Here is a 144,179-nt window from a genome sequence, read left to right as displayed (position 1 = left end):
ATGACAATCACCACGAAAGCCTATCGCATTACTATTACTTCCACAGATAATTTTCATGGCTGCTATGGAATGGCTGTCTCACTGCACCACAATCTATCTATAGCAACTAATACACTGGGCATTTCAAATGGTTAATGAAAGCGGGTTGGGCCCTGGCCAGACTGTAACAGCGGCACTGGACACACTGTTCAACGCCCAGCCTCGAGTGAGTCACTTGACACTCGTCATGGACACTTGCTGACATTGCCTTCCGGCGGGAACAGGCCTTTCTGTTAGATTCACGTTTCACGTCCAGGCTTGCGTTACTAGGCTTCTCCGTGCGTAAGGCGAAGCGAAATGTTTGAATGCACTTTGCTCATCGACAAAAGGCGCCCTTACTTTGAAAAGCGATTTGGAAATGTGTATGCACCCTACATGGACGTCAATGCCGACGCGCACCACTTCTGCGTTTTCGAGCTCGTGAGCAGTGTGTTGACGTGATGTCCAAGGCCAAACAGGCATCCGGTTTTGCCAGAAGGCGTACACACAACTTAAAGAATCGCTACATATGACACACCCTGCAATATGCATTATCCGTATTGGCACCATATGCAGTCGGCGCTGTGTTACCACGACTCTTCGAAACCGACAGTCCAAATGAGGCGACATGTCGCGCTGTTTCGTGGATGCAGCACACTTCGTTCGAAGCTTCTGTAGCTTCGTAACGGCAACGTTATTCGTAGTCGCCGATATTACACAGTGATCCAGTACTACAGTACACACCACACAGCCACAAGGATTGATTGATTGAAACTTTTATTAGAAGGGATGGCCCGTGGCCTAAGATAGAGGTGGGGGTTAGGTGAAAGGAAGGATGCCTGCCTCCTTCGCAAAGGAGAGCAAAGCGTTGATTCTTCTGGTGGCATCTGCTTGAGGTGCGACCCAGTCTTCGTACGATGTCACCTTTAGAGGTCGGGTGTGCTTGTCCCTAAGGGTGGCTGTGGCAGGACAGGACCAGATCATATGTTTAAGATCGACGTTGGTCGCAGGGCAGTTGGGGCATTCCACTTCTGTTCTTCTCCACTTGCTAAAGGAATCACAACGGTCCTCCCATTGCGTGCACGCGTGTGTAGGCGTCGACAGGCATTTTCGATTTTAAAACGCAGCATAACATAAATGCTTTATTTATTCAGGCGCAATGCATTTAACAACAAAACAATAACGTTAGCATTTCATGTATTTTTTATTAAGCTTTCTTTTCGTGACGTCATCATGCGTGGCAGCAGCGGACTCCACTTGGGGTCGTCTGCTGCCACGCGCGTGCTCGTGCGTCTATTTGTCGTACGAAAATCCCTCACGCGACCCGATCTTAGGCGCCTAGGGACAGCATCGTTTAGAGGGTTTTGAGAAGGCGTGATGCTGGCGCCGAGCGACGCCGTGGCGTGTTCGTCCTCGGCGTGATCGTTCCCCGGACCGCGCGTTGTTCAACATTGCTCATGTGATCGTGCGTGCGTTGCTTGTGTGTTGGTTGTAGGTTCTGTGTTACTTGGCGGAAAGCCGTGAGTAGTGGTGGTGCGGCAGTGCTCCTTTGGCCTCGGTGAGCTCAGGCAGTACAGAAACTGCGTTGTGTGACCCGTGCTTTCTTCAGAACCCAGCGGTGGTGACAATTGAAATATCGAAGTGGCCTACCGCCTCGGCAGCGTTCTGCGAACCGCGATGTGGCGTCACCGTGTCCGACTTTGCTTAACGGACATCGAGGGATGTGCTGCTCGCTGCAAGTCATGTAAATGAAACTGCGTCGACCGCCCACTGTTCAGCGCGGAAAGTGTGTTTGGTGTACTGTGCTTGAAACGAGTTGTGCAGCCCTGCAGCGGGGGTTGCGGAGGAGCAGAGTGGCTTAGGGATTGCGCGTTCACAGACATGTGCTCCCGTCTTGGTCTCATTAACGGCTGTCGCGGGACTGTGGTGTGCTAGCTCCTTGCCTATCTGAAGTTTACGACGCTAACACACAGCATGTTCACGTTTTTCCGCGCTATATGTCATTTGCATGACGGCCGAGTTGAAAACAAGACATATGTCTGTGTTCTTTGCATTTGTGTGTTGTAAATTACGTTCTATTGTGGAAGTTCTGGGAGTCTTATTACGCAAGGAGTGCGTACGTAAACATGAACACATATGTGTGTCTCAAATTTTGAATTACCCATAATACCCTTTACAACTGATAAGTGGGCTACATGGCCTGTGTGAATCAGCTACCTTATGTTCCGACGCTCTTCCGTGTGGTAGACTGATGCATGGTGCGCGTTTATTTCTGTACTGTTGCAAAAACCATTTGTTTATTCACTCAATACAAATGTACGGCTTCTTCGCCGCAGTACACATTAGTTACGCGGTGAAGCATACTAGAAGTGGGAGGGGGCCGCTATCAGCCAGCATAGTATGTCCACTTAGGCGACCTGAGAGGCGGCGGGTTCGCGAGTGTATGATTAAAGAACTCTTATTATGTCCAGTGACAGTCGCCCCTTTTCACTTTTAGTATGCTTCACCGCAGTACATTGCTTAGGCATCACAGCGAAATATTAGTGTATTACGAGAAAGATAATCCTAAAAAGTTAATTATGCAAAGTTTCTTTTGCAGGTTGCTACACCGCAATACAGGGGTGTAAATAAGAATCGTGCAGTAAAGCATACTAAGAGTGGAAAGGGCACATAGGTTTACACTGTGCTCATTATTTTCAATTGTGAAATAATTTGCAAGTGCATCTGTGCTCATGGTAAGCTTCATTGACAATTCTTTGTACAGTACAAATTCATATTGCAGGGAAGCTTACTAAAGCACATTCGCCATTATGGTACGCGTTATTCACCTTCAATGCAGGAGCACAATGCGGATTCTTGCCCCTGCTTTTGGCTAGACTGCACATGCTCTTTGAGAATTTATACATTGTTCATAAGTGCGCTGGTACTTTACTCTAAACTGGAGGGCTCAAGTTAATATGGAAGCACAATTTTTATTAAAGGGATAAGCTGTTGCCGAAATGGTTGCAGCACAGCTTTTTTTTTTCCAGGCACCTTTTCTAGTTGAAGCTTCCATTGCAGTGTTTCGAACCTCTTTGAACCAGCGCATAGCGTATATAAAAATTGGACACTGATTGGGAACATCACCTATGTTCATGCCTATCTATAGTAAAAAGATGTAGCACGACCACACAAAATAAAAGAAGGGGGTGGGCTGTAGCAATACTAAGTGTTAAATGGTGCTTTATCCTTTCCCTTGAGTTTTCTGTTTTTATACTTTTTATGGATCCTCCGCAGTAACGACGCGAATGCCGAACTTGAGCTTGTTGGTTTCAAGTCTCGTGATTTTTACTAACAGAACAGTGTGATAAACGAACAAGGGCTTGGAGGCATCCGTTCACCTTGCTTGCCTCATGGTGCTGCTTCATAAGCACCTTGAGCATCCAGGCCAACTAGGAAGGGAGGTTCGTTGCAATTACTTCTGAACTTTATTGCCACCAAACCAACAGTGCTCTCAATGACAGCTTTTGAACAGTAGAACGCTTGCACCCGGCAAAGTCTTAAGAAGGAAGCATTCAGGATGTGCAAAATGGGCTTTTGAAGCTGGCAGCATTACTGAAGGGGCATTGCCCATCTGCCCTCTTTATGGATACACAAAGATGATTTCCTCTTTAAGAGGGATTGTTTCAGAGGTCGTTACATGGCAACAGTGTTGGGTGTTTAGTAGCTTGTCTTTGCCCACTGTTAATAACCTGTTCCTTCTCCAGTACCTCTGTGAACTGCCTACTTTTTGGACACAATGTGCTCTCCATGCATGCATGCATTTTTAGCTTGTAAAGACGTCTATTACCCCTTGCCTCAAGCTGGTCCTTGCTGATGTCACCCAAGAAGGCATTGGGGAGTATGGCAATGTACACTTACAAAACACTGTTGATACCAGTGAAACCAATTTTTCTCCACTCCATCCTTGTTAGTTACAATGAGCAATGTCCGAACAGAAGGCATATGTAGTTGGTCGTGCATAGCCTGCGCACTAAGACTTGTTGGCATGTTATGACCTTAGCACAGTGTTTATATGTAAAAACCTTCTGATGTGCGAGATGACTTCCTTCTCTTTATCATACTTTGCCTGATGGAGCCAGCAAGTGGGTCAACCAGATGTTCAACAGGCTTCCCACTAGTTTTCCCAGAGTCTCCTTTACCAGGGTGCTGCTCATAGATATATGTTTTCTTGACCTTGCACTGCACTTCAACCATGGCCACACCTGCTAAACCTACAGCATGCGATCAAAAAAGTGCTATACATCATGTTGCTCCAAACTCGTGACATGTGCTACAACGCCTTGAAGAACACCGTCATTTATTTACGCCTTCATCATACTGTACGAAGCTTCGCATGATAAGTGCGAGAATTAACATCTGCTGGTTTTTCAGTGTTATTTCTGTCCAGCTTGATGAAAGCTATCCTGACTGTTTCAAAAGCAAACGACCGCTGCTCGACAAGAAGTCCTTAAAGAGAGGGTCGCTATAACCACATATGTCACACGATATGAAGAAGGCCACTGAGTATACAGGCGGTTTACTTCATATCCAACAAGCTTGGTTCTCCCTTTGCTAGTGAGTGAACTCAACTTGCCCCGAATACATGGCCTGTGACAAACTATGTGCCAGATGCTGTGTCTCCTGCAAAGCTGAAGATGTGTATGAGATCCTGACACCCTCCAGCGGCTTCTACACTGGGCAAACAGGCTACTATAAAAACGACTGCCTTTACTAATATGCTAAGAACATGAAAACGGGCAAAAATTTGTCTATTCATTGGACCCAACTACAGATGCAAGCCACTCTTCCACCAGATGTGTGTTGTTCACAGAAACTGGAGCTATACAAATGCAGATAAAAACAATGATGTCTGAAAGTAGTAGAGTTGAACTATATTCTGCGCAAGTAGTGCTATCTGCAGCGCTGGTACCTTATAGCCACCATTCATGGCTGCACCACCATGCGAAGGCACTATTCTTGAATTATTAACTTCTATTATATTTATGGTGGCCATATATTGCAATTACATATCATCCACATTGTGTGCAATATGGTTAAATGTCAATTATGATAGCCATTCCTAATCTGAAATGCAACAGAAGAGCAAACATAGGCAACAAATTCCAATTCAAGGATACAAAAGACAACCAGTGCACAGGATAAGTGACAGACTTCCTTTTATTGAAAAAGAAATGTGACATGTGTCATGCCACAAGCAGTGCGTAGCAATCTTTCAAGCTTGGGTGACAGAGGCAAAACTTAGCAAAATGCTACAATCATGCTGTAAAACGGCTTTGGACACAAAAAACCGACATCATATTGTACAGAATGAAAGGATAAGACTCCATCTAAGAACAGTCTATGGTACCAGATACTTGAAATGGTGTAAAAAATGTTGACATGCCCTACCCATAAAGAAAAAGCCACAAACACAGAAAACACGCCTTAAAATGCAATGTGCAGAGTCTGAAACCAAGAAGAAACAACCCGAAAAAGGTTTCGCTAAGTCTTTCAACGATTAAAATTGTCAAACTGTATCATCACTTCTTAATGAACCTGCAGAGCTGAAAAAGAAGGAAGGAAAGCCCAATTGCAGGCCTGTAGAAAATGTCACCGAATAAATATACTTTGCTTACCAACGATACCTGTGGTTTAGTTGTGGTCTGTGTATAAACTAATTGTGTATAAACTTTTATTGTTTAGAATGGTTTAGCGGATAGGGAAAAAATGACCGTAAGAGCACCAGGTGTATGCATAGTCTATGCACAAAAGCCACTGCTTTCTTACTTTTTTTTCTCTCTACTACTAATCATGAGTATTTAAGTGCCTTAATAGCACTGCTAACATCCTACTGCAAAACACAAAATTGGGCAAGTTGTGGCATAAATAAAATTGCAGTTTCACTCATAATGTGAAACAATGATGCAGTAGCTGGTGAAATATGCGCAGGAAGCTTACTTCATGCAGTGTTTGTTCAAGTGAACACTTGCCAATGCAAGTCGGTAATCTCCTTAAAAAAGTAAAATAAGTAAGAGTCATGTTTATTTGTGGGAGTTGTGCCTCAGTGTTGAAGTGGAAAGACTCGGCTTTTCTTCCTCCTCTTTCATATCCGGACTTAGCCACTGATCTACACCAAAACAACCCTTTAGCTTCTTACTGCCGAATTCGTTTTGGTTTTCTCAAATATATATTTGGGCTACCCATTTCTATGTCTCGCGCTTTGCTTGAGGAAAACAAGACACCAACAGCTCCATCCAGAAAATCTGAGAAGCCAAGCACTAGAAGAAGATTAATTAAGCAGATGTACCCAATCATTGTCATCACATGTAAGAAGAAATTTAACATAGGACTGCCTTCACAAGTGGGAAGGTGATGTGTAAGAACATGAAGGTGTGGGTGCCAGCTCTATATACAGTACGCAGACATTGAGCAGGTGTTAGCCAATCATGGCACCTGTTGGCTAAATCACGCTCTCCGGGATCAGTATTCACCACGACTGTACCTTCAGCAGAGTGGCTGAAATGTAGAATTGGGGACTGCCACTCTTGATCATATGTTTGAATCCTCGCAGCACAATAAGAACTTTATTTGCAATATTCTAGCAAGAAATTCGGGAATTCCAGTGACAACACCAGTATACACCAGAACAACCAGGGGAGTTAGCCCATAGCAGCTATTGCTATAAAAAAGAAGACTGGCATAAGCACAAGAATTGAGATGGGCATACTACATGCCTTTGTTCTGGTAGCGGTCCACTACTCTGGTGCTACAGTTAATTATCTCCGCTGTCACTGGACATAATAAGAGTTCTTTAATTATACATTCGCGCACCCGCCGCCTCACAGGTCGCCTAAGTGGACATATTATGCTGGCTCATAGCGGCCTCCTCCCACTTTTAGTATGCTTCACCGCGTAACTTAGCTGTACTTCGTCGAAGAAGCCGTACATTTGTATTGAGTGAATAAACAAATGGTTTTACAACAGTACAGAAATAAACGCGCACCATGCATCATTCTACCACACGAAAGAGCACACAGGTTCACACAGGCCGTGTAGCCCACTTATCAGTCGTAAAGGGTATTATGGGTAATTCAACATTTCAGACACACATATGTGTTTATGTTTACGTTCGCACTCCTTGCGTAATAAGACTCCCAGAACTTCCACAACAGAAAGTAATTTACAACACACAAACACAAAGAACACTGTATGTGTCGTTTTCAACTCGGCCGCCATGCAAATGGCATATAGCGCGGAACAACGTGAACATGCTGTGTGTTTGTGTCGTAAACTCATCTAGGCAAGGAGCTAGCACAACACAATCCCGCGACAGCCGCTAATGAGACCAAGACGGGAGCACATGTCTGTGAACGCGCAAACCCTAAGCCACTCTGCTCCTCCGCCACCCCCGCTGCACGGCTGCACCACTCGTTTCAAGCACACCACACCAAACACACATTCAGCGCTGAACAGTGGGCGGTCGACGCAGTTGCATTTACATGACTTGCAGCGAGCAGCACATCCCTCGATGTCCGTTAAGCAAAGTCGGACACGGCGACGCCACATCGCGGTTCGCAGAACTTCGCTGCCGAGGTGCTAGGCCACTTCGATATTTCAATTGTCACCACCACCGGGTTCTCAAGAAAGCACGGGTCACACAACGCAGATTATGTAGTGCCAGAGCTCACCGAGGCCAAAGCCGCACTGCCGCAGCGCCACTACTCACGGCTTTCCGCCAAGTAACACGGAACCTACAACCAACACACAAGCAATGCACGCACGATCACATGAGCAATGTTAAACAACGAGCGGTCCAGAGAACGATCACGCCGAGGACGAACACGCCACGGCGTCTATCGGCGCCAGCATCGCGCCTTCTCAAAAATCCCTAAACATGCTGTCCCTAGGCACCTAGGATCAGGTCACGTGAGGGATTTTTGTACGACACATATAGCGTCCTCGATCACCCGCACCGGTGCACCGGTGCCTTGGTGCGCACTTTCATCCTCGATCAACCGCACCGGTGCGCACTGACCATCCTCGATCACCGGAAGCGCACCCTGTTGGAGCGGTTTTCCGTTGCCCCGTCTCGCACCGAGAAAATCGGCGGTGCGCCGGAGTGCAATCCCAGCAAGCACTGCGGGACGCGCGACGTGCGCGCGTAATGCCGACTGCAGAACCGCGGACGCTCTGGCCCGATAGCTGCGGTACGTTGCAACGGAGTTGACGGAGTTAGCTAGTGGATTTGTCGGCAATGAGAAAGGAAGCGCTGCTAGTTGCCGCAATCGATGAGCATTCTTCAAGTTCGTCTGACAGCGAAGACGACATGCTGCTCGACCTCGTCCAAAAACAGTGTGGTGAAGAGCGCCCGAAAGTGGACAGGTTCATTGAACGGGTCGTCAGGATTAATTATAAAATCCATTGGTGTTTGCTTGCAACCAGGTATGTCGGAGCACGCAGTTTGACAAGGTTCGAGCGCTTGCCGCAGATGCTCAGCATCTGCAAACAATAAAATATGCGCGCGCACGTTTTGCGCGCCAGGGGCAAAGTAGCGCTGCATGCAAGCACCCTGCACAGGGTGCAGTTTTGTCCTCGATGTTGACCCTCCGCAGTGCGGCACCACGGCGGGGCAAAGCGCACCATTCTGGTTTCGGGGCCACCTTGGGGCAAGGTGATCGAGGACGCTAATAGACGCACGCCTCCAGGGTGCGTGCGTCTATTTGTCGTACAAAAATCCCTCACGTGACCTGATCCTAGGTGCCTAGGGACAGCATCGTTTAAGGATTTTTGAGAAGGCGCGATGCTGGCGCCGAGCGACGCCGTGGCGTGTTCGTCCTCGGCGTGATCGTTCTCTGGACCGCGCGTTGTTCAACATTGCTCATGTAATCGTGCGTGCGTTGCTTGTGTGTTGGTTGTAGGTTCTGTGTTACTTGGCGGAAAGCTGTGAGTAGTGGCGGTGCGGCAGTGCGGCTTTGGCCTCGGTGAGCTCTGGCACTACAGAATCTGCGTTGTGGGACCCGTGCTTTCTTGAGAACCCGGCGGTGGTGACAATTGAAATATCGAAGTAGCCTAGCGCCTCGGCAGCAAAGTTCTGCGAACCGCGATGTGGCGTCCCCGTGTCCGACTTTGCTTAACGGACATCGAGGGATGTGCTGCTCGCTGCAAGTCATGTAAATGAAACTGCGTCGACCGCCCACTGTTCAGCGCTGAATGTGTGTTTGGTGTGCTGTGCTTGAAACGAGTGGTGCAGCCGTGCAGCGGGGGTGGCGGAGGAGCAGAGTGGCTTAGGGTTTGCGCGTTCACAGACATATGCTCCCGTCTTGGTCTCATTAGCGGCTGTCGCGGGACTGTGGTGTGCTAGCTCCTTGCCTAGTATGAAGTTTACGACGCTAACACACAGCATGTTCACGTTTTTCCGCGCTATATGTCATTTGCATGACGGCCGAGTTGAAAACGAGACATATGCCTGTGTTCTTTGCGTTCGTGTGTTGTAAATTACTTTCTATTGTGGAAGTTTTGGGAATCTTATTACGCAAGGGTGCGAACGTAAACATAAACACATATGTGTGTCGGAAAATTTGAATTACCCATAATACCCTTTACCACTGACAAGTGGGCTACACGGCCTGTGTGAATCAGCTACCGTATGTTGCGACGCTCTTTCGTGTGGTAGAATGATGCATGGTGCGCGTTTATTTCTGTACTGTTGTAAAAACGATTTGTTTATTCACTCAATACAAATGTACGGCTTCTTTGCCGCAGTACAGCTTAGTTACGCGGTGAAGCATACAAAAAGTGGGAGGGGGCCGCTATCAGCCAGCATAGTATGTCCACTTAGGCGACCTGAGAGGTGGCGGGTGCGCGAGTGTATAATTAAAGAACTCTTATTATGTCCAGTGACAGTGCAGATCATTAACTGTAGCACCAAAGTAGTGGACCACTACCAGAACAAAGGCATGTAGTATGCCCATCTCAATTCTTGTGCTTATGCCAGTCTTCTTTTTTACAGCAATAGCTGCTATGGGCTAACTCCCCTGGTTGTTCTGATGTCTACTGGTGAGTCACTGGAATTCCCGAATTTCTTGCTAGAATATTGCAAATAAAGTTCTCATTGTGCTGCGAGGATTCAAACATACGATCAAAAGAGTGGCAGTCCACAATTCTACATTTCAGCCACTCTGAAGGCACAGTCGGGGTGAATACTGATCCCGGAGAGCGTGATCTAGCCAACAGGTGCCTAGATTGGCTAACACCTGCTCAATGTCTGCGTACTGTATATAGAGCTGGCATCCACACCTTCAAGTTCTTACACATCACCTTCTTTAAAACTGATGGTAGCGCTAAAAAGGACGGATACACAATGAAAAGACGAGACGACGACGAGGAAACGCTACTGACAACTGGTTTATTTTTCGAAAAAGTTCTATATTTAAAAGCATCACAACACATGCGCACAACCGAACTACACCAGCCTTCTTTAGCCATATCGAAAAACATTGTCATGCACGAGAAGCGAGATGATAAAACTCCCGAGCAGCAAAAAGTGAACACATGACCAATTGAAGAAAGCCATACCGCTATGGTTTTTCAAATTTCCCCAGAAGTGTGCGCTCAGCCGAGTACAAATTTATTGAAGCATCGCTGATGCACAGACCCGCCTTTTTTTGTATGTGGAAAGCTTCCAGCAAAACTGAAAGCTTCCAGCAACATGTGTGTCCCTTAGTTATCCTCAGCCTGAGGTCTAAAAAACGTATCTCGCCATTTTGCGGAAGTTCATGGGTAAAAGCCAGGCCTTTACCATGGTCATTAAAGGTAATTAAGACCTGTTGTACAGAATCTTCATAAGAAATGTGATTGCGATCTTTTAAAAAGATCAGAAAATCGTCGACAAACCTAAAAACTTTTAAAACCGGGCCTCCAATAAAATCTCGATCCAAAAGGCGGTCAACATGGGCTAAAAAGATGTCGCACAAGATAGGTGCAACACAGGACCCTATACAAATGCCATTGCGCTGCAGAAAAGGCTGCTTGTCAAAAAGGATAAAAGGGACACTCAGGTAAAATTCTAAAAGCTTTAAAAAATCATCAAGAGACACTCCTGCTGTGGACTGAAAAGAGAGTTCGCCTGAATTTTCGACAGCTTCCTTCACAGCAACTAAGAGTTCAGGTTGAGGGACGGAATAAAATAAATCCTCAACATCCACAGAGAAAGCATAACCGACACGGCGGTTATTCCGGAGAAAGTTCGTAACTTCTTGGGAATTTTCGGTCAGGAAGGGATCGTTCACTTTTATCGACTTAAGCTTACTTAGCAGAAAGCGGCTGACACATTGCTGCCAGGTTCCGTTCTCACTAATAATGGTCCTAAAAGGGATACCGGGTTTGTAAGTTTTTGCTGTGAAGAAAGCATTCAAGGAGTTGCCTCTGCAATTGGTGATATCATTGCCTAATTTTGTCAGGTTCAACTCTTTGCAGAAGTTCGTGAACCTGGTTTTTACACGCACATCGCTTTTCTTCACTCGCACAAAGTTCTTCTCTACTGCTTGCAAGGCTTTTTCCTTGTACATGCCCGCGTGCATGATGACGCAGCCTCCGTCTTTGTCCGCTTCTAAAAGAGAGAGCTTGTGTTCCTTGAAATATGCAACAATCTCGTCTAACGCACGTCTCGAGGTACGACTGGCCGTGTTGGGAACAAACTTTGCGATGCTGTCTACTCCCTCAAGAAGGCACCTCTCACGGTCTTGTCCTTTAACCTTCTGGGCGTTGTTTCTATTAGTGGCGAGCAGGTCGTGCACTGGCACAAGTGAATCAACAGCGTATTTTGGCCCTTTTTGCAAAACTTGCTGAACCTTCTCGGGAATCGTGACATCCCCTACAACCACAACTGCCTTCTTGGGTGCACGCTCATTTCTTGCAACATTACTGAGAAGGTGCTTAAGTAAGAAGGACCAATTTACCTCTGTGATTTGAGCAGCCTGGGACTTTAAGGCGCGATACATCCGTGCAGCGAGCCACTCTGGGTATTGGGTATTGCAGGCCAGGTGTAGCCAGTCTTGGAAGAGCCTTACTTGGCGCCAGATCTCTGCTCTGAGAATCTTGCACAGTCTTTTAACATGGGCCCAGGAAGGCTTGATCGGGCCGAAGAGCGCGACAACTTCATTCTGTATCCAGCCTTTCTGAAGGCAGAAGGCTGGGCGTCGTGCGCGGCAAGTGGCATTGACGATGTGACTCAGAAGAAGATTGATGAACGAGGGTGATGTGACGTGAGACGCCGAATGAGAAAACACACAAAAAGATGGGCCCACTGTACTAGAAATATACTTCAATAAAACTTGGTGCTGGGCTAGTTGGTGATGCATTCTTTAAAACTGATGCTAGCGCTAAAAAGGACGGACACACGATGAAAAGACGACACGACGACGAGGAAACGCTACTGACCATCAGCTTCCCACTTGTGAAGGCAGTCCTATGTTAAGTTTTCTTCTTGCATGTGATGACCTTGATTGGGTGCATCTGCTTCAGTAATCTTCTTCTAGTGCTTGGCTTCTCAGATTTACTGGATGGAGCTGTTGGTGTCTTGTTTTCCTCAAGCAAAGCGCGAGACCTAGCAATGGGTAGCCCAAATATAGATTTGAGAAAACCAAAACGAATTCAGCAGTAAGAAGCTAAAGGGTTGTTTTGGTGTAGATCAGTGGCTAAGTCCGGATAAGAAAGAGGAGGAAGAAAAGCCGAGTCTTTCCACTGCAACACTGAGGCACAACTCCCACAAATAAACATGACTCTTACTTATTTTACTTTTTTAAGGAGATTACCGACTTGCATTGGCAAGTGTTCACTTCGACAAACACTGCATGAAGTAAGCTTCCTGTGCATATTTCACCAGCTACTGCATCATTGTTTCACATTATGAGTGAAACTGCAATTTTCTTTATGCCACAACTTGCCCAATCTTGTGTTTTGCAGTAGGATGTTAGCAGTGCTATTAAGGCACTTAAATACTCATGAATAGTAGTAGAGAGAAAAAAAAGTAAGAAAGCAGTGGCTTTTTGTGCATAGACTATGCATACACCTGGTGCTCTTACGGTCATTTTTTCCCTATCCGCTAAACCATTCTAAACAAGAAAAGTTTATACACAATTAGTTTATACGCAGACCACAACTAAACCACAGGTATCGTTAGTAAGCAAAGTATATTTATTCGGTGACATTTTCTGCAGCCCTGCTATTGGGCTTTCCTTCCTTCCTTTTCAGCTGTGCAGGTTCATTAAGAAGTGATGATACAGTTTGACAATTTTAATCGTTGAAAGACTTAGCGAAACCTTTTTCGGGTTGTTTTTTCTTGGTTTCAGACTCTGCACATCGCATTTTAAGGCGTGTTTTCTGTGTTTGTTGCTTTTTCTTTATGGGTAGGGCATGTCAACATTTTTTACACCATTTCAAGTATGTGGTGCCATAGACTGTTCTTAGATGGCATCTCGCCCTTTCATTCTGTACAATATGAGGTAGGTTTTTTGTGTCCAAGGCCGTTTTACTTCGTGATTGTAGCATTTTGCTAAGTTTTGCCTCTGTCACCCAAGCTTGAAAGATTGCTACGCACTGCTTGTGGCATGACACATGTCACATTTCTTTTTCAATAAAAGGAAGTCTGTCACTTATCCTGTGCACTGGTTGTCTTTTGTATCCTTGAATTGGAATTTGTTGCCTATATTTGCTCTTTTGTTGCATTTCAGATTAGGAATGGCTATCATAATTGACATTTAACCATATTGCACACAATGTGGATGATATGTAATTGCAATATATGGCCACCATAAATATAATAGAAGTTAATTCAAGAATAGTGCCTTTGCATGGTGGTGCAGCCATGAATTGTGGCTATAAGGTACCAGCGCTGCAGACAGCACTGTTGTGCAGAATATAGTTCAACTCTACTACTTTCAAAGATCATTGTTTTTATCTGCATTTGTATAGCTCCAGTTTCTGTGAACAACACACATCTGGTGGAAGAGTGGTTTGCACCTGCAGTTGGGTCCAATGAATAGCCAAATTTCTGCCCGTTTTCATGTTATTAGCATATTAGTAAAGGCAGTCGTTCTTATAGTAGCCTGTTTGCCCAGTGTAGAAGCCGCTGCAGGGTGTCAGGATCTCATACACATCTTCAGCTTTGCAGGGCACACAGCATCTGGCACATAGTTTGTCACAGGCCATGTATTCGGGGCAAGTTGAGTTCACTCACTAGCAAAGGAAGAACCAAGCTTGTCGGATATGAAGTAAACCGCCTGTATACTCAGTGGCCTTCATTTCGTGTGACATATGTGGTTATAGCGACCCTTGTTTTAAGCACTTCTTGTCCAGCAGCGGTTATTTGCTTTTGAAACACTCAGGATAGCTTTCAGCAAGCTGGACAGGAATAACACTGAAAAACCAGCAGATGTTAATTGTCGCACTTATCATGCGAAGGTTCGTACAGTATGATGAGGGCGTAAATAAATGAGGGTGTTGTTCAAGGCCTTGTAGCACATGTCACGAGTTTGGACCAACATGATGTATAGCACTTTTTTGATCGCATGCTATAGGTTTAGCAGGTGTGGCCATGGTTGAAGTGCAGTGCAAGGTAAAGAAAAAAGATATCTATGAGCAGCACCCTTGTAAAGGAGACTCTGGGAAAACTAGTGGGAAGCCTGTTGAACATCTGGTTGACCCACTTGCTGGCTCCATCAGGCAAAGTATGATGAAGAGAAGGAAGTCATCAACACATCAGAAGGTTTTTACATATAAACACTGTGCTAAGGTCATAACATGCCAACAAGTCTTAGTTGGCAGGCTATGCACGACCAACTACATATGCCTTCTGTTCGGACATTGCTCATTGTAACTAACAAGGATGGAGTGGACAAAAAAAGAACAGCAGCTCCATTAATTTGGTTTCACTGGTATCAACAGTATTTTGTAAGTGTACATTGCCATACTCCCCAATGCCTTCTTGGGTGACATCAGCAAGGACCAGCTTGAGGCAAGGGGTACTAGACGTCTTTACAAGCTAAAAATGCATGCATGCCTGGAGAGCACATTGTGTCCAAAAAGTAGGCACTTCACTGGGTAACTGGAGAAGGAAAAGGTTATTAACAGTGGGCAAAGACAAGCTACTAAACACCCAACACTGTTGCCATGTAACGACCTCTGAAACAATCCCTCTTAAAGAGGAAATCATCTTTATGTATCCATAAACAGGGCAGATGGGCAAAGCACCTTCAATAATGCTGCCAGCTTCCAAAGCCCATTTTGCACATCCTGAACGCTTCCTTCTTACGACATTGCTGGGTGCAAGCATTATACTGTCCGAAAGCTGTCATTGAGAGCACTGTTGGTTTGGTGGCAATAAAGTTCAGAAGCAATTGCAACAAACCTCCCTTCCTAGTTGGCCTGGTTGCTCACGGTGCTTATGAAGCAGCACCATGAGGCAAACAAGGTGAACGGATGCCTCCAAGCCCTTGTTTGTTTATCACACTGTTGTGTTAGTAACAACCATGAGACTTGAAACCAAGAAGCTCAAGCTCGGCACTCGCATGGTTACTGCGGAGGATCCATAAAAAGCACAAAAACAGAAAACTCAAGGGAAAGGATAAAGCACCATTTAACACTTAGTATTGCTACAGCCCACCCCCTCCTTTTATTTTGTCTGGTCGTGCTACATCTTTTTACTATATATAGGCACGAACTTAGGTAATGTTCCTAATCAGTGTCCAATGTTTATATACACTATGTGCTGGTTCAAAGAGGTTCGAAACACTGCAATGGAAGCTTCAAGTAGAAAAGGTGCCTGGAAGAAAAAAAAAAAGCTGTGCTGCAACCATCTCGGCAACATCTTGTCCCTTTAATAAAAATTGTGCTTCCATATTAACTTGAGCCCTCCAGTTTAGAGTAAAGTACCAGTGCACTTATGAACAATGAATCAATTCTCAAACAGCATGTGCAGTCCAGCCAAAAGCAGGGGCAAGAATCCGCATTGTGCTCCTGCATTGAAGGTGAATAACACGTACCGTAATGGCGAATGTGCTTTAGTAAGCTTCCCTGCAATATGAATTTGTAATGTACAAAGAATCGTCAATGAAGCTTACCACGAGCACAGATGCACTTGCAAATTATGTCACAATTGAAAATAATGAGCACAGTGTAAACCTATGTGCCCTTTCCACACTTAGTATGCTTTACTGCACGATGCTTATTTACATCCCTGTATTGCGGTGTAGCAAGCTACAAAAGAAACTTTGTATAATTAGGCTTTTTAGGATTATCTTTCTCGCAATACACTAATATTTCGCGGTGAAGCCTAAGCAATGTACTGCGGTGAAGCATACTAAAAGTGAAAAGGGGCCACTGTCACTGGACATAATAAGAGTTCTTTAATCATACACTCGCGAACCCGCCGCCTCTCAGGTCGCCTAAGTGGACATACTATGCTCGCTGATAGTGGCCCCCTCCCACTTTTAGTATGCTTCACCGCGTAACTAAAGTGTACTGCGCCGAAGAAGTCGTACATTTGTGTTGAGTGAATAAACAAATGGTTTTTACAACAGTACAGAAACAAACGCACACCACGCATCAGTCTACCACACGGAAGAGCGTCGCAACATACGGTAGCTGATTCACACAGGCCGTGTAGCCCACTTATCAGTCGTAAAGGGTATTATGGGTAATTCAAATTTTCAGACACACATATGTGTTTATGTTTACGTTCGCACCCTTGCGTAATAAGATTCCCAGAACTTCCACAATAGAAAGGAATTTACAACACACAAACGCAAAGAACGCTATATGTCTCGTTTTCAACTCGGCCGTCATGCAAATGACATATAGCGCGGAAAAACGTGAACATGCTCTGTGTTAGAGTCGTAAACTTCATACTAGGCAACGAGCTAGCACACCACAGTCCCGCGACAGCCGCTAATGAGACCAAGACGGAAGCACATGTCTGTGAACGCGCAAACGGAGCCCCTAAGCCACTCTGCTCCTCCGCCTCCCCCGCTGCACGGCTGCCCCATTCGTTTCAAGCACAGCACACCAAACACACATTCAGCGCTGAACAGTGGGTGGTCGACGCAGTTGCATTTACATGACTTGCAGCGAGCAGCACATCCCTCGATGTCCGTTAAGCAAAGTCGGACACGGCGACGCCACATCGCGGTTCGCAGAACTTCGCTGCCGAGGCGCTAGGCCACTTCGATATTTCAATTGTCAGCACCGCCGGGTTCTCAATAAAGCAAGGGTCACGCAACGCAGATTCTGTATGCCAGAGCTCACCGAGGCCAAAGCCGCACTGCCGCACCGCCACTACTCACGGCTTTCCGCCAAGTAACACAGAACCTACAACCAACACACAAGCAGCGCACGCACGATTACATGAGCAATGTTGAACAACGCGCGGTCCAGAGAACGATCACGCCGAGGACGAACACGCCACGGCGTCGGTCGGCGCCAGCATCGCGCCTTCTAAAAAATCCCTAAATGATGCTTTCCCTAGGCACCTAGGATCAGGTCACGTGAGGGATTTTTGTACGACAAATAGACGCACGCCTCCAGGGTACCCAAGGGGTAGCGGGGGGATCAAAGGTGGAAGCAGGGCCAACGTTACTATATAGACTAGCTTCAGTTTTAAAACTCGGCGCCGTTGCGTGGAACCGCCACCCGCCCACGCCTTCGTGGCGCTGCAGTCGCGCCCAGCTTGAGTTCCTCATTAGCTGGCTACGCGGGGGTAGCACCAGGGGTAGCACACTCTCAAGTTCAACAAATGGCCACAGAGGGCGAAAAAATCGACCGCGCGCCGCTGCTAACAAAGCCGACGTAGTAGCATAACTTCGGGATGCGTTCGTTAGTTCCAACATTTCTCGGTAGAGGCGTCGTAATAAGCGCAATTTTATCTTACAAGCTTTCTCCTACAATTACCGAAGCATTTTCTTTTACATAAAAACGGGGCAAAATTATCATTGCTAATTAGATATTGTACTCTTTGTTAGTAAGTTTATTGTTTCTTCGTCATTATAAACGCAAATAGCGTTCAGCATCATCGATCTTTCACGTGACCTCTGGCCTGGATTTAAAATTTTTACCGGTATTTCCGAGTGCACGGCGGCACGGATTCATTCGTTCGTACATTCAAGACTGGTTGCATCTTTGTTTCTAAAACTAGTTTCTTGCGCTTCGATGTCTCGCGTTATTTAACTTGGGGTGAAGTTACGTGTTTGCAAGCGGACATGTAAGCCCGGCAGTTGGGTTTCGGTCGTGAGCCATTCGGAGTCTGCATCGAAACGGGAGCTGGATTTTGCTGCGGCTGACAACAGCAATAACGGTGAGTCGTTTAACACCGCTGCTTGAATCGTTATATAATATCCGTCTCATTACCTTCCAGGCGGGCACAAGTTAACGAACTAGATCCTGCATTACATATGGGCAGTGAGGATCTCGGTTGCTGTTTCCTAAATAAACCTTTACTTGCGAGGCTGTCGTTTGGTTTACACACACAACCAGAAAAAAAGAGCGATATCGGAACGCGCGTCTCATTTTTCATGTTATTGTAGCCGTGGTTGTAGGTGACTGAGTAGCCTTATCAATATACATATTAAACTTTTTTTTCGAGTCGGCCGGCAACGTCTTTCGTCCACAAAACCGAATAATCCTTTGGTAAAATGAATTGAAAGTACAGAATTTAATGTATTAAACAGTTGCAAGCATGATAATTCACCCATATTTCGTACTTGTTGGTTCCAAATGTTCTTGCTGTTCAGATTGGTTTACCGTAGGGCATTTATTTTTGCAGTAGTGAAGCGGTGCATCACGTTCGTGCAGAAAAATAATGCACCAGTTCTAATAGCTTCATGACTTTCATGCATTTGCTTGTGGAACTAGCAGTGTGATCACTTCTAGCGTATAAATGAAACCACAAATGTTCTCATTTGTGATCTTAATAGTACTTGCGCTGTTGACATGCATTGTAGTTAGGCAGACATCAATTTTATGGACAATAGCAATATTTATTTAACATGCTGCTTAAGCACCCTAGAACAGACAGTGTACATTTGCATGTGTTCTGTAGTCGCAAATCATTACAACATATATGTCACACCTTTTTGCATTTCATATTGCAAAACTTTGCTTTTTCAATTTCTGATTCAGTCAAAATTTCTGTTCCAGACATGCAGTAATGAGGACGGCACCAGTATAAAGCAACACACTCCACGCACTAAACAGAAGCTGCTGCCTGCTACAACAAGGCCATTGTGTGGACATTGGCTACTACTACAAGGTAAACAACACATGGTTCAGAAATAAATATGTTTGATATATGCTGTATTGGCTTGCTATTTGCAGCAGATATGAATGTTTGTTCATATTTATGGTTGAGTATAATTGGTTCGAACATATAAAACACACATAAATTTGGCTAATCTGTGCTGTATCTCATGTGTCACCGTTTTGCCCCAACAGAGTCTATGCCAAGCACATCTTGGTCATCACAGGAGCTCCTATCTGCGCCAACAGGAAGGGGCTGGAGCCGAATTTGCAAGGCTTTTACACCAAAAACAAAGAAGCACATGCAGAAGAATATGAATGAGATATCAAGTCTGCAGAGGACTGTGTCAAGACTGAAAAGAGCTTCAGCCACCATTCCACCAGCACGGACATTTGGCTGAGTCATCCAGGTAACTCAAAAAGGACTTTCTAGAAATTCTTCGTCTTCAGATGCACCTGCAACATCTGACCAAGCACGGACGACGCTGGCCAAAAGATTGAGTTCCATCAGTTTGCCCTTAATCAGCTTCCTAGCCATGTTAATTCCGTTTGTGCCAAGTGTAATTTTTCTTCTGTAAATGCAAGCTTTCTCATTGCCCATTTTTGTTAGAGGTCATTCATCCTCATCCAAATATAAAGGTCAACCGATTCTTCGCTGATACTTAATACCAGTCACTGTCTAGCAGCCTAACATATCTGTAGCAGTATCTCCTAGTGTATGTTGTCATGCGCAATTCCTCTCCTGAAATAGCGGATGCAGCATCGGCATGCGTCTTGCATTAACCTATGCACATGTGCTATGCACCATCTTACTTTTCTTGATGTTTTTAAAAAAGCCTTCAATGCTTGCAGAGCAGAGTGGCTTCTCTCTTGAATGCAAGCTTTCTCATTTCCCATATTCCTAGTCTCGTTGATGATTGCTCCTCTTCCTTGATAGCCTGGGTCTTTGTGCAAGCTACAGTGAAGTGATTGATTGCAGAATCTGGTTTTGCTGCCACACTTGGTTGTGGTAACTGTGTTACATTTCTCAGATGTGGGGGCCTGGTCAGTTGCATTGGTAAGCAGTCCCTCGAGGTAAGCATTTGCTCATGCAGTCCGCAAAGCGACATAGACTCCCAGTATACACACACCGTAACTGGTGCGCCCCGTTCGTTCTGGCCTGCTGCAGCCATGGGCAAATTGTGCTTGTGGCCTACCTCGGCCATGATTTGCTCAAAACGGAGACCAGCATATGTGCTTACATGGTTCGAAGTGTATGAAGTTGATAGCCGTATGGGTGGAAAGGCCCGCAAGAATGGCTGCCGAAGGTGATGCCCACAAAAGCGACTTGTCCATAGTGAGACAATGTGAGACACCAAGTGTGAGCCATACATTAGCGGCCCCCGAAGGAAAAGAAACGTGCAGGTTGGAAAGGAGTTAATGCTAAAATGCCGGGTAGTCCATGTCGCTGTGTTGGTTGCGGCAGCAGATGCCTGCGTCACCTGATTGCTTCGCAATGGAAGTTGCTCATCTTCAACGGCAACTGTTGGTTCAAACAGGTGCGAGGCTCTGTCCAATCTGTTTGTACCGCAGGTTGTCGCTCGTTACCAGACCACCACATGTGACAAAGGCAAGCATTATGCCTGTAAGATGGTTCGTAGCCAATGTATAATGTATTGTCTGAACCTCATGCGGTGACTGATTGCTGTTTAATTTTGCTGTTATGTCACTTGGTTACTGTCGCAGTTTTATGTTTTTCGAATATTGCGGCCTGGTCGGTTGCACTGGGAAGCAGCCTCTCGTAGTAAGCATTTGATCCTGCAGTCTGCACAGCGACATAGACTCCCAATTTACGCACACCGTGATTCGTGCTCCCCGTTCACCCTTTCCTGCTGCAGCCATGGGCAAATTGTGCCTCTGGCCTTTCTCGGCCGCGATTAGGCATGAACGGAGACCAGCATAAGTGCTTACATGGTCGGACGTGTATGAAGTTGGGTGGAAAGGCCCGCAAAAGTGGCTGATGAAGGTGATGCCCACGAAAGCGACTTGTCCATATTGAGACGATGTGGGACACCAAGTGTGAGCCACACATTACGGCCTCCAAAAGAAAAGAAACATGCAGGCTGGAAAGGAGTCAATGCTAAAATAATGGGTAGTCCATGTCGCTGTGTAGGCTGCGGCAGCAGATGCCTGCGTCACCCGATTGCTTTGCTCTGCAAGTTGCTCATCTTTAACAGCGACTGTCGCCGCAAACAGGTGGGACACTCTGTCCAATCTGTTTCTGCTGCTGGTTGTTGCTCGTTAGTAGACCACCACGTGCGACGAAGGCAGGCACTACGCCTGTAGGTAGGCAGCTCAATGTGCCCTAAGAGACCCGTGTATGTGAATGCTCACTGTTGCCATATGGTTCGTCGCCAATGTATAATGTATTGTCTGAACCTCATGCGGTGACTGACTGCTGTTTAATTTTGCTGTTATGTCACTTGGTTATGGTCGCAGTGTTATGTTTTTCGAATATTGCGGCCTGGTCGGTTGCACTGGGAAGCAGTCTCTCGAAGTAAGCATTCGCTCCTGCAGCCTGCACAGCGACATAGACTCCCAATTTTCATGCACCGTGATTCGTGCTCCCCGTTCGCGCTTTCCTGCTGCAGCAATGGGCATATTGTGCCTCTGGCCTTTCTCGGCCGCGATTAGGCATGAACGGAGACCAGCATACGTGCTTACATAGTCCAATGCGTATGAAGTTGATAGCCAGATGGTTGGAAAGGCCCGCAAAAGTAGCTGATGGAGGCGATGCCCACGAAAGTGACTTGTCCATAGTGAGACAATGTGAGACAGCAAGTGTGAGCCACACATTAGCGGCCCCCGAAAGAAAAGAAACGTGCAGGTTGGAAAGGAGTGAACGGCTAAAATCTGGGGTAGCCCATGTCGCTGTGTAGGCTGCGGTAGCAGATGCCTGCGTCTCCCGATTGCTTCGCAATGCAATTTGGGCATTTTTAACGGCGACTGTCGCTGCAAACAAGTGGCACACTCTGTCCAATATGTTTCCGCTGCTGGTTGTTGCTCGTTAACCTGACCACCACGTGCGACGACGACGGTGAGCCGTTTACGAGCTCGCGTCAATGATTCCAGTGTTGAAACAATACAATTGAAAGTGCACCATTTCTTCCAGCTGACGATACCTCAGAGTCTATATGGTGCAGACTATGCTTTTCAGATGGGAACGCCCTTATTGTCGGTTCTTTCTACAGACCACCAAATTTGAACACTGTTGAACCATTTATCAGCCTTTCAAGGTCACTCTCAGTCCTGTCATCTGAAACGATAATTCTTGGTGGTGATTTTAACATGCCAGATGTTGAATGGCGTGACCTATGTCCTGTACAGAATAATAGGTCATTGCTTCAGTCTGCACTTTGCGAGCTAATAATGACCTGTGGGCTCTTCCAGTTCGTTGATTTTCCTACTCGTTTTGGGTGTACAGACGGAAATGTGTTAGACTTGGTCTTTAGTAACCATAAAGATATCATAGACTTCATTGTACCAGTACCAGGGATTAGTGACCATGAAGTAGTTGCAGGTACTATTCGTTGCAGAAAAATAGAATTTACCAAAATGCGGCCGAAAAAGGTATTCTTTTATGAAAGGGGTAATTATGAGGCTATTTCTAATGAGTTAAATGATTTCCTGCCTATATTTGCGCATTACAGTTCATTTAGTAGCATCGACAGTATGTGGGTCATATTCAGGGATAAACTGCTTTCATTGACCTCAGATTTCGTTCCGTCTAAGGTGGTTTCGACTAAGCGCCGCAAGGATAAACCCTGGATTAATAAGGATTTCCGTTCATCAATTCGGAAAAAATCCCGAACTTACAAAATATATTGCAAAACTAAAAACCCAAGCATGTACAAAAAGCTAAGGGATATCAGCACAAAACTTAAAAGCGAATTGAAGGTTGCGAAGGATGCATATCTGCAAGCCTTAGCAGATAAACTAAAAACAAATCCCAAAGAGGTCTGGCGGTATATTAAGAGCAACAAGAAGGATGACACTGGCATCCCGGCCATCACAAATGATGGTAACCTAATTAAAGAGGACAAAGGAAAAGCAGAAGTATTCAACAAGTATTTTCATTCAGTTTTTACAAAGCCATGTAGCATTGCTATTTCTAACACACCGACACCATTACCGGAAATGGAAAACGTTGTCGTGAGCAAGGAAGGAGTGGAGGCTTTGTTGTTTAACCTAAACCTGCATTCAGCTCATGGACCCGATGGAATTTCTAATCATGTTTTGAAACAATGTTCGAGACAGATAGCGCCTTTCTTAGTAATATTATTCAACAAGTCACTAGATAATCAAAAACTGCCCGAATATTGGAAGACAGCCAACGTGACTCCGATATTTAAAGAAGGTGATCATACACACGTAGGCAATTACAGGCCGATATCTTTAACTTCCGTTTGCTGTAAGACTCTCGAACATGTCCTGTACTCTAATCTGATGAAACATTTTCAAACAAATAACTTTTTCACTTCGGCTCAGCATGGGTTCCGCTCTGGTTTTTCGTGCGTAACACAACTAGCCGAATTCACTCATGACATTGCACTCGGCCTGGACCATGGTGAACAGATAGATGCACTCTTTCTTGATCTGCGGAAAGCATTTGATGTCGTCCCGCACAATCTACTTTGCTTAAAATTATCATTCCTAGGCCTACCTGAACATATTTTTGGCTGGATAAAGGATTATTTACACCTGCGCAAACAGCAAGTTGTTCTTAATGGGGTAAACTCGGCTCCAATGCACGTGCTATCGGGAGTGCCTCAAGGCTCTGTGCTTGGGCCTCTTTTGTTCCTAGTTTATATTAATGATCTAGTAGTAGGCCTTAATTCAACAGTTAGACTGTATGCCGACGACTGCGTCATGTATCGTGCAGTGAAATGTTATGCCGATATGTCTGTCTTACAGGACGACCTTGAAAAAGTTTCTATTTGGTGCAAGCGGTGGCAGATGACTCTGAATACTGGTAAATGCTACCATGTGCAGTTTACAAAGAAAAAGAAAAAATTCCCCAGTTCCTATTGCCTAAATAATATTGCACTCAGTACCGCTAAGGATGTTCAGTACCTCGGAGTTACGTTTTCTGAAACGCTTGACTGGACTAATCATGTTAACTCAATTAGCGCGAAAGCTTACCGTCTTCTTCACTTTTTCCGACGAAATTTTAAGCATTCTCCTTCATCACTGAAGGCAACCTTGTATTTAACAAATATCAGGCCTATTCTAGAATATGCATGCGTTATCTGGGATCCATACACTAAAAACCTCACAGAAAAAATAGAACGCGTCCAAAAGCAAGCAGCACGCTTCGTAACAGGAAATTATAATTTTACTACCAGAGGATCCAGAATAAGGGAAGGGTTGGGTTGGAAAACTCTTTCTTCACGCAGGAAAATCCTAAGATTGAAATTCCTTTACAATATATATAAAAGTAAAACTGGTATCGACAAAACACTGTTCATCAAGGAGCCGCATTACGTTTCATCTAGGAGAGACCACGCTAACGAAATTAGAGCTTATCAGTGCCGTACCAATGTGTTTAAGTATTCATTTTTTCCTAACACGATTAGCGATTGGAATGAGCTCCCTAATGAAGTGATGGCAGCTTCTAGTTTTGAAAATGCTATTGAGAGTCATATTCTTTGATTGTTCTGTTATTCATCTCTGCAAATACGCTACTTTTTTTTCTGTTTTGTTAGTTAGTTACTTTGTCACTCACTTTGTTTTGTACTTTGTTAGTTTCTATTCCGCTTTTGCGAATTTCAGTGCTTAAACTATGTTCTATTTACTGATGTATTCTTTTGATGTTGCTGAATATGTTTCCATTGTGACCACCTGTATTTTAACCCCCCTACGATAATGCCGTACAGGCGATGTAGGTATACCGAATAAATAAATAAATAAATCTCGACATGCAAATTTTATTTCTGCTATTGCACGAGAATGTACACTGCTTGTCTTCTGCCAATAAAGTCGCGCGTTCTGTTCACTCACTTGTGGCTTGTTTGTATGGGCGTCAGTAGAGGCTCTTGGCAATTAGAACGCACCAGCTACGCGGAGGCGAAGGCATTGAGGCATGCCGCATAGCCTGCAGGGCAAGCACGGCGCGTACCAGCGTACGCGACCGGCAAAAAACGGCCATATTGAATTTTGCTCTAAAAAAAAAAATTTGCACTTCCGCTTCCGGATTGAGCAGCGTCATCTGGCGTCCGCCAAAGTAAGTTCCATGCGCTGCCGCTGCTTATTTTAGAACCACGGTGGAAGGTACAGTTTCCCTTCTCTAAGTTTGTTCTTTATTCTATGGCCGCACTAAGCACGCGCTGCAGCGTTGGTGTATTCTGTGGTTCGTTGTTGACGGCGAATTTCAGCAAGCATGTCATCCGTCGAACTCCAGCCTTCGCCGAGTTTCTTAAGAATATCAGCAGACGATGCCGACGTGCTGCGTACCTGGCTGCATAGGCGGCTATCGAAACGATGTCGACAATTCGGCGCACCACTTTTTTTGTGCTCCCAGCAATGCGACGCTTCGCTTGCCGTGCAAGAGAGCGATTCCTCGTGCCTATGGGAACTCTCTGCGAAATCCACGGCGCGCGCGTTCGTCGTCGTCTTCCACAACTGGCTGAGTTGCCGTTCATCATTCCAGCGTAAAATTTCACTTCACTTCTGTCGTCTTAATGTGGAGGCCGCGTTTACGGGGGTATGAGCCATTGCTTAAGGGAGTATGAGCCACTCATTGTCTTAGGTAACGGACAGATTTAATTTTGAAGAAATTTAATTTCGAAGAATCACAAGCGGCAAATCGCGGGCGAAGGCTGCTAACCACGCCGCCAAGCAAACTCGAGACATCGAACGCAAGCGACAACTGTGGACTGCGGGTATGCCGTCAGTGACGTCGTTCTCTCCGTCGCAGACAATTGTGTGTGTACCCTCATAATTGAGAAATACTTTATTGAACCCTCGGGATTAACCCAGTGATAAACACAGGGGCCGCACATTTCAGCTTCGCTGATTAACCATCTTCACGGAATGAAAAAGTCGACTTCTTTTTCTTTTTGTGGCTTGTGTGTTGAAAGACCGACCTCATCTTTCTTTTTGTAGAGCTTTAGCGTGGTGAGAAGCTTCGGTGGGGATGAAGATCATCCTACAATCAAGCACTTTGGCCAGATCTTCAGGCTCGTGAGCCTAAACTGCGCGAAACGTTAAGATGACAGTAAGAAACACAGGAAATTTAGAAACGCAGCTTCAGCGCTTCGCTGTATGCATTTCTTCGTTTCGTGCAGTTTACCCTGCATTCAGTATGGACCAACTTGCCCGATATATCTTATTGCTGTAGGTGGATACCGCTTTCTCGTGGTATCACTAATTCGGACAAGGGGGAACGCCAGCGAGCGTTAAACACGCGCAAACTGCGCGTCCGCACTAGCTCAAGGCTGCGGCGACGCGTCTGCAGTGGAGCTCGATCACAGAGTTACTATACTGACTCTAGAGGACAAGCTACCCATAGAGCCCATGCATTGAAATCGGGAACCGCAAGAGCGCCGTCATGTTGCTGCGCGCTGAGGTTGCCAGCTCTTGAGACGCTTGCTAGACTTGGTGAAAGTAGACAGTTTTAATCCGGCAACCGTAGCAGCATGGCGTCTCGCTTGTAGCGTAGAGTTTATGCTTGTTGTGTCGTGAAGTGGTGTGCGTGCAGCCGTCTGTTTGGGCTTTTATAAGTTAGTTCTTTATTCTATGTTGCGGGATGGTGTGGGTGTGGTCCATGTTGGTCGTGCAGGTGGCAGTTATGCAACCGAAGGATGATCCTGTTGAAGTTTCCGGCGGTATGCGGTTTTCAGCGGTCACGCCTGTTGCAGGGGTGTCACTCGACGAGGTTACGAGCTCGAAGCTGTGGTCAGATTCCTCGTTGGCGTTCCGTAATTCTCTTCGCACGGGCGCCGTATGTTGCAAAAGCCGCTTTCGCGATCTATCGTCGCGACGATAGATCGGTTTTTTTTTATTGTTATAGCTACTGATCCAGCTGTAGGGCACATGTAACCGACAAACGGAAGTCAAACGGAAAGAGAGCACCTGAGATTATAATAAAGCAGGCGGCGCAGGAACTCCAGGGCACCCAAGGGACAGTGGGAAGATCAAAGCTCGAAGCAGAACGGTACGTAGGTTGGGGCCGCCGAGGCAGGTGTGTGCCAGGGAGTGTTCGCACGGACAGCTCCCCTGGCACGCGCAGCAGTGCCTCACAAGGTCGAGATACTTTGAAGGCACCTGCGCCCATGATCTTTCTTTTGCTTTGGTGCAGTGAGCACAATTAACCAGAATAAGATGGAGGGCATCCGGTGCAGTCGCGAGTGCGAGTCATGGCATATGTAGCTCGCGTCGTCGGGCGTGTGTAGTAATGGAGTTTCTTGTATGAACTTCCTGCATAATACGCTTTGTTACGGTACCTTAACGGAATGGGTCTAGAGGGCGGTGTTGGTACGTTTTTTCGTACCGCCCTAATCCTATACCCCCCAATACAAACACACACACATACCCCCTTTTTTTTCTATATGTATGCATACAATTCCTTGCCATGACGGATTGACCAGTTCAAGATGTCAACTTGTCAGTAACTGTCATAGGAATCACTGTAATAAACACAATTCCACGATCGGATTGTTTACTTTCAGTTTTTATTGTGACGCTGAGGACTACATAGAACCTTATTTTGTATATGTGAGAGAAGTATGTGGATATCACAAGCTTAAGCCAACGTGCAATACACAGACAAAGCAGCTGTTACAACATGAACTGCATTGAGGACCACACAACATGCATCACGAAATGTGCAAAATATAGAGGGATGCTTCAAAATGCGCTCTGTAGCACTGCAAAGTATAACATATACTGTATGTGTGCAATAAATGTTCAAAAAATCAATGCATCAATGTCCCGTTTGCGTTCAAGTTTATTATCAAGTTCAAGTTTACTGAAGTTTATTATGAGCATATGTAGAACAGGAATCTACTGACACACCCGCAGTCAAGGTGGCTGTTCGAGGTGTGCTGGCTGCCTCGGTGTAAGAAAAAGAAAGAAACTGGGTGAATGTCAACACCAGTGACACTGCTTCTTGCCTCTGACCTGCACGTGCCTCCACGGTATCTTTGTGCACAAGTGAGCTGGCGTGGCAAAGCGTAGGGGTCATCCGAGAGAAAGAGTATCGTTTGCATGGAGAAGTGGCTGTTCACATTGCCTGTCGCTTTCCCTCAAATGTTTCCTTGGCGACTAGGGTGACACTCCCGCAGTAAAGGTGGCTGTTCGAGGTGTGCTGGCTGCCTAATGTAAGAAAAAGAAAGAAACTAGATGAATGTCAATACTGGTGCTATTGCTTCTTGCCTCTTACCTGCATTTGCCTCCACGACCTCTTGGCTTGCGGAGTCTCTATGAGGGAGCTGCTGTGGCTAGGCGTAGGCATTGTCTAAGCAAAAAGAAAAGGCCATTCGAATGGGGAATTGTGGAAATAAATGCAGCTGTTATGTCTGCTTCTTGCACTCTTCTTGCCTAAAGGTTTTCAAACATAGTGTCCAGAACACACCAGCACTTTGACTGCTTCTGCTTTTTACCTGCAGGTGTTGCTGCGAGATCCTTAGTATGGCTGCGTGCAGCATTGCAACACTTGGTGGAGGCATTTGAAGTGGTAGCCAAAATGTGACGAATCATCCTTGCCTGCATGAATGCTTCCAATTTATAAATGCAGTGGTAATTATCACCATTAGTGATAACATCTATGCGGCAAGTGCCATAGCTCGAAACGGTATTTTTCCTTTAGTGTTCCACAAGGCGTCTGATATGCCCACATTAGATGTGATGGGTTTCTTTTTATTTATCCCAGTGTGGAGAGAGCATCATGAAATTTTTTATTTTTGCGTGTTTTGTTTTTTTTGGTTAATTTCTGAATTTATCAAGCAGCAGTATCATGATGCTGAAGTGACTTATATAATGACAATCATCAGCTTTTGTTTTGCAGAAAAACAACGCATTTCCTGACCCATTGTTTGCCATCCCGTCACGCGCATAATTTTGCAGAGTATTCTACCAATATTGACTTGCTTGACCACCACTAAAGAGTCTTGCATTTTGAAATAGCATTCTTTCCTTAAAATCATTCTACACTTCTCATAATTTCTGGACCTTGGGCTTCTGATGCTATGCATTCACCATTTTTGCTTGTTGTTTCTGACTAGAAATGTCTTCTTTATTTTAGAGCTTAAATTTTACATTTGGAACACACGGAAGGGCTTGCCATTGCATATTTGCATAACAGGGACACATGTTTCATTAAACATTTGCAAAATCCAATTGCAGATTGATGAATGCAGCTTGCAGTGTGATTTGACTGAATGAGCCTTAAAACTAACTCATCTCACTTGGTAAATTAAAACACATAGTAGTGTGATGTACACGACACGTTACAGTAACGTGGTGGGTTCTTTAGCTTATAGAGCAAAATAATCGGTGCGCGAGAAAAAAATTATTTTTGCATACCCCTTGTACACACTGATTTAAGGAAAATGAGCTGGAGCTGTCCACATGATCTACTTATTTTACCTGCGAGTATGATCAACAAAAATGTGTCCCAGTTGCTAGTGGTATTTGAGATTGTGTCAGTATTGCGTATGTGCCTGTTGTCGAAAATAATTGAATTTTCAAAATGCTCGTAGGGATCTGATGTGCATATCTGCAGTTTATGGATACATGTAAAACACTCAGCATCAAGTGCAAGTGAACGGTCCCACAGGCCCGGAGTCGATCATGCAAATAGATTCGCTGCACAAATTTGTTACCAGAACAGATATGCCACATGAAATGGCATGCAAATATTGCACAGTTAATAAAACGCCTACGCTATTAATATGTGGGTTCATGCACTCGATTTCATCCGTATTAGGCAATCGCCTCTTGATTGCTTCGTGGAACAGAAATACTCGGCATCGGGCTGTTTTTCTACTGTGGCGCGTTTGTAGAAGCATGATTGTTCAAAGTGTAACAATTACACAGATTCTATGACTTGCTTGTGGATTCGCCAGTACAATTCCGGTGCGCTGTTCCGCCTGTTCAGCAATTTCCTGCTGAAGGGAAACCTGCAAATAAAAACACCGCTCCGCATCTAGAAAAATGCTCTACTGTGACGCTTCTCAGACGATTGCGATGCACCACAAGAGCTGTCTGCTCGCGTGATGCTCTGAACAAGGAGATACATTCGTTTACTTACATGTGAAGGTATATGCCAGAGCACTTCGGGGCTTCGGTGGCACATAAGGCACGAATGTGCCATAGCGTCCGATGTCGACGCGCGATCGCATGTCAAACCAACACCTGGTCAAACCTAAACTGTACGAAACTACTACGCATCCAAAAAACGGATTCGAAACCGAAATTCGCGTCATCCTTTATTGCATGAATGCGTACATCGTGATTTGCATAAGTCACGGTCTTAGCGATCGCTTTCTGTAAACTTAATATTAACGCACCACCTTCATAAAGGCATCAGGTATGCGTTTTTAAATTACAAACCATAAGGTGACCTGTACTTCTTTTCAGCTCTTTCAAAAATAACTGCGCTGGCCACATTGACCAGTACCAACAGGGCGGCGCCCTAGAGGTTCCCACTTTTACGGCCAAGCTTTTCCCCTGGAGATGTTCTAATAACTATATAAGCTCGATGGAATGGCGCTGCCATCTGGCGGCTGCCACAGAAGTGGCGACAGCGGCTGTAAGCGGGCGGGCGGGGAGTTTTACAACTGAAGCTAGTCTAGTAACGTTGAGCAGGGCGGCCCGTGGGTTGGGGCCGCGGAGGCCGAAGCGTGCCAGGGGTGTCCGCATTAAAAATTGGCTGACAGCTGATTTGTGCACCCCTGGCACGCGCAGGCCTCTGCTAGCCCTAATCCATGGACCAATCCGGGTGCTAGCTTTGGTGTCCTGGAGGCGCCGCCAATACTGCGAAGTAATGACACGTTGTTAGAATTAGTAAACAATAATACGTTTGAATAAATATAATTACGTCCAGCCGCCAACTTGTGACGCTAAGCTCAGCACTACCGCGACTTCTGCAACACCAGTCAGAACTTTGCGCCTGAAGGTACGTCGGACAGACTTTCTCGCGCCTGCGGCTGGGTCAGTCATCGTCACCGGCGGCCTTTCAGCCACTTGCGTTAAACCGCGGTTGCTAAGACGCACTGCCTTCCAGACTTTCAATATATGCGGCCCGGGCTATACTACAGTCGCTACTGCTCCTACAGAAACATCTGTGATGTTATTTACAAGGTACATCGCCGTAAGGAGCGAGAAAGCTACGATCCGCCACGACTGGTTAGCCCGCTGCTGGATGGATGGATGGATGGATGGATGGATGGATGGATGGATGGATGGATGGATGGATGGATGGATGGATGGATGGATGGATGGATGGATGGATGGATGGATGGATGGATGGATGGATGGATGGATGGATGGATGGATGGATGGATGGATGTTATGAGCATCCCCTTTTGGAACGGGGAGGTGGGTTGCGCCACCAAGCTCCTGTTATTATACTGCCTAATGTCCTGCCAATGCTTCTTTTACTGATGCCTGCCGCGTTGTCCGGTAAACTCGGTACCGGGCCCTCTCCCTTCTCGGTCCTCCGGATGGATGGATGGATGGATGGATGGATGGATGGATGGATGGATGTTATGCGTCCCCTTTGGAAGAGGGCGGTGGGTTGCGCCACCAAGCTCTTGTTATTATACTGCCAAATGTCCTACCTAGGTTAAACAATAAAAAAGAGAAAAAAAAACACTATGAACTGCCCAACCAAATTTTCTGATCCCCTATTTTGAACTGTGCTTTTGTACGTCTCCGTTTTTTGTCGTTTCCCTACTTTTCTTCCACCAATCCTCTAATCGCCTCTTACTAATGCCTATTGCGGACATGTTTCGATGGATGGATGGATGGATGGATGGATGGATGGATGGATGGATGGATGGATGGATGGATGGATGGATGGATGGATGGATGGATGGAACTTTTCTACTGCTCTCGCTGAACCCAAGTGCTTCAAGGAGGCCAGTGGCGCCTAAATCGACCGCTGGGTACACGTCTTCACATTCTAATAAAACAAGTTCCATAGTCTCCCTTGCTTTACCGCAGCAGGTACATGCTTCTTCTTCCTTCTTATATCTCGCTTTATAGGTGCGTGTTTTAAGGCACCCCGATCTCGCTTCGAAAAGTAATGAGCTTCCCTTTGAGTTATCATAAATTGTTTCTTTCCTGATTTCGTATTTTCCTCTTAAGTAGTTACTCATGGCAGGTTACTTTTCCATTTATTTCAGCCTCTCTGACTTTCCGCTTGATCTTCTTTGTTGCTGTGTTGCCCACCCTACAGACCACATACTTGCTGGTAAGCTTCCTCGTTCTTTTCCTCCACTGTGAATCAATGTTTTTCCTGTACAGATACCTGAACATTCTCCCAGCCCATTTACTTTCTTCCACATTCCGCAGCCGTTCTTCATACTCAATTTTACTGCGAGCTTCCCTCACTTCAAAACTAGTCCAGCCAATATCACCTTGCACAGCTTCATTTGTAGTCTTCCAGAGAGCGCCCAATGCGAGGCCACCCATTGACCTTTGGTTCCCGTCGAGTCCTGATTGTACCCCTGATTTAAAGCAAACAACCGCATTTCCAAAAGTAAGTCCTGGAACCATTACACCTTTCCACATACCTCGGAGGACCTCGTATCTATTGTATCCCCATAGCGCTCTGTGCTTCATTATGGCTGAATTTCTCTTCCCCTTCACTGTTATTGTTTTTTTCTGTGTTTCCATACATCTATTGCCTTCGTTTATCCAGATACCAAGGTATTTATATCCTCATACTAGAGGTATTTCCTGGCCCTGTATCGCCACTGTCTATTCACTGTTTTCATTGAATACCATGACACCTGATTTTCTAACACTAAATTTCAAACCTAAATTGTTTCCTTCCTGTCCACAGATATTAGCCAGACATTGCAAATCACTTTACTTGTTAGCTAGCAACAAAATATCGTCCGCATAAAAAAACCTGGAAGCTGCTGCTCTACTACTGTACCCGCCTGTTTGTATGAGAAATTAAAACCGATATTACTTCCTTCTAGCGCCCTCTTCATCCTCACCATGTCCATCATAAACAGCAGTGGGGATAAAGGGCACCCCTGCCTCAGTCCCCTGTTGATATGAACTTTCTCCTCGCTCCTCATCCCGTCTCATTCAACGCAAACGGTATTTTCTAGGTAAATCTCTATCAAAAGCTGTAGACAATCGTCACCTAAGCCTTCCCCTTTCAGAATATCCCACAGAATGTTGCGGTCTACGTTGTCATAGACTCCTGTAATGTCTAAAAAGGCCACATATAACGGTCTGCTTTCTACTTTTGATATTTCAATACACTGAGTAAGAACAAATAAGTTATCATCTATACGCCTACCTATTCTGAAGCCATTCTGAAGTTCTCCCAAAATGCCATTATTCTCTGCCCATGCTTGAAGCTTTAATTTGATTGCCTGCATTGCTACCCTGTATATTACCGATGTAATGGTCAATGGTCTATACGAGTGAATTCTATCTTTCTCCCCCTTACCTTTATAAATTAAATTCGTTCTACTTTGTCGCCAACTGTCTGGTATTCGTCTATCTTTTAAAGTTTTTTCCACTGCTTTTACCAGAGCTTCCTTACGTTTTGGTCCTAGTTCATTAATCAGCCTAACGGGAACCTCGTGGCTGTGCGCTTAGGAATTTTCTCATTCCACCAACACAATAACCAGAGTGCGGAGCAATGGGAGAGTCGGCTTACCAGCTGCGAGCTCACGGCCCAAAAGGCCTTAGTGCAGCACGCTAGTGAGGTAGCTAGGCTCAGGGGAGCCCTGGAATAGGGGCCCACCCTTGCCGGAAGAGGCTCCAAGTCGTCGGCACCCAAGAAGACGACGGAGACTTTGAGACGCTAAATCCTTGAAGGAACCAAATAAAGTTTCTCTCTCTCTCTCTCTCTCTCTCTCTTCCGCTTTCTTCCAGTTGAAATATTTGTCAGCCCCAGCTCCTTTTCCATTTGGGTCTCTTTCATGCTCTTTTTTCTTCAAATACAACCTCGTCATTAGCTTGGAAAGATTCGGCTGTTATTTTTCGGATGTAATTTATTGCCGCTTCTCCTTCCAGTCCGTTTTCATCTTCGTCTAGGATATGTTGTTGTATTATTGTTAACTTCCTGCCTAATAGTTTTATGTGGTTCCAAAATATTCTAGGTGCGGCCTTCTTTTTCTCACGTATCTCTGACAACCAACGTTCACTTTCACCTTTTAATTTTGCTTGCACCAGTATTGGAACCATAGACTTTTTCTCCCGGTATATTTCCCATTTACTGGTTACTTCATCCTGCGGCAACTGCGCCTTCTTTGCCTGCCTGTGCTCTCGAGATGCTTTCTGTCGTTCGGCGATCGCTTCTCGTATCTCCCTGTTCCACCAGCTTTTCGGTTTCTTTCTTCCTTTCCAACGAACATATTGTTTCTCTTTCCGTATTTCTGTCGTTATTACACTTAGAAACTCACCATGTTCCCACTCTTTACTTGGCCATTTGCCAAGGTCTTCCTCGACTCTAATGACTATATTTGCTATTTGTTCAGCATTCAAATTTGGACTGGCCATTTGCGCTCCTTGCTCTCTTTCCCAACTACATATCCCATTTTCAAAATGATGTGTTTATGGTAACTCCCTATGCTGCTATGCCCTTCCTCATCAATGACCATTTCTCTCAACTTATCATGAATTCCTTCTGTCATCAGACAGTAATCAATGGTCGATTGCCGGTTTCCCACTTCCCACGTGATCTGCCCTTCACACTAAGGTCCTGTGTTCGCGATAACGAGGTTATGTAGCTCACAAAGGTCTAGCATTGACTTCTGCAACATTCGCGGTGCTGGTCGCATTCTACGTTGTAATCTGCAGATAAGATTGCCCCGCGTGCCGCGATATCTTCCTTTCTTTAGCCACTCCCTGATTGGCTGCTTCGCTCTCAAAAAGCGCGTCGCCGAACGAATAAACGTCACTCTTCCTGGCGCTGCATGGGTCGTCTGTTCCTTGGGCCGGTTGTCCTGCTGCCCTCGGCGTCTAGCCGTCGAATACGTAACAGCTGGTGGCAGCGGTGGACGTTGCAAATGGCAGTCATTTTGGCTGACGAATACTGTTCTCGCAGAATGCAAACTTCAGAAGTGCAAAAGAAACCGTCGGGAGCATTCAAAAAGTTTCAGAAACGAGCGAGAGAAAGCAACCAAGGGAAATCCGACAACGTTCCCGCCCAAGTGCATGCGGTCAAGTCGAGTGAACCAAAAAGTTCCAAGTTTGAAGAAAAGCGACCGTTAGTCTGTCACAAGTGCCAACAACCAGGCCATATCGCAGTAGGGTGCCGACAAGCAACTGTCTCCGTTGACTTGCTAACTGAAGAGAGCGATTTACTCTTGCCTTACACCTACGACATGACGGTGAATGGCGTCAGTTGCAAGGTTCTACGTGACACAGGAGCAACATTTGATATCGTCCACCCGTCGTTTGTTAAGCCCAAAGACTTTACCGGATCGTGTGTATGGGTGCGTCAGGCACTAGAGCCCGACAGGAAGTGCTTGCCGGTAGCCAAAGTTGATATGACGGGCGCCTTCGGCAAATTTCAAACTGAAGCCGCTGTTTCAGACAAGCTGCCGCATGGAATCTCTTATATTTTTTCTAACAGATCATTGAGGGACTTGCAAAACGCTGGAATGGAACTACATGCGAACCCTAATGGTCGTCACAAGGTCCCACACAAGAGCACAAGCTACTAACGCTACTCGTGCCGCCGGCATTCCAGAGCAAAGTGATTCGTCACAAGCTGCCGCAACGAGCGAAGCCGTTCCAGCCACACCATCCGTTGATAACTCCCCGGTCGCTTCCGCGCCCGGAGACGAAACGATAAGCCCAGTTAGTGATAGCTTTCAACTTCTTGCAAAAGTAGACAAAAGCGTTCTCAAAACGGATCAAGCGAACGACGAGTCACTGCAAACGTGCTGGGAAAGGTCAAGACGGAACCAAAAGGGACCAGTATCGTTCACTGTAAAAGACGGCCTCTTGTACCGAACATTCAAGAACAAGAAAGACCGCTCATTCGAACAGATGGTAGTTCCCCAGAAGTATCATGCTGCGCTTCTCGATCTGGTTCATACCAATAGCTGGGCTGGCCATTTAGGAATAAATAAAACTAAGAGCAGACTATTGAACGACTACTACTGGCCGATGTGCTTCAAAGAATCTGAGCATTGGGTACGTTCTTGCAACGTTTACCAAAGGACCGGACGGCCAAACGAAAAATTCAAGGCGCCTTTGGTCCAAGTGCCTTTGATTAGCGAACCTTTACGCAGATTGGTAGTCGACATCATTGGTCCATAACCAGTAACATCGGTGGGCAACAAATACCTGCTAACTCTCATATGCCCTGCCACGAAGTTCCCGGAAGCAGTGGTGTTACCGGAATTAAGCTCCACAGCTGTAGTCAACGCGCTACTCGGCGTCTTTGCCAGAATCGGATTTCCTAGTGAAATCCAATGCGACCAAGGTTCTGTGTTTACAAGCGCGCTTACCACGACATTCTTGCAGAAATGTGGCATATCCATTCACCACAGCACTGTCTACCACCCGAAAAGAAATTCAGTTGAAAAACTTCACTCGGTAACGAAGCGCATTTTGCGTGCGCTCTGCTTCGAGAAGGGCACCGACTGGGACGCAGCTGTTCCCGCAATGCTCTTTGCTCTGCGCTCAGTCACTCACGAAGGAACTGGATTCACCCCGGTGGAACTTGTTTACGGTGGAGCGCTTCGCTCCCCGCTCACCTTGCTAAAAGAAAAGTGGGAAGACGAATTCGTAGACAAATCCGTTGTCGAGTACGTGCTGACCTTGTTGAAACGCCTTCGTGAATCACAAGAATTGGCGCAGATAACCATGGCAGAAGCGCAGCAACGCGCGAAGGTCTATTACGACAGATCTGCATGCACTCGAGCCTTCAAGGAAGGTGACAAAGTGCTAATTTTGAAGTCGTCGAAGGCAAACAAACTGGAAGTAGCATGGGATGGCCCGGTCACGGTTAAGCAAAAGCTTTCAAACACCAATTACCTGGTAACGACGCCCAATAAACACAACGACGTGACAATCTACCACTGCAATCTAATGAAGCCATTTATCGAATGTATAGAGACGCTGAGCATCGTCTTAAACGAACCAGAGGAAATAAATATTCCAGTCCCTCAAGTACCGACCCCTTGCTCTTCTCCGTCAACATAAGAAATACTCGAATCTGTTGCTAAACAAGCTTCTTTAACAATCGAGCAAAGAAAGGAGTTAAAGGAGCTTGTACACAACTTCAGCGATTTGTTCAGTCCCTATCCCGGTAGGACAAACCTTGTGGAACACGACATTGAATTGACATCTGACCAACCCTTCCGTACAAGGATGCATAAATTTTCGCCCCGTCATGAGAAGCTGTTGAACGATTCTGTTCAGAACATGTTGACACTGGCTCTAATTGTGCCAGGGGAAAGCGAATACGTGTCGCTGATGTTTATCGTAGAAAGTCTTGGCAAGGAACCCAGACCCTGTATTGACTATCGTAAGCTCAATGCGATAACAAAACCGAAGACGTTTCACATTCCTAATGTTGAAGCCTTGATCGATAAAGTTTCCGCGGCACAGTACGTTTCTACGCTAGATATGGTACGCGGCTTCTGGCAAGTGCCACTCACCGAGAACGCCAGTAAGCTCGCCGCTTTCATGACTCCGACAGGCACATATCGCCCTCTGGTGCTTACTTTTGGCCTCAAGAATGCACCGTTCATATTTTCAAAACTAATGAATCAAGTTCTCACAGGCACCGAGTCTTTCGCTGCGCCCTACCTCGATGACATCGCTGTTCTCTCAAGTACTTGGAAACAGCATTTGGACCATCTGCAGCAGGTCTTCCTTCGAATCCGCGAAGCAGGCTTGACTCTCAAACTGAGCAAATGCTATCTTGCAAGCACAGAAGTCCACTACCTGGGGTACGTTGTTGGCCAAGGGAAGCGACGCCCTTCCGAATTAAAAGTTGAAGCCATCACTAGCTTTCCTTTGCCAAAATCAAAGACTAACTTGCGTTCCTTTTTGGGTTTAGCCGACTATTACAAAAGCTACATTCCCAACTTCGCACATATCGCTAGTCCTCTTACAGATTCTCTGCGCAAGACCGAGCCTACTATTGTGCGTTGGAATACGGCGGGTAAGGACGCATTTGCTGAGATAAAAAAGATTCTTGTCAGCGCACCGGTTCTCGCTGCACCAGATTACTCTCTCCCTTTGTTAGTTCAGTGTGACGCCAGTGACCACGGAATGGGCGTTGTTTTAAGTCAGGTGAACGAAAAAGGCGAGGAGCACCCTGTTGTCTACGCAAGTCGAAAGCTAACGTCACGCGAGCAAGCCTACAGCACAACAGAAAAAGAATGCGCTTGCTTAGTGTGGGCTCTCAAAAAGCTCTCATGTTACTTGAAAGGTTCTTGCTTTATTTTTGAAACAGATCATTCCCCCTTAGTGTGGTTAAACCAAATGTCAAACAAAAACGGTCGCTTGATGAGGTGGAGTCTAGCGCTTCAACAATTCGATTTTCTAGTGCGGCGCAAGAAAGGCAAACGCCAAGCCAATGCTGACTGCCTTAGCCGCATTCCCTAGTTTCCTTTTTCTTTATTTTTCTTTTCTCGTGTGCATGCCAGAAAATGCAAGTCTTTTCATTCTCGTGTTCAGTTTTTCGCGTGTTGTGTTCCCAGTGAATTCAACTGCCAGGCTTTCCTAAACTTGGGCGCGAGGCTACTTCTGACGTTGTTACTGCGTTTCTTCCGCTCTTTCAAATGCCCCTTCAGATCCTATCGTGCCGGCTGACGCCAGAGGTCTGCGGCCCGCTCCCTGTCGCTACGTCCTCGGCAGCCTTCCGGCACTCGGCGAGCAGTGCTAGGACGAGGAGTAGATTTTAATGAAGAGAAAGGAGGATTGGTCAGCCTGGAGAGCGTGCCTCTAGCCTGCTACTCCTCACGAGGGAAAGGGGAAGTGGGAAATACAGGGAAAGGTAGGTGGCGGGTGATTATGTTATGGTACAGTGAGATACTATATACACGTTGACCTATATGCGGATGCGCACTGTAGACGCAATGCACGTAAGAGCAATCTTGTCCATACAAAAAGTAATCTTGTCACAAAAAGTTATTGCGCAAACAAATTTCGCACTAACTGCACGTCTCACAGCTTCTAGAGACGATCGTCTAAACCAGCCTCACTTGAGAAGTTCAAAAGTGATTTTATGGCACGTTGGGCACAGTGAACACTCCTCCACGCGCCCAAAAGCTTTTCTTCTGAAAAGGGGCGGGAGTCCAAGCTGTCAACTGTAGATTTGAGTGTTCTTCGTTCGGCCGCATATTGAGGGCACACGCAAAGTACGTGAGCGATTGTCTCGAGAGAGTGACAGACGCTACATTCAGGGTCCCGTGTTTGTCCAATCTTGTGAAGGTATCGGTAGGTGTATGCCACGCCCAGCCGTAATCGATGAATGAGTGTTTCCTGGCTTCTCCGCAACCGAAGTGGAAGCCGGAATTGTAATCCAGCGTCAAGTCTATGGAGGCGCTCTTGTCGATGTTCGGGGTTGTCCCAATGTCGCGCCGTAGAAGCTTTAAGGGAGGTATGGAGCAAGGCGTTAATGTCATACCGGGAAAAAATGAATTTTTATATTAGTTCCGTCAGTGTGCGCCTTTTTTGCTTCTGCGTCAGCCTGTTCGTTTCCAGCTATTCCACAATGGCCAGGAATCCACTGCAGCACGATGGTATGCCCGGAATGAGACGCCTCAGCAAGCAGAGACATGATGTCATAAACCAGAGGTCTATATGCGGTTCTGTCACTCATATAATTGCTGATGAGTTGCAGTGCTGGTTTTGAGTCACAGAACACTGTCCACTTCTCGAGACTCTGTTGCAGTATGCAGCGAACTGCTTCCCGAACTCCGGTCAACTCAGCTGCTGTAGACGATGTCCCGTGTCCTATCTTGAATCGTTGTGCGATCCCCTTTCCTGGCACCGTGTAGGCCGCCGCGGAAGAGATCTGTGTCACAGAACCATCTGTAAAAACATGTTCGTAATATCCATACATGTAAGCAATGTATGATAGCGCGAAATGCTTGAGCCCAGCAAGCGGCATCTTCGACTTCTTCGTTATTCCAGGCATTGAGAGTCTCACCGTTGGCTTTGCCATCGTCCAGAGTGGAACTTCGGGTATGTCATACAGTTGGAAGTCCGACGATAATAAGTCATGCTGCGACAACACGGCTTCTGAGTAGGTGGACACAGGCCGTACGCTTGTGACGTTCGTGAGTGGATGATTCCTGTGTCTAGTCAGTAGCCTTAGATGCATTCGCAATGGCTCATGTTGCAGATAAACTCGAGCTGGGCACGCACGTGCCTCTGCAATAGTGCCCCAAGTAGACGCACATCGTGGTAGTCCTAGGCAAACTCTCAGTGCGCGAGCCTGAGCACTTTCAAGTGTGCGTACAGCAGTTGTACTAACCCGAGAAAGTACAGGCGCACTGTAGCGGAAGTAGCCAACAAAAAGTGCCTAGTAGAGCTGCAGAAGAGAATACTTGGATGGCTCCCATGATTTTCCAGACATATGTCGAATGATCTGAGTAAAGCTGTCCAGCTTTTTTCTTAATCCAGAGAGGTGCTTCGACCAAGATAAGTCACGGTCGATGATCACTCCGAGAAACTTGTAGTGGGTTACTGAAGGTGTAATCTTCCCATCAATCATAACGGGGTAGCAGGCCATTGACTTCCGTGTAAATGCCATGGTTACACTTTTTTCCGGTGAGAGCTGCAGTCCGCGACTGTTTAGGTATGTCGACGTTATTGACACCGCGCCCTGCAGCTTCGTTTGCACTTGCAAGCGCGTCAAGCTCGTTGTCCATATACAGATGTCATCTGCCTACACAGAGACCGAGACTGTGCCTGCGTGTTCTTTTACAAGTCCAATGAGAACGATATTAAATAAGGTTGGGCTCAATACACCTACTTGAGGCACTCCACGATAGACGGAGTGGTTCTTTGTTTCACCGTGTCATAAATATCGTTCTCTCTTGAAGATAGCTGGCTATCCATTGATGCATACGTCCCCCGACGCCACATTCTTCTAGGGCATTTAAAATTGCATCATGTAGAACGTTGTCAAAAGCACCCTTGATATCTAGAAAGACAGCGGCCGTTAATCGACGCCGGCGTTTCTGACGTTCAACAGTTGTTACTAGGTCAATGACGCTGTCGATTGACGACCTACCCTTTCGAAAACCTGTCATTGCGTCTGGATATATATTACGCTTCTCCAAAACCCACTCCAGGCGCGTCAAAACCATGCGTTCCATGGTTTTACCTATGCACCTGGCAAGCGCCACAGGTCTGTAGGAAAGCATAGTATGGGGTGTCTTGCCTGGTTTCAATAATGCCACGATTTTGCTTGTCTTCCAGTGTGCAGGCACAGTTCCCGAGAACCAAAAGAGATTGTATAAAGCCAGGAGCTCTTCAGTCGCTCGAGGGCCTAGATGGCGCAAGGTAGAATAGGTAATGCCATCAGGACCAGGCGCACTTGAGTGTCTTGAAGAGGAAATCGCTGCACATAGCTCTTGCAGCGTGAATGGGAGGTCGAGACGATCGTCCATTGTTGGAGGAGCACATCTGAGCACTGAAGCTACCGATGTTGTAGATCCAGAGAGGTGTATGCAGAAATCTTCCGCGATTTACTTCTCACTGCGCGTCTGGATGATAGCCAAAGCTCGGAAGGGACGTAGCTGTTGTGGAGGAGATGGTAGTGCTCGTACAACATGCCATATTGTGGGCAACGGTTTTCTTGGGTCCAGGCTGGTGCCAAAGAACCTCCAACGTTGTCTATCGAGCTTGTCTAAGTGTCTTTGAATTTTCTTTTGCACACGGCGTGACATCCTCAAGTCTGATATCAATTTAGTTCGCCTGCATTTCCTCTCGGCCCGACGTCGGACTGCCCGCAGCTCTTCATATATAACGTCAACGGATGTTGTTGAATTTGATGTTTGGATGATGCGTGTTGTTGCGTACATTGCTGCTCTAATGCGCTCTTCAATCTCCTTCGGTGAAATGACACAGTCGCAGGATTCTTCTAGCTTGTTCTGAAAAGCATCCCAGTCAGTGCGTCGTGTATGAGAACTTGGAAGTCTTGTAAACCATCTCAATTGTACATAAGTAGGTAGGTGATCACTGCCATACGTTTCAGCATCTGTGCACTAGGCAGCAGAAGACGAAAGGCATCGTGAAGCGATAGCTAAATCAAGACAGCTGTTGTATGTTGTGCCACGAAGAAATGTTGGTGAGCCATCGTTCAGGATGTCAAGATCATTGCTGCTTGTGAAGTTAAGAAGTTGTCTTCCTCGAAGATTTGTGATCCTACTACCCCAAAGATGGCGCTGCGCGTTGAAATCGCCTACAATAATATGAGGTCCTTGGCAAAAGTCAAGAACAAGTTTCAGGTGTCCAGAGTCAAATCTTCCCCTGGGAGAAATATAACCACCGATGATCGAGATTATCCGGCGCTTTAGCTTCAGTGTTATAGAGGCGTACTCGTTGCTGTTATGCGCCGGAACTTGGTTTAGCGAATACGTGAGGTCACATCGCACACATAGTAAAACTTTGCTAGTATTTCCACTTGTCCCAGACGCGAATTGTTCATATCCATAGAGTCTAAATGGCTATGTCATATTCGGCTCGCATATTATGATAACTGGAAACCGATGCTTGAGCACTCTCTGTTAAAAATCTCCCAAGCGACCCCGTAGACCTCGTGCGTTCCACTGGAATATTACGGAACCGCTTATCCTTTCCTGTAGTGACAACCTTGAAGTTGATTATGCCATGGCGTTTACTAGCTTTTATACAGCAGCAAGCACTGGTTCTAGTGCGTCGAGAATTTGCACCGCAGCCTTGGCAACGGGCGTCTTAACTCCGATGAGCAGCATTCGCAAGGAACGAATCAACTGTGCAAGCATTGCCTTGATTTGCCCATCCGACGATGAAGGTTCATGTTCACGCTGGCGTTCCGGCTGCACTTCTGTACTACGAGATGGCAAGGAAGGCCATATAGTAGTGTCCTTGGTGTTCAGAAGAGTAGACGTGGTTAAAGGTGGCTCTGACGTTTGAGAACTAGCAGGAGCGCGCGACGACTTTTCCTGGAGTACAGGTTGTCCTGTTGTCGATGATTATCTCCTTCTGCGATTACGTGAGCGCCTCTGGCGGCGGTGGACCTTGGTAGCCGCTTCTCTGTGTGTAGATCGGTCTCGTACCATTTTCCTTAGCACGGACATTTCAGTCTTTAATTTTGGACAGTCCTTCGACGTTGCCTCGTGCGGCCCATCGCAGTTAGGGCACTTCAAGTCATAGCCAGCACACGTCAACTCATCGTGATCACCACCACAGCGCGGACATGTCATCTTGTTCACGCACACAGCACTTACATGCCCGATTTTCTGGCATTTACGGCACTGCAAGGGCCTAGGGATGTATGGACGGACAGGATGTCGCACATAACCCACTTTTACATGTGTTGGTAAGGTCTCTCCCTCAAAAATGAGTTTTATGCACCTCGACCGTCCAAAACGGTGTATGTCTGTGATATGGACAGTTGAGGAGATTAGCGTTGGGAGATCGTCATTAACAATATCTGTATCGACATCGTAGATAACACCGGCGGTGGTGCTGCCTCCATGTACGATGAATGAGCGGACAAGTATATTTCCTAGCTCAGTTACAGCATTCAAAGTGTCGAGGATGGTTCGTGTAGTCACATCAACAGTAAGTATGTTTCTTGTGGGATTAATTCGGACCTCTCTGATTTGCCCTGGAGCCAGCCTCTCGAGATAGGCAGTGAGAGTTTGCCTATTGAGGGAATTGAGGTTGCCTGTAGCAGCGACGGGGATGTAGGCGATTGTGTACGCCTGCTGTGTGGGCGGCTCATTGTAGTTAAGCTCACTCACGCTTGATGTCCTACGAAGTTTCCTCTTCAACAAACGATTTGTGACCTCGGTATATCCGCCGTCAGAATTCACGTCGTCAACGTCTGAGCAGCTCGATGATCTTGGCAGAGTCGCGTTGAGGTGGCCGAGCGCAGCAGACCGGCTTGCAGCTTGGAGGCCAGCCCCCAACCTTGGCGGCAGAGGAGGCGGAACGTCCGTCATTGCTTTTGATATCGTACCCGCCACGGGGGCGTCGATACGCACAAATTTAACCGAGAAAGCCAGAGCGAAGCAGGACTAGCAGCTGATCAAGAACTCGTCTTCTTCGTCTTCCTCAGCAGTCTAAATATGAGCGTCACCTCCTCCTGGACATGTCAACCCCTCTCCACGGGCCTGTTCTTCGAGCCTGAAGACGCTTGGCGCTTTCTCCACCCTTTCTGCGATGTCTAGCTCAACTTGCCCGCCTGTGCCACCAAGCACCTCAACATCTTTTCCAAGCGCAAGGACAATGTGATCTTGCAAAACGCTTCAGTGCAGCTCTTGGATAATCTTGTTGCCCACCTGTCCCCGTCTTCAGTTGTTCAAGAAGCGTCATCCTCTTTAACGCCTTCCGAAAAGGGTAGCTTTGGCCGAGCTGTAACATTCGCGGTGCTGGTCGCATTATACGTTGTAATCTGCAGATAAGATTGCCCCACTTGACGCGATATCTTCCTTTCTTTAGCCACTCCCTGATTGGCTGCTTAGCGCTCAAAAAGCGCGTCGCCGAACGAATAAACGTCATTGTCTTCCTGGCGCTGCATGGGTCGTCTGTTCCTTGGGCCGGTCGTCCTGCCGCCCTCGGCGTCTTGCCGTCGAATACGTAACACTTCCCGTTGTTGTCGGTATAGCCATCTAAATCCTGTATGTGGGCATTCATGTCACCTAATAGGACAATTTCAGCACCATTCCCGAAACCCTTAATATCAGCGCTTATGCATTCCACTAACTCTTTATTCTTCTCTGTGCAATTATTTCTGGTCCACCAATACGTAACGCCCAGCCAAGTTTTTTTCCCACTCGTTGTACCTGATAACCAAAGATGCTCTTGACATTTTGAATTTACTCTTTTCCATTTGCCTCCCTGATGGATGAGCATTCCAACTCCCCCTCCCTTTCTTTCCGACTTAGTTCTGTTGCACCCTTCCCAAACATAATTCTCAATAACTGGCGGCTCTTCTGAGTCTCTAAAGTGCGTTTCTGTAACCGCACACAACCCTATTTGTTCTCTATGTAACTGCTCCTCAATCTCTGCCCACTTTTCCTTTCTTCTGCCGCCCTGCATGTCTATGTAGCCTATTGCATGACGAACAATTTTTCTTACTTTCCTCCTTTTTCTGTTATCGACGGCGATGCTCTTCTGAAGCTCCCCTAGGGGACCTTCTTCATTACTATCTACTCTGGCCTCCTGAGCGTCCGCAGGCCCCCTAAAAAAGCAACAGCGCGACCACCAAGTCGCCAGCCTACTTCTCGTGCCAGCCTGTAATTGAAGTGGGTCCCGTCTCGTTTAAAACCACCACATCTTCTCACTTCCCTGTTTACTTCGACAACCTCGAAGCCTTTCTCTCGGCTCATTTTCCATATTGCCTCATTAGCAGCCACTACGGCTCTTTGTACGTGACTGTCACCTACAGGCACCTCCGGCACCGTGCACACCACGATCTGCACCTGAGGGGATAGCTCGCGCAAGTCGTCCACCCCCTTCTTCACGCGCTGGAATAGTCCAGTCCCTTTCCTGTTTAAGACGTCATTTAGCCCACCTGCTATTATGACAAGGTTGCGCACGTTGGCATATTCCGCGAGCTTTTTTTTCTCGCTCCATGACAGAACCCAGTGTCCGCCCTGGAAATGTCCCTACCGCCCCTCTGTTATCGCCTTTCACCATCTCCACAATTGCTTTGGAGCACCCAGCCAGGTTTGAGTCGCCAGCGATAATCACCCTTTCATTCTCTCCTACCTCTCCCTGCTTCCCTTTGTCCTTTTCCGCGTGATTCGGACTCGACAAGGGGCATTGTCCCCTGGGCTCCTGCTTTTTCCGCGTGGCGGCCTCAAGGTAGGTGCCGCTCTTTCCAGCTAACCCTTCATCACGCTGCATGCATTCCACGTACTTCGCTGACACTCCCTCGCCTGTCGCGTCGGGCTTCTGTGTTCCATTGGCACGCACATTCTCGTTCACAATGGCGGCCCTGTTCAGCTTTTCCTCGGCTGCTTCAAGTCTCTTTTCAACAACCTTCCGTGCATCACGCTCCCTGTTTAGTGCATTTTTGAGCTCCTGCACCTGTTTGAGAAGCTCTTCCTGGAAAGCCTCCATTTTTTGCAGCCTATTATCAACATCACATTGTGTGCCGGTTGATTCGATGCCGTCTCCATTCTCATCCGCCTCCTCATCGGCCTTGAGGGACCCCGCGCACACTGCTTGCTTTCCCGTCTTTCTCGCCATGTATTGCACGGATTTTTGCAAATACTACAATACTATAATAATGTTACTACTGATGAAAATACTATAATACTATATCAATGCAGAGCGCGTGCCTTTTAGCAAAGACGGATACGCACAGGATCCAAATCCTCAAAATGTCGCAAAGCAACTCTCACCACTGTTTCAAAAGCAATCAATGCCGCGGAGACCGAAGGTATGACACGCTCTCGCACGCGCTCAACCACGCGCCCACGCTCTCACTTTCCTACCAAAACACGCACAGTAAAACCACTAATAATTATTTGTCTTGCCACTTCCAAGCTACCATTTAAAGACTACAAACACTCAACGTCCCACCCGGCTGCACGTATTGGAGCACGTGGCACCAAAGGACGCTCTAACCATCCTGCAAAGCCAAATGTACACGAAGCACACCCGTGCACCCGAAATACGAGAGACAAAAAAAGGAATGAAAAAGAAACCCACACAATTATTACTTAAAGGCAAAAAATCAGCAAATAAAGAACAGAAGCAAGCTCAAAGCATGCACAAAAACTTATGATTTCGTCGCTGCCACGGGGCCCCGAAAAGCACGTCCATCGCGACAAAATAAAAAAAAAGCCACTTTACCGCGCCGGCAGCCGGCGTCCGAGCGATGCCGGCACGCCTAGGGAAACCCCTACAATACGCAGTACCTGGGCACATAGAGTTTCCTACAAAAATTACTAGAGGGAACTCTGGCGCTAGTGTCTACGGGAGCTGCGATGGGAGCGGTTGTCCCCGCATGGGAATTAAGGTAAGTACATGTGTTTGCCTAAACTTCGTCCTTTTGGCTTCAAACGGCTTTGTACTTTTGTAAACTCGTCATTTTCAACAGTATATTGCGCAATAAATAATTAAATAAACATCATTAAAATTACCCGACGGCAGGATTCGAACACAGGGACTCTAGCACAGAAGCCCGATATTAAAAGCATTAAGCCACGAACGCATGCATCGACAAGCGAATGAAACTCCCAAATGAATTTATCGCGGGCATGCCAGTGCTTCGAGACGCTTGGCGCGTTTCGATTTGGCCACTTAGACAAGCTCAATCGTTGCAATTAATAGCAATTGTACGCGTTCCCGGTGTCTTCTGTACTTCGAAGAATATAGATTGCGCTGAAATATACAACAATAAGATTTATATGGCGTAATATACAAAGCCACAAGAACGTCTGAATCCACAAGCACGAAGATCAGACAAATCCATGTACTTCCCATCATTCCCATGGTAGGACAACGACTGCAGCGCCAGAGTTCCCTCTAGTAATTTTTGTAGGAAACTCTTTGCCTGGGCCACGGAGGAAGGAAACTAAGGGTACGTTCGATTCGCCTGCACCACATGAACCAGTTCGCGAGGTGCTGCACCCTGCCATTCGTTTCAGTGGTGCAGCAATGGCGCCCGCGGAACCACGACGTTCGTTTCAAAAGGTGCAGGGCTGGTTCATGATTTTGCTGCACCCGCTCCACTGTCGGTGCCGACTTGGTGCAGGCATGCAGGTGCGAAGCAGACGACGCAGCACACGGGCGCGAGCACCGTTAAAACCCCGCTTACGCACGTCTGATGTGTCTACGCAGCTGTGGTGTGTATTTACGCCCCAGAAACCGATCATACCTGCAGTTCAGGACCTCTCAAACTTACGCACTCCGTGCACATTAGTCTGACATAGCATAACGCCTAAACCGCGTCTGCACCTTTGCATTCGCTTCGAGCGTTTCGCTGGGCCTGCACTTCCGGAATCGAGCTGCACAGTTTCTGAACTTCTCGTGAACCGCTGTGAACTGGTTCGCAGTGGTGCAGGCGAATCGAACAGACCCTAAGGAGGGGCCCTGACGTCACTTTTGTGAAGCTAAAGTGAAGCCGGAAGTTCGCGTTGCTCATGGCGTTGCTCCGCCTATCGGGCCAGCTTTCCTCTCTTGTTTGCATTTCTCGCGAAACCACGCCGCGCTGCGCGAAACCGTGCTGCTCGGACGCGCGCGCTCCGCAGCAATACTAAGCAATCGTTAGCACGTTAGCATGATTCCGCGAAGGAGGGCAAAATTTCCCGCAGATATTCCTTCGTTCGTACCCATTGCCGTGGCGCGGTACATTGCGTACAGAGTTGCATGCGCGTTCATTTCACGAACTTTAGTTCCTCCTGTCCCACCTGGCCACAGCAACATCCGGGAGAGCACGGTCCAGATAACGCAGCGCAACAAAACACGGAGACCAACGCAAACCTGCCCGCACGGCGCCTTTGCCACGGTACGAAACCTACGGAGCAACACGTGTGAGCGCACAGAACCAAAACAAAGCCGCCATTGTGGCCCGAAAAGCGCGACCACTAAGGTAAAGAAATAAAAATCAGCAAAAAAAGGGGGAGAACGTACTACGTCACTTCCTCCACACTTTTCTCCTAGCGCGCGGAGGGGGTAGGGCACGGAGGAAAGAAACTAAGGAGAGGCCCTGACGTCACTCTTTGTGAAGCAAAAGTGAAGCCGGCATTTGGCGTTGCTCATGGCGATGCTCCGCCTTTTGGGCCACCCTCCTCTCTTGTTTACATCTTTCGCGAAACCACGCCGCGCTGCGCATGGTGTCGCGCGCGCTCGCGCAACATCTGGCAGAGCACGGTGCAGGTAACACAGCGCAACAAGACACGGTGACTAACGCAAACCCGCCCACTCAGCGCCTTTGCCACGGCCCGAAACCTACCAGAGCAACACGTGGGAGCGCTCAAAACCATAACAACGCCGCCATTGTGGCCCAAAAGGCGTGGCCATACAACAAAAAAAATAAAACAGCAGCAAAAAAAATGAGAACCTACTACGTCATTTCCGCCACACTTTTCTCCTAGCGCGTGGAGGGGGTAGGGCCTCTCCTTAGTTTCCTTCCTCCGTGGGGTAGGGCCTCTCCTCAGTTTCTTTCCTCCATGGCCTGGGCAGAGCCATAAGGAGCAAAAGCCCCCAAATTTTCTCTCTCACTCCCACTCTTATTCGCGCCTGCGCACAAACGGCTGGCTATCTCTCATATGAACGTCTCGTCTGCATCTCTGATACAGTGTACTAGAATAGGGGCTGTGTGTTAGGCGGAGAGCGCCACGGCGTGCGTCTATTTGTCGTACAAAAATCCCTCACGTGACCTGATCCTAGGTGCCTAGGGACAGCATCGTTTAAGGATTTTTGAGAAGGCGCGATGCTGGCGCCGAGCGACGCCGTGGTGTGTTTGTCCTCGGCGTGATCGTTCTCTGGACCGCGCGTTGTTCAACATTGCTCATGTAATCGTGCGTGCGTTGCTTGTGTGTTGGTTGTAGGTTCCGTGTTACTTGGCGGAAAGCTGTGAGTAGTGGCGGTCCGGCAGTGCGGCTTTGGCCTCGGTGAGCTCTGGCACTACAGAATCTGCGTTGTGTGACCCGTGCTTTCTTGAGAACCCGGCGGTGGTGACAATTGAAATATCGAAGTGGCTGAGCGCCTCGGCAGCGAAGTTCTGCTAACCGCGATGTGGCGTCGCCGTGTCTGACTTTGCTTAACGGACATCGAGGGATGTGCTGCTCGCTGCAAGTCGTGTAAATGCAACTGCGTCGACCGCCCTCTGTTCAGCGCTGCATGTGTGTTTGGTGTGCTGTGCTTGAAACGAGTGGTGGAGCCGTGCAGCGGGGGTGGCGGAGGAGCAGAGTGGCTTAGGGGCTCCGTTTCCGCGTTCACAGACATGTGCTCCCGTCTTGGTCTCATTAGCGGCTGTCGCGGGATTGTGGTGTGCTAGCTCCTTGCCTAGTATGAAGTTTACGACGCTAACACACAGCATGTTCACGTTTTCCGCGCTATATGTCATTTGCTAGACGGCCGAGTTGAAAACGAGACATATGCCTGTGTTCTTTGCGTTTGTGTGTTGTAAATTATTTTGTATTGTGGAAGTTCTGGGAATCTTATTACGCAAGGAGTGCGAACGCAAACATAAACACATGTGTGTCTGAAATTTTGAATTACCCATAATACCCTTTACGACTGATAAGTGGGCTACACGGCCTGTGTGAATCAGCTATCGTATGTTGCGACGCTCTTTCGTGTGGTAGAATGATGCATGGTGCGCGTTTATTTCTGTACTGTTGTAAAAACCATTTGTTTATTCACTCAATACAAATGTACGGCTTCTTCGCCGCAGTACAGCTTAGTTACGCGGTGAAGCATACTAAAAGTGGGAGGAGGCCGCTATCAGCCAGCATAGTATGTCCACTTAGGCGACCTGAGAGGTGGCGGGTGCGCGAGTGTATAATTAAAGAACTCTTATTATGTCCAGTGACAGTGCAGATCATTAACTGTAGCACCAAAGTAGTGGACCACTACCAGAACAAAGGCATGTAGTATGCCCATCTCAATTCTTGTGCTTATGCCAGTCTTCTTTTTTACAGCAATAGCTGCTATGGGCTAACTCCCCTGGTTGTTCCGATGTCTACTGGTGTTGGCACTGGAATTCCCGAATTTCTTGCTAGAATATTGCAAATAAAGTTCTCATTGTGCTGCGAGGATTCAAACATACGATCAAAAGAGTGGCAGTCCACAATTCTACATTTCAGCCACCCTGAAGGTACAGTCGGGGTGAATACTGATCCCGGAGAGCGTGATCTAGCCAACAGGTGCCTAGATTGGCTAACACCTGCTCAATGTCTGCGTACTGTATATAGAGCTGGCATCCACACCTTCCAAGTTCTTACACATCACCTTCCCACTTGTGAAGGCAGTCCTATGTTAAGTTTTCTTCTTGCATGTGATGACAATGATTGGGTGTATCTGCTTCATTAATCTTCTTCTAGTGCTTCGCTTCTCAGATTTACTGGATGGAGCTGTTGGTGTCTTGTTTTTCTCAAGCAAAGCGCGAGACCTAGCAATGGGTAGCCCAAACATAAATTTGAGAAAACCAAAACGAATTCAGCAGTAAGAAGCTAAAGGGTTGTTTTGGTGTAGATCAGTGGCTAAGTCCGGATATGAAAGAGGAGGAAGAAAAGCCGAGTCTTTCCACTTCAACACTGAGGCACAACTCCCACAAATAAACATGACTCTTACTTATTTTACTTTTTTAAGGAGATTACCGACTTGCATTGGCAAGTGTTCACTTCAACAAACACTGCATGAAGTAAGCTTCCTGTGCATATTTCACCAGCTACTGCATCATTGTTTCACATTATGAGTGAAACTGCAATTTTCTTTATGCCACAACTTGCCCAATTTTGTGTTTTGCAGTAGGATGTTAGCAGTGCTATTAAGGCACCCAAATACTCATGAATAGTAGTAGAGAGAAAAAAAAGTAAGAAAGCAGTGGCTTTTGTGCATAGACTATGCATACACCTGGTGCTCTTACGGTCATTTTTTCCCTATCCGCTAAACCATTCTAAACAAGAAAAGTTTATACACAATTAGTTTATACACAGACCACAACTAAACTACAGGTATTGTTGGTAAGCAAAGTATATTTATTCGGTGACATTTTCTGCAGCCCTGCTATTGGGCTTTCCTTCCTTCCTTTTCAGCTGTGCAGGTTCACAAGGAAGTGATGATACAGTTTGACAATTTTAATCGTTGAAAGACTTAGCGAAACCTTTTTCGGGTTGTTTTTTCTTGGTTTCAGACTCTGCACATTGCATTTTAAGGCGTGTTTTCTGTGTTTGTTGCATGGGTACGGCATGTCAACATTTTTTACACCATTTCAAGTATGTGGTGCCATAGACTGTTCTTAGATGGCGTCTCGCCCTTTCATTCTGTACAATATGAGGTAGGTTTTTTGTGTCCAAGGCCGTTTTACTTCGTGATTGTAGCATTTTGCTAAGTTTTGCCTCTGTCACCCAAGTTTGAAAGATTGCTACCCACTGCTGGTGGCATGACACGTCACGTTTCTTTTTCAATAAAAGGAAGTCTGTCACTTATCCTGTGCACTGGTTGTCTTTTGTCTCTTTGAATTGCAATTTGTTGCCTATATTTGCTCTTTTGTTGCATTTCAGATTAGGAATGGCTATCATAATTGACATTTAACCATATTGCACACAATGTGGATGATATGTAATTGCAATATATGGCCACCATAAATATAATAGAAGTTAATTCAAGAATAGTGCCTTTGCATGGTGGTGCAGCCATGAATTGTGGCTATAAGGTACCAGCGCTGCAGACAGCACTGTTGTGCAGAATATAGTTCAACTCTACTACTTTCAAAGATCATTGTTTTTATCTGCATTTGTATAGCTCCAGTTTCTGTGAACAACACACATCTGGTGGAAGAGTGGTTTGCACCTGCAGTTGGGTCCAATGAATAGCCAAATTTCTGCCCGTTTTCATGTTATTAGCATATTAGTAAAGGCAGTCGTTCTTATAGTAGCCTGTTTGCCCAGTGTAGAAGCCGCTGCAGGGTGTCAGGATCTCATACACATCTTCAGCTTTGCAGGGCACACAGCATCTGGCACATAGTTTGTCACAGGCCATGTATTCGGGGCAAGTTGAGTTCACTCACTAGCAAAGGAAGAACCAAGCTTGTCGGATATGAAGTAAACCGCCTGTATACTCAGTGGCCTTCATTTCGTGTGACATATGTGGTTATAGCGACCCTTGTTTTAAGCACTTCTTGTCCAGCAGCGGTTATTTGCTTTTGAAACACTCAGGATAGCTTTCAGCAAGCTGGACAGGAATAACACTGAAAAACCAGCAGATGTTAATTGTCGCACTTATCATGCGAAGGTTCGTACAGTATGATGAGGGCGTAAATAAATGAGGGTGTTGTTCAAGGCCTTGTAGCACATGTCACGAGTTTGGACCAACATGATGTATAGCACTTTTTTGATCGCATGCTATAGGTTTAGCAGGTGTGGCCATGGTTGAAGTGCAGTGCAAGGTAAAGAAAAAAGATATCTATGAGCAGCACCCTTGTAAAGGAGACTCTGGGAAAACTAGTGGGAAGCCTGTTGAACATCTGGTTGACCCACTTGCTGGCTCCATCAGGCAAAGTATGATGAAGAGAAGGAAGTCATCAACACATCAGAAGGTTTTTACATATAAACACTGTGCTAAGGTCATAACATGCCAACAAGTCTTAGTTGGCAGGCTATGCACGACCAACTACATATGCCTTCTGTTCGGACATTGCTCATTGTAACTAACAAGGATGGAGTGGACAAAAAAAGAACAGCAGCTCCATTAATTTGGTTTCACTGGTATCAACAGTATTTTGTAAGTGTACATTGCCATACTCCCCAATGCCTTCTTGGGTGACATCAGCAAGGACCAGCTTGAGGCAAGGGGTAATAGACGTCTTTACAAGCTAAAAATGCATGCATGCCTGGAGAGCACATTGTGTCCAAAAAGTAGGCACTTCACTGGGTAACTGGAGAAGGAACAGGTTATTAACAGTGGGCAAAGACAAGCTACTAAACACCCAACACTGTTGCCATGTAACGACCTCTGAAACAATCCCTCTTAAAGAGGAAATCATCTTTGCGCATCCATAAACAGGGCAGATGGGCAAAGCCCCTTCAGTAATGCTGCCAGCTTCAAAAGCCCATTTTGCACATCCTGAATGCTTCCTTCTTACGACTTTGCTGGGTGCAAGCATTCTACTGTCCAAAAGCTGTCATTAAGAGCACTGTTGGTTTGGAGGCAATAAAGTTCAGAAGCAGTTGCAACAAACCTCCCTTCCTAGTTGGCCTGGATGCTCACGGTGCTTATAAAGCAGCACCATGGGGCAAGCAAGGTGAACGGATGCCTCCAAGCCCTTGTTCGTTTATCACACTGTTCTGTTAGTAACAACCATGAGACTTGAAACCAACAAGCTCAAGCTTGGCACTCGCATGGTTACTGCGGAGGATCCATAAAACTGCACAAAAACAGAAAACTCAAGGGAAAGGATAAAGCATCATTTAACACTCAGTATTGCTACAGCCCACCCCCTTCTTTTATTTTGTCTGGTCGTGCTACATCTTTTTACTCTATATAGGCACGGACTTAGGTGATGTTCCCAATCAGTGCCCAATCTTTATATACACTATGTGCTGGTTCAAAGAGGTTCGAAACACTGCAATGGAAACTTCAAGTAGAAAAGGTGCCTGGAAGAAAAAGAAAAGCTGTGCTGCAACCATCTCGGCAACATCTCGTCCCTTTAATAAATACTGTGCTTCCATATTAACTTGAGCCCTCCAGTTTAGAGTAAAGTACGAGTGCACTTATGAACAATGAATCAATTCTCAAAGAGCATGTGCAGTCCAGCCAAAAGCAGGGGCAAGAATCCGCATTGTGCTCCTGTATTGAAGGTGAATAACACGTACCGTAATGGCGAATGTGCTTTAGTAAGCTTCCCTGCAATATGAATTTGTAATGTACAAAGAATTGTCAATGAAGCTTATTACGAGCACAGATGCACTTGCAAATTATGTCACAATTGAAAATAATGAGCACAGTGTAAACCTATGTGCTCTTTCCACACTTAGTATGCTTTACTGCACGATGCTTATTTACACCCCTGTATTGCGGTGTAGCAAGCTACAAAAGAAACTTTGCATAATTAGGCTTTTTAGGATTATCTTTCTCGCAATACATTAATATTTCGCGGTGCAGCCTAAGCAATGTACTGCGGTGAAGCATACAAAAAGTGAGAAGGGGCCACTGTCACTGGACATAACAAGGGTTCTTTAATCATACACTCGCGAACCCGCCGCCTCTCAGGTCGCCTAAGTGGACATGCTATGCTCGCTGATAGTGGCCCCCTCCCACTTTTAGTATGCTTCACCGCGTAACTAAAGTGTACTGCGGCAAAGAAGCCGTACATTTGTGTTTAGTGAATAAACAAATGGTTTTTACAACAGTACAGAAATAAACGCACACCACGCATCAGTCTACCACACGGAAGAGCGTCGCAACATACGGTAGCTGATTCACACAGGTCGTGTAGCCCACTTATCAGTCGTAAAGGGTATTATGGTTAATTCAAAATTTCAGACCCACATATGTGTTTATGTTTACGTTCGCACCCTTGCGTAATAAGATTCCCAAAACTTCCACAATAGAAAGTAATTTACAACACACAAACGCAAAGAACGCTATATGTCTCGTTTTCAACTCGGCCGTCATGCAAATGACATATAGCGCGGAAAAACGTGAACATGCTGTGTGTTAGCGTCGTAAACTTCACACTAGGCAAGGAGCTAGCACACCACAGTCCCGCGACAGCCGCTAATGAGACCAAGACGGGAGCACATGTCTGTGAACGCGCAAACGGAGCCCCTAAGCCACTCTGCTCCTCCGCCACCCCCGCTGCACGGCTGCCCCACTCGTTTCAAGCACAGCACACCAAACACACATTCAGCGCTGAACAGTGGGCCGTCAACGCAGTTGCATTTACATGACTTGCAGCGAGCAGCACATCCCTCTATGTGCTGTCGGACACGGCGACGCCACATCGCGGTTCGCAGAACTTCGCTGCCGAGGCGCTAGGCCACTTCGATATTTCAATTGTCAGCACCGCCGGGTTCTCAATAAAGCACGGGTCACACAACGCAGATTCTGTAGTGCCAGAGCTCACCGAGGCCAAAGCCGCACTGCCGCACCGCCACTACTCACGGCTTTCCGCCAAGTAACACAGAACCTACAACCAACACACAAGCAACGCACGCACGATTACATGAGCAATGTTGAACATCGCGCGGTCCAGAGAACGATCACGCTGAAGACGAACACGCCACGGCGTCGCTGGGCGCCAGCATCATCATCATCATCATCAGCCTAGTTACGCCCACTGCAGGGCAAAGGCCTCTCCCATACTTCTCCAACTACCCCGGTCATGTACTTGTGGCCATGTTGTCCCTGCAAACGTCTTAATGTCATCCGCCCACCTAACTTTCTGCCGCCCCCTGCTACGCTTCCCTTCCCTTGGAATCCAGTCCCTAACTCTTAGTGACCATCGGTTATCTTCCCTCCTCATTACATGTCCGGCCCATGCCCATTTCTTTTTCTTGATTTCAACTAAGATGTCGTTTACCCGCGTTTGTTGCCTCACCCAATCTGCTCTTTTCTTATCCCTTAACGTTACACCCATCATTCTTCTTTCCATAGCTCGTTGCGTCGTCCTCAATTTCAGCAGAACCCTTTTCGTAAGCCTCCAGGTTTCTGCCCCATATGTGAGTACTGGTAACACACAGCTGTTGTACACTTTCCTTTTGAGGGATAGTGGCAACCTGCTGTTCATGATTTGAGAATGCCTGCCAAACGCACCCCAACCCATTCTTATTCTTCTGGTTATTTCAGTCTCATGATCCGGATCCGTGGTCACTACCTGCCCTAAGTAGATGTATTCCCTTACCACTTTCAGTGCTTCGCTACCTATCGTAAACTGCTGTTCTCTTCCTAGACTGTTAAACAATACTTTAGTTTTCTGCAGATTAATTTTCAGACCCATCCTTCTGCTTTGCCTCTCCAGGTCAGTGAGCATGCATTGCAATTGGTCTCCTGAGTTACTAAGCAAGGCAATATCATCAGCGAATCGCAAGTTGCTAAGGTATTCTCCATCAACTTTTATCCCCAATTCTTCCCACTCCAGGCCTCTGAATACCTCCTGTAAACATGCTGTGAATAGCATTGGAGATATCGTATCTCCCTGTCTGACGCCTTTCTTTATAGGGATTTTGTTCCTTTCTTTGTGGAGGACTACGGTGGCTGTGGAGGCGCTATAGATATCTTCCAGTATTTTTACATATGGCTCATCTACACCCTGATTCCGTAATGCCTCCATGACTGCTGAGGTTTCGACTGAATCAAACGCTTTCTCGTAATCAATGAAAGCTATATATAAGGGTTGGTTATATTCTGCACATTTCTCTATCACTTGATTGATAGTGTGAATATGGTCTATTGTTGAGTAGCCTTTACGGAATCCTGCCTGGTTCTTTGGTTGACAGAAGTCTAAGGTGTTCCTGATTCTATTTGCGATTACCTTAGTAAATACTTTGTAGGCAACGGACAGTAAGCTGATCGGTCTATAATTTTTCAAGTCTTTGGCGTCCCCTTTCTTATGGATTAGGATTATGTTAGCGTTCTTCCAAGATTCCGGTACGCTCGAGATTATGAGGCATTGCGTATACAGGGTGGCCAGTTTCTCTAGAACAATCTGACCACCATCCTTCAACAAATCTGCTGTTACCTGATCCTCCCCAGCTGCCTTCCCCCTTTGCATAGCTCCTAAGGCTTTCTTTACTTCTTCTGGCGTTACCTGTGGGATTTCGAATTCCTCTAGGCTATTCTCTCTTCCACTATCGTCGTGGGTGCCACTGGTACTGTATAAATCTCTATAGAACTCCTCAGCCACTTGAACTATCTCATCCATATTAGTAACGATATTGCCGGCTTTGTCTCTTAACGCACACATCTGATTTTTGCCTATTCCTAGTTTCTTCTTCACTGTTTTTAGGCTTCCTCCGTTCCTGAGAGCCTGTTCAATTCTATCCATGTTATAGTTCCTGATGTCCGCTGTCTTACGCTTGTTGATTAACTTAGAAAGTTCTGCCAGTTCTATTCTAGCTCTAGGATTAGAGGCTTTCATACATTGACGTTTCTTGATCAGATCTTTCGTCTCCTGCGATAGCTTACTGGTTTCCTGTCTAACGGCGTTACCACCGACTTCTATTGCGCACTCCTTAATGATGCCCATGAGATTGTCGTTCATTGCTTCAACACTAAGGTCCCCTTCCTGAGTTAAAGCCGAATACCTGTTCTGTAGTTTGATCCGGAATTCCTCTAGTTTCCCTCTTACCGCTAACTCATTGATTGGCTTCTTGTGTACCAGTTTCTTTCGTTCCCTCCTCAAGTCAAGGCTAATTCTAGTTCGTACCATCCTATGGTCACTGCAGCGCACCTTGCCGAGCACGTCTACATCTTGTATGATGCCAGGGTTCGCGGAGATTATGAAGTCAATTTCATTTCTAGTCTCACCATTCGGGCTCCTCCACGTCCACTTTCGGCTAGCCCGCTTGCGGAAAAAGGTATTTATTATCCGCATATTATTCTGTTCTGCAAACTCTACTAATAATTCCCCTCTGCTATTCCTAGAGCCTATGCCATATTCCCCCACTGACTTGTCTCCAGCCTGCTTCTTGCCTACCCTGGCATTGAAGTCGCCCATCAGTATAGTGTATTTTGTTTTGACTTTACCCATCGCCGATTCTACGTCTTCATAAAAGCTTTCGACTTCCTGGTCATCATGACTAGATGTAGGAGCGTAGACCTGTACAACCTTCATTTTGTACCTCTTATTAAGTTTCACAACAAGACATGCCACCCTCTCGTTAATGCTATAGAATTCCTGTATGTTACCAGCTATTTCCTTATTAATCAGGAATCCGACTCCTAGTTCTCGTCTCTCCGCTAAGCCCCTGTAACACAGTACATGCCCGCTTTTTAGCACTGTATATGCTTCTTTTGTCCTCCTAACCCACGGAGCAAGAAATATTTAGGAGTGGAAACTCCGCTGTTTGCGGCGACCAGTAAAGGTCACAAGCCCGCGGATATGTTTTCATGCTGGCGGCACCTGACGGCATGGGAAGAAATTACCGCCGTTTCGGTTGCCAGGGCAACCGGTTGAGCGTGTTGCTCCCGTTCGGCCGCGCGCGCCTGACTTCTACCACGGAGTGGCCGGAGCTGCCGGAGCCGCCGAGCCGCCTGCCGGGCGCTGCTTTTTTTTTTTTTTTCCGCTGCGGCTTCTACGACGCGCCGCATGGTGCCGCCACTGTATACGGTAGCGTCGGCGCATGCAACAATTGTGACTTTATCTGATCGCCCGCGCCCGCTCGCGCTGACGGGAGTTTCACCTCCTATATGTCTTACTCCGTGTCCTAACCTCACTGAGCCCTATTATATCCCATTTACTACCCTCTAATTCCTCCAATAACACTGCTAGACTCGCCTCACTAGATAGCGTTCTAACGTTAAACGTTGCCAGGTTCAGATTCCAATGGCGGCCTGTCCGGAGCCAGGTATTCTTAGCACCCTCTGCAGCGTCACAGATCTGACCGCCGCCGTGGTCAGTTGCTTCGCGGCTGCTGGGGACTGAGGACCGGGGTTCGATTGTTGTATTCATATAGGAGGTTGTGGCCAAGTACTGCACCTGGGTGGCCAATCCTGCTCTGGTGAGAGAGTGCGTTACCGGTTCTGGTCACCGGGATCAGGCCGCACTCCAGGCCTGTTTGTGCAATTTTCTCAACACACGGTTTTTTTTTTTTTTGTATCTTCCGGTGGAGAATTGCGCGGCACCGGGATTTGAATCACGGTCCTCTTGCACTGGAGACGGATACTCTACCGTCCCCGTAGGAGTTAAATTAGAAATTAATTTATGGGGTTTTACGTGACGAAACCACTTTCTGATTATGCACGCCGTAGTGGAGGACTCCGAAAATTTCGACCACCTGGGGTTCTTTAACGTGCACCTAATTCTAAGTACACGGGTGATTTCGCATTTCGCCCCCATCGAAATGCGGCCGCCGTGGTCGGGGTCCGATCCCGCGACCTCGTTCTCAGCAGTCTAACACCATAACCACTGAGCAACCACGGCGGGTCCCGCAGGAGTTGTACGCCTCATTTAACCTACAGTGGTGCCCTATTTGATCAGTCAAGGTGGACCAATCTGAGAAGGCGCCAGCATCGCGCCTTCTCAAAAATCCCTAAATGATGCTGTCCCTAGGCACCTAGGATCAGGTCACGTGAGGGATTTATGTACGACAAATAGACGCACGCCGCGCCACGCACTGCTTTGAAGCCGGGAGCGTAGACAGGTCCCGGATGTATGCGGCGGCGTTGCAGTCGCACGGGCTATACGATACGGTCGCGTTCTCCGTGTGTTGCGGCCGGTTGCGGCGTGCTTGCTCTGAAGGGCTCTGAAGGAATTCCTCGAGTTTCTGTCTCGTTGGGAGTCACATGCAAAAGGATTGCGATTTGTTGGGCGTGTTGGTAAACTGATTTGGAAAGCATATTTAGAGCCAGCGAACAAGGACAGAAGGGAGACGACACCACAATGCGCTAACTTCAACAACTTGATTTTCAGGAAACACCCGCCTATTAGCTATTCATGGGTTAAATAGGTGGGTGTTTCCTGAAAATCAAGTTGTTGTAGATTGTGGTGTCGTCTCCCTTCTGTGCTTGTTCACTGGCGCTAAATTTACTTTCCAATCCAAAAGGACTTTGCGGCTTCTTAAGCCAGTCGACGGCAGATGGGCTCCGTGTGACATTGTGCAGCACTTTGGTTCTGTTAGAATACTTGGAAGGATAGGGTTTTAAATACCTATTGACAGCTAGACTAAGTCTATATAAGTTGTAGAACTTCTTGTGAGGTAGTCGTGCGGATCCAACGATCACTCAACGCCGTCTCAATTTTTTATTGTTGTGAATTGCCTGTCTTTTTATAACTTGGCGAAGGCAATGCAAACAGGGAACACAGAGGTCAGTAAAGATTTGGTATCGCTACTTCACTCACCTGATAATCCTGACAAGGAAGAAGACGTTGCGTGACTTGAGTTAGTTGAAGCTGGAAATCCAACGCTGGTAGAGCAGGGCTAAACAGTACTCCGGCAGAGCACCGGGCTTATGTGAAGAAAAGGAGCGACGACCGCCTCATCCATTATATATGGCAGGGTATGCCGCGCAGCAATTTTCTACTCGCAACAAATGTGAGGACTGCCGCCCTCTTCTTTTGCAGAACTCTAATGTCAGTAGCAGAGTCTCAAAATTCACAAATTTATGACAGGGGAGGATTGCTGCATCCCTCCAAGTTGCTTTTTGAAGCACTAAAGAAACTTGAGGGAATGCATTTACAACCTTCTTCAGCAAAGAGGTGCTTTGCAGTGACAGCATAGTTGATGTCATTATTCTAGTGAAAGCTTTAAATTTAATTGACTATGCCATAGGCTGCAAATTAGATGCTGATGATTTCACATCAGCAGTTGTGCGTTTTTATGTCCTAACAAGGCTGCACTCTTATATGTTAATTAAAGGTCTCAATCAATGAAGAGAATCACGACGAAAAAAAGAATTGCATTTAAAGTTGGCTGATGCATGATATGTATGCTGACCCTTGTCTTTTTTATCTGAATGCGCAACTTTTTCAGGTGCATTCAAAAAGCTAATTTTGTGAATATAATTAAGAAATGAATTAAGGAATTCATTTGCGCATATTAATTCCGCTGTAGGTCTCCATTTCTTGGTATGGAATATGTACTCGCGCTGTCTTTCTGTGTTTTGGCAGACTGTGTGTTGTTTTGCAAAGATCCCTTTTACTTGGCGTCTTTCCTACCTGTTTTATTCCTTTCATAGAAATGTAGGATGTCGGTGTGTCTCATACTCGCACATGAGCCTGACGTTCGGGAGCACTTCATGATGTAAATAAAAAAAATTCACGAATAAACTGTGCAAATGTAGTTCTGGGGGGTTCGCGAAACAGAATGAAAGAACGAGGGACAAATGTTTATCGCGAAAGAAGGTAAATGCCAAACAGGTAAGCTGTTTGGCTTTGGCTTATGTACATACATATTGTTTTGCCTTCTCTTCTACAACAGCGGCTGAGGCCTCCTAAGCGCTTGACGTTGGGTCGCGGATGCCGCGGCCGCTCTTTTATGAATGCGAACCGCAAAAAAGAATGTGTGACCTGGAATACGAGTTGGTTATAATCAATTCGAAGTGCTTTACTACGGCGTTATTTCCAGCCGAGTTTTCCGTCCGAATAATTTCTGGTTACATGGCAGCGTGGCATACAAAACAAATTTAACGGCTTTACGCCACTACTTCGGTGTCTGCAAAACCTTTGCTGTCAGGTTAATAAATCCGTCTAATGGGAGTTGAGATGCGCTAGGAGTGCATATATAATTCTTCTAATATATGAAGTGAGTTTCGGGGATGCATCTTAACATCCGCCGAGCATTTGCACGTCTATTTGACTGCGAAAGAAAATTATTATCAAAATATCGACATGTAGCGCTGGCGCTGCGCCGTACGTTCCGTACAGCCCATGTTCCTACAGCGCCATTTTATGCTATCTACATGAAGCGCCTCAGCGGCGAGCGCTTCCTGAAGACACTGCCCCCATTCTAGTACTACAGTGGCTGGAATGGTATTCCAGCCACTGTACTAGTACACTGTAACGTTGATGGTGTCCGTTCTTGGCTACAAGCTTTGCTGCTATTGGCTCGTTTGCTTGCAATTCACTAAAATATGTTGACTAGGATGTTTTAATATTCAAAGTAAACACAATATTTTAAAGGTGTGCCAGCCGTTATTCACGAAAGTATAACTAGAATGCGCATCAGCCCGGTAACACCTGAGAAAATTGTCAACGTTAGCCTTATACCGCACGGTTTAGCAGGAGAGCAAAAAAAGACCACATGAGAGCAACAATGAAAAACAATATGTCGGCGCCCGTTATGGATGGTATCGACAGCTAATGTGTAGCTCTAAGTTAATGGTAAGAAAGGTAGAGCGCTGAAATGTCCGACGTACCTAGTAAGTTGATTGCATGCCTCTGACTCTTGCGTTATACGGCGGGAAGTTGCAACGTTCTAACTGGTGTTGTAAAAGTCTCGAGGTGCCTTTTTTCGTCGCGTGCACTGTCACAAACTCAAAATTACGTGTCTAACGAACTTAACTGGTGCCGCATAAGTTAATCAAGCTACCAGGCTGCGAGGGAAGTGAGAATTTGCGCAAATGCTCGTTGGGCCCTCTTTAGTATACTTTGGCGGCGCCACCAAAGCGGCAACGGGGACATCAAAGCTCGAACCCCGACTGGTCCGTGGGTCGGGGGCTCACTGAGACTTCCACGTGTCCGGGACGTATATCGCGGACAGCCGATCTTATATGCGAACGTGGCCACGGACCGCTCGGCTTCCAGCTTTGATCCCTCCACTGCCATTTGGGTGCCCTGGAGATCCTGCGCCGCCTGCTGCTTTGTAATAATCTCAGGTGCTCTCCTGAGGTCTACGTTTACCGATATTATATACCCTGGAGTCTGGCAGCCGACATCTGCAACACCAGTCAGAATCGTCGCGATACAATTGGATTGCTTTTACTTCTTCTAAAATGTCGTAGAAAAAAAAGAAGGAAGAAACCCAGTCTAGGGAGCAGTTACACGACGCCTATTGGGTGCACTGTTTTCCCCGACAGCTACCTTCTGACAGTTTGCAGTATAGTGCAGACGTTTCTCTTGTGGGGGAAATGGCTGATGTGGAAGTGTCCGTCGTTCGCACTACTTTTGATATGTTTTAGGTGAAAACAAACCGTGGATTGCATTTGGTGAGCGGTTCTAAAACGCGTCCAGACAAAATCGTCTGTCTAATGCCAATCCCGTCAGATGCTCCTATTTCGGCATCAAAATCTTAGTGCGTATTCTTTATGCTTGTTTGAGAAACACTGTGTGTTATGCTGTGCACCAAAGTGTTCGTTGTATGTGCACGTAGGCTGTAATGAGTGGATAAATGAAGTATTGTCTGTACATAACTATTGGCAAAGTTTGGCATGAAATGCAGAATTCAAGCTAGAACTAATGCAGGCGTAAAAGAAAGAACAAAGCGCCTCAAAGCCACCGCCTCAGACCCAGTGTTGTCCATCCTCGTTGACATCATCCTTTTCAATGTTAAGTCAGGAACGACAAAATGTAAAATTTTGGTGTAACATAAAGGTATGTCCGGGCGACTGTGTATATGAAACGTTTAATGATCTTGTTGCCGCAACTTTTCGAGGAAATGTATACTTTGACTGAAATGTACTGCTGCGCCATCAACAACAAAAAAGAAAGGTGGGAGGTGTAGCACATTTCAAATGCCACAAGATGGCTCGGCAACTCATGATGAAAAACAATAGCGATGAATTTTCAGGTTTTGTTGAACCTGTATCTAAGTGTTTAAGCAAACAGACGACAATTTTATCCAAAGAAACAGGAGAAGTGGACTCTTGTCCGTCTACATGGAGATGTTGTACATGTGCCATATCCTATCGAGCAAATAGTTTTTCAGGTTTGTAAGAGAGTGGTTGAGCATAAGAACTGGTTATAAAAGGTATTGCATCACTAGGATTATGTTGAGTCTGAGGAGGTTAGGAATGCTTGGTGATAGCAGTGCAAGATGCCTGCTGTGTGCCTCACGTTTGTTGTACATTGAAGAAAAAAATTAGGGAAGCTTGATAAGCACCTGTTTTTCTTGGCCACTCCACAAGGTGCGCTCCTGAAAAGTGAGGTTGTATTGGGGGAAAAAAAAAAACGACATGAATGCCAAGAAATGTTTGGAAAAATTCAGCAGAGCATGATGACTTTGTCTTGGTCCATGTACTGGTATTACAGCAAACGACATAATTTTATAGCTACTTAAAGCCCATGAATTAAATTTACTGTATATAAGGTGTTACTCCGTGCCGCTTTGAATCTTCCCATTCTGTGGAATGTTGTGCCTGTCACTTATTCTGAAGTTTCAAAATTGGTTGAAAGATATAAAATTCTGAGATTGCAGATTAAAAAAAAGTTGTTTACAGTTTGTAAATAAGTTAAAAGAGCTATATGGGCAGACTCAACACACAAGGTAACCAGGAAGCTGTAACACAAAGTAACCAGGAACTAGCCTGTAGAAATAAACTAGAACTTAAGACAATTTAATATGTACCAACTCAAACAAGAGAATAAGAACTGTGGTAGCAGTGTGAAATTAGTTTTCTTCTATTGCAGCTGTGCAACCTGGAAATAGAACATGCCTTGCATCATTTCCAAACATGCTCGTTCAGTGTATTACTCAATTTTAATTCTCATGTCTAGGCAGCGAAACTAAGTTTTTCTTTCATAACACCCATAGTCTGAAGATGTTTCCTCGTGATTGTACGGTTCACTGTTAAAGGGAATGCCCGATTAGTATTCAAACCAACATTATATCAACATAGCAACTCCATAGAAAAGAAGTGCTTCAATGAAGCATTAGGTACACCTATATTAGAAAAAAATTATTCTCAATGCATTTGTGTCAAAAAATTTTGTATGGAGCCCCAACATATTAATACGATGTTACCTTTAACAGTGGATCATACTGTATATGTGAGGAAGATAAGAACACAGAAAAAAATATAACTCAATCGGTGGTCTTTTTTTTTTTTTTTTGCTCAAAGAAATGGCGCTATGAACGTTAGAAACAAGGACGTAGTGGTCAACAACACCATGGAAACTAGTGCAGGAGCCACACCTTTGTAGATGTAGCTTGTGGAAGAAGTTGCGTGTTTAAAAGTACAGTACTTTAACATCTTTGAGTCAGGTATCCCTTTAGAAAGCTTTTGCGGGGTTTCCCTTTGTGAAATCAAACTACTGCACCAACTCATACAAGCATAGATGAATTACAACAAAGTTCTAAGCGAGCTGATGTGTGACTGCGTCTACAGCTGAACGTGGCTAAGTTTAGTTTGCAGGATGGTGGTGCTTTTCAGCTCCTGAACATGAGAGGTGCTGCTTAAACAGAGGGAAAAACTGAATATTCTGTTTTAAACTTCTTTTACATCCAAAGCTGAATGAGCAATACATGAACACTGCTATGGCAGGAGCCTGTGTTATATACTGACACTGTGCGCACAGTCATGTAACATACAACCTCTTATGGAAAAGCAAAGATGAACTGGGAGTTGCCGGCTGACCTTTATTTTTTTGTTTTAAGGAATACTTGGCAGTAGCACCACGTGGGCATTATTGATGACTATTGAAGACACGTTAAACTTTTTCATTTGTTTTGTAAGTTTTAGTAGTTCCTTTCTTTAATTCTATTCAGGCCCAAATTACGTTGGACTTCCTATAAATGTGTCAAATTTGCACAGCTCCATTCCAAGGCACTTGACTGTCCACTACAAGGACAAGGTGGTAGGATGGTCTTTATTACGTTTTCTGATGAGTCGGCATAACTGGAGAGTAATTATCCAATTATTGGGTAGTCAGTCATGCTTCATTTTTGCATTAAAAAATTCAATTACGTGCTTGAAATGCATGAATTTTTCATTATTAAGTGCATGCGTTACGAACAAAGAAAAAGACTTTCTGCAATATTACTGCTGCTACGCGGCATGTCGAACGTGCCATCAAACAGAATAGTACCTTCAGCAAAATGATCCTCTACATTAGGATGGTGCCCATTGGAAGTGAAATGAAGGCACGTTGAGTCTGCAGGGGGTTCAGTTCACCTAAAGCTCAATGTCTGCTGCTTTTTCTTGGCCATTGCTTGACAGAACTGGCAAAAACAAGTCTTGTCCACGAATTTGGACATGGGTGCCTGAAATGATTATTGTGGTGATTAGTATGCTTGGCATGACTGCATTAGCCAGTGCTTCCATGCCTAGATTTCTGAACAGAAGCATTGGAGCAGATGTAAGAATAATTATTTGTAGTAACTACATAGTTCAAAAGAGTCAGTATTCGAAGTTAAAATAAGTATTGGAAGCTAGCGGTTGCATTGCGTAGTTCAGTTTGCCCAAAGGGGCTTGTGGCTTGTTGGCGGAATATTGATGAATGTAATGCTGCTTCTTTTGCTGTGAAATGTGCAGTCCTCCTTACTGAGTAGCAGTCATCGAGCTTGGCAAGTCATCTGTAAACAATCGATCAATAGCAAAGTTTGACACCCCAATTGAGCTCGAACGCTGTGAGAGATGCCATAGTAGTTGACTCCCAATTCATCTTGACCACTTTAGACGTTCCTAAACATGGACTTAAATACAAGTACACGAGCGCTTCTGCATTACACCACCATTGGAATGCAATGGCTGCTGCCAGGAGTCACATTCGCGATCTCATGCTCAGTAGCACAACACTGTAGCCACTGCAGCAGGTACACCGCTAGTGCAGTACTTGAAGTCATGCACACATCACTTCATCATTACCCCTTATCTGCACCCAGATGAAACACCTGCTGGCTCCTCGGGCGACGGTGCTTGGTCCATGCCCCTGCCAGCATTCACCAAGGAGGACAACCCGCATGGCGTGCTGTGCGAGAGTGCATTTGCCACCCTTTTCCCTAAGTACCGCGAGAAGTACTTGCGTGAGTGCTGGCCTCTGGTCAAGAAGACACTCTCCGAACATGTGAGTGTTCTGGTGCGCTCACCCCATGGTAGTGAGGTGGCATTGGTAGCGGTGGAGAAGACGTTCGTCTATCTTTTATCATGCTGTCTTTGTCAACACATTCTTTAAAACTTTAAAAAAAATGTTTTGGCAGATCACTTCAAGGGGCTCTGACAATGCTACAGTGTTATTGTAAGGCAGTAGTTAAGAAGCTTTATTGTAAGGCTAAGATAGCTCTGATGTGTAGAGTAAAGCCCACTTTTTACTTTTAAAGCCTGCTTGTTCTCAGAATTGAGGTATCAAATGCAATCTTCCATGTCTTGCATATTGGCCAGAGCTCTCCAAAACAGCTGGTTGATAATGCCAGTACACAGTTTAATTTTTTATTGAGATCTGTTTGGATTGTTAGGTTGTTATTGCTGATGACTGCTGTATCTTTTACTACTGTGGGCCCTTTTTAGTGTTACTTTAGAGCGCACGGCTGTTGTCACGTGTTCCGATACTTTTTGTGTGGGTGTAGGGTACACCGAGCTGATGCATTGTTGTAAGCGGTGAAAGCGAGAGCTTTTGTGGCACCTTGTGATTGCATTTGGCCCCCCAGCAATCATCCAGCGCTCTCTTGTAGAGCAAAATGCGCCAGCTGCTATGCAGGCCGAATGTAGCCTTTGAAACACTGAGCACTGTACTCAAAAGTGTGTAGCACATTCTTGTACTAGCCGCTTGTTGATCCAGAACGCACGATGAAGCCCAATAAAGTGGGGCCCTCTGAGCTGTTAGCACTTCGTGTGACGGTCACAAGGAGTGCTGTCAGCATCACCACTCTTACTACCCAGTTGCAATTTGCAGAGACCCTACCTTTGAAGCTTGCCCTTACCTGTTTCACTGCTATCACTGATATGTGACAATATTCTCATGAACCGAAACTTCAGTACAACAGTGGGCACTGGAAACGTCAAAGGCATATCGGAGAATTGAGAATTAAGTGGAACTTATTTTCATCAGTAGTACAAAAAAAAAAACAAAAAAGAAAACAGGTGGAGTATAATTGCACAGTCGGGGATCCCGAAGTGAAAACTGTCGGGAGGACCTCCTAAACAGGAAACAAATGGGGGTTAGTGCAATTGTGGCAACAGTAGCAGGCTACATCATACAAAGGTTGTGTTTGTCAGCAGCTTTTAATGCAGTGTTGTAATATGAAACTAGGTGGTGGTAGCATGGGGAACAAGCAATGCTGTAAAGTATTGACCGGGACAGAAAAAAATCAAAGAAATATAAAAAGGAAATTAGGAACAGTACAATACAAATATGCTTAATAATGTTTACATCGCACAATAAAAATACTAGGAGTTAAGATAATGCTTTGTGCTTGAAGGCTTGAAATGCACATGATTTGATATCGGACAGAATCAAATTCCGCAATGATATGCCTGAAAACATGACAGTAAATTTCCCATAATTGGTCCGAATTTTAGGAAGGAGAAAATTGTGACGTGCGGAAAACCTTGTGTTATTATTATTAGTGAGGTCAGTACGGGTAAAAACTTTCAATACCTAGCTCCTTATTTATGAGACTGAACATTATTAGCAACAGCTTATCATTTAATAACATGCGCAAGGGGAGAAGGTTTAGGGAACAAAAAATGGGAGCAGAGTGAGATGTGAAAGGTTGAAATGTCATCAATCGTATGAGTTGCTTTTTTTTTGTAAAGCTTCTAGTTGGTGGAGATGAGTGAAGTATGTATTACCCCATGATGAGAGGCAATATGAAAGATGACTGAATATACGAGTAATACAAAGACAAGAGAATACTTGGCTGAAAAAAGGAGTGCGATTTGATAATGACGTGAATGCCACAAGAAATTTTTCAGACAAGAGATTGGGCATGGCGGTTGAATTTTAAGTGCTCATCTAAGATAATGCCTAGAAATTTCGTTGACCCAGATCTTGTAATTATGCGATTGTTAAGTGATACAACTAAGGAATCTATAAATAATGTTTGAGAGGAATGACATTCCATAAATATTGTATTCGATGGATTGGTATATAATGTGTTTTTCAAGCACCATTCATGAACATTAGCGAGATCATTGTTTAGCTTGTTTAGTAGTGTGATGGAATTTCTGTCAGATACGAAAGTGGTTGTGTCATCGGCATAGAGAAGGCAGTGGACATGCGTTAATACTTGTGGCAAATCATTAATGAACAATAAAAATAACAATGGCCCAAGTATTGATCTTTGAGGGATGGCTCCAATAATAAGTTTAGTTGAAGAGAAGGAACTATTCACTTTGACAATTTGGGGTCGGTCTGTTAGTCAAGAATTAACTGCAAAGGCGGGCCAGAAATACCATAAAATTCTAGTTCGTGTGGTAGGATGAGGTGGTTAATTGTATCGAACGTTTTAGTGAAATCAATAAAGAGAGCACCGACTAATAGGCCTTTGTCTGTAGCTAATTTAACTTTGTCAGTAAATGTAATAAGTGCAAGTTCTATTGACAAATACTCTCTAAAACCAAATTAATAAGGAGATAATAGCTTAAATTTGGATAAGTAATTAGTTAAACCCTTGTGAATAAGCTTTTCAGTTACCTTGCTAAAGAAAGACAAAATGCAAATAGGACGATAAAATTTGAACACTCACAATTACCTTTTTTAAAAATTGGGATTACCTTACCCATTTTGAGGCTTTTGGGAAAGACACCATCTTTAAATAATTTATTTATTACGTCGGCAAATACCGATGAAATTTCTTTATGCACAAGCTTAATGTTCGACGGTCGGATGAGATCAAGGCCAGGAGCAGTTGTTTTGAGTGATGTTACGATACTACAAACTTCTTGTGAAGTTGTAGGGTATAAGTAAAATGAATAGGTACTGTGTGGTAAACTAGGTAAGGGTGGTTCATGCTGTAGATCAACTACAGCACTAAAATGGTTACGGAAAGCGTTAGCGACGTCCTTAGGGTCTGTTAAGTTAACTGAATTGTAGCTGACACATGATATGCCATTATCAGTGGTATTGGTGTTTAAAAATTCTTTAATAACTTGCCAGGTTCGTCGGGTGTCGTTTCCATTTTGCCCATCTTGTTTTCGTAGTAATTACGCTTAGCACATTTTAGGGTGGCTGCAAGAACATTTGAATATGCTTTGAATCGTGAACATAATGTGTTATTAATCGCTGAGCTTTGAGCTCCTCGTGAAGGTTGTCTTTTTTTACTATGAACCGCATTAAACTCTTGCTGATCCAAGGCTTTCTTGGTGCACTGAACCAGCGCGTCACTGTGAAGTTACTCATGCATAAGTTAGTGCACTCTGATATCTTCGTTGAAAAAGGTGCAAAAGCTTTTTCTGCACATTGCTCCAGAAACATGTCAGTCCAGTCAGTCGCATGAATTAGGTGAATTAATTTATTTGAATCAAAGAATGACCTGATGCTTTTTCTAGATAGACTAGATGTTACGGAGCCTGCACAAAAATATATGGGATAATGGTCTGTTATATTATAGTTTACTACACCGGCCGTGGTATTATCAGTGGGTAAGCTGGAAAGGATGTGATCTATATTGAGGTGCTATAAACGCCTTGTTCACACCAAGTTGGAGTATAAATTAGCGAAGAAAATACACAGCTAAAAAAAGGGGTAACGTACTCTGAGCACGACTGACTGTTAGGGTCAATTATATTGATGTTAATGTCACCGTAAATCCTTGTTCCTTATTGTATCCTTGTTCTTGTCAATTAACTTGTTCAGTAACTGCTCGAATTCTCTGCAGTACTCAATATAAGAAGACGAAGGTGAGCGATAGATGGACGCATTTATAATATTACGATTGGTCGGCAACAAGTTACTGCTTGACTGAAAGTTACTTTGATCTACTTCTAACGAAACAGATTCGCAGGGAGAGGTGCACAAAGTGAAGTCATGATGGCGTTTATATGACAGTTTTGAACTTACTAATATGGCCGAACCGCCACTACGATATCCTTCGTGATGACAGTATTCAGAAGTATAACTGGGAAGACCGTACAGATTTCCGTCATGTGATGACAACCACGTCTCAGACAGGCAAATGAAAGAGAAAGCGTGGTCCAGAATGGAAACAAATGTGACAACATTATCGTGGGGCCTACGAATACTGCGGACGTTAAGATGTACTAAAGATAGCATGGGCTGCTTTTTTTTCAGCAGAGAATTAGTTTGATCAAGTGAGAAAACAGACTCAGCCATGATTAATTGTAAAGATCAGAGCGTGCTAAGACGTGTGATTACATGAAGATAGTTAGATCAGTCACACGGGAGAGGCAGTGCACACGGCTGTCTTCGAACTTCCTGGCCTTGATAGCGTAGTTGTCGGTCCGCAGAAATTTCCAACCTTTAGATTTCTTAAGTTGTAGTGCCTGCGCAAAAAGTCTCTTATTTTCCGGTGTTAGATGATCGTTGACAAAAATAGATGCCGGTGGCTTATGCGAGTGCCCAATAGCAGTCGTACGTAACGAGTCGGGCCTTTCGCGCTTTGGATGCAAAGTCGGCCTTTTTTGTCCTAGAGCAGAATCATGCTATGATGTTGGTTCCCTGTTTAGCAGGTACGTGGTGAACAATATCTACATCAGCAGCAGCCACAGGACAGCCGATCTTTTCACTCAAGACCTGTGCAATTGACAGGAAGTTTTCTCGGTCTGTTCTTGGGATGCCCCTAATTTCCACATTGTTTTGCCGCGAGTACTGCTCCAGGTCACCAACTTTTTGCGTAAGGTTCTTGTTACTATCCACAAGGGACTTTTTCTCATCGCTCAGGGATTTGTTTTTTTGCACAAGATTGTCATTCCTTGATTTCATCAAGGAAGGGATCCACTTTGTTTTGGGAGCTGCATCACAACCATTGTCTTACTCACTTGGGGGTTTGTATTATGGAGCCTGACTCAGAGCCCTTGTACTGTGATACTGTGGTATGTAACAACTAAAGCAGGCTGACACTTACGTAGCAAGGTTGCATTACAGATGTGGTAGTGTCCTTTTGTGCTCTTTTCTCTCTATGGTTGTGTTGCTTCAACTTTTTTATGTAGTGCGCTAATCGATAGTAGTATTTTGTTTGATATGCTGAAAAACTAAAATTATTGTTGTGCTGCATAGATACTTATTCGTGATTCAGTGATAAAGGCACTTCGTGACCGATTCTGCTACTTCATGCTGCATGTTATTTGCTATAGCTGCATAACTTTAAAAGTTTGATATCAGCAGCCTAAATTCCATGAAGCACAAACACACATTTGCCAGTGGGTTGACATGCACCTTGCGGCCTTCCTCCCCCCTCCTTGTTGGCTATGAAATGAAGGCCACAGAACCAAAGCGCACCTCCGTCACCATTGCTTGAAGTAGTTGCACAGTTTTGTTAATGCTTTCTTATGTCGAAAATAGAAAACAGTATTTTTGTTCATTTATTACCGTGCCTAATTTGAAACAATACGTAAAATAACCAGTTAGCTACTGGTATCTTTTTGGGGGGTTGTTTTTTTGCCCTTTCGAGTTTTCGCACACCCGAGACCATCGCATGTTTTACGCATTTGTCAAAGGCGTGATGGTGTCCATGTCTTCCTGTCAGTGTTTGTCGCTTACTTGCTGTCCCACCAGTCAAATCCCCCTGAGATGCTGTTGACCAACTTGAACAACAAAACACTCTCGAAGCACACAAAACGAATGTTTGCAGCATGTATGCAGAAACGAAGTGAACTCATCTGAAGATTGCAACTGGCGGAATGTACAAACGAGCCAGCTATGTAACCCCAGCGCCAGCTCTACCAGCATCAGTTGCATGTCCAAGTCCCAACCAACACTGAGGTTATATGGCTGCTTTGAGGCTCCAGCGCAGGCTGTATTGCTAGATTTTTGGAACTCGGTACATATCAGATGTGTATTAACATTGATTGATTCATGCCAAATTATTTGTCTCTGCCTTCACTAAAGTAAAGAATTTGTGCAAGGTTGGAGAAACCAAAAGCAGTACCGAGCTCTCATGAACTACATTGTGTACGAATACAGTCATGCACAGAAACTCCAACTTCGTAGCTTTTGCTTCACAGCCAAGAAAAGTTGTCTGCGAGTACAGCACCTCTCGTGTTTGTAGTGCTTCCTGATTGCACCTCAATGCTGTTACAGCATATAATGCAATTTATTGGAGAGATATTATAGGCTAAACATGTAATGTTTACTTACAGTGGCAATGCCTAGCCACTAGAAAGAGCTTTCAACACTACATTCCATTGTGCCCTTGGGTCGAGAAAGATGAAGTCTCTCGAGGAGCACCAGCAGTAAAGCAAACTAGGTTTTGGCCTTGACCAGGGTTTGTGTCCTCTGAGCCCCGTCTCCACACCATCATGTCAAGAACTGCAGCAGCACATGGCATTCCATGTCTGTGTGTTGGTTGAGTGCATTATGCCAACCTAAAACTCATTTGAGCTAGCGGTAGTAAAGGTCAGTTGGAAAAATATTGATCTACAGTCAACCATCATTAACCCTTTCGCTGTCGGACCTTTCTGGCCGTGACGCCCCCCCAGTGTCGGCTTGGTTTCAGGGAACGAGCATAACAGGGAATGAACATAGCAATTTATTTTTGATTGTGATTGGTATACAAACAACATAGTCACTGCAATATGCACATTCCAGTGTTCTGCAGCTGTTGTTAGTAAACATCATCATCATCATCAGCCTGACTATAACATCCGTTCAACATCCGAATCTGACGATGCGGAACTCCCCTCTTCCTCGCATGAGACTGTCCGAGTCTGAATCCGAGCTCGGCTCGTACTCTGAATCGGAATTGAGCCACCGCTCCAATGAGCAGACAAAGGTCCGCGCGCTCAGCCATTCGAAAGTAACCGCGCGCAGGGAGGATGCGCTTTCAGTCGCCCGCACAACGGAGAGAAATGGGACGTTGCGTGATCAAGAAGACAGAGGGAGATGGAAAAAGGCTAAAGCAAAGTTCGAAGGGCTTTACGTTTACTGCTTCAAGTCGGAAGCGAGGGTGCGGCGAGAGAGCGAAAGCAGCAATCGAGTCACTCTTTTCGGAGAGGCAACGGCGCGGCGCGTGCCGCTGAACTTGACGCGCCGTAGCAGACACACCAACAGAATAAAAATAAAAACCTTCAAACCCGCGGAGATGCCAGAACAACCCTTGAACCCATAACCACACGCGCGCGACGCATGATACAGCGAACCCAGAGCCACCGCGCCACTCAGCAAAGAGAGAGGGGCGAGTGGCAGTCGCACCGTACTCTTCAATACGTGACTAACATAGGTCGAGGCGAAAATACGAACTTGTAGAAAGAGTCAACAGATGGAGGGGCCAGTTCAGGAGCGCCAGCTTTGCGGTCAGGCGCGAAATTTTGAACGCACGATAGAGAACGTACCGGTACGTCGGTGACGCTGTGGGGGGGAAGCGCGAAAACGTACCGGTACGTCGGTGACAGCGAAAGGGTTAACTCAAACTCTGATATCGCAAAATTTTGGTTGAGTGGAAATTTTTGCCTAGCTCAGTGTCAACCACATGTATTTTTCACCTCTTATCTCGACATACTATCGCATCGAACTTTGGATATCTTGAAGTCTCGACTGCGATAATGTTGGGAAAAAGTCACTGCCCAAAGATTTCCATACTTTGTGTACAGCCGTGATATTGCCCATTAATGACAGGAGTGCAAGTTTTTTACTGAAATATGCTTCATTCTATTCCACTCTTACCATCCACCATTCACGGCCAGCTGCAATATCATTGATAATGCAGGCAGAGTGTCGCTCTGGACCCTGACAAAGCATGAGAAGATACCTCCGCAACATGCATGTTCACGTGTGCACCAGTTGGCTTTTTCGAGGTGCTCTCTATTTCTAAGTTTGTGGATCTACGCAGTACGCCATGTGTGCAGCTGCACCATTCGTTCATGGTGAATCTGTGTGGAATTTTCGGTACATTTTTTTGCATTTTCTCGAGTAACAAGTTCAGGGCCATCATATTGTAGTGACGTAATTTCGGATACTGTTTCTTATTGCGCTTTGTTAGTGACCATGTAGCGATGCTCCTCCTGTGTTATTAATGGGATAAGCCAGGTGAGAACAGTGGATGAAAGAGTGGCATATAATCGAGAAGAAGGCACGAATGCACAATTGCAGCCCTTGGGTGGTATTCTCGGTCAATTACTTTTTTCGCGTTATTTTGTGTAACTTGGCTTTGGACAGGTTGGTGCCTATGTGCAACAGTGTTTGCTTGTCTCTGTACGAAGATCACTGTTGCCCGTAGACACCCAATGTGTAGGGTGCTAAGTCGCACAATATTGCGCAAAAGTGATCTACCGAAACAAAATGCTGCTTCTGGAATATTGAGCTTTTGTGAGAAATTTAGCGGCTATTAGTGCTTATTTCGAAAGGCTCTACAGTGGAATCCACTTATAACGATACCCGTTTTAACAGTATATCGGTTATAACAATGAGAAGCTGCTGCACCATCAACTTTTGTATGTTTTCCTTGGTGAAATAACCCGCTTACTACAATGCCCCAGTGCCGCATTATCAGTTATAACAATGAAGTCTGGCTGCTGGGTGTCCATGCTGAAAGGTAGTAAAATGCAAAATCCTTGAAAAAAGAAGAGAAAACGACATATTTGAGCCGCTGCATGATGGACCGCTGCTTCAACAGCTGCCGCATGCTCAATTTCCAGCCATCTCCACGTGCCTCTTTCCTGTCGCCCTTCCACCTCTCCAAACAGGAATGGGCTGCTCCCATAGCTCTAAGCTGCCCCACGTTTCGAAACACAAATGGACTGTGCCAAGTGCACTGCTCGCAGATTGCTTGCTGGCTCCTTATTCAGCGCAGTTCTGCAAACAGATTAATCGCTTGTGTTTATCTTTGTTGGCTGCGTCGAAATCGTTCCTGGCCACATGGTTTCTCAGCCTCGTTCGACCAACAGTTGGTTTGACTCGCTGCTGAAGCGAAAGATGACTGATGCGCCCGCTGATCATTGGCAATGCATGATGTTGCCGGTGAAAAGAAAGCGCATGGCTTTAGATTCGGAAACTAAGTGCTTCTAACCAATGGGGCAATCGTCGCGAACATGCTTGCATTGGATAGCGACGGTGACGACGGCAGTAATGACGCAGTAGGGCAGGCTGCCTCAACATTGTCCTCACAGGAGGCCCGGCAGTGGATTCAGTCCCTCCGAGGCTTCGTTCTCGCGAGGAACCTTCCGCTGCACTACGTGGAGCACCTGGATGCCTTGGAGAAGAATGTCGGCAAGCTTCGTGTAAAGCATACAAGGCTGACTGCGATAGGGTTTTCTCGTGCAAGGCAGGAGAAAAGTATGTGGCGAGATGCTTGTGGCGATCTCACCTCAGCGTTCTGTATTTCTCAAGCTGACAGGCTGCCGCAGCAGCCTTCTCGCAATTTTTAAAAGGCTTCTTTGGGGCCACCAAGCGATGCCTCGGTGGTGCTTGCATATCGCTTGCCATCCATGACCCCTCTTTGCAGTTGTTATAACAGTGCCACTCTTTAACACCGACAGCCACGGCTTGTTGCACGCGATCAGTGCACCCAGGAAGCAGTTAAACGAGTAAACACAATCCGCAGCCAGATGGAGGAAGGTGGTGGGGAGAACACTGGCCTGCCTGCCATTATAGTTTTCTCAACATCTCTGCCATCCCCCTATTTTGATTTTTTTCATGCAACCCGGTTATAACAATGGAATTTTTGTGGCACTTGAATATTGTTATAAGTGGGTTCGACTGTATGTGGTCTATGCACAACCAGGGGTTTCTATTTTCGTGACTTCGCTTATCTTAAAACTCCATTCATGTTTAAATTTTCCCCTGTTTTTACAACTTCAAGTTAACGAGGCTTTACTGTATGTTCCATCTATTTCACACATGTTGGTAGTACTGTGCGAGTCATACAAGAAGCCAGATGAGTTCACATGCTGTCACGCTTTTGGGGCTGTAGGGTCATTCTTGTGTATTAAGTAGACACACCATAATTGAATCTGGAATTGTGGAGTTTATTGCCAAAGGGGACTTGTCAAATAATTTATCTGTCGCACTATGTATAGCAAGCACTCAGTTTAATTTGAATGTGCCTTCAAATGATGTTTCACCTCACTTTGTTTTTCAGGGTGTGAATGCAGAATTGGACGTGATCGAGGGCAGCATGACAGTGACGACAACGCGCAAGATGTGGGACCCATACATCATTCTCAAGGCACGCGACATGATCAAGCTCCTGTCGCGCAGCGTGCCGTACGAGCAGGTGAGAACAAGTGAAATGGGCAGCCAGGCATGAGGACAGGCTTTAGACTCTAGCCTGCATAAACGTGCACACGAGGGGGAGCCTGAAGCCCCTCCCTGTTGGCTGAGCAGGGGCACCAATTCTGTGAAGGCAGGGAAGTTGACGCACATCTCAAGAGGCATGAAAGGTGCGAGAAAGGCAGCACATGCCATGCAATTGGAGACGAATTAAAAAGGCCACTGCTAGTGGACGGGGGACATCTGTGACACTGCTGTTTCTAGGGCACAAACAAAGCTGTAGACCCCGAAAACTACCCCAGTAGGCACAGATCTGTTTTGAGCTATCTGCCTGCGACGAAAACCTCCGCTCCCACTTAATGCAAAGGAGGTGTTACGATTTGCGCCTAGGGATGTATTCTGCGACTCTAACTTTTGGCAATACTACTGCCTTGGTCATGCCTTCGTCATTGGCACCCGCCAACTTACTGATTGAGCACTACTGCGATTTCCTGTTTTGGTTTCGTAAAGGTTATGACTGCTAGCGCCACTCCGCACCCAACACTGTACGGGTACCCTGCTGTGTTCCTTTTCCCCTCATTGGAACAAACAGATTCGTTGTCTGGTCCCCAACTTGAGCAGTCCAGCTCTTATGTTGCGGTGCTTCGCGCCCCGGCCATTTGGCCTCTCGCCATAGGTCCTGCGTCCAGCTGCCCTGTTAAAGCTCTACTACAAACTGGCGATGGGATCAACACTCCCATGCCGTTTTGCTGCTGCGTGCGCCGGGTCCTGCATGCACGCTGCAAGTGTTCCACTTGAGCAACGTTCAGCTATGTAGCACGTTGTAGCTGTGCCGCGTCTGGCTGTACAGCGCACTCTGTTGCCGTTCACATACTACAAACTGGCGACGAGGTAACCATTTATTCTGCTTGCTGCTTGCCTCTGCCATTCTACTACAGTCTAACCCACTTATAACAATATTCAATTGCCATGAAAATTTCATCGTTATAACCAATAATTGTTATAACAGGGTTGCATGAAAAAATCAAAATAGGGGGATGGCAGAGCTGATGCGAGAAAACTATAATAGCAGGTAAGCCAGTGAACCTCCCAAGCACCTTCCTCCATCCACCTGCTGATTATGTTCACTCATTTAACTGCTTCCTGGGAGCTTCGATCGCGTCTAACAAGCCGTGGCTGTCGGCGTTAAAAGTGGCACTGCTATAACAACTTAAAAGTGGGGTCACGGGTGCCACGCAATATACAAGCACTGCCGAAGCATTGCTTTGGTGGCCCCAAAAGGTCCTTTTAAAAATTGTGAGAAGGCTGCTGGGGCAGCCTGTCAGCTTAAAAAATCCAGAAGAAATGCTGAGGCAAGATCGCCACAAGCATCTTGCCACGCACTTCTCGCTGGCTTGCACAAGAAAACCCTATGTCTGTCAGCCTTGCATGCTTTGCGTAAAGCTTGCGTACATCCTCCAAGGCATCCAGGTGCTCCACGTAGTGCAGCGGAAGGTTCATCGCGAAAACGAAGCCCCAGAGGGACTGAATCATCTGCCGGGCCTCCTGTGAGGACAATGTTGAGGCAGCGTGCCCTACCGTTTCATCGCTGCCGTCGTCGCTGTCGCTATCCGATGCAAGCACATTCGCAACGATTGCCTCATCGGTTAGAAGCACTTAGTTTCAAAAATCTATAGCCGTGCGCTTTCTTTTCACCGGCAACGTCATGCATTGCCGATGATTAGCAGGCGGATCAGCCATCTTCCGTTTCTGTGGCGTGTCAAATGAGGCTGAGAAACCGCGCGACCAGGCACGATTTTGACGCAACCAGCAAGGACGAACGCGAGCGATTAAGCTGTTAGCAGAACTGCGCTGAATGAGGAGCCAGCGATCAACAGGCGAGCAACCTGCGAGCAGTGCAGTTGACGCGGTCCATTCGTGTTTCAGAGGATGGGGTGGCTTAGAGCTATGGGTGCAGCTCATTCGTGTTCGGAGGGGTGGAAAGGCAACGGGAGAGAGGCATGCGGAGATGGCTGGAAAACTAGCGCGCTGCCGCTGTTGGAGCAGAGAGCCATCTTGCAGCGGCTCGAATGTCTCGTTTTCATTTTTTTCTTTTTTCAAGGATTTCACATTTCACTACCTTTCGGCTCGGACACCCAGCAGCCAGATTTTATCGTTGTAACCGCTACTGCGACATGAGGGCATTGTAGTAAGCGGGTTATTTCACCATGGAACACATACAAAAATTGACGGTGCAGCAGCTTCTCAATGTTATAACCGATATATTGTTATAACCCGTATCATTATAAGTGGTTTCCACTTTACTGCTCCTACATGGCTTCCGGCATGCAAGACGCTACTACTCCTACTTCTGCTCCGTCAACCTCAACTCCCCCGTCTTTGTTCTCGGTGCTCAGCATGGCTATCGTGCCCCCCATGCCGTCTTTCCTTGCATTACCCGGTACTCCTTTGGTACCGTGGTTGACTTGGATAGTTTTTTTTTGCACGTTTCTCCAGGCGATTGGATGCGAGGCACTACAAGATGAGAGGAAGAAGGCCATTTTACTGAGTAATTTAGGATTTGAGGGGCAGCGTCTCTACTACAATAAGGCGTCACAAATGGACCTGACAGCTGCAACATTCTAAGACTTTCTTTGCATCTTCAACCAACATTATGAAGAAAGCACAAATCTCCTGGTAGATCGTGTTATCTTCAGTGACAGAAAACAATGACCCGGGGACACCTTCCAGGACTTCATCACTGCTTTACAAAGGCTGGCGCCTGCTTGTGTGTTTGGCACTTGGCACGCGAGTCCCTTCGTGACCAAGTCTTTCAAGGCATCGCATCAGCAAGAATACTACTGGTACCGGTTTTCCTGCTGCATCCACTTCATTACAACCTCTTGTTTCGTCCCCGCGACCAGGATCACCCCATGCAGAAGAATCTCCTGAGCTTCCGTCCGACATTCCCTCCCAAGACAGGGCTTCCGAAGGCACTCAGGACACCAACACACATTCGAGTTCATTTACGAGTAATAATTCCTCTGGTCCTACTCCACAAGCTTTACTGCCTTGGTTTATTATTTTTTTTTTTTACAGAAGTTTCAACCCTCCCATGTGAATTTGGCTGTTATGCCAAAAATGTCTTTCCTTACATGTTTATTAGGTAAATAGTATGCAAGTAGTATCCTTCAAAGGGGGGATTTCTTGCAGCATAAGCTTGCAATGCGCACATCTCCAAGTTTCTCTATGGTAAATAACCATTATATGAATTCTTTCCTTATGCAAAAAAAAAGCATCTTCCATTCTAACTAGGTTCTAAGTATCCTCACAGAGGGGATACCTTACATTTCTTGTACCTTACAATTCTTGCTGCGTAAACGTGCTGTAAATTGAGGACGACGCAACGAGCTATGGAAAGAAGAATGATAGGTGTAACATTAAGGGATAAGAAAAAAGCAGATTGGGTGAGGGAACAAACGCGCGTTAATGACATCTTAGTTGAAATCAAGAAAAAGAAATGGGCATGGGCAGGACATGTAATGAGGAGGGAAGATAACCGATGGTCATTAAGGGTTACGGACTGGATTCCGAGGGAAGGGAAGCGTAGCAGGGGGCGACAGAAAGTTAGGTGGGCAGATGAGATTAGGAAGTTTGGAGGGTCAACATGGCCACAATTAGTACATGACCGGGGCAGTTGGAGAAGTATGGGAGAGGCCTTTGCCCTGCAGTGGGCGTAACCAGGCTGATGATGATGATGATGATGATGAAACGTGCTGTATGCACGTCTTCACTACGGTAATGATCAGCATATGAAATCACCTTTTTATGCCAAAAGTCTTTTCCATGTTACTTAAAGGGCCCCTGAAACGGTTCGGACAAATTTTGTAGACGCGTAGGGTACAGCTTAAGTAGAACATTCACACCACAATTTAAGTGAAGCGTTACGTATTAATGGAGCTTCAAGCGATTAGAAGTTACCCTCCTCCCTAGTCATGCTTTTCCTCCTCAACTCGTTCGCCGAGCGATCGGGGCTAAGCTCCGCCTTCACTGGTTTCGCGTCACGATGCGACGTCACATCGTCCACTTCCGGTTGTTTTGGAGCCTGCCCCCGCCCGCGTGAAACCTCTCCGCTAGCCGCTTGGCCGTCGACCCCAAGCGAGAGCTATCGAAGCAGCGTGCGTTGCGAGCATTCTGTCGTAGCGCCGAACGTGTCTGGTATTCCGGTAACCACAGGCACGCTGGTCATTTCGGCAAATGACTGGAGGCATAAACTCAAGCTGATGAAGGAACTTTAGCGTAGACGTACGTGCGGCCTGATCGGTCTGCACGGTCCAGCCACTTGTTGGCGCAGCGCTTAACCAGCCAAACAAAGCGCTAATATTGCTCTAACCAAGTGTAAAACATTTTAAACATTTATAAAAACAAAGTGTTGATGATTACACTCCTGCGAAAAATACACACCAGCAGCCAAAGAAGAATACACTTCGTTACTGCTACTGTGTATGGTTGAGCTCTGTGCCACCAGGTGGCTGCACCGTGCAGACCATTTGCATTTGCGATTCTGCTCATCCCATGGCTCATCCCATTACGGCACAGTCAAGCGACCAGACCCTGTCCCCTTGCACTTGCATTTGCCCTAATACCGGACTCGCAAAACGCTATTGCGTTAGTAATTTTCCGGTGTAAAGTGGCGGCCACAAACGCGCAAACCCTGGCGTCGATCGGATAGCGGCAGTCCGATGCGCAGCAGCCAGCTCGCTCGTATGCTGCCTTGCAGAGGGACACGATGTCGCAGCTTGACATATTGCCAGTCGCTACGTTTGCAGTCCACAAAGCAACAAAGTCTAATCATAGTGCTCGCGAAAAGACTGAGACCGACTCTGACCGCGGAGCTCTCGTCAAAATGGAGTACGTTGTAACACAAGCAGACGACACTTGCTGTGTGCCGGAAGTGCTTAATTGTATTGAAAAGTCGTTCTTGTGCATTCTCTTTATGTTACTTTCTGTTTATAAAAACAAATGAACTAACATTCCAACTATTACGAAGATCATTTGTTTACCATAAAGTTGGAAAAATTATTGATCACGCGCACTGGTCAGCCAATCGGATAGCTCGCCCCACTGACGTCATATGGGTAGGGGCGGCTTAAAATTCTGCCGAGCAGCGTGCTCCGATCGGCAGCGATGTGCATTTTTAAAACCTAATAATAAATTACACGCTTTACGCGGAGCACTTAGATGTGTCAATTAATGATCAGAAGGACCTACTCTAACGACTCAGTACGTTTGTAGAAAATCGTCAAAATCGTTTCAGGGTCCCTTTAAGTCCTTTACTATCGTCACAGGGAGGGACATCTTGCATTCTAGCAGAGTAAGCACGCACTACACACATTCTTAAATCTATGACGGCCACAGAGCTGTCTCAACTCGGGCTCGGAGCGAATGAGCCACCCATCCATGTTGTCCAAGGGGGTACATGGATGTTTGCATTGTGTGTTTTTCTTGTATTCAGTGAATTCTTATTATCATGTTTGACGCGTATTTTCAAGTACGCATCCCTTCGTTGTCCTCCCAAGACAGGTACATTTGCAAACTTCGGTGCAATCGTGTTCATGAACTTGTGTTCATATTATATGTCATTATATTGTATGCTTTCTTTCCTTAAAAATTGGAGAAACCAAAGATGTCCGCTTAGAAAAAAAAAATTATGTGATAGGCACACAGACCTGAATTTTCTACTGTATAAAAATGTAATCCACCAAACACTTGTGCTTGCATGTGATTTAATATTCACAACTCACTTCAAGTTAATAACACATGGCATGTACAGTGCAGTCCACTTATAACGATACCACATATAACGATATATCGGTTATAACGATGGGTCGACATGAGAGTGTCATTTTATGCATTAGGTCTATGGGGAAAAACACCATTTATAACGATAGGTTATTCACCGCATATCGGATATAACGATCAAAATTTTGCAGTCTGGACGGCGTTTTCCGTGCCAAATAGTCGTAACGATTGCGTTGCTTAGTTCCCTGAAACGAACGATGTCGAGACGAGGCGATGTTTACCTCCGTAAGTTCGTATCTGCCGCCATTACCGCGCAGCGCGTCTCGCCCCGCCCGCGCACGAGTAGGCGCAGCCAACGTTGGCGCAGCGCGCCACAAGATGGTGCTAGCTGCTTCATGCGCATCGGCCACAGTCGCTCCGATAGAGAGAGAAAGAAAAAAAGAAGCGACAAGCAAAGCGGCGCGGTGGCGCCCGTCCCGCGTCTCTCTCGCGATAGCAGGCTGACGCCACCGAAGCAGCGTGCAACAAACGGTTCAACCCAGTTCGAAGATGGCGCCGACAAAGCGCAAAGCTGTGTCGCTTGACACGAAGATTGATATTTTGCAGGACTCTCAATGCGGCTTCAAGGTGAGCGCCCTCGTGAAGAAGTATGAGCTCGTTCAGTTAACGATATCAACCATCTTGAAAACCGGGAGCGCCGCGATTGTGAAGGCAGGAGCTATCAGCGGCCATTCCGATCAGCGGAAAAGGGGTTAGAGACCCTTTGTACGCCGATGTTGAAGAGGCGCTTTACCAGTGGTTCATCACCAATTGCTTCAAGAAGGCGGGCTTTGTGCGTAAGGACGAACTTCCCCAACCCGCTGAGACCGACCCGGTGGAATTCGCTGACATAACCGAGCTCTGGGAGCTCGTTCCTACTGGTGACACAGGTGGTGTGTCGAAGGAGGAGTTTTTGACTGCAGACAGTGCTGCCTCGTTCTGCGATGAGGTCACCGACGAGGCGATCGCCGAAGATGTGCTGTCTCGACAGACGCAAAGTTGTGCGACCATGGCGACGGCATCAGCGACAGTGACAACGAGATCGACAGTGGCTCCTTGACCCCGACCACGATGTCCACGCAAAGTGCACTGTCGTCGATCGACTCCTTAATTGATTGTATGCATGCTAAAGGATTGCCGCCAGTGTTCGCGCAGCAGCTGGAATCCATGCACACCGCGGTTGTGAAGCTGAAGCTGCCGCAAGAGCAAGTGCAGATTTCGGACTATTTCGGCGCGCCTAATCCTTGACACGGTCATTGGCGCTAGAAATAAAGTTTGTTTTTCACGGCCTACTGTATACATCATCTATTCTTTAGAGCAAGTAGCGAATTCGAGTTCAGAGCTGCAAAGGTAAAGAGCGCAAACGCGTTTAAAAATTTTTTTTTTTGGTAACTGCAGTCCAGATATAGCGATCATCGGTTATAACGATCATATTTTTCGTCTTTCTCGATATCGTTATAAGTGGTCTGCACTGTAATGGGTCACATTTCCACTGCATTTATATTCCATTTGGCCAGTGCCAACTAAAATGTGTCACTGATACATGTCCATCAGCTATGCTATTTGTAAGCCCTATTCATTGTATACTGTAAAAGCCCACATATAATACGAACCCGCATATACCGTATTTACTTGCATAGTAGTACATAGCACTTTTTTGTCAAAAAAAATTGATGCAAATTCAGGGGTGCGATCATTACGCGGGTGAAATTTCCCGCGAAAATAAATTCTTTTGTCATCCCGCATTTGCTGCAGGATGAAAACAGGTTAACAAGCAGGCGGCTGCCACTGTAACAGTGCGGGACACCAAAACAAGTATGGCGGCCGGCGGAGCAAGCTGAATGCGCCGAATGCGATTTTTGTTCGTCTCGTGAGCACATTACGTGCATTGAAACACTTTCTTCCGTATCAGTAATGAGTAATATTGTTAATTTCGGCAAGTTTGCGACAATAACATAGCCATGTCCATTTTGAAGGGACAGAAACAGAGATGGGTGCGCATAGCTACCAGTGACATAGAAACACACAGCGGGCGTGCTGCAGAAACTGCGGCATTTGTCTTCACTACTATCCTAATACGGCACGTCTCCACTAAGGGTGGGCAAATATCTTAGCTGTGTTACAAGCATCGGCATATGAATAGGGTACACTTCTTATGTATCAGTGTAAACGTGGCCACCATAGTTGCCGCTTGCGATTTGTTGCTTGCCCACGAGTGCAGACGAGAAGAATCGAAAGGCGCCTTTTTTGTTGTTGGCCAAAACCATTATGAAGCCTACAAGTAATAAAGCCAAGGCAAGTTTGGTTGTAGCTTTTTTTTTTTTCGTGGAAGTGCGGAAAGTGATGAAAGGAATGAAATGGGGCGTCTGCTTAATGCTTGTTGCGTGCAGACCGCTTGGTGTGTCTTCAAGAGTTGTTCGCGTAGCATTTAACAGCATTCGACAGATGGTAAGCGCAATCATCATTAGCTAGACTTGGCGCACAACATATCGCTACGGCAGGTTCGGGGTGCGACCATTACAATGGAAAGAAAAAAAATCGAATTTTGACGGCAAAATTTATGGCCGCGATCATTACGCAAGTAAATACGATAGTGCAAGGTGAAATTTATGGGATGTGAAATGTAAAAAAAAAGTTTTATCCACGTACAATACGAGTACATTTATAAGTAAACATTTAAGTAAACATTTACTTAAATTGCACTCCACACTTCAATCACTGTCTTCCTCAGCTGCGCTCTCTTCGGATAGTTCCTGGTTGGACATCTCTCTCAGTTTGAGCGGTCCGAGTGTGTGTCACTTGTGAAAACAAAAGCCACCCACATTCGCTTATAGGCATGCACCGTGCTTGTGCATTGCTTGCATGGTTGGATGGGGTGCGGTCACAAAGGCAGCTAACTGCACAGGTGAAACCAGGAAACGTGAGTGCAGTCTGCTAGCAAACATGCACGCAACAGCAAGCAAAGAAAGCAAAAGCTGTGTGTGCTTAGTGGACAGTATGATGTGCACCAATCGCACAGGGTGATCAGTGCCACGTGGCAGTAGGTGCCAAGTTTTGATGAAGCAGCACTGGTTCTCACTCAGTACAATCATTGTACCAAGTCATGTGTGCATCGGAGAAATCTTGACACATTAGTGCATTATCCGCTGTGCTGCTTTAGTAGATTTGAAATGTTAATTGGCGTCCCCTGTTTTCTATCACATTGTAATGAAGAATAATGCCTGGCTTTAGGCAGCAGGATTGCCAACAGCATCACATGCCATAGAGGCTATAGCTTTGAGATTGTGCTCGGTGATGCGCTCTACCAGTCACAAAGTTATCAAGGAGGTTTATTTGATGAAGGGTTGATAACTGGTATAGTGCTTCACTTAGCACAACCACCAGGCGTTCTTCTTCATTACAGTATGGTCACGTGAGGGAGTTGGAGTTGTCTTTCACAGCATTTTGGAAGAAAGAAAGAAACCACGCGCCCTTGACGCGGTGCCGCAGCCAATGGAAATTTAGGCTGCTACAGACGCCAGACACTGGCTTTTTCACTCAATGAGCTATTTGATGCTTTCACATGAAAAAAAACCCATGGATTACATGGAAAATAATTCATAAAAAGCGTCCTTTGAACAAATGAAGGCTATTCTCTTCAACAGCATGTTATCGTGTTAATTTCATGTCACAGGAGCTCGAAAGGTAAATTATTCAAGCGAAACACTGTTACATGAAGGAAACACTAACTAATTTCATCAAAATGTCCCTGTGCAAACTCTGGAGGTACATTTCTCAACCCAAATCTGGCATTCAATTTCTGGCAAGTGATAATGCAACTATCACGAATAGCTCTAAAATGGCTTGCCTCCAATTAATATTTTGAATCAGTTTTCACTTGCGAAAATGGCTCTGCACGCCTAACACGACTTTCTAGTAAGCAGCATCTATCTTTGCTAACTGGAAAACTTACAAGATGGCATTCTGCATTTGCTTTTTAATCTAAGTGAGTAAAAATATCCAGGCCCCAATCAAATTCCCAACGCTACTTTAAAGCGGTATGCTGAGGTGCTCATTTCTCCTTGTAGATATCTTTACCAAATCTCTTGGATCTGCTGGCGTTCTGAAACTCTGGGGGTGGACTAAGATGATAGAAATTCACAAAGAAGGATTCAAAAATGATGTTGCTAATTACCGGCCAGTCTCTTTGACAAGTGCATGTTTCAAAACGCTGGAGCACATTTTAGCTACCCACCTAATGAAACTTGTGGAAGAAAACGGGATTTTAGGTAAAAATCAGCACGGTTTTCGACAAGGCTACTCTACACTCACAATTCTCACTGAGGTTACACATGAAATCGGTGAATGTATTGATGGAACGGTTCAAATAGATATCATCATCATTAATTTACGGAAATCATTCGATAAAACATCCCACAGAAAGCCGCTTATAAACTTGTCTCATTTCCTTGGTAATACTCAGCTATTAAAATTTATAGAGACAAATTTTTCAGAGAGGGAACTGCTTGTTTAAATAAATTATGTTTCCATTACCAAGAAATCAGTTTGACCGGCGGATGTGCCACCAGGATCCGTTATAGGCTCTTTACTTTTTCCATTTATATTAGCAATGTGGGTGCAGGCTTTTCAAAACAAGTAGCAAGAAAGCATTAGTATGCAGATGACACCATTGTGTATGCTAAAATGTGCTCCCCCAATGACCAACAGAAACTTAGTAACAAGCGAAAAAAAAAAAAAGTTAGTCTGGTGTGAAGAGGGGGGAGGGGGAATGGAAATTAACACACCAAAAACTATTTTTATATGCGTGACGGGCAAAATGATCTATTAGCTTTTCCTTCAATGGTGCAGAATTAGCTGAAGTTAAGGAACTTAAATACCTAGGGATTCATCTTACACATGGTTTGAACTGGTCAGTACATGTTGACAACATTTGCAATAAGGCCCATGTGTAAACTTTCCTCCTTGCGACGAAAACTTCACCATGCCACACCGGAAATAAAAACAATGGCTTACAAAATGACTGTACTTTCTGTACTGACTTATGCAAGTCATATTTGGGAGCCATGCACTCAACAAAACACACTAAAATGTGAGCGTGTAGAAAACAAGGCCTTGAAGTTTATCTTTAATTGGTATACTAGAACGCAGTCTGTTACTGAACTTAGAGGCAGAGCTGAATTTATGACTGTCAAGTGAAAAATGCAGCTTAATAGGTTCATATTCTTATTTTTCACGTATTGAGCGGAGACTATAAGGTGGAATTAGAAAAACACATCATGTTACAGAATCCTGCTAACCCCCAAACAAACCATTCAAAACATATCAACCCTCTTAATTATAGAACAGAATCATTGAAACACAAATTTTTAGTTCGATGCACAAATGTTTATTTTTAAGTCATTATTGTTTGCTGCTTGTCAGTTTCACGTGTTCAGCATCATTACATTGTCTCATATTATCTAAATTATTTTCATTGGCCTATACAGCGATGTACTTTAACTTGTTATGTTTAACTCATGTGACTTATTATTTTCATATTTTGACATGTTGTGTCTTCATATCCCAATTGCTATATATTGAATTCTTTAAACTTGTGCTAGCTTTGTACATAATATCCTGACAGTAAGAATAAATCAATAAATAAAAATATTAAAAAGTTCAAAAATTCTACGCAATCATTTGAACATGTTTCATGTCCACATTTCGGAATACTGTGGGCTCACTGTGGCGACCGTCTGTGCAATGTTCAGCTATACTTTCTTGGGTACTTTTGTGATCTTTGGTCCAGACTGGCTAGCTCTTGTCTGGCTTTGGGAATTCCATGGCTAGTACTTTAGGAATATGGGCACCCCGGCAATCCTAGTCGGGACCATAAATTCCATTGCAGAGATTAATAGCGCACATTTTCCCTGGTTGCCAGGCCATCCGGGTGCTGGAAGACGGTGTGGGCTGTGACATAGTGAAGATTGGCAGCCTGGTGCGCAACCGGGAGCGGTTCATCAAGAGGCGCCAGAGGCTGCTGGGACCCAATGGTACCACACTCAAGGTGTGAACCCTTTTACGGCTGTACCTGCTGCGCTTGGTGGTCAATTCTGCCCATTGTCATATTGTGGCTCAAAACTTCCGACTCTTCATGGCACATTTTTAACACAATAATGCTAAGGGCCCTGTGTCGCAGAAAATCTGGCGTCGGTGTCCTGCATCCAGCGGCCTGCGTCAGACATCATTTCAGCACAAAGAATTTGGAACCACACATACCCAGGCCCTCCATGTGGTGAAAGGAAGTTACTGAACTAATTGAATTTCTCAAGCTTAAATTAGTAGAAAAATGGTAAAGTACGACATACACACAACCTGCATACATGATAGCGTCGGATTATAAGTTGAATATACGAGAAAATATAATTCTCTTATGCAAAAAAACAAAAAAAAAAAACACACACACACACAAACCCCTTTTCCAGCATTTCTACCATTCATAGAACGGCCATAGCCTCCCAGGTTTGCGCATGTAAATCCCAAAGGCTATAAAGTGGCATGCCCAGTTCCTTCCAACATCTCCACAAGGCGCTCACCTCCGCTGCATCTTGGCCCACAAGAGGCCGCGTTTCTACCAGAAGGCTTGCCTTCATTCATAGCGTTTGCCGCCATCATTTCTCGGTAAATAGTGCGGTTACATGAGCTGCAATTGCCGGGAAGCGTGAGAAGCAGTCATGGATCTTTGAATGCTATTGCGTTTCACTCTTAAAGGCGAAGCTTAAGCGTCTTCCAAATTTTTGCTGAAAGGACAGCAAAAGATTTTTTTCAGGTCTACAGACATGAACAAAATTTGTATTGTGTAGTTTTTTTGGACATTCTGGTCACGTGCACCAACCATTGCAGCTGAGTGTCCTGCAATTTTTCTCCAAATTAATGGTAAAAATTAACATTCACACTCACAATCCATGCCCTCAAACAGATGATCTTTAGAGCATCAAGTTGGTGGATGTTCATCATGTAAAAAGGGGAGTATTGTGCTAAAAACACATGGATAACAGAAGTAGAAGTGGACAGGATGTGAACGTCTTGTACACTTCTACTTCTGTTGTCCATGTGTGTTTAGTGCAGTACCTCCATTTTCCAAGACGATCTCTAACAGCAACCCTGTGTTTGCCGCTTATGAGGTCGTGATGTGAGCTGCAGCATGGGTCCTGGCAGCTTGCGTAACTTTTTTTTATACATGTGCAGGGCTCTTATTGCTATGAACAACTGTGTCAGGCATTAAGGTTTTAACTGCGATGTGACCTTCATAAAGCAAGGTTCATTTTTATGCCATGAGGAGTCAAGTGGCACAAAAGCATTTAAAGTTCTATGCCAATTCTGCACCAATTAAGATTCGTTGTAGTCGACTGCATTATCCTGACACATTGTGTCCACTGTTCATGTTCGAAGCATGTGTTGCCACCTTTGATGTCATGTGAAGCAGCTCTTTTGTCTGCCTGGCTCTGATTTGGTTTCAATCAGGTTTAAGAGAGCTACAAACAATTACAAATTATCCTCCTATCTAGCCATGCTTTTTCTCAACTCGTTCGCCGAGCAATCGGGGCTAGCTCCTCCTTCACTGGCTCTGCATCATGATATGACATCGTGTCGTCTACTTCCGGTGTCTTGGAGCTAGCGCAAAGCCTCTCCAGGCTCTCCGCTAGCTGCCTGGCCGTCAATCCCCAGCAAGCAGCGTGCATTGCAAATGTTCTGTTGCAGCGGTGAGTATGTCCAGTATTTCGGTAAACGCAGGCAAGCTGGGTGCTTTGATGGATGGGCGTAAGCATAAACTAAAGCCCTACATACTACTACTGCTATGATGAAGGGGGTCTAGCATAAACTTGAGCAGCCTGCTCGGTAGATACACCTGGTAGCGCAGAGCTTTACCGGCCAAACAGAGCCAATATTGCTGTAACCAAGCTTAAAACATTTATAAAGACAGCGTGTTCTTGATTATGCTGCTGCCGAAAATTTACACCAGCAACAAAGTAGAATACACTTGGTTACTGCTACAGCCGACTCCCGTTAATACGAAGTTCACGGGGACCGCAGGAAACTTCGAATTAAACAATCTTCCAATTAAGCACAAAGCACAAAAACAGCACATTATTGGTAGCAAAATCGAGTATTTTCCCTAAGAAAAATAGTCGGTCATCTTGCTCTGTTTCTTCTTGCCGAATCGCGCTGCTGAAAGCAAGTTCTGCAGGCTGTAGATGTGGCGGAACGCTTCTTCCGCGTTACCTTCAGCGGCAAGGAAGCGCTACGCGAGAGCAAGGCCCGCAGCTGCATTGGCAGCCTTAGGTGGCAGCTCGTCTTCAACGTCATAGTCGCTTTCCTGGGGCCGAATAATCTCCACAATCTCTTTATACGTTAGTGCACCGCACGTTTCGACCGCCTTGTCTACGGCGACGTAATCTTCAAAATTGACGTCCCCGAGAGCATCACCAAAATCAGTGCTGTCAAGCTCGCTTATTGACGCTTCCTCCGAAGAAATTGCAGAGACATCCTCCGAAGAAGCTGTCACAAAACCGCAAGCCCTGAAGCAGTTTGCGATTGTTTCTTGCTTCACACGATCCCATGCTCGCGCTAACATGTGAATGGCACTGAGCAGGCTCACCTCGTATTTTGCGGAATTATTCATACACAAAATCATGCGCTCGAGGAGGTGCCGCCTGTACAGGACCTTAACATTCTTGATGATGCCTTGGTCCATTGGCTGCAAAACAGCTGTTGTGCTTGCAGGCACAAATGCGAGGCGTATTGCACTTAAGGCTGGCACATTCACGTGAGCACTGCAGTGATCCACAAGGAACAACACCTTGCGGTTCGAAGAAGCAAACTTGCAGTCCAATTTCGTTATCCACGCTCTCTTGTTCAACTCATAGTCCACAGGCAGCGTCTTTATGCCTTTAAAACACCTCGGCTTGGCGGTTTTCCCAATCACAAGTAAGCGACATTGTTCCGTGCCAGTCATTGTTTGCCGCGATCAGCACCGACACCCTCTCCTTGCTGCGTTTGCCCCCAGCACAGTCGTTGTCCTTGAATGTCAGGGCATTCTCTGGTAGAAGCCGATAGAAGAGTGCAGTCTCATCTGCATTGAAGATGTCTTCCAGTCTGTATTCGCCAAAATATTCACGCAGCTTTCCATCCTTCCACGTGGCGCATGTTTCCTGGTTAACGGACGCTTTTTCACCACACACGCTCTTAAAGACCAGGTCATGGCGATCTTTAAAGCGCGTCTGCCATCCGACGAAACGAAGTCGTCGATCCCCAACACTGTTGCAAGCGTTCGGGCTTTCATCGCAACGATGTCTCCTCTGAGAGGAAGTTTGTTGCTCCGGGCCTCCCTAATCCAAACCAGCAGAGCCTTTTCCAACTCTGGGTAAGCGCCGGTGCGCATTCGCTTCCGAGACGTCTTAAACTTGTCGTTCTCAAATGCATCCATTATTGTGCGCTTGTTCTTGGTGTAGTTTCAGTGCGTGTTCGGCTTGATCCCGTACTTCTGCGCTATGTCTTGTTTAGCGGCACCTCCCTTCTCAACTTCCTTCAAAACCTAGACTTTCGTTGCCAGGTCGAGCGTGCGATAAGAGCCACGGTTTGCCATGGCTATCAACTGTGCGACAATGTACAGTCAATTCCGAAGCGTAGGATCACCCGCGGAACAACCTAGCCAACGAGCTACACGCACAAAGGCCCTCGACCAACACACGCCACAGCACACGCCTTGACATGCGCTGCGCGCACCGCACGCTGCAAGCCTAATCTCGCACAATCTCGCCACTGCCAGTATGCAGCGCTGTGTGCACCTATGGCATCCGCGTGGCCTCCGCGACGCGCGGCAGCCGCTTCGCCGCCGGAGCTGATCGCAGAGGCTACGGCAGCCATAGCAATGAATAATCACGCCGCTCCAAGAAGGGCAGCGTTGCGGACGGCTGCGGTGGCGAAGACACCAACGCGGAACACGGAGCTGTTGCAGCACTTGAAAAAATTGCACATTCTACCAAAGAATGACGGTCACCTCGAGGATCCCGGCTGAAAATTAACTTCCAATTAAACAATATTACTGGATGAGGACTTCGAATTATCAAGCGATTCCTTCCATAGGATTATATGCAAAACTGACCGGACGAGCACTTCTCTTCTAATTAACCGAAAATTCCAATTAAGCGGCTTCGAATTATCGGGAGTCGACTGTATATTAGCTCTGCGATTGTCTGGTTCAGCTCTGGTCCTCCAAAATTGGTGTCACGCTGCACACTGCTCATGTTTGTGCCTCCATCCATCTGGCAGACCACCCAGTCTGCCTGTGTTTACCGGAATGCCCGACGTGCTGATACTTTCTAGTGTGGTGATAATACTCTGGCATGAAGTGATGGCTGCAAACTCATAGATGCTGGCACTGATTGGATATCGACAGCCCGATGTGCTGCAGCCACTCCGCTTGCCTGTTGCCTTGCAGAGGGACACGATGTCGCAGCTTGGCACGTTGCCGATCGCAAGATATGCAGCCCACAACACAACAAGGGCAATCCATGGTGCTTGCAAAAAGAAAGCTCGAGACCACTGACCACACAGCTTGTGTCAACACGGAACACACTGTGACACAAGCAGACGACACTTGCTGCGTCCAGGAAGTGCTTGAGTGTAGTGGTTAATTATCTATGTGTACTCTTTTTCTGTTGCATTTTTTTTATAGAGTAATATTAACCAACATTCCAAACTATTTCAAACAACATTTGTTCACCATAAAGTCGGAAAAATTATTGATGATGCAACCTGGGTAGCCAGTGAAACACCTCGCCCAACTGACGTCAATAGGGCTAGTTAGGTCAATTGTGGGGGGGCAGCTGATAACTCAGGTGGGCGCTGCTACTGTGATCGGTAGCAATGCACATTTTTAAAACCTTATAATAAATTACGTGCTTCATACGGAGTGCTTAAATGTCCCACTTAATTATCAGAAGGACCTACCCTAACGGCTCAGTATGTTTGTACAAAATCATCAAAATCATTTCAGGGTCGCTTTAACAAGAAAATGCTGGCCAACACTCCCAGGGCTAGATATACCCGCTAGTACACATGCACAAAGTAAATACAACCAAGAAAGTGCACTAGGGACGACGCTTAATGTTAAGCTTAATGGTGAGGGCATTGCGTGCATAATGCAGACGGTGTGGTCTTGGGTGCCACACTTGTGGAAAGTTGACTTTTCATCCATTTCCCTTTACCTTATTATTTCCACATTTAAATTAATGCAACAGTTAACCCTTTCAGGGTCAATGACGTTAATATATGGCGCCGCAAACAAGTTCAAAATGGTCGTTGCCGTATATTTACGGCCCCGTCTGTACCTACGTTTAAAAAGCGCACCAATTTCCCAACTTTTTCTGTTCTGTCATGTGCTACCACTATGTGGGAATACAGGGAATTTTTTTCGCGCGCCTCGCTCTCTCTTTCTGTTGCATGGTTTGTTTTAGAGCTAGTTTGCTCCCGCGCATCTATATACTACCGCTTGTGCATTGGCGCGCGCGCGGGCAGCGGTTTGGGTTTTGTTCTGCGGGTGGTTTCAGCTTCTTGCGCTTGCAAAACTGATGGCTATCTGGTTACTAATCGCTCAAAGGGCGACCGCTTGTTTCTCGCTTATTTAGTGCTCATAAGGGTGTGCATAGGAAGGATGCTGCCATGCATGCTTTCCGTGGCATTTTCTTTTTTCTTGAGACTCGCGAAAACTAATTGCCTCTGGTTGGCGATAAGATGAAGATTAGTGGAAGTTTGTCGCACGTTGTGCTTTTTTGACGGGCACACAACCACTCAGTTTTCTTGAGTGCGCGCACCTACGCAGTTCGATTACACTATGGATTTAGATATTAGTGTAAGAGCAGGAACATTTCAGAGGTGCGAAATATTCTCGTGTGTGCATTTCCAAAGCCTTGAACTATGTGTATAACAATGCATCAAATTTTTTTATACTTATGAGTTTATTTCCTTTTTTATTGTTATTATTCATGAATGAAGAGTACATACATACCAATGCAAAATTACGGTAAATTTTTCTCGAAATAAGTCCCTAAGAAGAATTGGAGTCTACAATAAAAAAATCGACCCTGTGTGGTCGCATATGGTGAAAGAAATCAACCCTCAAAGGGTTAATTTCCACTTTGCATTCTTTGGCTTCATTGTATGTTGAATGAAGTAGAAGTACCCATCCGTGAGATGATAATGCATTTGCACGATTCTAATGTGCCCCCATGTCTAACACGCACCCAAATGTTTCCAGGCTTAAAGTGAGAAAATAAAAGTGCACCTGAATGTAATATGGACAAGAATGTTTGTGCCTGATTTATAAAAGAAATATATAGTATGACCCCACGTTTGCGATCAGAAAAAAAGGCGTGTACAGTTTTCATGAAAGGGAAACTTTTCTTTTTTAAGTGAGGTTTTGTATGAAATCAGTGCATCGTTATTGCTATTTACACTTCATTGGCCACATATATCAAGCAAACATGGCGGTATGCTTGAGCCATCACATTTAGAGATACTAGCACTACATGTAGTATTACTTTCACAAGTTTTTACGTGGCTCAGCATCAGACTTGTCGAAATATGTGGCCGAGAGCATTCCTGACACTCTGCATAGATTGCAAGCTTGGCATGGCGGCAGAAGTGCTGGTGGTCTTATATGTCAATGCATGCGGTGATGAGTTGTGCAAAATTTCATGGAAGTGACAGTATCCCTGAAAACGATTGTTGTCGAGCACAACACAGGGTTCGCACAGCCCCTTGAAACCCTTGAATATCCTTGATATTGACAGTATAAGTTCAAGGGCCCTTGAAACTACTTGAATACCCGTTAGCTCCTTGTAATCCTTGAAACTCCCGTGGGATTTGTTCCGATAGAGAAAATTAACGACGTACCTCTGCAAGTCACGCTGATTTTAAAGGCTCTTTCGCTTACGAATGTCCATGTAAACAAGCTGTGTTGACTAAAGGGCAACATCAAGAAGTTTCGGTTTTAAATCCCGCAGCCCCTACGTCGTCTGGCAACTAATATGCATCGGAAATCGAATCCAATCCAGTGCGAGGCATATCGCTCGGTCCTGTATAGTGCCTAGAATGTACTCTAGTGCAACGTCCACCGAGCGTCTGCAACGCGCGACGTTGGCACGGGCAGTGATGCCTGCCGCCGCGGGCCACCAGACGGCGATGCCTGTCGGCACCATGCTAAACCGTGGGGAGTTCGACTGGCGTTCGTTTGCGATGCCTTGATTGCAATGCGTAGTTCAGTTCGCGCCTTGCTGCTGCTTTCGTTGCAGTCATTTCTTCTTGTGAGTGGGTGTTTTGCGTCTATGTGTGCGCTCGTCTGTCAAAAGAAACTTTAGACAGGTCGCGAAACTGCGATTTCCCAGACAGAGACGTGGAAAGAAACGGCTCCTCTCATTACCCAGCGCGTTCGCAGACCCCGAATGTATCGCGTATTGAGACAAGAACATAACAGAGGCAGATCGCCGGGCAAATGGGGAGGCTCGCGTCGTGTCTCGCCTGAAGTCCGCCCAAGCCTCAACATGGTCCGGCACAGTCTCGTAGTGCAGCGCACCAAGCGGCCGGCGGCGGCAGGCGTCACTCTCGGTGCTACCGCGACATCCGCACTCGGCGCACTAGTGAGTGCTCTTTTAGGCGCTATAGTTGGACCGTCTGTCGGCCTCGTGCGCGCCATTTCAGTGAAGTTCGCGTTTGCTTTGTGTGTTTGCTTTGACAAGATGCCAGGCGGGAAGTGCAAGTTTCAGTCTGCGTGGCTGCAACATACGGACTATCGTCACTGGGTAAGACCGGAACCAAGCGATCCTTATCGAGCAAAGTACGCAATATGTCAGAAGACGGTCGACATTGCAACGATGGGGGAATCTGCCTTGAAGAGCCACCAGAAAGGTGCGAAGCACCGATCCAAAACTGCAGCAGGTGAGGGCTGCTCATCCGTCGCAAGTTTCGTGCAAGCTGGAAATCTGACGTCCGCGGCTCCTTGTAAGCGTGAAACCACGGCAACTTCCTCTCGGGCTGCGACACTTGACGAAGACTGCAGAAAGCATGATTCCGTCATCGAAGCCGAGATTTTGTGGACGATGAAAGTTGTGTCGTCACACTACTCCTACAGCTCCAGTGGATCCATTTCTCAGCTATTTCAAAAGATGTTTCCGGATAGCGAGGTCGCGAGAAGCTTCACTTGCTCCGAGAAAAAATGCGCGTACGTCGCGTGCCACGGTCTACGCCCATTTTTCACTTCGCAGGTACAACAAATGATGGAGAAGTCTGACAATTTTGTTGTGCTTTTTGACGAAACCTTGAATGAATACCTGCAAAGAAAACAACTTGATGTTCACGTCAGATTGTGGAACAACTGTGAGGTGACAACCAGATACCTGACTTCGACATTCATGGGTCACAGCACAGCGGACGACCTTATGCAGAAATTGACGGAAACACTCGCGTCTTTTCCCCTGAGCAGGATTGTGCAGCTCTCGATGGACGGCCCGAATGTCAACTGGAGTCTTTTCAACAAGTTGCAGCAGCACATGAAGAATGACTTTCAAGTTCAGTGCTTGGATATTGGTTCATGTGGCTTGCACACAGTGCATAATGCTTACAAAGCAGGAATGCATGCGACGAGCTGGCCAGTTGACACCTTTCTGTCGAGCTTATTCTCACTCTTCCATGATGCACCGGCCCGCCGTGAAGATTTTGTTGAAGAAACAAGGAGCAAGCTGTTTCCACTTCCTTTCGTACCCCACCGTTGGGTCGAGAACGTGCCAGTACTGGAGAGAGCCCTGGCTATGTGGGAGCATTTGAGGCACTACACCGAAGCAGTGAGCGACCATAGGCTACCCTTGCCGAAATGTAGAGCGTATGAGAACGTCAGTGATTTTCTAAAGGACCAGCTTGCACTTGCGAAACTGAACTTTTCACTAAACGTTGCAATGGTTGTGCAGCCTTTCTTGACTGTTTTTCAGAGTGATTCTCCAATGACATTTTTTTTAGCGAAAGAGCTTGAAACTGTCTTGAGGAGCCTCCTTGCAAGGTTCATGAAGCGCTCGGTGTTGACAGAAGCCACGAGCATCACGAAACTGCTGCGAATTGATGTTCATGATACTGCCAATTACACGTCACTTGAGAAGGTGGACGTTGGACGAGTGGCTGAGAAGATCTTAAGGAGCGGAAAAGCGAGTACCAAGTGTGTCTTTGAATTTAGAGGTGAGTGTCGGAAGTTCATTGTAAACATGATCCTGAAAATCATGGAGAGAAGTCCTATTAGGTACCCTCTGGTTCGAGGGTTGTCATGTTTCGACCCCAGAGAGATGTCAAAGACAGAAATGTGCCTTGGGAAGCTGAAAGTTGTACTTAACTGTTTAATTGACAGCAAGCTTCTTTCTGAGCACAAGAGGGATATTGTGTGTGCACAGTACATTCAGTTCTGCCAAGAAAAACGGCATGAACTGCAAAACTATGAAAGAGACCAGGAACGCCTTGACGTTCTCTTCGTGCGCCTTTTGAAGCATGACCTGGCGTTCTCGATGTTGTGGGAAGTACTGAAGGTCCTTCTCTTGCTTAGCCATGGGCAGGCGTCAGTAGAAAGAGGTTTCAGTGTAAACAAGCAGATCGCGGTCGAAAATATGGCAGAGCTCTCGTATATCTCACAACGAGTCATCTGCGAGGCCGTGAAAACCCACGGTGGGCTGCTTAACGTTCCGCTGTCGAAAGAATTGAAGTCATCAGTGCGCCAAGCCAGGCATAGGTATGCGTTATACATGGACGAACAGAAGAAGCAAGCTGTAGCACAGCAGGTAACCTTGAAGAGAAAAGAACTCGAGCTAGAGCTACAGAGCATGCAAGAGAAGAAGACAAAGCTCCAAAAAACTCTTAAGTGCTTGCAGGAGTCAGCGGATCGCTTTTCAGAAGACGCCGAAGCAAAAAATGACCTGACTTGTCTTGTCAAGGCCAACAGTTTCCGTCGAACAGCCAAAGAAAAAGAAGCAGAGATAACAGCTCTGACCTCATGGCGGCTAACAATATTGAAACACTTGAAACGCGAAGAGGAAAGTATCGCCTTGAGTTTCTTCATTCTTTACTTAACCATAAGTTTGCTTTGGATCCTTCACAGTACATATCCCCTCTAACCACACGTCATACCCGACATCATCACATTCACTCATTGACACCGTATTTTGCGAAAACTGACTGTTTTAAATATTCCTTTTTTCCGCGGACAATATCCGATTGGAACCATGTTATGACATCTTAATAGTTTGCAATATTTGTCTCCTCATTTTTATGTGTATTTCTTTTCATTGTGTTCTGTATCTTTTGAGTTTTAAGAACATATGCCTGTCCTGCTTGGACCCTGAAAAGGGTCTGCAGTATGTACTAAATAAATAAATAAAATAATAAATTAATGCGAAAATAGGGCTCCTTTCCTAAGTCATGTGAGGAAATAAAATTATGCTAACACTCCTTGAATCCTGCCTTTTTGCATCCTTGAAATCCTTGAAATGTCCTTAAATTTTCAGCGAAATATTGTGTACGAACCCTGACAACATGAACCTACAGTAGCCTTAAAAAAAATGTGCTCTGCCGCCATCTCTCAATGGCAATAAGTCTGACAGCTTTGGTGGAAGGCTGCTGCCAACGCCGCAAGCGCAGTTTTGGTTTCGGATCCGATTCTACCAGGCAGACAATATTCGGACTCATCTTTTGAGAAAAAGGTGCAAATTAGATTCGTGTAAATATGGCATGTCATTAATGTCATGCTGACATTGTCATTGCCTTATCCGGCTCATCTTGAAGTGCAGACATTAAGTACACAAATAAAAAGGAAACAGAGGGCTTTTGCTTCTTACTATTACATGGGAATTCTTTGCAACCAGGCATACTGGAGACTTGGTGCTACTATAGCAGGAAACAGACAGGTGCATTCTCAACGCACACCTCAAGCCTTCCACCGTTGCCCCGTGTTCATTGACCAGATGCATTGCGTAACATCACTTCTGCTCACTGACGCAGGCCATCGAGCTGCTGACCAACTGCTATGTCCTGGTGCAGGGCAACACAGTCGCCGCGCTTGGACCCTACAAGGGGCTGCAGCATGTGAGGGCTTGTTTCTACGTTTCTTTCTCAATTTTATTGCAAGTGGCAATCTCAAGATACTTCATGCACTTTCTGGTATCTATCTATCTATGTTAGGATCTAACCATTTTCCTGTCACGCCAACACTGGGTATGTGCTGGGGCATATGTGCCACTCCTCATAATAATCATCATAACATCATAAAAGATATCACCACCAAGTACACACCCATCATAGCATGGATGCACTGCCAAATGTTTTTTCTTTTCTTTTTTATCTTACGCAGGAGTGTCCTACCTTTTTAGTGACTTCCTGTCAAACATATGTAATGAAACTGAGATTGCTGCAGTCACACAGTCGGGGGGGGGGCATTGGAAAACGGGGAAGAGAGAACAGTTAGCCTGTTAGCCTTCAAAACCCAAGTTGCTGAACATAGAAACGGTGCACTTGGTGAGGTTTTTCAGAGCCTGTTTTGGTGAATGCAGCATGCCGATATAAGGAGCACGAAGAAACAGCTGTGAAATAGTTGCGACGTGCCTAAGTTCCATTCCAGATTTTTGCAAACATGGTACGCAGCTGGAAACGAGCCTTGGGTAGTTCTTGTAATACAGTCGAACCCGACTATATCGAACCCGTCTACATCGAATTATTCTATATATCGAACAATTTCTGGTCACGGTATAGTTACAATGAGTATATATAGCAAAAATTACGCTTACATCGAACAAATATTGCAGTGACTTCCGATATATCGAACGTCAAGCGGCGGAAAAGTGCCCCCAGAAGTTGGCTTTCCCTCGCGGTAGCGGGGAAACCCGGCGGCGCGGCTCCATCCAACCGATCCAACCGCTCTCCCTACCGTGACCGCGCTGCCTCGGGCTGTTCGGGCGAGCCGTCGACACTCCCCCTGTCGCGCATAGTGGAGTCTTTTATCCTCCCTCTTTCTCTATCATCTTTCACTTCCCACTCCCTCTCCCCTGACGACGCTTCGCCGTGCTCCCTCACGGGTTGCAGAATCAAGCGTCCTTCCTTTCTTTAGATGGCGATCTATCGACACTCCCCAGCAAAAAATGATCCTGGCCCGCCCATATGGCCTGCATACAGCGCTTGCTCAGACAGCCAATCAGAGGCTCCTGTGCGCTCTTCGTGCAAGATGGCCAAAGTGCGAGTTGTCTGGCTGCTTCTCTGGTTTATCGTGTTTGCGCCTTGTGGGCCTTCTCCCGCTGTGTTGCCGTGATGAAGCGGCAGAATTCGCCTTTCGTCGTGAAGATCGAAATCATAAATCGCGTCGAACGCGATGTACCCGCAGCGTGCGAGATTCCGAGGAGCACTCTCGGCACGATTAGGGCTAAAGTGGCCGGACTCGCAACCCGGTGCCCATGGCGCCCGACGCGTACGCACGGCCGTGTACGAGGCGTTCTTCATACGTGCCGGTTTCCGCGTGCTCTGTGATGACTGTAAATTCTGATGAATGCGACGAAGCCGTTGCCGGTGTTGCCGAAGTTTGGAGCGAGCTGTCAAAATTTCCGGGACATTCGAATCAACGGTGGACGAGTTTGTGAGTGCAGATGATGGTGTCGCGACCACGGTAGAGCTTGGAAACGAAGACTACATCGCCGACATCGTACCGAGCACAAATAAAAGTAGGCACGTTGAGGAAAGCAACTACGGTCCTTTGCCCACATCCTCCGAAGTGATTGGTGCACTCGCATTAGTCCGGTGCTTCTGCGCGAATGCGGAAGGTTGCGGCCTCAGCTGCTCCGACTCCTTAGACAACGTGGGGAAGTGCGTGCGTCGCAGGCAGCGAAATTGCCCAAGCAGAAGAAAATGCAGGACTAATTTATGCGAAACTAAGCTAGTTTCGTCAATAAAGTGATTTTATATATGGTATGTGCTTTTATGACATCCAATTATTTAGCAGGCTTATATCGAATTATGCTCTATATCGAACTGATAGGCGTTTTTTTGCGAGTTCGATATAGCCGGGTTTGACTGTATCGAAGTCCTGCTCACTGTCCAGAAGGATGTTCCTGGATGTAGTTTGAGGCTCGTTGTGAAACCACAGCTCAATTGTCTTGACAACTTTCAGTCTCCTCTGCTTATTTTGCTCCTTTGGTCATCAAGACAAACTTGTTCACTCGCTCACTGTATTTGCAGATTGTACCATATTTACTCGCATAATGATCACACTTTTTTATCAAAAGATATTGACGCAAATTCAGGGGTGCAATCATTACACGAAATAAATTTCCCACAAAAATATATTTTTTTTTCATCCCCGTTTGCTGCGGGATGACAACAGGTCAACAAATAGGCGGCGGCCGCTGTATGTAGTGCGGGGCACGAAAACAAAAATGGCGGCCGGCAGAGCAAGTCAAACACGCCAAACGCGATTTTTTTTCTTCTCGTGAGTACATTACATGCATTGAAACAGTTTCTTCCGTATCAGTAATTAATAATATCATTAATATCGGCAAGTTTCCGGCAATAACGTAGCCATGTCCACTTTGAGGGGACAGAAACTGATGGGCACGCTTAGCTGCCAGTGACATAGAAACACAAGGTGGGCATGCTGTGGAAACTACGGTATTTGTCTTCACTGCTATCCTAATACGGCACGTTTCCACTAAGGGTGGGCTAATATTATAGCTGTGTTACAAGCATCGGCATATGAATAGGGTACACTTCTAACGTATCAGTGTAAACGTGGCTGCTATCGTTGCCACTCGCAATTCGTTGGGTGCCCACGAGTGCACATGAGAAGAATCGAATGGCACCTTTATTGTTGTTGTTGTTGTTGACCACAACCATTATAAAGCCTACACATAATAAAGGCAAGCTTGGTTGTACCTCTTTTTTTTTTGTCACGGAAGTGCGGAAAGGGATGAAATGGGGCATCTGCTTAAGAATGTTTGGTGCATGCAGACCGCTTGGTTTATCTTCAAGAGTCGTTCGCATAGCATTCGACAGATGGTAAGCGCAATCATTATTAGCTAGACTTGGCACATGATATATCGCTGCGGCAAGTTCAGGGTGCGATCATTACACGAGAAATTTAAAAAGTCGAATTTTGACAACAAAATTCAGGGGTGCGATCATTACACGAGTGCGATCGTTATGCGAGTAAATACGGTAATTACCATATTTATTCGAATCTAGGCCGATAGTTTTTTTCAAATAACCATATTTCAAGCTCTAGGGTCGACTTAGATTTGAGTATTTTAAGAAACGCACCAGTTTTTCATTGAAACTGCTAAATATGGTGCATAGCTAGTGCCATCTAGAAAAGTCAGTATCGCAGCCGCTACAAGCCGTGCCAGTAGCCAACCGTACACAAGCGAGGTCCCCATTTTGACCTGTGTCGTGTCGGCCATATCGGTGTGCGGCGTGGTGTTATCGCGATGGCACCAAGCAGGAGATGCCACTACAGTGCCGCTTTCAAGCGAAAAGTTGTGATAGCCGCAGGGGCATCGTCGAACCTTTAAGCCGGGCAGGACTTCGGCATCGATGAGAAAAACATCCATCGTTGGAGGGGACAACAACAAAAGCTTATTGCGTGCGCCGCAACGAGGATGGCATGTAGCGGGCCAAAGAAAGGCCGTCACCACGAAGTGGAGACAGTTTTGGCCGACTTTGTTCGGACACAGAGAGCAGCTGCCCTTCCAGTGACAACAGAAGTTCTCCAAGTGAAAGCTAGGAGACTTTCGAGGCATCGAGGCCTAACGCTAAAGGATTTCAAAGGCAGCTGGTGCTGGCTTCAGAAATTCATGAAGCGCTTCAGCTTCAGCCTCCTACCTCGCACTTCAATCACCCAGGAGCTGCCAAGCGAGTTCGAAGAAAAGCTGATAGCTTTTCAGTGCTACGTGCTGCGAAAGAAAGAAGCAGCAGGCTACAACCTTGGGCAAATTGGCAACGCCGACCAGATGGCTGTGCATTTTGATATGCCAGTGGGGTACACCGTGAATGAAAAGGGTGCCAAGGAGGTGAAGGTGCACTCTGCGGGCTACAAGAAGCAGCGCGCAACTGCGATGCTGTGCTGCACAGCTGATGGACATAAACTTCCTACTTATATTTTATTTAAAAGGAAGACGCTGCCTGCTCGGGAAACATTCCCAAGAAATGTCATTGTGCGGGCAAATGAGAACGGGTGGATGACGGGTGCGATGGTGGAAGAGTGGGTTAAGATTGTGTGGCGACGGCGTCCAGGAGCCCTTTTGACAAAGAACTCGCTCCTTGTCGTCGACTCTTACCGTGGGCACTTGACCGACAACGTGAAGGCTGTGCTAGCCCCAGCGAACACGGACCTTGCTGTCATACTGGGTGACATGACGGCCCAGTTGCAGCCACTTGATGTCTGCATGAACAAACCTTTCAAGGATCGTCTGCAGAAATATTACACGTATTTTGCTTGAGCAACATGAGAAAAACTGCGATGTCTAGCCACGCTATAAAGCATAAGAAAGCCATGAAGGCCCACAAAATGGCTTTTGTTAAGTTAAGCAGTGCAGCCCTGTCAACCGCAATGAACATCGACGAAGGGGCGAGGAGAGCAAGCCCCTCATCGATGCCTCCTGCTACATCAGCTCCTGCACACATCTTGGTACGTGGTTTTCTATTGAAGAAAGGTGTTGTGAAGGCTGACATTATATGGTGTGTGAATGCTGTAATGACTCATGCATCCCTCCGTTCCGTGGCATCATCGGCGCCGCCCTTTCCATTGATGTTGCAGTCTTGTGAAATTGCCACAGAAGTACAATGGAGAAAAGACAATGGGGATACTATCTGTTACAGAATTGCATCATTCTTGCGAAAGAAGCTGCCATCAGCTCTTGCTACAGATGTAGCATTCCATGAATCGCTAAACGAAGTAGCACAGAAAGAACAAATGGATGTGCTGTTCAGATGCTAGGATTCAACTGATGCTACTGTAAAAACTCAGTACCTGACTTCATGTTTTCTCCTGTTCTGAAGACCTAACATTTGCGTTCAAGAAAGCCATAGAGGATATAAAGCACAAGATATTGCAACTGTCAATGGATGGGCCAGATGTGAACTTCAAGTTTTTTAGATACCCTAAGGAAGAACCCAGTTGTCACGACAGGGACAAATCTTGGACATTTGAAGCTGTGGCTTGCACATGGTCCATGGTGCCTTCAAAACAGGCCATGCAGCAACTGGCTCGAATTTGGTAGTCTTCTTGGGTAGCATTTATAACCTTTTCAAGTGTTCCAGTGCGCCGTGCTGAATACACTCGCATCACAGCAAGCACATTGTTTCCTCTCAAATTATGTGCGGTTTGATGGCTTGAAAACAGCATCGTGGTTTCAAGATCTTTTCAAGCAAGTATACTACAGTCGAACCTGACTCTGTCGAACCCGTTTACATTGAATCATTCTATATATAGAACAATTTCTTGACACGGTATAGTTACAATGAGCATATATAGCAAAAATTACGCATACATTGAACAAAAATAGCAGCGACTCCCGATATAATGAACGTCAAGCGGCGGAAGAAGTGCCGCCAGAAGTTGGCTTTCCCTCGCGGTGGCGGGGAAACCCAGCGGCGCGGCTCCATCCAACCGCTCTCTCTACCATGACCGCGCTTCCTCGGGCGAGCCGTCGATACCATCCTGCAAAAAATTATCCTGGCCTGCCCGCCCGCAGCGCTTGCTCAGACAGCCAATCAGAGGCTCTTGTGCACTCGTCGTACAAGATGGCGAAAGTGCGAGTTGTCTCGCTGCTTTCCTGGTTCATTAGACAGTTTTAGTTTAGCGTACGCAACTTATAGCGTACGCTATAGGCTATAGTGTAGCGTACGCTAAGCAGTGCACATATTTTAGTTTTAGTTGGCTGGCGAGATCTTTGGATCTCAGAGGCCATATGCTGTCGTTGCGGCTATTTCCCGACTGTAGCGATAGGTGGTGCTGACATCTCGAATGTTTCTTTCGTTAGGCTTCAATTCGTTCGAAATGAGAAGCGATCTCTAAAACACCACAAAGTTATCCCTAATAGTCTGTCGTCGAAGCGGCCTGAGACTTAAGCAAAAGCCGTTTACACAATCATTTGCTATGAACGAAATGCATTTTACAAAAGCAATGCCAAATTCAATTCGAAGCGGGCAGCCGGGACCACTGCCATGTTTCACGCAAACTCTGCAAACCACGCAAGAACGCTAGTGCTAAATCTGAGAAAGAGCGTGCGTACGCTATGCACTATGGGTCGTTTAGCGTTCTGCGCATGTGCAGTGATGACCCGCAATTTTATAGCGTACTCAATGGTACAGCGTACGCTGTACTAAAGCTGTCTATTGTGTGTGCGCATTGTGGGCTTTCTCCCGCAGTGTTGCCGTGATGAAGCGGCAAATTCGCTTTTCGTCATGAAGCTCAAAATCATAAATCGGGTCGAACGCGGTGAGCAGTCGGATGTCCCTGCAGCGTGCAAGATTCCGATGAGCACTCTCAGCACGATCGTGAAGAATAAGGCATATTAAATCTATGGCATAAGGGGGAGGTTAGGGCTAAGGTGGCCAAACTAGCGACCCGGTGGCGCCTGACGTGGACGGACGGCTGTATGCAAGCGGTTCACCTGAAATTGTTTCAGCCGTGCCCACTTCCACGTGCTCAATGATGATTAAATTCTGATAAATGCGACGAAGCCGTTGCCAGTGTTGCCGAAGTTTAGAGCGAGCTGTCAGGATTTCCGGAAGCTGTTGACGAATCAGTGGTGGACAAGTTTGTGAGTGCAGATGATGGTGTCGCGACCACGGGAGAGCCCGAAAATGAAGACTATATTGCAGACATCATACCAAGCACAAGTGAAAGTGGGCACAATGAGGAAAGCAACGATGGTCCTTTGCCCACATCTTCCGAAGTGGTTGATGCACTTGCACTAGTCTGGTGCTTCTGCGCGAATGCGGAAGGTTGCGGCCTCAGCTGCTCTGACTCCTTAGTCAATGTGGAGAAGTGCGTACGTCGCAGGCAGCAAAATTGCCCAAGCAGAAGAAAATGCAGGACCACTTCATGCTAAACTAAGCTAGTTTCATCAATAAAGTGATTTTATACATGGTATGTGCTTTTATGACACCCAGTTATTAGCAGGCTTATATCGAATTATGCTCTATATAGAACTGATAGGCGTTTCTTTGCGAGTTCGATATAGCCGGGTTCGTCTCTACCAAACTTGATAAAGTATGTGGTGTGTTCAGCTAAAGCCAAGAGCAAGCCAACATGCACCAGCTACGCCACAGTTGATAGTCGCTGACACAATGCTTCTGGCAAAACTGGCTTTCATGCCATCAGTGGCCAAGGCATTGAAGCCATTCCAGGCCGAATTTTAGACAGACAATCTGATGGTTGCCTTCCTTTCTGCAGCATTGTAGGCTATCTTACAGTCGCTGTTGGGAGGGATCATTAAACTAAGACATTTTAGACGCTGCTGACATGCCCTTCAAGTTGCTTATTAAAATAGATTTGGTGTGAGAACATCGTTTCTGTCAAAGCTTTTGATGTTGGTTTCATGGTTTGTTGGTTTTTATGTTGGCCAAAAGGAACTTTGAAAAGCTGCAAAGCCATCTCCACTTGCACTGCTTACTTTCAAGAAGGAATGCATTTCTTTTTTGATGGTGTACTCGCAGAAGATTGTGGAAAGGTCGCCTCTAAACTACAAGCTAATGATAGGAACAAGTTGCTTGGATCCGGACTGCGTCTTCTCGGTGGAGGTTGGCAAAATAAAACTTCCATGTACTGGAAGTTACAGCTTGAGTGATAGCGTGAGCAAGCATCATGAAGAACTCAGAGGAGGAGGAAAAATAAACTTTGTTTTAGGACAGCAGGTTTGAGACCTAGGCCTCTCTACCTAGATGATGGCCTCAAGCCTTCAGCCTCTGGCGGCATCTTCGGCCTGCTGGATTGCCTTAAGTTGGCATTCCGGTGCACAGCTGAGCAATGCGGTCTCCCACTGCTCTCTGGCCTTGTGTATTTTATTCTGTATCGCTGTCCGAGGACAAGCCCAAACCATATGTTGTAGGTCCACCCTTTCTTGACAGAAGCTACATCTATCTGTGTAAAAGTCCGGGTAGTAGCGGTGGTAGGCCACCAGGTTCGGATATGTATCTGTTGGTAAGAGCTTCCATGCGGTCGCTTGCCGTATAGGTTAACGAGGAGTGTGCTGGGGGGAAATTGGCCTTTCCGAATTTATAGTGTTTGGTGATCTCGTTAAAGCTGGTCATCCGGTCACTCTCCGTTCCCAATATTTGCATGTCACCTGCTTGGCCTGTCAGTTCTTGAGCCAGATTGTGCACTATTTCTTCCCCGGGAAGGGAGGAGTGTGCGGGTGCCCATATAATGTGAACGCCTTGGTCTTCACGAAAGTTGGTTAAAATTCTCAGCACTTCCGGCGAAGAACTCAGAAGCAATTTTTTTTTAACTTGTTTGGGCAGTAACTACTCTATGTAATGTTGTCCTGTACAAAGGGTTGAGGGCTAGAGACTACATTATGTTTTGACTGGTTGTCCGGATGATCATATTTTGTTCTCGCAAACTTGCCCGGATGTTCTCGTTTGAGTGCCCGGATAACGGCTCTGTCTTTTGGCTCAAGGTCACTTGAAGATAGCCCACAACGGCAGCTAAAGGTATTTCATCCTTAAAACAAGCACTTATGCTGGAAATACTCACAGAGCACCGGTGGCTGACTGGCTTGGAAGCAGAGCCGGCACACCGATCCTATGTGCAAGTCTGTTCGCTGAACTCTGCAGAGCTACTTCTGAAGAACTTTGGTAGTATGGCACAGAGACCGTACACCTTGTGGGTTGGGCTGTGCTCACGAAACCATAAGGAGTTGTTTATCTTTGTCAAGATCATCCTCAACATGTCCTATGGCAATGCTGTCATTGAAAGTGGCTTTTCTGTAAATAAAGAGTGCCTCATAGAGAACCTGAAAGAAGAATGTCTAATTGCACAGAGAGTAGTGTATGATGGAGTTTCAGCAGCAGGTGGTGTAGCCAGTGTTGACATAACAGACAGTATGGTGGAAATGTTACGTGGTGAAATCTGTGTGGGAGGGGGACCTCAAGAAAAAATATGCAGATTCCACGCACTGTGGGAATCGATGTAAGCAAAGCTTTCTGTTCTGGTTGCTTTGATCGACAATTACTAGCGGTGATGTTGATGGTGAGAGCTTATATTCTTAAGCGTTTAGTCCAATGCAAGAGTGGGGAGTTGATGTTAAACGTTACCTTGTGTACACCACTGCTGTTTGTCTGCGTAGTCCACCGAACACACAGGGAGACGTGTTTGCTTGAAGCATTGGTGTGCACCATTGTACATAATCTCTGAGAGGGTTGAGCATTATCATTGTCTCACATGACACATCGCATTGAAGTGTTAAACTTCAATTGAATTATGGGTCTGTACGTACCAAAACCAAAATCTGACTATGAGGGGCACGTCATAGTGGCAGACTCCGGATTAATTTTCACACCATGATGTTCTTTAACGTGCGCCTAAATAAGTGCACTAGCGTTTTTGTATTTTGCTCCCATCGAAATGTGGCTGCCAAGATCAGGATTGAATCCGCAACCTCGAGCAGTGCCATAGTGGTCAAGCTACCGCAGCAGGCACAGAAGTGTTGATTTGGCATGCGCCTTCTTCCGTAGTGTCGCACAGACCCTACGATGGTTTAATGCGGCTTTGCATCTGCATGCCCTGCATCAGTTGTCCACTTGACACATTTGTACGGTGCTTACTTTTTCAGAAATAGCAGAAGCGCACCGTCCTGTGCCTTCAATTTATCCGCAGCCGCAGTTTCCTTGCCTTCTCGCGCCATCTTTTTCCCTCTCCCACCCTCTCCTCCTGTATGGGAACTGTGAGAGTGGCAAGGCTGTTATTGACTCGTTACGCAACTGTGTCAGTTCTACCCATTCTCCGCCTCCTCTCCCCTTTCCTCTCTAGAGTTCTATCAACGTCCTCTGTGGACTTGCACGTTAGTCGAACGGTAAGTGCTGCAATTTCTGCAATGCCTTTGCGGGGAGTCATGGATAATTCACGGTTGTCAAGAGGCCAATGTGGCAACACCCAGGGAGCTCCAGGGGGCATTGTGCACATGCCACGCGACGGAAAGATCCAAACGAGTTTCTCGTGTCGACTTTCCTTTCTGTCAGGCTCTTTCCATGTATATGCACGCTCTGAAGCACCCTGCGACTGGGCATGCAAGAACACAGCAGCAGCACAAAAGTCCAAGGAAGAGGCGAAGAAAGCTTTGCTTTAAAAGAAGCAAGGCAGGCAGTATGCATTTGAGGCTGAACAAAGCAGGAAAAAGGGGGACAACCTACATCAAGTAGCTTTAACAAAAAGAAGCAAAGGCTCATCAGTGGAGCACAGAATGAGGCTTCTCTTCTCCAGGAGGAAATTGACACTCTAAAGCCATGAATAAATGTGCTCATAATCTCATTTTGGTGCTGCTGTAAACTGTTTAACCTGTTCTGTTTGTGGAATTCTCTTTGTGAATTGTGCCTCTGTATTGACTCTCAAACTTTCCTTTTTTATGTTCAGGAAACTTTATTGACTTTATCAAGGAAAACCTGGAAAATTCAGGGAATATATATATATTAAGTAATTTAGTAGGCACCCCGAGTGTGTAAAGTTAATTTCGTATATATTAACAAGTATCTGATGGCTATTTAGATAATTTACTGTGCTTGGGAAAGTGCATTTGCAAGCAGCTTAAACTAGATGGCGCACCACATTCAGGACTGGCGTGACCGGCATGTTGTGGGAAGGCCACAGTTGGGAGAAAGCTTATGTGAAAAGGAATGCCTCTTTCTGTCATCTTTTATTTCGAATTTGTCTGTTGAATAACTTTTGTATGACTGTGTCAGTTTTCGTATTTCTTTTTGCATTCACCTCGGGATAATGCAAGGAACACATTGTGGTGCAGAACTGGGCAGTTATGGAAGGGTCATGGGGCCCCTTGAAACAGCCCCTAAGCAGACGACGCTTGCACCTGGCGTTTGTTGCTATGATGTAAGTGCCGGCACGCTGCCTTCGAGATTTCTCAGCGTGCTGCATTAAGCCACAGGGACTACTTTATCTTGGGATGTCATGCTGAGAAGCTGCATGCCTTAAGTCATGCGTCACTTCTGATGAACGATAATGGCGGCATTTTTTAAAATATTTTTTTTTGTTTTGGCAATAAAAGCAGCTATTTCTGTGAGCTTTTCGTGACTCTTTTACTCCTATTTAAAACGTCAAATTTTGCACAGAGGCTTCTTTATGTTACATTATCCTAAAATAGGCTTTTTATGCCCTCCGAAATTTCATTGCAGTTGGCCTTTAAGGGTGATGGTTCGGGCTAGTTGGCTTTCCATTTTAGATTGTGTGATACAGCACGAAGCAGGGACAAGGGACGCAAGAAAAATGAGGACAAGTGCTTACTGCCAACTGAAATTTTATTGCCTGGTGCAAGGTGTTGTACATAAAACACAGAGAGAAAACGACATAAAAAATATATATGTAATGAGACACAATACAGATCAAATACAGCCTTTAAGCTCCTTTTTTCACCTCAGTGTGACCTTCTAGGTAATAGTCAACATTTGTGTTATCGATCCTCTTGTGTCTGTTTCATATGCCTGCCATGTTTCGAACGTTGAATCCCTGTCACCTTGCTCTGCTTCCCGTCTATCTATCAGTGCTGTAATTTTGACGTGGGCTTTACCAGAGTATTGTGCCCACTGCATGATTTCCCAGTTTAGGGTCATATGCCCTCTGTGACAGAGAATATACTTGGCCTGTGCAGGTTCGCAAGATAGTGGAAGACACAATGAAGAACATCCACCCCGTCTACAACATCAAGGTGGGCTGATCTCTCTCACAGGCCTTGTTCAAAAGCTGATAGGTCACACGCTCGGGTCAAGTTAAACCTGTTGCAACATTATTTCTCAACCTTAGGCTCCCATTCAGCAGCATGGTCAGTTTTGTGCATTGCCAGGCGGCCAAAAGCTTCTGGAAGTTTTGAACTGCAGCATAAGACGAGTTAGTGGCAACATTGTAGAATGCCTGCTTGATTAGAACTGCAATGTGGTATACACCATTTTCTGTGTCCTAAAAAGTAATTGTGTCATTAAACAAAATTTGTGAGCTTAATCTTTGCATTTTTGTGTGTTATTGTTTGCCCTTCACATTTCATTTGTCAGGTATATTTTTCTGCCTTACCTTTTTCATGGGTAAATTATTCTACTAACAGGAATTGACGAAAAAATGGTGGAAGCAAATGTAAATGCAGTGTTGGTTCCAAAGCATTTAAGCTCCCTATTTTCCATTACTTCGTGCAGGACTGTTCATATGTTTTGTGGACATGAGCATGGCACGTGAATCAACTTACATGAACATAACGGCGTTCTCTGTGCCATGTTTGTGGAAGATATGAACTGTGTCCGATGCCACATGCTAGACGTTATGAAGTTACTGTTAAAGACACCCATATCAAAATGATGCTCTTGGAAGGGCATCAAAAGGTGTCGTGACTTGTCAAACGGTCTGCACGACATGACGACTTCTCTGTTGCATGGCTGTCCCAATGTCAGGCCCTGATGATCAAGCGCGAGCTGGCCAAGGACCCCAAGCTATGCAACGAGAATTGGGAACGCTTCCTGCCGCACTTCAAGGCCCAGACGCTGTCTAAGCGTAAGAAGCCCAAGAAACAGCGCATCAAGGGCGAGTACACGCCCTTCCCACCACCACAGCCAGAGAGTAAGGTGCGCCAGCCTTCCCCCACTTCCCTTGGCTTGCCTCTGTGCCGTAGCTGCATTGCAGTTGCTGCTACCAAGCCTGAGGGCTTGTACGAGCTTAGCTTGAGAACTGCAGCTTAACTCTTTCTTAACCGCCGTTGCTTGTAATTTATGGGTGAAGCAGGTGATTTCTGTCATACCACTTGTTAATGGGCCTTGGAAGCCGACTTAAATGAAAGGTCACTTTTGGGAAATTGATTATAAATGAGTACCACAAGTAATCTTAGCAATACTGCAGGGCATGTAATTGGCTTCATTTTCTTATTAAGAGCCTTTAAACAGCAGCTAAACAGACCGTGTGGGCATCTGGTGGTTGGTGGACACGATGCAAATCCCAGACCATGGCATCTAAGACTTACATTGCACAGCAGCTGCCGTCTGCAGTATAATCTCGATGATATAAGCACACTTAACACGAATTTCAGAATGATACAAGTTTTTCAGAAGTCCCAGCCCAAGTACATCAGCTTTTAATGTCGTAAATTTTGAATGTTGCAAACTGCCTTTCATGCCCTGGCGAATGATACAAACAGTCAAGCTGCCGCACTGTCACCGGCAGAGCTGGCTAGAAGGCCCCAGCACACTGGTAGAGCAGCCACACCGATGCATTGGTTGCATTTCTCAACCTATGTTGCTCCACCATGACTCCATCCTTGCGTGTAAGAAAAAAAAAAAACGCTTTTGCTTTGTGCAGTATCATGCAATTTGGTGGATGTTTTCAAACATCTTGTGAACCAGGAGCCGGCAATCACATGCTGCGACCCAGTCTTGCCGCACCAGCGAGATCGACGGCATTCACTTTCGTGGGTAGCCTTATTATGTGCCTTCCGTCATCTCCGATGCCCGATGAATATTCAAAGTTTTGCTACCTTTGCACTTATCAGACTGCACAATACAATGTAGCTTCGCTGCTGCAGAGAAAAACCAGCAGATTCCCTAAACGAGCAACCAATAGGAGTGCTCCCTGCACGCCTCATGACTGCAGTAAGGAATTATGATGCTAATTTTTCCTTTTCCCACTCGCTTTCGTTGCCCTTAATTCTGCATGGAGAAATACAGCGCTGTGACTATCAGAATCTCCAATCTTGCGTTTAAGGCAATAACAAGATGAGCGGCGCTACGTCAGTGGAAAGCCACAGTTGCGTGACCGACGGTGCGATAGGACCTTTTAAAGCACGATTTTCTCCCCAGTTGTGAAAACAACACACTAAAAAAAAAATCTTGTTTTCTCATATGCTGTTGTGTCTTTGTTCCTTATATTTCACCATGAGATTGTGGAAAAAAAAGAACATTTTGAGCAAGTCAATCATTTCATTGCACCATCTCCTCTTACTTCTCTGATATTTTATGTTTTTGGGTCATACAAATTTTGAATGATACAAACTTTTTCGCCTTTCCAAGAGATTTTTACTGTCGAGATTCTACTGTAATCTCGCAGGCCATGCTTAGTAGCTACTATGGTTCTCAACATTCTGTGCCCTGCTTCGTTGGTGGCGCGAAATAATAGTAGCGTTTTTTGTAGCTTCGGCATCAGACATGTCCGTTTTGGCTGGTGTTTCATGATGCATCCACTCGTATTGCAAACTCAAGGTTTTGCTAGGAGGATGGTCCACAACCACACTGTCTAAGGCAAGTTTATGTGGTCCAAAATTTTGTCACATTTTGCTTAATGTCATAATATTTGCAGTAAACACTTCTATTAGAAACTTCTTGTATATTCTGCAAGATCCAGCAGAGTTCCTGCCTGGCGGACCCAAGCACTACTGCACTTGGTGCGCATTGCCCCATACATCATCTGCTAGCCTCTAGTGCGTCTGTATTAAAGACTTTTAGTTCCTCCAAAAATTTCTTACTGTTCGCAAATTACTGAGTTGCCGGAGGCGTAAACATGAGCAGCCAGGTTTGTGGTGCCATGACGCAGAGCTCGGCAACACAAACACAAAGCTGATATATTGCAGTAACGAAGTGTATTCTACTCAGCTGCTAGTGTAAATTTGCTGCAAGGCCGTAATGGTAAACATATTGCCTTTGTAAATGTTTTTTATTCCTACATCATGTAACACGAAAATGTGTCTGTAAGGCATTGTGGTTAGATAAAGTGCGAGCTGATCTAACACAGAGCACATTCGTACCAAAAACACAATGAAAATGTTGAGTAGAGTTAGTATAGTAATTAGTAAACTGTTTGTTGAACTATCCACAACTGAGCACTTGCTCCAGCATATGAAAATATTGCGGCACAACCCATATCACGATGACTGTTGACAGTCATGTGTTTAGCATTGAATCAGTATGGTGACACAACGTATTGCCACCGTCGAAACGAGTTATGTGTGAGGAGTGTACTTCCCTTTCATGCTTCCCTGAGAACACTCGGAGCCATCTAGCGCCGCTACTGCGAAGCCTGCGCATGGCCTTCAAAATGCATGGAGCATCGGTGCATACAAATGCTGAGAAATGCTTCACACGGCAACTGGGCTCCCCTCTGTCGCTTTTTTCTGGACACGCTGCGCCAGCTAGTGGCTGGCACTGCCGAGAAGTCTGCGCGTTGCCTCCGAGACGAGAAGCGTGGCACGCTGGTGCCTGTGGACGCTGAGAATTGTTCCCTCGCTTGCCGCATACTCAGTGGCACATACTGAGTCATCCAAGTTGGCGAGAGGTTCTTTAAAGAGAGTTGAATTTAAACCCATTGAATTCATTGCGCAGCTTGCTAAAGCGTTGGTGTGAAAGGCATGCATAGCAAGCGGCACATGCCCGGTGCACGTGTGGTACGGCCTGCTAATGCGTCGGGATGCTGTTCTTGGGGAACCCTTGTCATCTGGGTTCAGTTCCACTCAGCATCAGAAATGTTTAAGGGATCTTGCTATTGTAGAGTGCCACATCTCCAGCGACACATATCTGGTTACCCAAGTTAGCATCAAACACATTCATTGAACAGCGGCACACGCCTACTGGCGCTTGCCCTGTGACCCAAGTTGATATCAAAGAGGTTCGTCGAAGACCAGCACAGACTGAGAGGCACATGTGCAGTACTACAAGTCAGCATAAAAGATCATCTCCACTGTTATCACCAGCTCTCTCACCCATGTCGGCGTGAGAGAGTTTTGTTGATGTCACGACTGTGAACCTCTGATGTCACGACTGACTCGAAAGCATCATGCTGAATCGATAACGTCATTTAGAACACGTACTAACACATACAAGTTTTCATTTTTTTCTACGAACGATTACAGACTTGAACGCTTTGCCGCTATGTATCTTTTAGAACAGTGACTCATTCGACGCATTAATGTCATAATGTGGCGCGCTTTTCTTTTGTTTTCTTCTTGCTTTTTTTTTTCTTTCTTTCCTAACTTGAACCCAAGGACTGTTTTTTCTAAAGTTGCAATGTTTATAATTGTTTTCACGGCCATAAGGTGCTCATTAATGTGTCATGTTTGTATTATTTTTTTCCCTCTCTTCATGATCTGTGATGATTTCTGTTTGATGTTTTTACTAGTGCTTGTGCAAACCTTTTTGATAGCCCTCCTGCATGGGCCCCAGCTTGGGCCTGCAGTATTGTAAATAAAATAAATAAATAAGAGAGGCATGTATGTACACATTGGCACATACTCTGTGGCGCAAGTTGATCCGATGGTTCGTTTCGAATCCTGTTGCCTCAGCACAGTAGCCTGATACGCTAACGATGACTGACTACCCAGTGAGCCTGCTAGGCGGGGAAAAGATACAGACATAGATATACACATAGATAGATAGCCCTCGGAAAGCGTCTGAAATACGCAAAGAATGCTAACACATTAAAATGTTACCATGGGTTTCGTATTAAGTTTTCCATGCATCAGAATTTTTAGGTATCAAACTAGGCATATAGTACATTGGGCTTCAAAAAGGTACTGTAATATATCCTTGTACAGTTGAAGTTTGTATGTGACATTGTCAGGTAATACTGTCTTCACATATGTTATCACTCTTATCGTGCCGGTTGCTTTGAGGTGTAAGGGGTCGCTGCACAGCATAGAGAAATGTAGACACAAGGTGAAGAAAGGAGAGGGTGAGCACTGACTTAATACTGAAATTTATTATACGCAAGAGTGAGGAAGGAAGAGTAACTAAATGTATGTGCGGGCCCATGTGCTTGTTTCTTCTTTTCTTTACCTCATGTCTATGTTTTTTCTTGCTGTGTAGCTGACAGATGGTTGTACAAACTCACCCAAGTTTCCACTCTTCCAATTATTATCACTAGTTCAGTGCAGTTGGGAAGTTTAAATACCAATAACTCTACCTAGATCGCATTCAGCAATGTGTGTACTGTGTATGTTTCCATGCGCGTTACCAACTGCCTGTCTGCTCTAATGCGGCGACACTGCTGCCACCAGTCGGTTGATCTCGTGGTGAATCTTACTTTTTGGGGAACAAAGTTTAGTTCTTGTAAGCAGTATCAAACTTGTTTCTCCCACCCAGTTTAGAAGCACTTGCTTTGTTGCCAAGCCCCGTGGTCTTTTCTTGCATTGAACAGATGGACAAGGAGCTTGCCTCGGGCGAGTACTTCCTCAAGGAGCGTGAGCGCAAGACCAAGAAAAAGCAGGAGAAGGAGCAGGCCAAGGCCGAGGCCGAGGCCCAGCGCCAGGAACGCCGCAGCAAGTCCTTCCAGCCGCCTCCGGAACCCAAATATGTGCCCAAGAAGCAACCAGCAGCCAAGGAAGGTGAGCGCAGCTGTCCTGACTTGTGTTGGCTGAGTATGAATAAGGGTTTGCTGTTTCCGATGGCTGCACAGAGTCCTAACTTGGGCTCTTTTGTAGCAACTGCTGACTTGCAGATGCATTTGGAAATCTTCAGTGTTGTAAGGCCCTCGTGCTTGAACATTTGAGCAACGCTCAATGCTACAGCTGCTGCTTCTGTTAGCTTCCCATGTACGAATGGCATTATTAATTTTTATGGACTACAGTAAAATCTCGGTAATGCAATTACGCCTGATACAAATTTTTCGAAATTCATGGCCCAAGTTCGTTAGCTTACAACATGCTATATTTCCTATGTTACAAACTTCTTTTTTGCGTCATGGCGATTGGCGTGAACAATTGAGCCGCTGCGCCATTCCTGGCGGAGCTAGTGAGGACGTCTTGGCGTGATCGACGAAGTGGCCGTGCCTATGCACTGGTCGCATTTCAGTTGCCAGGATGGCCTACATCACTCCGTCGCTCCTGCTCCATAATAAATAAACAAAGAAAGAAATTGTTTTGTGCAGTATTATGCAACTTTGCAGTCGTTTTCAAACACCTTGCAACTTTATCAATAGCTGGCAAGCACATGTGACGCAGTCATGCCGCATCAGCAAGACCAGTGGTATTGGCATCCATGGGTAGCTTTATCTCTGTATTCTACATCTTTTATCCTACCCAGGGTTAGAAGGCAATTCGAAACTTTACTACATTTGCACCCTTCAGACTGCATGATACAAAGTACTAGCCTCGCTGCCGTAAAGTAAACAGATTTCCTTATCTTGAGCAAATCATGCCCTTATCGCCATCAGCCGGCAGTTCAAAGTAATGAAGGAAACTCTGGATAGCTTGGCAGATCTTGAAATCTTGGCCTTGAAACATGCGAAATGCACAGCTCGTTGCTGCCAAAATGTGCGTGGAGCAAGTGTAATTTAAATTCACAGCAAGGTAATTTAAATTCATGTCAGCGAATAGAAGTGCTCCCTGTATGCCACATGACTGCTGCAATGAATTGCGACACTAAGTGTCCCTTCTCACGCTCTGTTTTCTTGCTTTTATTTCTGCATGGAGAAATGCAGTGCTGCAGCTATGTGAACCTCCGATTTTTTGTATTTTCAGTGATAGCAAGATGGTGGCACTGCGTCAGCGGAAAGCCGTGCTCACACAATCAGCAGTGTGATAGCACTTTTCGAAGCCTGATTTTCTTCCCAATTTCTATGACAGCACACTAGAGAAATGCAATTTTCTGGAGTTGTGCTGCACATTTCAGAATATTTTGCCATGAAATAAAGGAAGGCCTTAGGATTGTGGAAAAAAATAAAATTAGGGAATTTTAAGCAAGTCGGCCATTTCACTGCAGCATCCCCCCTTAATTTTCAAATTTTTTAACGTTCTTGGGTGACGCAAAATTTTGGGCCACCCCAATAGATTCATATAACCAAGATTTCACTGCATGTGTAATAAATATTAAACACACTGGTCAAAAAAAAAAGAAAGAAACACGGCTTATACAGTAGAATATGTGCCCATAACTAAATGGTCAATGTGCAACAAGTACTCATGACTCGCACCATGTCATCCACATTACCTGCAAAGCTTTAGCATAATGCCTGCTGGGTGAATGTCACTGTGCAGTCATAAGGATCTTTATAAAGAGAATTTTAAGCTGAAAGTGTATGCGCTACAAACATTCACATAATCTATTTCTTCATGTCGAGTTGCGAGTTGTTTCTAGAAAAACATTGAAAGTGTCAATTCCTCTATTCACAAGCATGACTTTGTTGAGAGACTATATTTCATGTTACTATTATGCAAATATAACAAAGGCTCAGGAGTGCAGTAGGAACCTATCACTCTCCACCGGTACTTAAAATGAAGGCCATTAGTTTTTGGTAAAGCAGCTTTGTCTGGCGATTCCCCTTATTTTGCTTGAAACTGGAATGAGTGGTGTACTATGCACACTTCTTGCATCTCTGCTATCTGCCTGTTGTCTATCAGCCTCTTGGGAGACCTTTGATTTCCCTGGACCATTTCTCATAGCCTGTTTGGAAATTTGCAGTTGTGTCCTAGATTTCTCTCGTAAATCTCCGACATACTCTTCCTGCATTGCCAGTGTCAACAAGCTGTTGTTGTGAAGTTCACTGTTGCAATGCGTGACTGTGATTTGGTCAAGTGAGATGATTGTGTGCTATGTTTCAATGTTTCTGATGCAGCGACTCCTGTGGACATTGAGGCTTTAAAGAAGAAAGTGAAGGCATCATCAAAGGTACCGCCGTCTCTGCGATAAATCGCGATATATCACGATAAATTTTGGTCAAAGAAAGATTGTCAGGTTTATTGCATTTCTGGGTTCTTTCACTACTTTAAGTTCACGATTGCAGGACGACATTCACATTGGTGTACCAGCAAATTAGTGGTTTGTGTTCATTGGTGGGTTAGTATTAAACACCATGGTCCCAGCGGGAGTGACGATTTTCAACGTGCCTGCTGTACAATGACTGCTGCTGAGCTGGGCTTGACATACAGTTTAACTTCGTTAATTCGAAATCCGTCGTACCACGAAAAATCTTCGAATTAACCGGGTTTTCGAATTATCAAAAATGGACGAAAAACGAGAAATAAACGTACGAAATGCGGCTGTATCTACACTGCACCCCTATTTCGCCCGAAAAACGGTCACTTGAAGTACCGTATTTACACTGTTGTAAGGCGACTCGAATGTAAGTCGACACCCCCATATCGGGTGACAGGAAAAAAAAAAAAAAGAGCATACTTGAGGGCGCATTTGATAACGAAAATTTATTAGTAGCTGACATGGTCGCTGGACTACTCATCTTCACTAGTGCTGCCATCCTCATCGTTGCTGCGGTCCCACAGCGCGTCGTTGTCCCGCGAAATTTCACATTTGGCAAACGACCGCACCACGACATTTTGTGGAACAGCAGCCCACACCAAAAGCACCCAACCACACGCAGCCGTCGGGGAGGCTCTTTTGACAGGTCCGGTTGGCGTAATTTCGCGGTCTTCTGCCGCCAACCACTCGTACTCACGGTGGAGCAGGTCCTTAAAAGGCGAAGATCCGGGCTTGTTTCATGACCATGTCGCACTTCACTGGCAGGGACCGATTGCGCATTTCAGCGACGTACGCCGCAAGCTTAGCCTACAGCTCCGGAAAGCGTCCAGACTTCGGCACGTGGGAAATTCCTCACTTGCCGTCACAGGTGAAAATTTCGCTTCGCTGCAGTCACCGCTCTTGCACCGCCTGTTCAGAAACATCGAACCCGCGGCCCGCTGCGCAGTGATTTGTTTCTTCGGCGTAAAGGATGGCAGCCCTCTTGATCGCTGCTGTGAACGAGTGCCGAATGATTAGTGGGCCTGGAGCACTCATGACGACTGAGGAAGCATAGAAGTAGCACGTAGCTGGCAGTCAAGTGGAACACGTCAAACCAATGCCTTTCGTCAAATTATAAAGAAAGCTAAGCGCAACAGGCAAAGAGAAACCCGCGAGCAGTGCTCTTCCATGAACTATTGATACTCCCCGCAAGCGCCGCCATTCTGAGGGTGCCGCCGCGAATGGAACAGCGGCGCTTCCATCAACTATCGACACCCCCTCATGAGTGTTGTGTGCACTGTAAAACTCTCAAAAATGTTGAAAAACCCTTCCGAAAAGCGAACAAACACGCGGGATAGCGAAAAGCTACGGGTAGGGCCATAGAGCAAACATAAAATTCTAGCTAGTACGTTGTTGCTCCCGTTGTTCTCGCTTTTTTGGCGGTGCCATGGTTTGGTTTCGAATGTAAGTCGCCCCGTGTAAATACGGTAGTCATCGTGTAAATACGTGTAATCGTGTAAATACGGTAGTCATCGATGCGTGACTGCTTGGCGCGGTAGTTAGCCGCACCGTTGGCTGCGTCCTCCAGTCTGCTTACAGTACGCCGTAATTCACTGTTATGCCTGCGGATCACGGAGGCATGGAAAAATCACGGAAGCCATGGTTTAAACTGACGTATTATCCGGATATGGGCATGCTGGCTGTTCAAATTATCCAGCAAAATTTGCATGCAAACTGTTTGGACCGCCGAAAACCTTCGAATTATGCGGGATTTCGAATAAACCAAGTTCGAATTAACGACGTTTTACTGTATATCTGTTACATGCACAGCTGCCACCGTCACTGTCATCATCATCCTTTACACCCATGTATAGCTCTGCATTGCTTGACATGCGAAGTGCGAAAAAAGAAAGGTGATAAAAGAAATTCCAGCACATGTCTATCACCACTAGAAAGTTTGCTTTGCTGTTTTTCTATTGTGCCAAAAATCTAATCCATAGGTGCGAGCGAAGAGAAGTTTGTAGAAGCATATTTATACCAACAAGTTGGCGCAAGTATGCTTGAACATTGTTATACAGTGGAATCTGGATGATACAAATCTCACGGGGCCACGAAAAATATTCGTATTAGCCGAAATTCGTATCATCGAAACAATTAAAACTAGCTAAATTAAAGAGTCAGAGGTGAACTCACTCAGGCTAAAAGCATTTGCACGTAAAAAGCATTTATTTTTTGAAGAAAAAGTCTCTAATGTCCTTCTGCTTCTTTTTCTTTGACTGGTCATTTAGCAGATTTTGTTCAAATCCATAAAGACGCGTGCACGTGCCGTCGCTGATTTCATCCGCGGCCATAGCACGCCTCAGAACTTCGAGCGCATGCAGCGTTTCAGCCGCCGGTGGTAGTCCTTCGCCGTCGCCCACGTCTAACACAAAGAACGCGGCCCGAAGCACAGCAGCCACTCCGTCCGATGGCACGCGGAAAAGGAGGAAAAATACAAAAGCAACAAAAGTGCCACCGCTTCAAACTCTTCGCGCCCAGTCGTGGCCTCCACGCTGTCTGGCGCCGCGTCCACACCTCTGCACCAAAAGAGAGAGGGAGAAATCGCGTAACTGCGCGCTGTTCTCTTTCACTGCCGTCGGTAGGCTCATGCTCACGGTCACGTCCGTCCGTGCGCTGGAATCGTGCCAACTGTGGCCTCTCCTCCGCGCAGCGGCGCAACCTCCTTCCCTCCTTAGCAACCGGCGCACCGATCGGGGGCGCAGCTGCGCATAGCAACCGTGACATCACATAGTAGCGTTAGAACGAGCGCGCGGGTGTTGGCAGTGGGCACCACCGCTCCTTTGTCAGACATCTCATTGCAGTCGAGTGAATGAGACCCATAGCTCCGAAGCGGCCCAGTGATTGCGCGCCAAGCAGTTCGGGGAAGCGGCAGCGAACACCGGATTCCCCAACACCAAACGCCAGAATAAAAAGGAGCGAATGCGCATGCGACGAATGAACATGTCACCAGATGGAAAAGCAAGGGAGGCAGAACGGAAACGCCAACAGCGACTGATTAGATTGCCGGGTACCAAAGGCAGGGAAGCAGAATGAAAGCGGCAGCAGCGACAGGCGATATCGCCGAACACCAGAGCGAATGAATTGGAGCACAGACGGCAGCAGCGTCTGGCTTTCGCCAATCACTCTTTAAAATTTCCAAAGTGTCTTCGGTAATTTTCGTATCAACCGACGCGGGTCGAAAATTGATTCGATTCGTAACAATCATTCTCTAGCATGTTGCAAAGTAATGGGGCTCGGCCGGGACCACAGAAGAATTCGTATCATCCATAAATTCGTATTAGCCGTGATCGTATCATCGAGATTCTACTGTAATGAAATACAGTAGAACCTCGTTCATGCATCTTGGTAAAAAAATCGTGAGAGAAAATGTACTAACCGGGAAAACATACGATCAGAAGTAACTAAAAATTTGTCACACTCAACTATTATTGACATTTACGTAATGTGAAACGTCGCACGGATTGTTGCGGCATGAGACGCCGACGTGCATCGAGCTCGTGGTGCTCCTGCAGCCCGAGACACGTTTTGTTTTCGCCCTGTGCGTGGTGTTTTAAAAGGGCAACGGGAAACCGAAACAAAATCGAGCTGGGGGACGATGGCAGATGCTGGCAAAGCGAAACGTGACGCCCACATTGCTGCCGCCTGCAGCAAGGAACGGCAGCATGTTTGGACTATCACCTAATAGAAGCATGCAGTACACTACCAGTGGCACTACGCACCACTCGCTGTGAAACAGATAGGTGAAGAATTGAAGATGCTTATCGCAATAGGTTTGGCGGCAATAGCTGTGAATGTGGCGTGCAACGACCTGGCTGGAGATGTGCTGGTACCGGAATTTGAAACTGTGCACGCCTTCGTTTTAACGTGACATGAGCAGCTATGTACTGTTCTCGATCGCGCACGCCTTGCGCCTTTTACATGTTCACATGGGATCTAGTGGCCGGAAAATGCATGTGATTGCAGTCTGCAGCAGGGAACGGCGGTGTGTTTCGGTTATCGCCTATTAAAAGCATGCATTACGCTTCTGACGGAATCGCACACCGTGAAACAGATGGGCGAAGATGCTTGTCGCAATAGGTTTGGCGGCGATAGCTGTGAATGTGGCGTGCAACGACCCGGCTGGAGATGTGCTGGTACCAGAATTTGAAACTGTGCACGCCTTCGTTTTCACGTGGCACGGGCGGCTATATACTGTTCTCGATCCCGCGCACCTTGCTGCCTGTACTTGTTCACATGGGATCTAGTGGCCGGAAAATGCATGTGATTGCAGTCTGCAGCAGGGAACGGCGGTGTGTTTCGGTTATCGCCTATTAAAAGCATGCATTACGCTTCTGACGGAATCGCACACCGTGAAACAGATGGGCGAAGATGCTTGTCGCAATAGGTTTGGCGGCGATAGCTGTGAATGTGGCGTGCAATGACCCGGCTGGAGATGTGCTGGTACCAGAATTTGAAACTGTGCACGCCTTCGTTTTCACGTGGCACGGGCGGCTATATACTGTTCTCGATCCCGCGCACCTTGCTGCCTGTACTTGTTCACATGGGATCTAGCGGCAGGAAAATGCATGTGATTGCAGTCTGCAGCAGGGAACGGCGGCGCCTTTCAGTTATCGCCTATTAAAAGTGTGCGTTATGCTTCCGACGGAATCACGCGCTGTGAAACAGATAGGCGAAGATGCTTGACGCAATAGGATTGGCGGTGATAGCTGTGAATGCTGCATGCTGCTACCCCGAAGATGTGCTGTTACCGTAATGAGAAACTGAGTGTGCGCCGGCGCTATCACGTGAGACGGGCAGACGAGTATTGCGGTGAAGCTGCCGCGGCGGGCAGCTATGTACTGTTCTCGATCTCGCACGCCTCACCCATTTTCTTGTTAACATGGAATCTAGTGGCTGTAAGAGGTAGCATACGATCGCAGTTTGGCAACGTACTGAACGTTGGGGCCGAAAAATCGTATGTTCCAGGAACGCATGAACTGGTAAAAAAATTTAAAAATAGAGCAGCTCCATTGGGTCGTTTTTGTCATTGGTTGTGAACATTGGCGCTGTTGGAACGTGCGTAATGGGAGTTATACTGTAATGGATATATTGAAGTAAATTAATGTCTCCTTGAGATCCCATAGAGATCCATGTATTTAAAACCTAATTTTGATGAAGTAAACTTGTCCTGCCAATGAATATAATGAAACTAGATTAGTCTCCAAAACGTAAATGTACGCAACCTTTGCGCACCGAGTATATTGCTTTCCACGGGGTTTGCCCCCTTGTTTGGTGCAGCAGTAGCTCCCGTGCCCATGCATCGAATACGCCGTCGAGCAGCACTGATCTTCTCACTCTCCAAGCAGGCTGGCAAAGGTTGGGCATGGCTAGCTTTGTCGAACCTTCACCAGTCTGGACCTTTGCCTTCAGCCTTCACCAGGATGCACCAGGCAAGACGGGTGCATCCACTTATCTCTTTCATTGTGGTGCGCTATGAAGGCTGGTGCAGCCAGGTGTGGCCTTCGAGGTTGCATAAGCGGTGCTACGACCTCGGAGGCCACAAGCCGGTCAATCCAGGTTGAAGCGGCAAGGTTCGCTGGCTTCTTCATTCTTACAGCGGAGCCTTGCAAGGGCAATGGACCAACCTGGACCAGCTGCATAGTTGGTACACCGTATTGTGTGCCGCATGCTGCTCTACGGCAACAGACTTCATTTGTGTTGCACTATGCAAGCTGTTCATTTTGGACCATGTTGCCGTTTTCACGACAATATGGATGAGCCAAGAGGAAGCAAAAGACCATCAAAATGAAACAAAAAGCAGCTATCATAAATGCTATAGAATTAGTAGCAGCATCAGAAATGACCGAGCGAGCCAGATCTAGCATCAGAATGTTGCAATGTACTGCTCCCACTTGACCACCTATGTCATGACACAGTAATCACAAAGTAACGAAGCCGAAATGTGCTGTAGAAAAGCTATTATATTATTTAGGGTGCTCTGAGAGTTGCCAGTATTTTTTTGCTATGGCTTAGAGGTCCAAGACCTTCATTTAACACAAAAAAGTTAATAGTAAAAAATACGTCAATACTCCTTTAAGAATTTCCATTGTCATTGTCATTCTAATGTATTCTGGCCATATAAAACTTTTTGTGTGCTGTCACAGACACCCAATCTTATGTATTGTTGATATCTATGCCTGTTGGCGCAATTCTTTTGCCTTTTACACAGAAGAAACCAGAGAAGAAGATCCAGTGGCAAAGCTGAGTGGCAGCAAGTCGACGGCTTTTTCACTATCGCTGCTGCTGTGCTGGGCTCGACACCTTCCTGTTAGGTGCACAGCTGCCACCATCACTGTCATCACCATCATCCTCTGCACCCATGTACAGCTCTGGATTGTGTCATGTGCCACTGTTCTGTGTGTGGTATAAGATCATTAAGTCCAATAAATGAAGTTATTGTCTGTTATCTCCTTCCTGCTGTCATGGTCAGTGAAGTAAGTTAGTGGACATATTGTCACAACCACATCTGTCACGAAGTCTTGAATCCTAGTAAAATTATAAAAGTAAGTAATCACAGGAAATGTACCCATGCACAGTATCGCAAGCGGTGTTTTCTAGCCACCCCGCTCAGCTGCGTTTGGTTCATCGTGTTGCCTGCTGGCGCCGCTCGCTAGTTGTAAGGCACGGATAATCATGCAGGCACTCCGAAGCTAGTGTCGCTATTGTGACAATAATAGTTTTTCCAGGGACCCAAGCCTCAAATGCGGTGAGCAGAAAGAGCAGCACATGCTGGAGAAAGCGACAGTGACGACTGATGTCCAGCAGCACTCAGTGCATACAAATGCATGCAATCCAGGAGGAAGGAATTAAACTAAGGAGAGTATCACGTCATGCAGCCAGCCTCAATTGACAAGCTTCATCTTTCGATGGAGCCATTTCCTTCGCTTTTTCCCTCGCAATATCGGCCCAACTCGTGACCTCTGAGGCTCGGCATGTATGTATGGTTCCCGGTACAATAGAACTTCGTTGATAAGATCCCGTTTCGTACGATTTTCCACCGTAACATTCGCGATCGAGAACAAATAATAAATGACCCAATACAGTTGCACTTCTGTTTGACCGGTCATTGTGTTCTCGGAAAACACTATCTTTCGGCGCCAACTTTCAGTACATCGCCAAACTGCGATCGTATGGTACGTTTTCCGGCCGCTAGATCGCATGTGAAAAAAAGGCGCGAGACGCCTGCCGTGGTAGCGTCCCCGCATCACACGCACGCAGTGTCCTCTTAAGGTGCCGCCAAATCTCGCGCGTAAGATTCACAGCGATCGCCGCTAACCCTATTGCGATATCCTATCTGTTCCACAGTGTGTGTGCCGTTGGAAGCGTACTGCACGCTTTTAATAGGCAATAAACCAAACGCACGCTGCCGTACCGCGATGCAAGTCGCGCGAAGCCCGGGATACATGGAGCGAACTTTCATGGCGAACTTCGCCCAGCACAAATAGACGCGGCGGGACGGCGCCGATGGTTCGCTGGCATCGCTTACATGCAGTGGCGTCGTATTCCGGCGTAGCCGACCAGCTTAATTTTGTTTCGGTTTACGCTACAGAGCAGGAAAACTACAAAGCTTGGATCTCACGAGCGCGTTGGCTCTCGTGCTGCTGATTTTCGCCGAGTGGGCATGTTAAAACTTCCCGCCGAAAAGTGATGCAGAAACCATCGACGATGATCGTCAATGTAAGCGAACGAAACGGACGAAGAGCGAGCGAACGACAGTCCCTCCTCGCCCAAGAGTGCGTAGCCTTTCCTGCGATGCCAGTGGCAGCCGTGGATAGCGAACGCGTTCACTTTATGCTCTTCTTGGTGTGTCAATCCCCGTCACTGTTCAACTGAACGCTAGAATACGTGGGCAGTGTATACTTCGTGGACGAGAATCCACGATGGTTTTAACGCGACAGCGTTAAGGAGCTCGTGTCGCAGAAAAGTCGGCGTCGGCGGTGTTGGCCGTGAGCGATAAATCCCAGCAGGCACTTCATGAATAAATAACAACTTGCAAGATGGGCTGGGTGGGAATCGAACCAGGGTCTCCGGAGTGTGAGACGGAGACACTACCACTCAGCCACGAGTTCGATGCTTCAAAGCGGTACAAAAGCGCGTCTAGTGAATGCGGTGTTGCCTTAGAAACGAGCTGTTTCTAAGGCTCAGGCGTGCGTCGCTTGCTCAGGCGCACATTTCGTTGCCGCGCCAAACGCTGCGTTGCTCGACGCTCACCGCGTCCGATGCGGGGCGCGTAGTCGCTTCGCCGTAGCCCATTGTCTTACACCCCTTGGCGGGTCGACGGGAACGCTGTCGCGTTCCACTCTTGAAGGCGAAGCTTAAGCGTCCTCCAATTTTTGTTACGACTGCCACCAGTTCTTAAGATGGGGTTTCGGCGACCTTCAACAGCGCCTGCTTGGAGCTCGAACCAGATCGACCATCGGAGAAGGTTCGGCAGGGAAGACTAAATGATGCAGAAACAAAACAGAAGTTTAATATATCGTTACGGAGGGGCGGTGCGCTTGGTCAAAGCCACCTAGAAAAAAAATGTAAGGCCTCCGCATCACCTCCTCTCCCCTGTCAATACGTCACGAGAGTCGGATGGTAGCGGTGGATGGGGGAGCGCTGCGTTTCTAGAACGCGGCGCGCGTTCTGAAAACAAATTTTCTCCGTGGCTGCAACGCTAGAGCGTCAACGCGTGGAGCATTTGCTTGGTGGCTTTGGTGGGGCATGCTGCACCGTAAACGCGATTGCTTTTCTTCGATTGTGCGTGGTTCGTCGTACACGGAAGCGCAACGATACCTGGCCGTTGTTGCGCACCAAACTGCAAGTCCAATTATGACGGAGGACAAAGTGTCCGAGTGCACAAGTTCCCATTTGACCGAGCCACTCGGGAAGCATGGACGAGAGCAGTTCCTCGGAAGGACTTCTCGCCAACGAAGTGCACAGTGGTAAGTATTTCTTCTCTCTATTGTTATTCTGGGTTTCCAGACGAATAGGTTTCGTCAGCATAATGCGCAATGCATTCGTGCACGCGTGCACAATAGATGGGTCTCTGCACCTGCCGACGCGCTTGTAAATTCAACGTTTTTGTCGAGCTTCATACCTGTAACGGCTTGTTTTTTTTTTTTTTATTTTTATTTCAGCTCTGTGAAAAGCATTTCTTGCCATCGGATTACTTGAAGACGACATCTTACACGGACGTCAAGACAGGAAAAGTGGTCGAAGTTGCCATGAAAAACATACGTCTGAAGAAAACTGCAGTTCCGAGCTTGTTTCCCTATTGCCCTGCCTATTTATCGCGTTCGCAAGTGTGCGTTCAAGAAGCGCCGGCTGCCAAAAGAGCGCGCTTGGAAGCCACATATTTGCAAAAAGCAATAATGCTTTCTCAGCAAACCCAAGCAGAAGAGGACGCCAAAAACCTGGTTGGTAGCTTTGCGGACTTGCTGAAGGCCTTGCCAAGCTTTCAGTGTTCGGACTTCTGGGCAGTTTTGAACAAGGGCTCCAAGGTTTTCATTTTGGACTTGTCACTTCAATCTGCTCCTGCAGTCCGTACTTCGGTGATCGTGTCCACAGACTTGCGCGTCGAAGTATTTTTTGGTGAAACGGGTGTGAGGAAGCGTTGTGATGTTTTAGTTCCTGAAAAGCTGTGCGACTTCTGAGATTTGAAAAGTGTGTTACACATGATCGAACAGACACGTAAGGATATCAGCACTGAGCGTTCTGAAAAGGCCCGTCATCTACTGACATTGGTTTCGACATTGCTAGAGGAAGTAAGTGGAAAACATTTCGCATGCGAGTTGCAAGAATGGCATGTGGAAGTGCTTAAATTCTTGAAGAGTCAAGTTGATCTTGTTTTGAATGATGCTGGCCGATATCCCCCCGATTTATTGGTTTTTGCTAGCCTTTTGTTCACAATTTCACCTCATGCATATAGATTCCTGAGAAGTTCGATGAAGCTCAAGATGCCGCATCCTGATACGATCAGAAGACTGTGTTCATCGTACGATGTACGCCCTGAAACGGAGCAGCAAGAATGTAGCTTTCTTTCCTATGCAAAGCGTATTGTAAGCACATATAAAGAGCATAAAAGACTGAGTTAATGATTGATGAGCTTCACCTTCAATCATTTTTTGATTACAAGGCTGGGTTGGTTACTGGTACTGCGGTGAATTCATCGACTGCAGCAAAAACTGCCCACGTATTTATGATACAGAGCCTGCTTTCTTCAAACAAGGATGTTGTACACATCCTTCCTGTGGCACAAATCGATGCTAAGGCGCTGCACGACTTCCTTCGGAAGATTGTTCTTTATCTAGAGGCATCTGGTTTTAGAATAATCGCAGTGATCTCGGACAATAGCTCCATAAACAGAAAAGCCATGTCCTACTTCGCTAAGCCGGCAAGTGTCAGCATTGTTTACCAGCGTCCTGCTGACCCATCACGACCCCTGTTTTTTGTGGTGGACCCAGTTCACATACTAAAGTGTATAAGAAATAACTGCCTGAATCAAAGAAACATTGGCAAATGCATGTACTTTCCTGAACCGAAGAGTGATGAGGCTGAACCAAAGATACAGCATCTTTCAAGGTATTATGCCAGCTGCACGAAGCTGAAAAGCATGAGCTCTTGAAGCTAGCACCAACGCTCGCGTTGAAGGCACTGAACCCCTCAAACAAGGAACGGCAGAACGTTAAACTGGCATTAAAGATTTTTAACTCATCTACTGTTGCTGCTCTCAGTGTTGCAACGTTCCAGCATGCAAAGGAAACCTCTCAATATGTCGACACCATTTTGACTTGGTGGAACATTGTTAACGTCAAGACGCCAAGAAAAGGACAGCGGTTGCGAGATCAATTGCAAGGTCCAATAGTTTCATCGTCATGTCCTCAACTAGAATTCTTAGAGAGAATAGTTCAATGGCTTGATCACTGGAGAAGCCTCGAACATGACAATGGCCGCTTGACATGTGAAACGCACGTAGCTTTCAGCCACACTACCCATGCCTTGCACGAACTTGCCATATACTGTCTCAAAGAGCTTCATTTCGAGTATGTTCTTTTGGGCAAATTTCAAACTGATAGCTTAGAGGATCGCTTTGGAAAGTACCGGCAATTGTCTGGTGCCAATTACCACGTGTCTATAAGGCAGATATATGAATCTGAAAACAAATTGCGTTTGCAGAAGGTTCTGGACCTGCCAGATTTGGACATTCTACTACCACCGAGCGCGAACACGTTGGAGACAAGTGTGCATTCAGGAAACGGCGAGTTTCAAGTCACTGTGACCGACTCCGACATTGAGAAAAAAACGTCAAGGCTACCGGCACTAACCTATGTTGCCGGCTATTGTGCCCATGCAGCTCTAAAAAAGCTGACATGCGCATCTTGCGGTGAAAGCCTTGTGATGCAAGATGTCGATCTAGATGACCCTGAGAATGCATTAATCACGAAGATGACAAGGGGTGGCCTGAAGTTTCCACGAGCAGTTGTAGTTAATGCTGTACTCTTTACTGAAATTATATTGGACAAGCTCAGGACACCAGAATGTGCCGTACGATTTTTCAGCCTTCCTAGGCAGAAAGATACTCTTGTCGGCCTTGTGTTCGCTACCCTTCATGACTTTGAGGATGTTGATGTGTGTGATTTCGGTCATCCTGCACAGGAGGTAATGGGGCATGTTGTAAGTGTTGCAGCGAATACACTGCTGAACAACTTGTGCCGCACAGAAAACGACAAATTACGCAACGCCAAGAACGACCGAAAATTGCAGACCTTGAAGGCCCGAGATGTTTCTCATTATTTATTTTTTATTCATGAAGCTCTGTTTTGTTGAACATCTACGTATGTTTGTGTTGACAGAACCCTTGTAAAAAGAAACCTGTGGCGTAGCTAGGACTTATTTGCCTACATTATCAAAATTTAAACCCTGCATTTTGGCCAATTCAAATGTTATTTGAGTGCATTGTGCTACCTGTTTATGATTCGAACTCTCCATGCTACCGCAATCCATTAATTGCATGTTTTCCTTTAGGACTGAGAGTAGGCCTCTCGTTTTTTACTTACTTTTCACCATTATCTCAGTATTTTATGAAGACCAATAAGGCCTGCAAATAAGGCGGGTGGAAATAAAATAACCACAAGAAATGGTACAACAAAGACGGAAGCTTATTCTATTTGAGATTTAGTTGTGCGTGACCCTATAATGATAAAATTAACCTCGATATTCATGTGTCTAGCGAGGACTGTTTTACGCAATGCAAGAGTGAGAATGATAATTGTATATGGGAGATTTAAAATGTTTGTTTCTGAATGCAGTTCTTATCATTTGTGAATAAAGTATATTCTATGTCTTCAATATGCAGTTTTCCTCTTTCTTTCGTTCCGTCTAAAGTTGAGTGACTAAGCAGCATGCAGTTTGCTTGTCTTAGTCCCGATCAAACATCACAAGCACAATAAGGCAGGTCGTGTTGCGATACACGCAAAAAACAAGAATGTTGCCAATCAAGTAATCTAAGGAAGGTATGAAAGAATGCTGCTTTCTATGGTGGTGTTGACTGCGGTGAACCAGCGGCTCCCCCTTATTTTTTGCGTCAGCTATACGTGTCTTGCTTTGGAAACGAAGCATCTGAATTTATAGGTTGCTGTCACTTTAAGGACAGCACTAATTTTCTCATGCCATAGTGTCCACGGCGCGCAGAGACACACTGCAAGCGCAACGAACCTAGGCGCAGAGACGCCGACGGCGTCGACTGTCCGGCCCATCCGACTACGTCACACCGGCGTGCGGAAGCCTTGCATTTTTTTCTAGGTGGCTTTGCCTCTGCTCGCTTCGCCAGCTGCGTCACATGCCTGATAACATGTCGGAGGATTGAAAAGGAGAGCTCGCGTGCGCCGCAACCACAGTTGAGGCGGCAGTATGGACGGCGACAATTCTGATAAACAGGAGGAGGAATGGAATCGACATCGGAACGAGATGAAGAGGAAACGAATCGCCCAGGAAACCGACAAACAGCGCGCCGAACGACTGGCTAAACGCCGCAACATAGCTAGACAACCAAAGTAACCTGCACTTGCAATCACGATTAACCAAGGCTAACCATGCTATGCCTTAGCTTTCGCTACGTATATCCTGGCATAGCCGAGCTAAGCCACTGCCAATTTTTTTTTAAGGACAGGCTCATAACGGAAACTGCAGCCCCGGTATCAACTTAAGCAAAACCACTCACATTGCCAACTGAAACACACACTTTGCTTTTAAATAATTTGCACAAGGGGGCCTTGACGAAGATGAATGTATCGCGGCCTCACCTCCGTCGGTCGCACCAGCTAGTTTCCCAGCAGCGGCGGTAACAACGAGCGACGACGAGGTGGCGGAGAGCGCCGTTGTCGTGTCGGTGGTGGTGTAAGGATGCGCTCGGAAGCGGGGAAGTCACTGCGGTTCGCGCGTCCCTGCTGCAGCCGTTGGAAGGAACTGGGATACGGCCAGGGCTCGTCAGCAGGCACGCGGGGTGTATAGGCATTAAACCGTGGAGCATGCTGCTGGCAGCGGTGGCAATACCTAGCAATGTGTCCAGGCGCACCACAGCTGTAGCAAATGCGGGAGTCGCGGCTTGTCACGGGCGACACCGGTGACGTGGGTGTTAGGGGTAGAAACGAACTCTCCGGCTAGTTGTAAGAGGGAAGAGCCAGCGGAACAAATCGTTGTGGTGCATCTTGCCGGCATCCCAGACTTGTCGATTGCTGTGGCAAGTTGCTGCTCTCCAGACGATCAGCATGGGTCCTGCAAGGCTCTCGGTAACTCTGACGTGCCTAGGTGGCCGGTGGGCGGTGGCACACGAGAGCGATCGCCAAATGCACACTGATGGCACACATGAGTGTCGTCAACAACTTTAAGGCGTTCATGCTCTACTTAACAACTTGCCGAATCACAGAGGAGATGTCTTAATGGGCTGGGACGGACACGCTTGCAAGAGTGGTGGTATTGTCCAAGCGTCCGAACTGTGGTACAATCCTTCTCATTTTCAGCGCTTCAAACGCCCGGCAGTGTTTCTTCAAATCAGACGGAGTACTAAGATCTTCCCTCGTTATAAGAAAATTATAAACATCTTCAGCGATTCCTTTAAGCAGGTGTACTATACTTTGTCTGTCGTGGTGGCGCTGACGATTCCGCATAATTTCAAAACAGCCTCTATCTACGTTGTACAAGTTTCGCCAGGTAACTGAGTTCGTCCGGAAAGCGTCTGGTCAGCCTTATTTTTCTTAGCGATCGGGTCGCCGAAGCACTTGGTGAATTCTAAAGAATTATCCCAGCTTGTCAGAACGTTTTCGAGGGTTTTCCAACCAGAGGAGCGCGGTTCCAGCGAGAAAAAAAGCCACGTTATCGAGCTGCGTCGTAGTGCTCCAGTGGTTGTGGCGACTCACTCTGTTGTGTTTGAGCCAGTCGTCGACGTCTTCGTTGGCCTTCCCCGAAAAGGTGGGTGGCTCTCGCAGCGGTGTTCAGCAGCCAGCCTGACCTGCGTGATTTCTGTCTGGTTCGCCGCAGGTTGGCAATATATATATATATATACATACATATATATATATATATATATATATATATATATATATATATATATATATATATATATATATATATAGGTCGCCTGTCCGGGAGTATGAGAATTTACTAGACCTCATAGTAGGAGACAGTTCAGTTTCACAGCCTGAGTTTTCACGCGCCAACGAGAATCTGGCGCCTTTCATTGGTGTAATCTTCCTTCGTGTAATTGTCGTATAGTTGGCTGTCACTAATATAGCGTCGGATTTAGGCCGAAACTGCAGCCTCTCTCCATTTTCTGTGAGTCCGAGTATAAGGGCTGCTGCGCATGACTGCTGTCTATTCTGATTTCGAGTGAATCCGGCTTGGCCTCATTTCGGTTACTCAGTGAATTATACAGGGTGCTCCAGCTATCATGCACCAAGACTTCAAAAAAGAGCACGGGCATTACTCCAGCCGCCAGCAATTTTTTTGTAACTGAGATTTACTTCGGTAATTGTAATTATTTATCTAACTCGAGAAGTCCTGTCCTAATTATCAAAGTGTCAATGGGACATTTTCAGGCACCCCAAATGACATCTAATTAGGGTATTTTCAGCGGCGTACTAGTTGCATACATTTTTTTCCGACTGGCAAAGAAACATCACGAAATGTGAAAAATACCACGTGATTGTGCTCCCACCCGCATCATAAGGCGGCGCCCTCAAATAAGCTGATTGAAAGCAACTGCATCCCTGTGGCATGCCAGAAGAGACAGCACATCGCCTTGATAATGGTACGGAAGGAGCACCAACAGCAGGTCTCGCGGCTTCGCAGCTATTCCTTCCTCTCATTTCTACGGCGCACTTATCCGTCTCTCAAGGCCGACTGATCACACTGATAACAAAAGCCCCTTGATAAGGCGGCCGATAAGGCGCGCACGCGCGCGCACGCACGCACGCACGCACACACACACACACATACACACGCACGCACGCACGCACACACACACACGCACGCACGCACGCACGCACACACACACACACACACGCACGCACACACACACACGCACGCACGCGCACACACGCACACACACGCACACACACGCACACACACGCACACACACGCACGCACACACACGCACACACACACACGCACGCGCACACACACACACACACACGCCGTTGAACAGCCTAGATGACTTGATCGAACAGGTCTCCCTTTGCAGCTATGCAGTACTGTGTCCTTTTTATCATATGTTAAGTGGCTTTCTTCTTCATGATCAACATCATCATCATGATTTTTATTTTCACCACTGGATACAAGGTGAAAAAGGGAGAGCCGGAAAAATAGACGATATTTTTTTCGGCTTGACAAAGCTCCGGTCTTCCAGACAGGCACGGTAGCGGCTGGTGAAGTAATACAATCATGCATAAAGTGTGGATATAAGAGTATTTTTAAACACAAATACATATAGACACTTTCATGTTAATACATAGAAACGAGCTATAATACAGTTCTGTAAAACAACTCCCAGTATACAATTACAATCTGTTATCTCGTATATTATTATTTAACATAGACTCAATCGCGTATATCATAAGAATGCAAAAGGAATATATATATATATATATATATACATTCACATACACATACATACATATAACAAATTTCACAGAAGTGTACAATAAACACAAGTTACCATCAGGAAGCGTTCTTTTCTTAGAGATTATTTTACATACTTGCAAATATATATGTGCATCAATGTTAAAAACATAGAAAAACAAAATCTGCATATAGGCTGCTGCTTTTGCGACAAACACCTCGGCAACGTAGCCCAAGGCGTCGTCACATCCTCAAAATTTACAAACGCGAAGACGCCCTTTGCAGCATCCAGTTTACAACGCAAACCCTTCCACGTGGTCCGGGCACAATCACTGCAGCGGAAACCTGGATTCTAGGTCTAATAGTTACAAGTGTGAACGTGTAGACACAACGAGAGTACATGATAAGTTCTGCGGAACTGTTAGAGTAGTTAGCAATACACATCTATAAGAACAAATCCAATATTTCAGTATTGTTTAGAGATAACACATCAACATTTTGTTGGTTGAAACAGTTAAGTAGGGAAGGTAGTGTATGTTTAAGGCGTTGGCAGCCATAATTAGTACGCGAGAAAGGGATCTGCCATGGTGCCTGGTGACGATACGAATATGCACTTCTATTTTATTGTAAAGTTGCCAGGGTTAGGAATGAATCGAGTTTTCCCAGCATAGCATTTCTGTAGCTTAGTAATGTTTTGAATTTATATATGTCACGAGCTCTGGTTAAAGCTCTTGCGTATGCTTGAAAAAAGAAACGTTCGCTATCGCCCGAATTGCGTTCTTTTGAAGTATTTCCAGCATTTGAATATTTTGCGCTGTTGTGTTACCCCATATATGCGAACAGTAACTGAGGTGTGAATAGAAAAGAGCATGATAAATGAGACGTTTAACTTTAGAAGGTAATGCACTTCGATTCTGATTTAACACACCAACAACGTTTTTCGTACCTTTGAGCAAACATGACTAACATGTTCATTCCAGGACATCTGTGCTGTGAATATTACGCCTAGGGTTTTTATGGATGACGCAATGTTAATTTTATACGGACACAAAACAATATTATCTGGCAATGTAGTCGAACTTCCCGGAGCATGAAAAATAACGCATTTTGTTTTGATTTCATTGAGGATGAGGCCGTTTGCCTTAGACCATGCTCGAAGTCCATAACAAACGGAGATTGTTATAGGCGTTATTTCTTTCAAAATTTTACCTGTAAAGAAAACAGAGCAACAATCTGCATCCGCGACAAATTTACACATATCGCTTAGTTGTACAATATCATTAATGCAATACAGGAATAGTATCACGTCAAGGATGCTATCTTGGGGCAAACCCGCTGTCAAAGGGTTTATCTGCGACCTGTTCTCATTAATTTCAACAAACTGATGTCGGCTTTCTAAATAATATCGGATAAGTTGAAGTGTTATTCCTGGGAAGCCATATTTTTCCAGCTTTATCAGCAGCAATTTATGGTTGACTCTATCAAAGGCTTTGCTGAAGTCTAAGTATAACCCTACAGTCAGAATTTTTTTTTTCAGTGTTCTCTAGAATAGCTCCTTCTGTATACTTAAAGCAGTTTCCCTAGACCGCTTTTTCTTAAACTCGTGTTGACAATCTATTAGCAGGCTATGTTTGTGCGAAAGATTATCAACATTGTGGGAATTTATAAGCTATTCTTTGTCATCTGTACATGATCATCATCATGTGGGGTTCATATGCGGTTCTTCTTCATCATCGCTTGTGGGGCTGGCTCTCGAGTGTGATCCGTGCTGTGGGCGTGGTCGGTTCGCCCAATCTTTGACGCGGAATAAACGTCGTGGTAACTGCTGCGTCACAAGTGGGGGAGTGGGCTCTTCGGTCCTCCGTCCTCTGACTCCCCGCTCAACCTCCTGGAGCTTCGATCGGGTCGCCGATTGTGCCAGCTGTCCGCCAGCATGTCGCAGGACGAGCCAGCAGGCACTTCTACTTCCACCATCTCGGCCTCGGCTACCCCTGCCTCTCCGTATTGGGTTGTCAGTGGGCACCAGCGTGATCCCCGTCTGTTTGCTGGACTTCGCGGTGAAGACGTCGAGGATTGACTGGACGGCTGCGACAGAGTGAGTTCGGCTAATTGTTGGGACGATGCGTCCAAACTACGTCACGTCGCCTGTTATCTGACAGGAGTAGCGAAGACTTGGTTTTTCAACCATGAGGTTGATCTCACGAACTGGGGTGCTTTCAAACATCAGCTCCACCAAATCTTCGGCACACCGGCTGTTCGTTCCGCCCTCGCAAAAAAGACGCTCGACACTCGCAAGCAACAACCCGGTGAATCTTATACGTCGTACATCGAGGATGTGCTTTCTCTTTGTCGACGCGTGGACACGGCCATGACCGAATCAGACAGGGTTCGCCACCTCCTCAAAGGCATCGGAGCTATTGCTTTCAATGCTTTAGCCATCCAGAACCCCGTTACCGTCGCTGATATCGTCGCTACTTGCCAGCGCCTTGACGAACTCGAATCAGTACGGTTGCAGCCAGACACCACTGCAAACACTACCGCCGACGAGCCTACTTTACGAGCAATGATACGCGCGATAATTCGAGAAGAGCTACAGTATCTTGGCTTAGCCGCAGGGCCCATGCCTTGTCATGCCTCCGATACCAATCTGCGAGACGTCATCAAGGAGGAATTGGCGCCCATGGCTGGTGCAGCGTACACGGACCCTCTAACCCCTAGGGCCCCATCAATGTAAGCACAAGTAGCCGCAGCTACTCCAGTCATCGTTCCACCGGTGCCTCCAAAACCAACACCGGCCCACATCGCTTCCATGACTACCAGCGAACCTACCCAAACCAGCTATCCGCAGTGGCGTCCTCCTCGTCCCATCTGCTACTACTGCGGCTATCGTGGCCACATAGCACGTTTTTGCCGCAAGCGCCAGCAAGACGAGCGTCGCGGATATGACGTATACGAACGGGATGACTTTTCGCCCGGAGCTACTATCCAACGTCTAGGGAGCTTCTATGAACAACGCCGTCCTCACGGTCCACCGAGCGGACGCTCTCCATCGCCTACTGTAGCATCCGAGACGGCTCAGACGTACCGTCCTGCGAGACGCCGCTCGCCATCACCCCTTCGCCGCTCTACGTCCCCACTGAGACCTGCTTCTCAATTTGCCGAGCGTCGTCCGGAAAACTGAATTATGCAGCTTTTGGAGGAAAAGCTGCATCGAACGACATGATAGAAATTCCTCCATCGCGTCCGTGCAATACGATATTGGTTGTAATAGAAGGTGTACAAGTAGAAGCTTTAATAGACACTGGTGCTAGTGTTTCAGTCATTCACCGTGAATTGTGTTCGCGACTTCGGAAAGTTACGACCCCCTATGATGGACCTACGCTACTCGCTGCTCAAGCGGCCTCCATTCGACCTATCGCCATGTGCACTGCTCGTATTTCCATCGATGGACTTCTGCATTACGTACAATTTGGAAAGTTGCGACTACAATTTGCAGTGCTAAGTTCGTGTGCCCAGCAGCTCATATTGGGATGGGATTTTCTTTCCACGGCCTCCGCCTCCATCTGCTGTGGGCAACGCGTTCTCCATATGACCGACACGACCTATGCACTTCATGCAGATGACGCACCCCTTCACTTGCTTGCTGCAGAAGATACCGCGCTACCTTCTCGCCATCAAAGCATCGTTACCATCACGTCTGACGTCATTGACTGCGGCGACGTGCTCGTATTACCATCTGCACGCTGTCTCGCAAGAGGGATAGCCTTTGCATCTGGGCTCGTTAGGTTTGATCATGGCTCTGCACTTCTCTACGCTACAAACCCGACATCCGAAAAGATTCTCATTCCTAAAGGCACTACATTGGCTTGCGCCACTGAATCGGAGTCTATATCTGTTGTTTCCTTTAAACCAGCTTCCTCTGAAGTTCCTTGTACCGGACGGGCCGCATCTCCTTCAGCTCTTGCAGCTGCCATCAGTTCCGACCTGACACCTTCGCAGTCACAACAATTGCTTGCTTTGCTCCAAATACATGAAGCTTCCTTTGATGCGCATTCAGCTTCGTTGGGAAGGACTTCGATAACGACGCATCGGATAGAGACAAATGGTACATCCATCATGCGCCGTAGACCGTATCGCGTATCGCTAGCCGAGAGGAAAGTCATTGACGAGAACGTCACCGACATGCTCCAACGAAACATAATACGCCCTTCTGCTAGCCCTTGGTTTTTCCCCGTTGTTTTGGTTCGGAAAAAAGACGACTCTGTTCGATTTTGTGTCGAATACCGAGCACTTAACAAGATCACACGCAAGGATGTATACCCTATGCCGCGAATAGACGATGCCTTGGATTCCCTGCAGGGTGCCGAGTACTTCTCCAGCATCGATCTGCGTTCCGGCTACTGGCAGATACCTATGCATGAGGATGATAATGAGAAAACAGCATTTTCAACACCAGATGGGCTCTACGAGTTTAATGTCATGCCATTCGGCCTCTGCACTGCGCCCGCAATCTTCGAGCGCATGACTGACACCGTTCTTCGTGGCCTGAAGTGGAAAACTTGCCTCTGCTGTCTGGACGATATCGTTGTTTTCTCGTCAACCTTCTCTCAGCACCTGCAACGTCTGGATGAAGTTCTCACGTGCCTTGCCAACGCTGGACTTCAGCAAAACACCAAGAAATGCCATTTTGCGAGCACGACGATCAAAGTACTAGGTCACATTGTGAGCAAAGATGGCATTTGTCCTGATCCTGACAAGGTTTCGGCAGTTCAGCACTTCCCTCGTCCCGAAAAGACCAAAGATTTGCGTAGTTTCCTAGGCCTCGCTTCCTATTTTCGCCGATTCATACGAGGCTTCGCCTCAATAGCGTCACCTCTGCACAAATTACTGGGTTCTAATGTTCCATTTGTGTGGTCTCCCGAATGTGAATTTGCGTTCGCCCATCTGAATGAAGTGCGCTCTCACATCTGAACCAGTACTACGCCATTTTGATGAAGTTGCTCCTACCCTCCTGCATACGGATGCTAGTGCTCACGGAATTGGTGGCATTCTCCTACAGCGAGACGACACTTTAGGTGAGAGGGTCATCGCATACGCAAGTCGCGTTCTGACAAAGGCCGAAAAGAATTACACCATCACGGAGCAGGAATGCCTAGCTATCATTTCGTCTGTGCAGAAGTTTCGACCTTATTTTCACGGCCGCCATTTTGCGATCGTTACAGACCATCATGCATTATGCTGGCTTTCAACGCTGAAGAACTTGCCTGGACGACTTGGTCGGTGGATTCTTCGTCTGCAAGAATACGACTTTACTATTACCTACAAGTGCGAAAAAAAAAAAACAAGATGCAGACGCGCTTTCTCGCTATCCGCTTCCTACGACACCATGCAATGGACCTCCAACTACCATCCGTGACAAGCTTTCGCATGATCCCTCCTCACATGCTTTCTTGTTGGCCACTGTCGACGAGATGCCTCCACACGACAACAAATCCTTCCAATTTCATCAACTTGCCGACTCTTACTGTCGGCACATCATAGAGCACCTTCAAGGAGCTTCGCGCCCGCCTAACGCCCGCCTTCGTCGGCAGCTGAGGTAATTTAATATTGACAACCGCGTCCTATACCGTCATGTCTATCACCCTGACGGTCAACGCTGGGTTCCTGTCCTGCCACGCTCTCTACGTGCTCATGTCCTGCAGGCTTCTCATGACGACATGACTGCTGGTCACCTTGGTTTCCAGAAAACCTATGACCGCATCAAAGGTCGCTTCTACTGGCCTGGGTTGTCCGCCAGTGTAGCGAGGTATGTCGCTTCCTGCGCCCTATGTCAGCGTCGAAAGCTCCCTACATCAGCTCCAAGCGGACAACTGCAACCGGTTCCTTGTCCGTCGCAACCATTTGAGGTCGTTGGCGCTGAACTGTATGGCCCTCTTCCTGTGACTCTTACCGGTAAACGATGGATTGTGACAGCCGTTGATCACTTGACGCACTACGCCGAAACAACTTGTGTGAGTTCTGCCTCAGCCCCTGAAGTTGCTGCATTCATACTTCAATCCTTAATACCGCGTCACGGTGCTCCTCGCGTCCTCCTGAGCGACCGTGGAAAAGCATTCCTCTCGCAACTACTAGACGAAGTACTCAGAGCCTCCGGAACCACCCACAAGACTACCTCCAGTTACCATCCGCAAACCAACGGCCTCACAGAGCGATTTCATCGCACGCTGTCAGACATGCTAGCCATGTACATCGACCCGGATCACAGAAACTTGGACGCAATTTTTCCATTCGTGACTTTTGCATATAATACGGCCGTTCAACGCACGACCGGTTACTCGCCATTCTACCTTGTCTATGGTCGTTCGCGCTCTTCCTGTCTTGACGTCTCTTTCTTCGCGCCAACTGTCCATCAGTGTCCTTCCTCCTGCGAAGAATATGTGTCCCGCATTCTGCATTGTCGCCAGCTCGCCCGCATCAACACCGAAGCACGGCAACAGGACCGCAAGCAGCATTACGACGCCTCTCATCGCGTCGTGTGCTTCCGCCCTGGCAACCAAGTGCTACTCCGGACACCAGTTCGTACTCCTGGCTTGTGTGACAAGTTTCAGCTTAGGTTCATCGGCCCCTACAAAGTCTTGGAGCAGACTTCTCCGTTTAACTATCGCGTGGAACCAGTTATTGTTCCAAATTACTGCTGCTGCCGCGCCACTGAGATTGTCCACGTTTCCCGTATGAAGCCTTTCACGAGACGTTCATCGTCCCTTTGAATTGCGGCCAGGATGGCCGCCTTCGCGCGAGGGGACATTAGTGTGGGAATTTATAAGCTATTCTTTGTCATCTGTACATGATCGTCATCATGTGGGGTTCATATGGGGTTCTTCTTCATCATCGCTTGTGGGGCTGGCTC

The 144,179-nt window shown here is 46.2% G+C and overlaps 2 protein-coding genes across 2 annotated transcripts; both read left to right on the top strand.

Annotated features, from left to right (window-relative positions):
• Positions 1-63,338: 63,338 nt before the first annotated feature.
• On the top strand, positions 63,339-127,580 carry LOC126538501 (KRR1 small subunit processome component homolog). The gene is made up of 10 exons (XM_050185357.2): positions 63,339-63,447; positions 67,848-68,029; positions 78,156-78,290; positions 90,027-90,152; positions 101,177-101,260; positions 113,035-113,091; positions 113,822-113,992; positions 118,542-118,728; positions 120,957-121,009; positions 127,344-127,580. Exons 1-10 carry the CDS (start codon positions 63,432-63,434, stop codon positions 127,377-127,379), a joined length of 1,047 nt encoding a protein of 348 aa, XP_050041314.1. The 5' UTR covers positions 63,339-63,431; the 3' UTR covers positions 127,380-127,580.
• Positions 97,612-100,293, top strand: LOC140217066 (uncharacterized). The gene has a single exon (XM_072287486.1). The coding sequence runs from the start codon at positions 97,690-97,692 to the stop codon at positions 100,291-100,293; it is 2,604 nt and encodes an 867-aa protein (XP_072143587.1). The 5' UTR covers positions 97,612-97,689.
• Positions 127,581-144,179: the final 16,599 nt, after the last annotated feature.

The sequence above is a fragment of the Dermacentor andersoni genome, chromosome 4 (genome assembly GCF_023375885.2).
Source record: "Dermacentor andersoni chromosome 4, qqDerAnde1_hic_scaffold, whole genome shotgun sequence".
In the NCBI taxonomy this organism is placed as follows: Eukaryota; Metazoa; Arthropoda; class Arachnida; order Ixodida; family Ixodidae; genus Dermacentor; species Dermacentor andersoni.
This window is presented reverse-complemented; position numbering and strand designations above follow the sequence as displayed.

Coding starts and splice junctions, on each gene's coding strand:
- LOC140217066 (XM_072287486.1), top strand. CDS start 97,690: ATGGTCCGGCACAGTCTCGTAGTGCAGCGCACCAAGCGGCCGGCGGCG.
- LOC126538501 (XM_050185357.2), top strand. Junction 118,729..120,956: donor GCAACCAGCAGCCAAGGAAG/GTGAGCGCAGCT, acceptor TTTCTGATGCAG/CGACTCCTGTGGACATTGAG. Junction 121,010..127,343: donor AAGTGAAGGCATCATCAAAG/GTACCGCCGTCT, acceptor CCTTTTACACAG/AAGAAACCAGAGAAGAAGAT.